Genomic DNA, 144,179 nt, shown 5'->3' on the forward strand with positions numbered 1-144,179 from the left:
ACGGTTGTTATCAGCATACACTGGGTTTGTGGGGGAGTTCAGAACAGTGTTTGATCACCCTAACAGAGGAGAGACCGCTTCAACTGTGCTGCTGTCAATGAGACAGGGACGCGAGAGCGCAGCCGCTTATGCAGTCAACTTCCGCATCGCGGCTGCGAGGTCCAGCTGGAATAACGTTGCGCTCCGCGCCGCCTTCATAAACGGACTGTCGTTGGTTCTGAAGGAGCAGCTGGTAGCTAAGGAGGAACCGCGGGATTTAGATGGGCTTATCGATCTCATTATACGGTTAGACAATCGGATGGAGGAATGCCGTCGGGAGCGAGGCGAAGGACGTGACCGGAGACGTGCCGCCCCTCTCCCTTCCGGGTTCGAAAAGGGGCCGCCCTCCCCACGCTCCACAGCCGCAGCGCTTTGTGGGGCAACAGCTCCCCCTGCTGACGTTGTTAGGGAAACGCACAGGGCCAAAATGAGGAGGTTGATCCGTGGAGAGTGTTTTCTCTGCAGCACAACTGAGCACACACAGAGAAACTGCCCCAAACGGCCAAAACGACAACACTCGCCCTTAGAGACTGGGCTAAGGGGGGGTCAAAACATTCAAGTGAGACACACACAGATTGCCACACGACTCCCAGTCACAATCCTGAGCGGGGATTTAACCCTTCAAGCCCCAGCACTGGTGGACACGGGGTCAGAAGGGAATCTGCTAGACAGCAGATGGGCAAGGGAGGTAGGCCTCCCTCTGGTGGCGCTTCCTTCGCCATTGCAGGTGCGGGCACTAGATGGCACCCTCCTCCCTTTACTCACACACAAGACACAACCAGTAACTCTGGTGGTGTCTGGAAACCATCGGGAGGAGATTGAGTTTTTTGTAACTCCTTCTACCTCCCGCGTGATTTTGGGCATCCCATGGATGTTGAAGTACAATCCCCGGATTGATTGGCCGTCTGGGGTGGTGGTTCAGTGGAGCGAAACCTGCCATCGGGTGTGTTTAGGATCCTCGGTTCCTCCCGGTTTACAGGCTAAGGAGGAGGTCAAAGTCCCTCCCAATCTGACGGCAGTGCCGGTTGAGTACCACGATCTTGCTGACGTCTTCAGCAAGGATCTGGCACTCACCCTTCCCCCGCACCGTCCGTACGATTGTGCCATTGATTTGGTTCCAGGCGCTGAGTTCCCGTCCAGCAGGCTGTACAACCTCTCACGACCTGAGCGCGAATCAATGGAGACCTACATCCGGGACTCATTAGCTGCCGGGCTGATCCGGAACTCCACCTCCCCGATGGGGGCAGGTTTCTTCTTTGTGGGCAAGAAAAATGGCGGACTCCGTCCATGCATTGATTACAGGGGGCTGAATGAGATTACGGTTCGCAATCGATACCCGTTGCCATTGTTGGATTCCGTGTTCACCCCCCTGCATGGAGCCAAAATCTTTACTAAGCTGGATCTTAGAAATGCGTATCACCTGGTTCGGATCCGGAAGGGAGACGAATGGAAGACGGCATTTAACACCCCGTTAGGTCACTTTGAGTACCTGGTCATGCCGTTCGGCCTCACCAACGCCCCCGCGACGTTCCAAGCCTTGGTTAACGACGTCTTGCGGGACTTCCTGCACCGATTCGTCTTCGTATATCTGGACGATATTCTCATCTTTTCTCCGGATCCTGAGACCCATGTCCAGCATGTACGTCAGGTCCTGCAGCGGTTGTTAGAGTACTGACTGTTTGTGAAGGGCGAGAAGTGCGAGTTTCACCGCACGTCTTTGTCCTTCCTGGGGTTTATCATCTCCTCTAACTCCGTCGCCCCTGATCCGGCCAAGGTTGCGGCGGTGAGAGATTGGCCCCAACCAACAAGCCGTAGGAAGCTGCAACAGTTCCTCGGCTTCGCTAATTTCTATAGGAGGTTCATTAAGGGCTACAGTCAGGTAGTTAGCCCCTTGACAGCCCTGACCTCTCCAAAAGTCCCCTTCACCTGGTTGGATCGGTGCGAAGCCGCGTTCAAGGAGTTGAAACGACGGTTCTCTACTGCGCCCGTTTTGGTGCAGCCCGACCCTAGCCGCCAGTTCATGGTTGAAGTGGATGCCTCTGACTCAGGGATAGGAGCCGTGCTGTCCCAGAGCGGAGAGACCGATAAGGTTCTTCACCAGTGTGCCTACTTTTCACGCAGGTTGACCCCGGCTGAACGGAACTATGACGTCGGCAATCGAGAACTCCTTGCGGTGAAAGAGGCTCTTGAGGAGTGGAAACACCTGTTGGAGGGAGCGTATGTGCCGTTCATGGTTTTCACTGACCATCGGAACCTGGAGTATATCAGGACCGCCAAGCGGCTGAACCCCAGGCAAGCCCGCTGGTCACTGTTCTTCGGGCGTTTTGACTTCCGGATCACCTATCGCCCCGGGACCAAGAACCAGAGGTCGGATGCCTTGTCCCGGGTACACGAAGAGGAGGTCAAAACTGCACTGTCGGATCCACCGGAGCCCATCCTGCCGGAGTCCACTATCGTGGCCACCCTCACCTGGGACGTGGAGAAGACCGTCCGGGAGGCCCTGGCACGGAGCCCGGACCCAGGAACAGGTCCGAAGAACCGTTTATACGTCCCACCAGAGGCCAGAGCTACAGTCTTGGACTTCTGTCACGGTTCCAAGCTCTCCTGTCATCCAGGGGTGCGAAGGACCGTGGCAGTTGTCCGGCAGCGCTTCTGGTGGGCGTCTATGGAGGCCGACGTCCGGGAGTATATCCAGGCCTGCACCACCTGTGCCAGGGCAAGGCAGACCATAAAAGGTCCCAAGGACTTCTCCAGCCATTACCGGTGCCTCATCGCCCCTGGTCCCACATCGGCCTGGATTTCGTCACGGGCCTCCCGCCGTCCCAGGGCAACACCACCATCTTCACGATAGTGGACCGATTCTCCAAGGCGGCCCACTTCGTGGCCCTCCCGAAGCTCCCAACAGCCCAGGAGACAGCAGACCTCCTGGTCCACCACGTCGTCCGTCTGCATGGGATACCCACCGACATCGTCTCTGACCGTGGTCCCCAGTTCTCCTCACACGTCTGGAGGAGCTTCTGCAGGGAACTGGGGGCCACCGTGAGCCTCTCGTCCGGGTACCATCTACAGACGAACGGACAGGCAGAGCGGGCCAACCAGGAACTGGAACAGACCCTTCGCTGCGTAACATCCGCGCACCCGACGGCCTGGAGTAACCATCTGGCCTGGATCGAGTATGCGCATAACAGCCAGGTGTCTTCTGCCACTGGCCTCTCCCCATTTGAGGTGTGTTTGGGGTACCAGCCCCCATTATTTCCCGTGGTGGAGGGAGAGGTCGGTGTGCCCTCGGTCCGGGCCCATCTTCGGAGGTGCCGTCGGGTGTGGCGCACCGCCCGTTCTGCCTTGTTGAAAGCCCGGACGAGGGCCAAGACCCATGTAGACCGCCGGCGGTCCCCGGCCCCTACATACCAGCCCGGGCAGGAGGTGTGGTTGTCAACGAAGGACATCCCCCTGCAAGTACAGTCTCCAAAACTGATGGACAGGTTCATCGGCCCCTTCCGTATCCTCAAAGTCCTCAGCCCTGCCGCGGTGAAGCTCCAGCTCCCAGCTTCACTGCAGATCCACCCAGTCTTTCATGTTTCCAGGATCAAACCTCACCACACCTCACCCCTCTGTGCTCCCGGTCCGGCGCCGCCTCCTGCCCGGATCATTGACGGGGAGCCGGCTTGGACAGTGCGCCGGCTCCTGGACATCCGTCGAATGGGCCGGGGGTTCCAATATCTGGTGGACTGGGAAGGGTATGGACCCGAAGAACGCTCGTGGGTGAAGAGGAGCTTCATCCTGGATCCGGCCCTCCTGGCCGACTTCTACCGCCGACACCCCGACAAACCTGGTCGGGCACCAGGAGGCGCCCGTTGAGGGGGGGGTCCTGTTGTGTGGGCCGCCAGAAGAGGAGGTACTGCTGGCCCACCACCAGAGGGCGCCCTGCCTGAAGTGCGGGCTTCAGGCACGAGAGGGCGCTGCCGCCACGGACACAGCCGGGAGTGACAGCTGTTACTCATTACTTTCTGACAGCTGTCACTCATTCTATCAGACTATTGTAATTCATTATTATCAGGTTGTCCTAAAAGTTCCCTAAAAAGCCTTCAGTTAATTCAAAATGCTGCAGCTAGAGTGCTGACCGGGACTAGAAGGAGGGGTTCCCATGATGCACTGTTTCTTTCTCTTTTTGCTCTGTATGCACCACTCTGCATTTAATCATTAGTGATCGATCTCTGCTCCCCTCCACAGCATGTCTTTTTCCTGGTTCTCTCCCTCAGCCCCAACCAGTCCCAGCAGAAGACTGCCCCTCCCTGAGCCTGGTTCTGCTGGAGGTTTCTTCCTGTTAAAAGGGAGTTTTTCCTTCCCACTGTAGCCAAGTGCTTGCTCACAGGGGGTCGTTTTGACCGTTGGGGTTTTACATCATTATTGTATGGCCTTGCCTTACAATATAAAGCGCCTTGGGGCAACTGTTTGTTGTGATTTGGCGCTATATAAAAAAAAAATTGATTGAAAATTGATTGATTGACTCATTCTTCATCACCTCACTCCATAAAACCCAGACGTCATCTCCACCTCATCGCCGAGATATCGTACTTCATTGAAGGTAATATCCTCAGCCGTTTTGTGTTACAATATATCTGTATATTGTGAGTGTTTGCAGGAGTACCGATTCCTCTATCTGTGGAAGCTGAGTGAGTGCAGGACGGCACTCTTTTCCCCTGAGGAATCACTGCGGTACTCATCACATATTGAGTGAGAGGTGGAGGTGGCATTCCCACCGTTGTTGTTACTGGGTGTACACACACCCACACTTGACTGTCTTTGTTCTCGCCAGCAGTACCAGATCCGACAGTCGGAGACGGTGATGACCTGGGAATTCGGGACTTGGCGGCTCCAGTATTCACCAGGTTCGGTGGTGGCAGAAATCGTGTGGTTCCGGCCCTTCTCAGGACAGACGTCTTCTATCCTCGAGCCTGCCCACACGTCACCTTTGTAATTTGACTGTAATCATATTCTGAGATTGTCTGTATATTCGTTGTGCACATTTCACAACATTAAATTGTTACTTTTTGGCTCATCTATTGACCGTTCATTTGCGCCCCCTGTTGTGGGTCCGTGTCACTACACTTTCACAACACTTGTAGCGACAAACTGTTTTAACTGACAATGGTTTTCTGAAGTGTTCCTGAGCCCTTTACACAATGATGTCGGTTTTTAATGCAGTGCCGCCTGAGGGATTGAAGGTCACAGGCATTCAGTGTTGGTTTTCGGCCTTGCCGCTTACATGTAGAAAGTTCTCCAGATTCTCTGAATATTCTGATTATATTATGGACTGTAGATGATGGAATCCCTAAATTCCTTGCAATTGAATGTTGAGAAACATTGTTTTTAAACTGTTGGACTATTTTTTACATGCAGTTGTTCACACAGTGGTGAGCCTCGCTGAGCCTTTTGGAGATGCTCCTTTTATACCCAGTCATGACAATCACCTATTTACAATTAACCTGTTGACCTGTGGAATGTTCCAAACAGGTGTTCTTTGAGCATTCATCAGCTTTCCCAGTCTTTTGTAACTTTTTTGAAATGTGTTGCAGGCATCTATTTCAAAATGAGCAAATATTTTTGCACAAAAACAAAAAACTATCAGTTTGAACATTAAATATCTTGTCTTTGTGGTGTATTCAATTGAATATAGGTTGAAGAGGATTTTCGAATTGTATTCTGTTTTTATTTACATGTCACACAATGTCCCAACTTCATTGGAATTGGGGTTGTATTTTGGGGAGGCTAAAGGGTGGTATCTCATACCTGTTTTGGTTTGTAAATTAAAAATTCTGACCCAGTTATTTCCTCAGTAATCGTGCCTTAACAACGACATGAAGCTACTAATAGCTGCTATACATGCTCACAATGTTAGTATCCACAGCACATTTTTATCCTTTGGCTTGGTTTGACATATTTTTAGGCTTTTTATCTATTGATATTTTAACTTATTTTGTTTTTTATCTTGGGGTCACCCTTTGTTGTTCTTTTAGCCTTAGCACTGTCATCACTGTTTATTGTTTTGTGTTGTTCTGTGTGTTTACAAAATGAGATGACTCCCTCACTGTAAACCAAATTTGCCCAAGGGTACAATAAATAAATAATGCAAAATTAGATCATATGATGATTTAATTTTGACACAAATACAAGCTCACAAATGTTTTATATGATCTGTTCAGAGAATTGATCACACAACAAGCTACATTATTGCAGATATTTGTAATAATATGTTCAAAAAAGCGGGCTTTCACTGCAACCTGTGTCTGAGCCTGTGGTCAACCACTGTGTCAACTCAAAGTAGACCTGCCTCTAATGTGTTAGGACAACTGGGCTTTGTTGCATAGTGAACATGAGAATGAACATGAGGATGATGATGTCTGAAATGAAAGACAATGAATATATATTTGTCACTGGTTCTGTTCATTACCTTTATGAACAGAATTTCTCGGCGCAGAGAGGGGGTAGAGTGGGTCTGGTTTGGAACCACAGAATCTCATCTCTGCTGTTTGTGGACGATGTGGTTCTGTTGGCTTCGTCAAATCAGGACCTTCAGCGTGCACTGGGGCAGTTCGCAGCCTAGTGTGAAGCGTCCGGGATGAAAATCAGCACCTCCAAATCCGAGGCCATGGTTCTTGATCGGAAAAAGGTGCCTTGCCCTCTTCAGGTCGGTGGAATGTCCTTGCCTCAAGTGGAGGAGTTTAAGTATCTCAGGGTCTTGTTCATGAGTGAGGGACGGATGGAGCGTGAGATCGATAGACGGATCGGTGCAGCATCTGCAGTGATGTGATTGCTGTATCAGACCATCGTGGTGAAGAGAGAGCATAGCAGGGGGGCAAAGCCCTCGATTTACCGATCAATCTATGTTCCGACCCTCACCTATGGTAATGAGATTTGGCTCATGACCGAAAGAACGAGATTGCGAGTACAAGCAGCTGAGATGAGTTTCCTCCGCAGGGTGGCTGGGCGCTCCCTTAGAGATAGGGTGAGGAGCTTGGTCACTCAGGAGGAGCTTGGAGTCAAGCTGCTGCTCCTCCACGTCAAAAGGAACCAGCTGAGGTGGCTCTGGCATCTTTTCCGGATGCCCCCTAGACGCCTCGCTGGAGAGGTGTTCCGGGCACATCCCATTGGGAGGAGGCCCCGGGGAAGACCCAGGACATGCTGGAGGGACTACGTCTCTCGGCTGGCTTGGGAACGCCTCGGGGTTCCCCCGGAGGAGCTGGGGGAGGTGTGTGTGATCTGGGTGGCTTTGTTTGAGCTGCTGCCCCTGCGACCCGACTCTGGATAAAGCGGAAGAAAATGGATGGATGGATGGATATTTAAATTACACTAGCATGTTGTCCATGGGGATCTACGGGCTCTAGATTGGGCAGTATTTATTGTGGAGGCTGCTGGATTTTTCAGGCTTGTCTGTGAAAGAAAAGAGTCAAGACATTGACCGTTTGTCAAATAACAGGCTTTTTAATACAAAGTACTTCGGAAGCTGTGCCAACCAGGGTGTCCGGATTAGAACAGTGTAAAGTGTGGCTTTCTGAGCCCTGCTTTTAAACACATCAGGGCAAGGGCCAGTTACACATACAGTGTTAAAAGAATGCATCTGTTCAAACATAAACACTGAATTAATTACACAGGAACAGGATGTCAAAACAAAGTCTCGACTGAATGACTGTCCTGTCTACAAGAATGACAGGGCTGTGATGACCAAAGGGTCCCTTTCTTCTAACAATGTCTTTTCAGCATGGCATGGATCAAGGGTCAAGGGTCTCTTGGAGGTCTTGTGAGCCACTGACCAGAGTTCTGTAGTGTCTCTCAGGGGCCATTTGTGTGACAAGCCAGGCAAGCTCAAGGGGTTTTATCAGATGTAGATAAAATGATCAGGACTCTGCATGTCTTGACATTTGACTGACAGGAAAGTTACAGCTGGTCAAAACAGAACTTTAAACATTTAGTCAAACTTTTACGTACAAAACAGAACATTTACTTACTAGAAAAGCAATATTTATCATTTCAGCTTCACATTATAAAATAGGTAGCTGACATTTTTCAACGGAGGTAGGAAATTATGCAGAGTTTCTATAATGAGTTGGAATGGCGTATGAGTCCAGAATGTTTTTAGAAACTTAGCCCTCAACAATTTTGAGAAGAAGAACTCAGCCCTTTTATTTTCTGTTAATTACGTAATTTTTTAATGTTAATTTGCTGTATTAATGTATTTATAAATTGTTTAGGTTCTTATTATCATATACACACTATTATTATTATTATAGTATTATGATTAGATTTTTTTGTTAGCTTCATTCATATCCAGACCAGTCTTGCTTTAAAAGATCACCTGTGAATGCATGAATTGTTTTCTCACTTCTGACTGCAGTATGTGGGCTGAAAAAAGCTCTCATAGTTTGTAGGCTGCAAATCAAGGAAAGTAAAAACAGGCAGATAATCACTGGTGTCAATTATCAATAAACCGCTTTGAACAATCAATCAATCAATCAATTTTTTTATATAGCGCCAAATCACAACAAACAGTTGCCCCAAGGCGCTTTATATTGTAAGGCAAGGCCATACAATAATTATGTAAAACCCCAACGGTCAAAACGACCCCCTGTGAGCAAGGACTTGGCTACAGTGGGAAGGAAAAACTCCCTTTTAACAGGAAGAAACCTCCAGCAGAACCAGGCTCAGGGAGGGGCAGTCTTCTGCTGGGACTGGTTGGGGCTGAGGGCGAGAACCAGGAAAAAGACATGCTGTGGAGGGGAGCAGAGATCGATCACTAATGATTAAATGCAGAGTGGTGCATACAGAGCAAAAAGAGAAAGAAACAGTGCATCATGGGAACCCCCCAGCAGTCTACGTCTATAGCAGCATAACTAAGGGATGGTTCAGGGTCACCTGATCCAGCCCTAACTATAAGCTTTAGCAAAAAGGAAAGTTTTAAGCCTAATCTTAAAAGTAGAGAGGGTGTCTGTCTCCCTGATCTGAATTGGGAGCTGGTTCCACAGGAGAGGAGCCTGAAAGCTGAAGGCTCTGCCTCCCATTCTACTCTTACAAACCCTAGGAACTACAAGTAAGCCTGCAGTCTGAGAGCGAAGCGCTCTATTGGGGTGATATGGTACTACGAGGTCCCTAAGATAAGATGGGACCTGATTATTCAAAACCTTATAAGTAAGAAGAAGAATTTTAAATTCTATTCTAGAATTAACAGGAAGCCAATGAAGAGAGGCCAATATGGGTGAGATATGCTCTCTCCTTCTAGTCCCTGTCAGTACTCTAGCTGCAGCATTTTGAATTAACTGAAGGCTTTTTAGGGAACTTTTAGGACAACCTGATAATAATGAATTACAATAGTCCAGCCTAGAGGAAATAAATGCATGAATTAGTTTTTCAGCATCACTCTGAGACAAGACCTTTCTGATTTTAGAGATATTGCGTAAATGCAAAAAAGCAGTCCTACATATTTGTTTAATATGCGCTTTGAATGACATATCCTGATCAAAAATGACTCCAAGATTTCTCACAGTATTACTAGAGGTCAGGGTAATGCCATCCACAGTAAGGATCTGGTTAGACACCATGTTTCTAAGATTTGTGGGGCCAAGTACAATAACTTCAGTTTTATCTGAGTTTAAAAGCAGGAAATTAGAGGTCATCCATGTCTTTATGTCTGTAAGACAATCCTGCAGTTTAGCTAATTGGTGTGTGTCCTCTGACTTCATGGATAGATAAAGCTGGGTATCATCTGCGTAACAATGAAAATTTAAGCAATACCGTCTAATAATACTGCCTAAGGGAAGCATGTATAAAGTGAATAAAATTGGTCCTAGCACAGAACCTTGTGGAACTCCATAATTAACTTTAGTCTGTGAAGAAGATTCCCCATTTACATGAACAAATTGTAATCTATTAGACAAATATGATTCAAACCACCGCAGCGCAGTGCCTTTAATACCTATGGCATGCTCTAATCTCTGTAATAAAATTTTATGGTCAACAGTATCAAAAGCAGCACTGAGGTCTAACAGAACAAGCACAGAGATGAGTCCACTGTCCGAGGCCATAAGAAGATCATTTGTAACCTTCACTAATGCTGTTTCTGTACTATGATGAATTCTAAAACCTGACTGAAACTCTTCAAATAGACCATTCCTCTGCAGATGATCAGTTAGCTGTTTTACAACTACCCTTTCAAGAATTTTTGAGAGAAAAGGAAGGTTGGAGATTGGCCTATAATTAGCTAAGATAGCTGGGTCAAGTGATGGCTTTTTAAGTAATGGTTTAATTACTGCCACCTTAAAAGCCTGTGGTACATAGCCAACTAACAAAGATAGATTGATCATATTTAAGATCGAAGCATTAAATAATGGTAGGGCTTCCTTGAGCAGCCTGGTAGGAATGGGGTCTAATAAACATGTTGATGGTTTGGATGAAGTAACTAATGAAAATAACTCAGACAGAACAATCGGAGAGAAAGAGTCTAACCAAATACCGGCATCACTGAAAGCAGCCAAAGATAACGATACGTCTTTGGGATGGTTATGAGTAATTTTTTCTCTAATAGTTAAAATTTTGTTAGCAAAGAAAGTCATGAAGTCATTACTAGTTAAAGTTAATGGAATACTCAGCTCAATAGAGCTCTGACTCTTTGTCAGCCTGGCTACAGTGCTGAAACGAAACCTGGGGTTGTTCTTATTTTCTTCAATTAGTGATGAGTAGAAAGATGTCCTAGCTTTACGGAGGGCTTTTTTATAGAGCAACAGACTCTTTTTCCAGGCTAAGTGAAGATCTTCTAAATTAGTGAGACGCCATTTCCTCTCCAACTTATGGGTTATCTGCTTTAAGCTACGAGTTTATGAGTTATACCACGGAGTCAGGCACTTCTTGTTGTGTGTTGGGGGGGGGCGTGGCTGGATGTTTTGGTGTTCTTTTCTTTTCTTTGCTCTCCAGGTGGCATGAGGGCTGATTTGTCTGTGAAGAAGGTGCTGGCTGAAGAGTCTTCACCCTCATCAACATCATGGAAAGCACCTGTGCTTGGTGCTCACGTGCAACCTGGACGACTTGCAGCTGAAGCAGATAATTGGATGGCGTTCTGCATTTAAGTCATGTGTGATTCAAGCAGAACTGCCGGGAACTCGACCTTGTGACGTTCGTTTGTGAGACGCTGAGGACCGCGCCTGGGTTTTGACACATCGAGCCCGTGAGGCAGGGAGGGGTGAGGACACATGCTGTCAGCACACACGAAAGGTAATTAAGTGTTTAAGTACTTGTTGATAGTAACTTGGTGTTTTGTTACACAGTGTACAGGAATTGTAAAGAGAATTGCGCAGTTTGCTTCTCACTGCTGTGGCGTGAAGGATAAGTGATCCTCCACTTGTTGTGAGAGGCTGCTCATTTGCATAAAGTAAAAGAAAGGACACTGACCTGAGTGTGTTGCTGGCAGCGTGTGTTTATTGGAAGATATAGTTGTATCTGTTGATTTACCTCACCGTCTCTTTGCTTCACAGAGAATCAGTTTGTCGTGTCCACCTGGGGGGTGTTTGGCGGTGGTAGGAAGTCCAGGAGCGCCGGCTTTAATCCTTGCGGGCGCTGGAGAGCGAGCCACGATAACTCCACCAGAGGGACGTTGTTTTTTTTCTGTTTTTACACTTTTAAACACAGGTGTATAATAAATAGTTTTTGTTTGGAACCGTTTTCTGGTTATTTTTAGCGCTGGGTCCTGTCTGACGCAGGTTCGCTCCTCAATCCGCGTCGACACATAACACTTCTGATTTAAAGCTCTCTTTTTCAGAGGACCTACAGCATCCAAAGTTGTCTTCAATGAGGATGTAAAACTATTGACGAGATACTCTATCTCACTTACAGAGTTTAGGTAGCTACTCTGCACTGTGTTGGTATATGGCATTAGAGAACATAAAGAAGGAATCATATCCTTAAACCTAGTTACAGCGCTTTCTGAAAGACTTCTAGTGTAATGAAACTTATTCCCCACTGCTGGGTAGTCCATCAGAGTAAATGTAAATGTTATTAAGAAATGATCAGACAGAAGGGAGTTTTCAGAGAATACTGTTAAGTCTTCTATTTCCATACCATAAGTCAGAACAAGATCTAAGATATGATTAAAGTGGTGGGTGGACTCATTTACTTTTTGAGCAAAGTCAATAGAGTCTAATAATAGATTAAATGCAGTGTTGAGGCTGTCATTCTCAGCATCTGTGTGGATGTTAAAATCGCCCACTATAATTATCTTATCTGAGCTAAGCACTAAGTCAGACAAAAGGTCTGAAAATTCACAGAGAAACTCACAGTAACGACCAGGTGGACGATAGATAATAACAAATAAAACTGGTTTTTGGGACTTCCAATTTGGATGGACAAGACTAAGAGTCAAGCTTTCAAATGAATTAAAGTTCTGTCTGGGTTTTTGATTAATTAATAAGATGGAATGGAAGATTGCTGCTAATCCTCCGCCCCGGGCCGTGCTACGAGCATTCTGACAGTTAGTGTGACTCGGGGGTGTTGACTCATTTAAACTAACATATTCATCCTGCTGTAACCAGGTTTCTGTAAGGCAGAATAAATCAATATGTTGATCAATTATTATATCATTTACCAACAGGGACTTAGAAGAGAGAGACCTAATGTTTAATAGACCACATTTAACTGTTTTAGTCTGTGGTGCAGTTGAAGGTGCTATATTATTTTTTCTTTTTGAATTTTTATGCTTAAATAGATTTTTGCTGGTTATTGGTAGTCTGGGAGCAGGCACCGTCTCTACGGGGATGGGGCAATGAGGGGATGGCAGGGGGAAAGAAGCTGCAGAGAGGTGTGTAAGACTACAACTCTGCTTCCTGGTCCCAACCCTGGATAGTCACGGTTTGGAGGATTTAAGAAAATTGGCCAGATTTCTAGAAATGAGAGCTGCTCCATCCAAAGTGGGATGGATGCCGTCTCTCCTAACAAGACCAGGTTTTCCCCAGAAGCTTTGCCAATTATCTATGAAGCCCACCTCATTTTTTGGCCACCACTCAGACAGCCAGCAATTCAAGGAGAACATGCGGCTAAACATGTCACTCCCGGTCTGATTGGGGAGGGGCCCAGAGAAAACTACAGAGTCCGACATTGTTTTTGCAAAGTTACACACCGATTTAATGTTAATTTTAGTGACCTCCGAATGGCGTAACCGGGTGTCATTACTGCCGACGTGAATTACAATCTTACCGAATTTACGCTTAGCCTTAGCCAGCAGTTTCAAATTTCCTTCAATGTCGCCTGCTCTGGCCCCCGGAAGACAATTGACTATGGTTGCTGGTGTCGCTAACTTCACATTTCTCAAAACAGAGTCGCCAATAACCAGAGTTTGATCCTCGGCGGGTGTGTCGTCGAGTGGGGAAAAACGGTTAGAGATGTGAACGGGTTGGCGGTGTACACGGGGCTTCTGTTTAGGGCTACGCTTCCTCCTCACAGTCACCCAGTCGGCCTGCTTTCCCGGCTGCTCGGGATCTGCCAGGGGGTAACTAACGGCGGCTAAGCTACCTTGGTCCGCACCGACTACATGGGCCTGGCTAGCTGTAGAATTTTCCACGGTGCGGAGCCGAGTCTCCAATTCGTCCAGCCTGGCCTCCAAAGCTACGAATAAGCTACACTTATTACAAGTACCGTTACTGCTAAAGGAGGCCGAGGAATAACTAAACATTTCACACCCAGAGCAGAAAAGTGCGGGAGAGACAGGAGAAGCCGCCATGCTAAATCGGCTAAGAGCTAGTAGCTACGCTAAGCTAGCGGATTCCTAAAAACACGCAAAGTGAATAATGTGTAAATAATTTAGAGGTGATTCAGCAGAAGGAGTGCTTTAGTTAAGGCACGTAAAGATTACACTGGGAAACAAATCGTAATCTAGATAACTAGATCAATCTAACTGCGCAGATTAAACAGCTAACAGATACAGAAAAACACCGCTGTGCTCCGGAACAGGAAGTGATACAATACCGCAGTGAGAGCCAACCACCAGTAGAGGCCAATGGCCAACAATGTGCTCTTTTTCATTTGTAACAATATTGTCAATTGATGCGGCACAAGAAGGGGTTTATTGCTTATTGTTTATTGTTTGTTTGGATCCCCATTAGCTGCAGCTGCTCTTCCTGGGGTCCAACAGATTTACAAATATAGTAAATCAAAAATGCATTCAAAAAATATATAAAAATAAATGAAAATAAAAATCGCATATCAAAACCAAAAACATAAAATCAAATTAATCATCATCTATACATGGTGAAAGGGGTGACTCAGATTATTCCTTATACTGATAAATACTGTTTCAGAAGTTTTTTTTAAAGAAACATTAATTTGCAATGAGTTTGAGGTGATCCGGTAATAAATTCCATTCATGTATACCCCTAAATGTGACACTGTTCTTAATGGCATTGGATCTAGCTGCAGGCAGCGTAAAATTTCCCACCACAGCAAATCTGGTTCTGTAAGAATGATTTTCTGAACTAAAAGAAAAATTCCTAAACAAAATATAAGGTAACTTAGTGACAATCATCTTTCTAACAAAAATGATAAGCGAATATAAAAGTCTATCTTTCACTAACAACCAGTTAATTTTTTTTATGCATTGTGATGATATTTACCTTATAACTGTATCTAAGTGCCACACAAGCAGCCCTATTCTGCATAATCTGTAATCTGTTCATCATTTCTCCAGTAGCATTTCACCAAACTACTGGGCAATAGTCCAAATATACTAATAATAGTGCGTTAATAGCATACTTCCTTGTAGTGCAACTTAGAAACCTTGCATGTCTTCTCATAATTGATATACCCCTGCCCATTTTTACAAAAAATATTATTTGTTTTTTCCATGATAATATTGAATCTACCACTACACCCAGCAGCTTGGTCTCATGCGCTTGATTTATTATCATATTGTTAATTTTAATGTCAAATGTGGGGTTTTTCATATCCTGCATGATCCTGCTTAAAATGATCCTCCTGCTTAAAATGAAGGATCCGTCATCTCTTGAATTGAAATTTGAAATAAATGTACTGTTTAACGTATTTACAATTATATTATGTACTTATATTATTAATTTACTAAATAAAATCTATGTGTCGGAATTGTTGCATAAAACCTATTTGTGAGGCTTTGCCTGTCGAGCTGAGGGGGCGGAGTTCAGCCAGACGTGGGTGCAAGCTTCGAAATATTGAGCAGCATTGCCCTCTGCAGGCTGTAAAGAGAAATACAGCGAGATTTTACCTGGTTCTTGACCACTCTAACTTTCGGTTTCCAAACGTCAGGAAAAAGCGGAACTGATGACACTTGATCGGAACTTGATCGTCCCACCGGAAAAACTTTGCGCGGTCAACACTGATGTGTGGCGGTCAAGCTGTTCAAATGCGATGTTTATCTTGACGTGATTTTTGCACTCTGAGAGAAACTACCAAAACAGTCAAGTGTGGTTCTGAGGAGTGAGTTTGCTGCGCTGACCTCATGGACCCGCTGGACTTTCTGGAACCTAAAGAACTGCTGCAGTTTTTTCACTGCAACAAAACCGAACTGTCGTGCATCGAGAAACCCCACACGTTCCTCAGCCAGCTGAGAGATTACAACTTGATTCCAGAAGACAGGTACAAGGTGAGCTACTCATCCGGGGACGCCACTCTTAAGTCTTTCACACACGTATTCATAGACTTTATGAAGACGAGTAGACGCCACACCGACCGATACACACTCTCACGAGCGCCACTAGCTTAGCTTATAACAAGCTAAAAGTGGACGCTCTCGTTATGGCCGAACAACTGTCCAGTTTCTGTGTATTTTGTGTTAGTACGCGCCCGCTTGATGAGTTCCTGCGTAAAAAGTTGTTCCCAGATAATTGATATATTCCTGTGAGATGAGTATATCTCATCTAAATAAATTCTAAAATTTACCAGTAGTAAAATTATAAAGATAACTGAAGTTTTAAGAGTGGCCGTAATAAATATTTAAGAAACTTAAATAGTCCGGCAAGCTCAATCTGTGCGCGCAAACTATCCCATTTCAACTTCCGGGTCCAAACAAAAAAAGGCGCGCTGTCATTAACATTGAGAACTGCATTGAGACGCTCTGATCAGGCTGCACTTAACCCTCTGGGGTCTGAGGGCATTTTTTGGACAGTTCACTTGCCTGGCATAAATATTTTATTATTGCTGTTAACAGCTCTCCCTGCATCCCACAATCAAGTTTTATGTCTCTTTTTTCAGGACAACCTGTGCTTTCATAATATATATGCTTTTGTTGTGTTTTATAAGTGTAATAAAGGTTTACAATCAAAAATAAGCAAGAAAAAAGTAAAGTAGAAATAATTTTCCACACACATTTATTCAAAACACACAGCAAACTATAATAAACTACTGTTTTGACACTTTATAAAGGTAATTTGAGGTCTTGTGTGAAAGACTGTACAACAAAAAGGTTCAAACAATAAACACAAATGCACATTTTGAAAAACATATATAAAATGGTCTATGCGTTTTTTTTTTGTTTTTTTTTTCTTCATCTCAAAGCAATATCTATCTGCTATTACACAAATGTTACATCACAAACCTCTACTTCTACTGTGTTTTGGAGTGTTCTGTGCTGCTCCTAAAGCAGCTTTCATTCACACTTTGGCCCACTTTGGCTCCTTACAGTCTGAGGAGCAGCCCTCCCCCTCGCTCCATTGATATGGTAAACAGTGCTTTATGCTGAGAAAGCAACAGAGTTATCCAGTAACATTCACATGCAAACTAGTGGAGCAATCCTGATAGTTACACACTCTTTGTTTGAGCACATGTCACAGAGGCTCTCTGTCTGCTCCTGCGTTCACTGATCATTGTGCGTAATGGTGCAGGGCGCATGGAGCCCAATAGTATGTAGTCACTGGAGCACCCAGGGGGCTATTCAAACGGGCCAACTAGTAACATATCACTCCTGAAAACGATCTTTGGCTTTTCACGTGAAGTAAATCTGCCTTACGATTGGATTTTGGAAAACCATGTGATGGTGAAGCAATTCCGATTGGACCCTCACATTGCGCACGTCATCACACAGCTTCTATGAGGAGTACAAAGATGGCCAATGGTGAAAGTCTGTGGAGTTAACTTTTCAGCAAAAAAAGTAAGTTTCTATCTCATATCATTAAAAAGTTATTTACAATTTAGTAAAGCTTGGTCTTCGTATACGACGGCGTCGGCCCCAGAGGGTTAAACCATTGTACACAGACAACAGCATTAACATCGCAACATAAAACTCTTTGTATATTGTGCCTAAAACTCTCCTGGATATATTAACTGGGTTTTTAGGTGTTTTATTGCATTTGCTTTTTGTGAAAATGCCAGAAGCTCAGGACATTTCTCTGTTATTTTCAGTGGGAGTTGCTGTGAGCTGCGATCACTTCCTGTTCATGTTGTTCGGGGGGGAGTGAAGTTTGCACTTTTTTTGTTTATTGTCCTTTACAACTCTTTGTTCCAGAGTAATATATAATACGAGGGCTGTCCGTAAAGTATAGGTCCTTTTTATTTTTTTCAAAAACTATATGGATTTCATTCATATGTTTTTACGTCAGACATGCTTGCACCCTCGTGCGCATGCGTGAGTTTTTCCATGCCTGTCGGTGACGTCATTCGCCTGTGAGCACTCCTTGTGGGAGGAGTCGTCCAGCCCCTCGTCGGAATTCCTTTGTCTGAGAAGTTGCTGAGAGACTGGCGCTTTGTTTGGTCAAAAATTTTTCTAAACCTGTGAGACACATCGAAGTGGACATGGTTCGAAAAATTAAGCTGGTTTTCAGTGAAAATTTTAACAGCTGATGAGAGATTTTGAGGTGATTCTGTCGCTTTAAGGACTTCCCACGGTGCGAGACGTCGCGCAGCGCTCTCAGGCAGCGTCATCAGCCTGTTTCAAGCTTAAAACCTCCACATTTCAGGCTCTATTGATCCAGGACGTCGTGAGAGAACAGAGAAGTTTCAGAAGAAGTCGGTTTCAGCATTTTATCCGGATATTCCACTGTTAAAGGAGATTTTTTTTAATGAAAGACGTGCGGACGGGTCCGTGCATCGGGACGCAGCCGACGCGGCGCGGCGGCACAGGAAAAACACCTCCGTGTTGATAACCATTTGTAAAATCCAGGCGGCTTTTGATGGCTTTCAGTGGAGTGAGTATATGAGAAATTGTTTATCAGCTGGAGATGTTCCAACTTGTCCTCAAGGCTTCCAACAGAGGTGTTTTTCCTGTGGCGGAGCGTCGCGGCAGCTGCGGGCCGACGCTGCAATCCGCCTGCACGTCTTTCATTAAAAAAATCTCCTTTAACAGTGGAATATCCGGATAAAATGCTGAAACCGACTTCTTCTGAAACTTCTCTGTTCTCTCACGACGTCCTGGATCAATAAAGCCTGAAATGTGGAGGTTTTAAGCTTGAAACAGGCTGATGACGCCGCCTGAGAGCGATGCGCGACGTCTCGCACCGTGAAAAGTCCTTAAAGCGACAGAATCACCTCAAAATCTCTCATCAGCTGTTAAAATTTTCACTGAAGACCAGCTTAATTTTTCGAACCATGTCCACTTTGATGTGTCTCACAGGTTTAGAAAAAATTTTGATCAAACAAAGCGCCAGTCTCTCAGCAACTTCTCAGACAAAGGAATTCCGACGAGGGGCTGGACGACTCCTCCCACAAGGAGTGCTCACAGGCGAATGACGTCACCGACAGGCGTGGAAAAACTCACGCATGCGCACGAGGGTTCAAGCATGTCTGACGTAAAAACATATGAATGAAATCCATATAGTTTTAGAAAAAAATAAAAAGGACCTATACTTTACGGACAGCCCTCGTATAATGAAGGCAAAACCTTTGACCAAGCAGCGTTTTTCTCTATGGAAAAATATTGAAGTTGTTTGATTGAAATACTGTAAAAAATTGAAGATTCAACTGGACAATATTATTTTAATAATTTTCTTCAGGGGTTGATGATTTCATTAAAAAAGTGATGTTTACACAATAAAAGATATTTATTCTCTTGACTTAAGGGGCACTGACAACTAGAGCTGGGTATCAATTCAAATTTCAAAAATCGATTCGATTCCGATTCTTAAGATTCAGAATTGATTATTTTGATTCAATCCGATATTGATTTGGGTTAGTGATATGAAAACTGTTTTTGAGCTGTTACCTAATTGTCTCATTATGCAACATATTAATACTAGTATTATATTGACATTTGACAGCAAATTAATGAAGTATTGGTCGTAAATAATGATGGCTATAAGACTGATGTCACGGTCCAATCCCCCTCCCAGGATGATAGAATAGTATTTTTATTTTACAAACAGGCTGAGCGTTACAAAGGGTTGCAGCGAAATTCATGCCGATGGCTTTGGCACAAAGCTGATGGTGCAGCAAAAGCGCCACCGTGTTGAAGCCTCACAGGACATGTGACATGCCCAGCTCGTCTACAATTTCTCAGATTAGTCCGGCGGCTAAGGGACAAATTTTAGGGGAATCATGCACTTTTATACAAAAGCGCCAAAACTTTATCAGAGGTACTTTATAGTGTCCTGAAGTATATAAGATCGGGAGACATTGAATCCATAAACGTCTACACTCTAAAAACTTGGGTTTAAGAGACTAACCATTTTCAGCCTTCTACAGCATATAATTCATGACAAACTCTTATCCAAATATCTTTTTAAATTCATAATATAAACTTGAAGGTTATGAAAAATGTATTAAGGCTACGTAGGGATGCTTCGAATGTACTTCAGTGTGCTTAATCTAGGGAAAGTGACTAAATATTGTCTAACTCATTGTGAATATCAGTATACCTATGCAATATAGCTGTTTGTGAGCATAGGGCAAAGGAAAAATGCTACTCATGCACTCATGCACAGTGTTTGAACGGAAATAAATGCTTTTTTATTAATTACAAGAAATCAATTTTGTTTTTATGGCCATAACCATTATTATTATTGTTGTTGTTGTTATCATTATTATTTTATGTTATTGGTATTAAGACGATTATCACCATATTTTTTAACTGAAAACATTGTAAATACCTGGTTGGCAAACTTCCTAGATATGGACAAATGTTTCATGAATATTTTTAAATGAGTCCTGTACCTCTTTCCATTTTGAAACATACCACCCTGCTAATGTATAAGGATGTACGACGACGTATGACGCCGCACGACGGACATACATGATCACATAAGCTCAGTATAGCTTTGCACTAGTTGCAGTAGCCATTCTCTACAGCTTAACAATGTCCAAGCTTGATCACTGGTCCCCTACATAATAACCATATGATTGTATTGTCATATGAATAGCAAAATATACACTGTATTATAACCATGCAAACACCCTTTTAAAAAAAGCAGGATACAGGGCTAAAATCAAATGTCTCCCACTTTGACATGACTTACTATAACCTAAAGAGTCCCTGGACAAAGTTTGGTGCTTTTGTAAAAAAGTGCACGATTCTATCCCTTAACTGCTGGACTACAACCCGTGGCAAAAATTATGGAATCACCGGCCTCGGAGGATGTTCATTCAGTTGTTTAATTTTGTAGAAAAAAAGCAGATCACAGACATGACACAAAACTAAAGTAATTTCAAATGGCAACTTTCTGGCTTTAAGAAACACTATAAGAAATCAAGAAAAAAAATTGTGGCAGTCAGTAACGATTACTTTTTTAGACCAAGCAGAGGGAAAAAAAATATGGACTCACTCAATTCTGAGGAATAAATTATGGAATCACCCTGTAAATTTTCATCCCCAAAACTAACACCTGCATCATATCAGATCTGCTCGTTAGTCTGCATCTAAAAAGGAGTGATCATACCTTGGAGAGCTGTTGCACCAAGTGGACTGACATGAATCATGGCTCCAACACGATAGATGTCAATTGAAACAAAGGAGAGGATTATCAATCTCTTAAAAGAGGGTCAATCATCACGCAATGTTGCAAAAGATGTTGGTTGTTCACAGTCAGCTGTGTCTAAACTCTGGACCAAATACAAACAACATGGGAAGGTTGTTAAAGGCAAACATACTGGTAGACCAATGAAGACATCAAAGCGTCAAGACAGAAAACTTAAAGCAATATGTCTCAAAAATCGAAAATGCACAACAAAACAAATAAGGAACGAATGGGAGAAAACTGGAGTCAACATCAACGAGTTTACGTTGATATTTTGGACACTTTTCTTATCCCATCAATTGAAAGGATGTTTGGGGATGATGAAATCATTTTTCAAGATGATAATGCATCTTGCCATAGAGCAAAAACTGTGAAAACATTCCTTGCAAAAAGACACATAGGGTCAATGTCATGGCCTGCAAATAGTCCGGATCTTAATCCAATTGAAACTCTTTGGTGGAAGTTGAAGAAAATGGTCCATGACAAGGCTCCAACCTGCAAAGCTGATCTGGCAACAGCAATCAGAGAAAGTTGGAGCCAGATTGATGAAGAGTACTGTTTGTCACTCATTAAGTCCATGCCTCAGAGACTGCAAGCTGTTATAAAAGCCAGAGGTGGTGCAACAAAATACTAGTGATGTGTTGGAGCGTTCTTTTGTTATTCATGATTCCATAATTTTTTCCTCAGAATTGAATGAGTCCATATTTTTTTCCCTCTGCTTGGTCTAAAAAAGTAACCCTTACTGACTGCCACAATTTTTTTTCCTGATTTCTTATAGTGTTTCTTAAAGCCAGAAAGTTGCCATTTAAAATGACTTGTTTTGTGTCATGTCTGTGATTTGCTTTTTTTCTACAAAATTAAACAACTGAATGAACATCCTCTGAGGCTGGTGATTCCATAATTTTTGCCAGGGGTTGTAGATAGTCACACGACTGAAAAGCCACCGAAAGCCGTCTGAATCTTCCGAATGGTGGAAGAGGTGGGCATGTTACAACATGTCCTGTGAGACTTCAACACAGAGGTGCTTTTGTTCCGCCATCAGCTTCGTGCCGATTCATTTCGCTGCAACTCTTTTCATGGCAAAATCTTCTGTCACAATGGAATGTGCCGAAAAAGTGCTGATGTCCACCTCTTCCACAATTTCTCGGATAGTCACACGACGGTCCTGCATCACCACAGCGTTCACTTTGGAATGATCCAGTCATTTCAGCGTGTTGATGGCCGACCGGAGCACGGCGCGCTCTCCACCATTGTGCGGCCGTCTTTAAACCAGTTGTACCGCTCCTTAATCTGTGTGATGCCCAGAGGATTGTCACCGAAAGCTGTCTGAATAATCCGAATGGTTTCCACCTGGCTGTCGCCCAGTTTCTGGCAAAAATTTGATGCAGTCGCGCTGCTCCATTCGCTCCGCCATTTCCTTGCAAAGAAAAAACAACGAGAGACTCCACCCATCCTCACACAAAGGCTGCTTACAAGCAAATGATGCAATCGACAGGCGTGAAAAAAATCATGCATGCGCACGAAGGTTCAAGGTTGGCTCATGCAAGCACACGTGATTCAAATCCATCAGGTTTTTGAAAAAATAATATAATATTAGATATATGAAATCGATCTTTGGATGTTTGACCCGTTCTGTGGGATTTAAAATGAGAATCGATTAAAAATCGGCGAATCGATCTTTTCAACCCAGCCTTTCAACCCTTTTCTGTTCCGATTCAACCTACCATCCCTGGTTCTCAAGACCAGGCACCTAAGTGGCTCTACTCTGCTCTTTTCTACTCTCCTATTTTACTCTTCCTTTTTAGATATTTAGATATACCTTTATATACTACCATAGTTCCACCTTAGAATTGGAATATAATATATAAGATATACCTTACTGAATTTTCATGTATTAAATTGCAATTATAAAAATAGTTTCTCCACTTTCCTGTTACACTGAAGCTTGTAAACAGTTTGTAGTTTCTGAACAGTTCCAAAAAAACCTGTTAATTTTTCGGCAGTTGATATTTTACCGGACCCGGCCAACACGTACCTAGCTATATTTGACCGGATCTCCTCGCTGATTGACTAATTCAAATGACATCATCGTAGAGTTTATTTCAACATGGCGGCGCCCTCGGTAAAATTGAACTGGACAATATTTCGCCGTACGCTGCACCGGCAGAACGGTGGGTTGCGCTGTTTTGCCGGCCGTCTAAATTTATTCATGGCGGTCGGAACGGCCGCGGTCGGGCGGGAACTTAAAGGCGATGGGAGTTTAAGATCTCCTTATTTCACATTCATGATAGTAGCTCGATATTGGTGATTTTCATTATTGAAAATTGGCATATTTTACCATTCACTATTTTCAGGGGTGGACTGAAGGAAGGTTTTGCAGACATGACACTGACAGAGAAAAAACAGGATAAACACATGTGCCGACGTGGACTTCTGTATTTTCATTTTTATTCTGTCTTGAATTTGCAGGTTTTGTTTATCATCCCCGCCACAGAGAAAATGACCAAGACTGCAAAAATTATTTCCACCGCACCCGAAATGATTTCTTATTTCCACCGCGTGGCGAAAAGTGCCGGTGGAAATAATTTTGGGCGCGGCGGTGGAAATAATTTCGGGTACGGTGGAAATCATTTTCGCGACATGGCGGAAATAATTTCGGGCACGGCTATACCACATTTTTGAGCTGCTTTTAGCGTTCGAGAATCCCTCAAGCTGCTTTCCGAGCTGCTTTTAGCGTCCAAGAATCCCTCCACCAGTAGGTGATTTTCTGTTCTGATTCAAACGACTTTGTGGCACCCAAAACGACATTTAAAGATGAAAAATTTGCATCAACACTCAAATACCCTCTACGATGACGTCATTTAAACTAGCCAGTCAGTGAGGAGATCCAGTCAAATATCACTAGGTGCATGTTTGCCGCATCCGGCAGAATATACACTACGTAATTTTTCATTGTGAAAATGAGAGAAGCCCCCCCCCTTGCTCTCGCCAAGCAAACGGAGCGTTTTGTAAACAGCGTTTTGGAAGCCTTTGCCATACATAAACCATACATTGCTGAATGAATCGGCATCTACGCGAGACAGTAGTAACTGGATTATTTAATGAAAGATTCTGATAGGAGTTTTTTTTTCCTTTCAACTCAGAGTGGAGAGTGACGCTTAACATTGTTGATCGACATTAAGGCAGTAATGTGGCTCACTCAGTGTATTCCTACGCCAGCCTTTCACTGGTGTCCGGTGTGACCAGCGCAAAACAAATGCAGTTTAAGGTGGTTACCAGTTAACACTGTTTCTATGCCTTTTACTTAGTATGCAAACGGAATATATTAATTAATTTTTCTGAACTACTTTGTTGATGGAAGCCACAATGCGGCTCGCTTAGTGTATTCCAACGCCAACCTTTCTCTGGTGTCTGATGGGGCGACCACCATTTTATACATTTCTAGTAGATCTCCTCTAATTCTTCTGTTTTCTAATTCTTCTGATCTCATATGGCATATGATTTAATTCCGGAACTAATTTGGTTGCCCGTCTCTGTACCTTTTCCAGGACCTGTTTATCTCTTTCCAGGTGAGGAGGCCAGGTCTGGACACAATACTCAAGATGAGGCCTAACAAAACATTTGTACAGTTCTAAAAATGAGGTTTTGTCAGTATAAGTGAAACAACACTTAATCATTCCTAGCATTCCATTTGCCTTTGCTGCAGCATTTGCTATATACTTTGAAAATGACAGACTGTCTGTAATTAAGACACCAAGGTCTTTTTCTTCAGTTACCACCTGAAGGGGCACCTCATTCATAAAGTATCGATATTTAGGGTTTTTCTTACCCACATGCAACACCTTACACTTGAACTTGTTAAAACCCAAAAGCCGTTCACTCAACTAGCTTATCAGTATCTCCTTGTAAAATTTCTGAATCAACCAAAGACAAAATTGAGTCATAGACCTTTGTATCATCAGTAAATATTTTACATTTTGTTTGTAATACCCCAGGTAAATAATTTATGAAAACTAGAAAGAGTAACGGGCCTATAATAGACCCTTGAGGAGCTCCACTTGATACATTCATCCAACTTAATTTTGAACTATTAACACATACTCTCTGCCTCCTGTCTGTAAGGAAATCCTCAATCCAGTTCAACAGATTACCAACCACACCATATTTTCTCAACTTATACATCAGTTTAGCATGTGGGACAGAATCAAAAGCCTTTCTAAAATCGAAATACAACACATCAAAGGGTCTCCCTTCATCATACAACTTGGTCCATTCTTCTAGAGTAACTAACAGATTTGTGAGACTTGATCTGCCCTTTCTGAAACCATGTTGCTCACTACATAGCTTATTGTCAAGAAAAGATACAACAATATATCAGAGAAAATTATATAAATCATATACATTCTCAATATCATTCATATAGAAATATATGGGTATATTGGTGATATTCATACACACACACACATACATACATATATATATATATATATATATATATATTAATCAGAAAATGGTATTATATATAAATCACACAGACAGAATATCAATATACTGCATATCAGGTCACAGAGAGAGAGTTACATAATACATTATATTTATACGAGGTCTGTCCATAAAGTATAGGTCCTTTTTATTTTTTCAAAAACTATATGGATTTCATTCATATGTTTTTACATCATACATGCTTGAACCCTCGTGGGCATGCGTGAGTTTTTCCACGCCTGTCGGTGACGTCATTCGCCTGTGAGCACTTCTTGTGGGAGGAGTCGTCCAGCCCCTCGTCGGAATTCCTTTGTCTGAGAAGTTGCTGAGAGACTGGCGCTTTGTTTGATCAAACTTTTTTCTAAACCTGTGAGACACATCGAAGTGGACATGGTTCGAAAAATTAAGCTGGTTTTCAGTGAAAATTTTAACGGCTGATGAGAGATTTTGAGGTGACACTGTCGCTTTAAGGACTTCCCACAGTGCGAGACGTCGCACAGCGCTCTCAGGCGGCGTCATCAGCCTGTTTCAAGCTGAAAACCTCCACATTTCAGGCTCTATTGATCCAGGACATCGTGAGAGAACAGAGAAGTTTCAGAAGAAGTCGGTTTCAGCATTTTATCCGGATATTCCACTGTTAAAGGAGATTTTTTTAATGAAAGACGTGCGGACGGGTCCGCGCGTCGGGACGCAGCCGCCGCGACGCTCCGCCACAGGAAAAACACCTCTGCTGGAAGCCTTAAGGACAAGTTGGAACATGTCCAGCTGTTAAACAATTTCTCATATACTCACTCCACTGAAAGCCATCAAAAGCCGCCTGGATTTTACAAATGGTTATCAACACGGAGGTGTTTTTCCTGTGCCGCCGCTCCGCGCCGGCTGCGTCCCGACGCGCGGACCCGTCCGCACGTCTTTCATTAAAAAAATCTCCTTTAACAGTGGAATATCCGGATAAAATGCTGAAACCGACTTCTTCTGAAACTTCTCTGTTCTCTCACGACGTCCTGGATCAATAGAGCCTGAAATGTGGAGGTTTTCAGCTTGAAACAGGCTGATGACGCCGCCTGAGAGCGCAGCGCGACGTCTCGCACCGTGGGAAGTCCTTAAAGCGACAGTGTCACCTCAAAATCTCTCATCAGCTGTTAAAATTTTCACTGAAAACCAGCTTAATTTTTCGAACCATGTCCACTTCGATGTGTCTCACAGGTTTAGAAAAAATTTTGATCAAACAAAGCGCCAGTCTCTCAGCAACTTCTCAGACAAAGGAATTCCGACGAGGGGCTGGACGACTCCTCCCACAAGGAGTGCTCACAGGCAAATGACGTCACCGACAGGCGTGGAAAAACTCACGCATGCGCACGAGGGTTCAAGCATGTCTGACGTAAAAACATATGAATGAAATCCATATAGTTTTTGAAAAAAATAAAAAGGACCTATACTTTATGGACAGCCCTCGTATAACACTTTACACAGTGCTAAAAGACACTTTACAGAACAGAGAAAATAACAAAGAACTGTGAGATGCACCCCCGGCAGAGTTGTTCGGGGTGGGGGGGATGGGTATCATGAACCTGTTCTTTTCGAGAATAGTTAAGAAATGATTCGACCCACCGACATCATTAGCCTTTGTGCTTCACAATTCCCTTATGGGTCCATTAGAGCGGCCATTGTTTTTGAGGGTGTTTTATCGGGAAAATTATCATTTCTTTACGTTGATTGCAGACCCTGCAGCGGGTCTGTGATCAACCGCGTCTGTAATGGCTCCTCTTTGAATTTTGAAACAACAAAGCAGTGATCCGATCTGCTGCTTCATTGGTTCAATGCGTCGCTGCTTTTCAGAAGCGACAAGTCCACTTCTTCACCCCTCTCAAAGCCATTTAAGGATGCCAATCGTGAGTCACCTTTGTGTGGATTAAAGTCACTAAGTGGGACTCTTGTCTTGTTGCAGGTAAGAAATGACAATCGTCCTCCGTTCCATTCACACAGCTCCAAACGCTGTGCCGCTCTCTGCCGAGTCAAGTCAGAGTCCGGCCGGAATTAATAACTTCAAAATGAATCACCATTTGAAAACAAATGACACCTCTTTCCAAATGTAGTAACACAGACAACAGACTAAAATATTTTGTTCCTCCCAAAATGAGATGTCCTGCGTTCTTTATGAATGATATTGGTGTTGACTTGCAGCACAGCTGGCTGAGCTCAGCTCAAAGGTATAGAGTGACATTCATGCCATTAATGTCTGAAAGGAAATGCTTTTGAGAAAAACAACAGTTTTTGTTTATTCTTATTTATGTCCAGAGATCAAGGATCCAGTGACCAATTTCATATTGATTTACTTTAAGACTCAATAAATGTTATTGACATAGAAAACTTGTGAAGCCTACTTTTTGTATACAGAAAATTCACAGGAGGTATTGATAAGGGAGTCGATAAGGAATTGGATCGATAAGCGGAATCGATAATGGAATCAATATTAATAAAATCTTATCAATACCCATCCTTTATTATTTATGTTAAAATGTGTTAGTTATGCCAAAGATGTTTAAAAACACACAGAGATGTTTAGATGTTTAAAATAGAAAGTTCTTTAAAAACATGTTTAAAATGATTGAAAAGGATGTAAAAAGTGTGAAAGAACAGAAAGTTGTTTAAAAACATGTTTAAAATGTTTACAAAGGCTGTAAAATGTGTAAATACATATACAGTTCCTTAAAAACACACAGATACTTTTAAAATGTGTTTAAGATGTGTAAAAGAATAAAAAGAAACACACAAAGATCTTGAAATTGTGTGTATGTGTTGGTTGGTGCTCACTCTCCCACACTTTGAAAACCCCTGATATAGAAAGATTAAAAAAAAAAGATTATAAAATCAAACCTTCACTATGCCCTGTGATGGAATCACTACTATGATGGCGTCTCCTTTTTATAATGTCTATGCACGCATTCGTGTGTACGTGACTAAGCGGGAGCTGCTGGTGTAAGAATCAAGCACTCCTTGTGTGGCAGGTCAATTTGAACTGACCCTCGAACGTGATTGGAATGCCTCAAATGCTATTTTCATGCCGTACGAATATTTTGATTACGCTCAGACTGCACACTGACTGTCATTTGATATTTTTCCACCTCAACTGCACCCCGAATGTGCAAAACAGTCAGGGTGGCCACAGGAATTTGCCTGACTGTTTCGACTCCTGTCCCACTTCGAATGCACGTCTGGAATGTGGTTCAAATTTTCATTATGACAGAATTTGGGCTCATTCGGCCTCTAGTGTGACGGGGGTATTACCCTTACAAACACCAAGACTTGTTCGCGACCAATACTTTTGGTTTTGACGTCAACCACCCATCCATTTGTGAAATAATTGTGAGCTTCAATTTGCTTGATGGTGTAGAAACGCGAACAAGGAAGTTAAACGTGCCTCCAAATTCTGTCTTTGGCAAATTTACAGCATCAGAATCTATTGCTGTCAAAGAATAGGGGTCAATACCATCAATCAACTCAACTTCCTGGTTATATCTCTCTCTGCTTTTGAAAAGGATGTTTTTAAATTACAAAGTTGTGTCTGCATCCAGCACCATAGCAGGGAAATAAACCCTGGGCCTGTTTCATTTTTCAGACAATCACACTTACAACCCCATATCAGAAAAAGTTGTGATATTATACAAATTAAAGAAAATGCAGTGACTCTTACACTGACTTCTTTTCCATTGCAGACAGTATGGACTAAACATATTTTATTTGTTAATGTACATCCATTCCTGCATTTAAAGCCTGCAACACATTCCAAAAAATGTTGGGATGGGGGCAGTTAATACGAATCACAAAGATTCATTCAGCCAGTTTTATTGTTGTTGTTTTTTGATAAGGCAAAAGTCAACGCTACACACACATATTCCATCTCTGTTCTCATGGTGTACAGAGGAAACATCGTCTTTAGGTAGCAGCATTTCTTTCTGCTGTTTTATCTTTGATAATTGGTTATTGCTGACATATTTATTTGCAGAAGGTGAGTCGCATGAGGATTAAAGATAATATAAAGAAAGAACTTTATGCCCTTTTGGACTGGGTGGAGAAGAAGCAATCACAAAACATCCACCACTTCTGGAGGTGTGTCTTCAAGCCGACCATCATGAACATGTACCCTGCCCTGAAAATGATGCACCGCAGCCTCATGGACGGTCAGAAGTATTGCTTTTTATATGACTGAAGCATGTCAGAAGTTTAATTGTGTTAATGGAGCTGCTTTGCGTTAGAGGCAACGCAGATATATTTTGGCTTCAAGGAATAATTGTGTGAGAATTAGGCCCTCCTGAGATTCTCAGGTGTGTTCAAATAGAGGTTCAAAATGCTACTGGTAGGAGGTGCATGACGCCTGTTTTTGGGAAAATGATCTCCTGTCCCATTGTTATGTCTCGATAGCTGACTCAAATCCTTCTCATCTACAGTAAATATGACACACACGATCACAAGAGAGTATTTCTGATGCTGTATTCACGTGATCGAGGCGGGCGGTAAACCAGGTGTTCTGTTGTTTTCAGTGAGAGGATGATGGAACACTCCTCCACTGCTGGCTGTGAGAGCAGCATCCACACACCACAATGGTTTGCATGGTTGAAACGAAAACATTTTCAACTTTTTCTGATTTGCAATAATGACAAGGACAAATCAGATTATGGACGAGGCCAGTGCTTTACCCCTGCATACTGGCTCAAGAATGCTGGTTGGTAAATGTTCTTTGATGCAGGCAGTTAACTTCATTCCTTTCACACATGCTTCGCTACACGGAGAAGTTTTTTTTCTCCGACCTTCTCTTCAGAAATCTTTCTTTTCATTTTTCTTCATTAGAGAATTGAGGATCTCAGAAAAGCCTAATTTTAAATTATTGAACAGTGGTGGTTATGGGGCAAAGATGATCTTGTTTCAGAAATTAATTGTGAAAAATGACATCAAACTGAAAGCTTCCCAGTAAACATTCTTTGCTTTTAGAATCCCTAGTGTGCGTGCATTGATTTCTTAAATCTCAGCCATCACCAAACAGCATGTCCATCCCATTTTCCACTTCAATATTTAGCAATAAAAATATTTTCTTTATGTATTCTTTAATTTGCAACAATCTCTAAAATCTGCCTTTGATATTGACTTCGCTGTTGAACTTTTATTGAAATGCAGGATCCTTCCATTTCGACGCCCAGCTACCTGAGAATTTGGAGGAGGAAGAGGAAGAGGAGGAGGAGTCAGTTAAAAAAAGAAAGAGCCGTTCAGAAGATGAGGAGAGAGATGATGATCACATGAACTCAGTGAAAAAGAAGAGAAAATGGCGTATTAATAGTGAGCATGATGATGATGATGAACAGCCAGGACATTCTTCTTCAATGACTCCAGGTCGGAGAAAAAAATCAAAGAAACTGTCATTCTGTAAGTCATCCACCACCAATGGCTTTGCTGTCTTCTCTAATTCACTCGCTGCATTGTAAAATGTTTCTGTGTATTTACATCTCTAATACACAATAATATAATCAAGGAATTCATCTTTTATCTACTGTTGTTTCCCAACATACCATCAAGTGTCACGTGATCAAAAATCAGTGTTTCCGTTGGAAAATATAAACCGCTGGCCCTATTTATATGCACACAAAAATCCCAACTGTTATCTGATTATTGCCTGTTGTTACCTGATTATTAAGTGATCATATAAATAGTAAAATCCAATATGCTTTATCCAATAACACTCATTATCTGATTATAACACCTGGATTTCTCCCCAATACTCTGATTTCTTCAGTACATGTATACCATTAATCCGACATAAAATAAAGATGATGAAATTTAAAAAACAAAAAACATTCTGTCAAAGCCAACATTTTATTGGTATCTGTAACATTCACTATAGCGTTCACTTGGTGTTTCTAGTACAGTTTCTTTAATCACGGTGTCGCCGACCGAATGGTTCCCCCTAAAAATCAGTCCCCCCCTGATGATGCAGTTCACGGATTAACACCTCGTTTCTGCTTCAAACTGCACTCCAGTCATCTATCTCAGCAAGAGATATCTGATGCTTTTGGACAACAATCATTTCCACATATATTCAGCATTATTTCATCATAAAAGGCAGCAGAAGTGATCAGAGCGCAGTGGCTAAACGAGCTGGTAGCTGATGCGTTCACTGCACATCGGACATTTCAAAGCATGACGGAATTTCGGCTCATTTCTGCTTAAAACTGACTTTAGAATGATTTAAGAGGTTTTACCTTTATCATCTGATGGTTAATAATCGTATTAATACATTTGATTGCTTTGGGTGAAGAAACTCCATCTCAGACATGCTGCTGTGGTCCAAAATGACGCATGCGCAGATGCAAAAGGCGGTCTGATTTTTAGGGGCGGACCAATCAGTCTGCGACAACAGTACTGTTTCACTTTAATACTTTCAAGACCTACATTTCAACTATTCCATAAATTGAACCCACAAACCAACACATTTCTTGTTAAAATTTAAATTTCCTGGCAGTTCATAACATCTCACCTTGCTTGAAAACTTTTTTGTTGTGTTGTATATGGTATACTTACCTTTGCATGTTCATATGTGTCTTAAGTATGGAATATTATTATTGTGTGCTCTGATAAATATTGGAATTGTTTTTTTTTGCAGCTTCTCCCCTAAAGAAAGGAGGGAACAATGACATCTGGAACTGGGAGATCTATTACATGCAGCTACCAGTGACCTGTGGAGAAAAGGAGGGGATGCTTCACAGAAAAAAACTAGCTGAAGGTTAGACAAAATACAAGCCACACAATATAAGAAAGGGTCAGCTGATGTGAGCAAAACACTATTATTGGGTACATTTATTTTCAGACTCAGTCACTGGTGTTGTTGGTTTTTACTGTGGGAAAAATAATTTATATTACTACTTAAGGTGCCACAATAGGGAGTTGTCTGGTTTGGAAAGATAAGATAAGAAAAGCCTTTATTCATATGGGCAGGTCAAATATAAGTAATATATATGTAATATGTAGTGTAATATATGTAAAGTGACTTATGTGCACCATAAGTTAAATGATTGCACTAATAAATACAGCAGGTAGTGACATGATTATTGTCCTGGTTGCTATGGTTACTACAGTAACTAGCATTGTTTATTGTACAGTCTGACAGCAGCCGGGAGAAACGATCTGCGGAATCTCTCCCTCACACAGCGAGGGTGGATGAGTCTGTCACTGAAACTGCTCTCCAGAGCAGACAGAATGTCCAGCAGGGGGTGACACTCGTGGTCCAGCATAGATTTAAGTTTAGTCAGTACCCTCCTGTCCCCCACCTCCTGCACAGAGTCCAGAGGACAGCCCAGGACAGAGCAGGATTTCCTAATGATCTTATCCAGTCTTTTCCTGTCCCTCTCTGTGATGCTGCTGCTCCAGCAGACCACACCGTGCAGGATGGCTGAAGCCACCACAGAGTCATAGAAGAAGGTCCTCAGGAGTGGCCCCCTCACTCCAAAAGACCTCAGCCTCCTCAGGAGGTAGAGGTGGCTCTGACCCTTCCTGTAAAGTGCGTCCGTGTTGTGAGCCCAGTCCAGTGTGTTGTTCAGATGAACACCCAGGTACTTATAAGAGTCCACTCTCTCAATGTCCCTTCCCTGGATGTTCTCTCTCAATGTCCCTTCCCTGGATGTTCACTGGGCGTCTGAAGTCCACCACCATCTCCTTGGTCTTCCCCGCGTTGATGAGGAGGTGGTTCCTCTGACACCAGTACACAATGTCCTGCGTTAGTCCTCTGTACTCCGCGTCATCGTCGTCCATAATAAGTCCAATGAGGGCGGAGTCATCAGAGAACTTCTGCAGGACACAGCTGTCCGTGTTGTGTCTGAAGTCTGCAGTGTAAAGAGTGAAGAGGAAGGGTGCGAGGACCGTCCCCTGGGGGGCCCCCACACTGCAGGTCAGGAGGTCAGACACGCAGTTCTTGGTCCTCACAAACTGGGGCCAGTTTGTGAGGTAGTCCAGGACCCACTCAGCCAGATCCTCGTCCACTCCTGCAATCACCAGCTTGTCCCTCAGGACAAGCTTTCAGTGGTGTTGAAAGCGCTGGAGAAGTCAAAGAAAAGAATCCTCACAGCGCTGCTGGGCCTCTCCAGGTGGGACAGTGAGCGGTGCAGCAGGGAGATGATGGCGTCCTCCACTCCGATGCCAGGCCGGTAAGCAAACTGCTGTGGGTCCATAGCAGAGCTCACCTGGAGCGGAGGTGACACAGGATGAGGCGCTCTAGGGTCTTCATCAGGTGGGATGTGAGTGCCACTGGCCTGAAGCTGTTGAGGTCCTTGGTGTGCGGTGTTTTGGGCACTGGGACCACACGATGTTTTCCAGAGGTGTGGCACCGTCCTCAGCTTCAGGCTCAGGTTGAACACCCGCTCCATGACCCCACACAGCTCATCTGCACAGGATTTGAGGAGCCTCGGGCTGATCTTGTCTGGGCCTGCTGCCTTTTTGCTCTTTATCCTCTTCAGCTGACTCCTGACCTGATCTGCCGTGAAGAGTAGAGAGCAGGTGGGGGGAAGGTAGTGGTGGAGGAGGGGGAGGAGGTCTGGCTGGTGCCGGGATGTGTATTGGGAATGAAGCAGTCTGTGGTGGCGGTGTGAGCAGAGGTGTAAGGAGGGGGAGGGGGGATACTGGGCAGAGGCACCGAAGACAGAGCAGGGGGAGGAGGAGGAGGGGTTGTGTCAAACCTCACAAAGTACTTGTTGAGGTCGTTTGCCCATTGATGGTCCCCTTCCGTCTGTTTGGGAGGGGGTTTGAACCCAGAGATGATTTTCAAGCTGCTCCACACCCCCAGGATGTTCTGGTGTTGGAGCTGCTCCTCCAACTTCCTCTTGTAGGCGGTCTGAGCCTTGTAAATTTCCCTACTCAGTTCTCTCTGTATATTCTTCAGGGCCTCTCGGTTCCCTGACTTAAAGGCTCTCTTCTTCTCCTTCAGCAGAGTCTTTATGTCAGGGTTAATCCATGGTTTGTTGTTCGAGAAACACCGCACTGCCCGGGTAGGTACGGTGTTTTCAAAGCAGAAGTTGATGTAGTCCGTGATGCATTCTGTCATGGCGTTTATGTCCTCCTTGTGAGGGTCACAGAGTTCGGACCACACAGTTGTGCTGAAACAGTCTCTAAGTGCTGCCTCACTCTCTGCAGACCACTTCTGTACAATCCGAGACTCAGCAGGCTGCCTTCGCACAAGGGGGACATATACTGGTGCCAAATGGATGAGATTGTGGTCTGATCTGCCCAGTGGAGGAAGGGGGGAAGAGGTGTATGCCTCCTTCACACTGGCAAAAAATAAGTCCAGTGTTTTATTGTCTCTGGTGGGACAGGTCACATACTGAGTGTGTGTGGGGAGGACAGAGGCAGGGTTGGAGTGGTTGAAGTCCCCAGTGGTGAGGAACAGGGCCTGTGGGTGTCTTGACTGCAGATCACTGATGCAATTTAGCAGATGCTCACAAGCGATTTCAGGGTTAGCAGATGGGGCTACATACACAGCTATCACCATAACTTGTGAGAACCCCCGAGGCAGATGATATGGCCTAATGCTAACAGCAAGAAGTTCAATGTGTTTGTTGCACATCTGCATCTTAACAGTACAGTGTTCTGCTTTGGACCATTTTTCACTCACATAAACTGAAAGTCCTCCTCCTCTCTGCTTCCCACTCTCCTCCGTCCTGTCCAAGCGTAGCAGATGAAAGTTGTCGATGGCTACAGCAGAGTCTGGGATGGTCGGAGTGAGCCAGGTCTCCATGAAGATCATCAGTGCGCTGTCTCTGTATTCCCGCTGGTACCGTGTGAGCGCAGTCAGCTCATCACACTTTCCAACAATGGATCTTACGTTACCGGTGATCACAGAGGGAAGTGCAGGACGAGAGCGATGTTTCTTCTCTTGGATCCTGCGTCCGGCCCGACATCCACGATGAAAACTGCGTAATATGTCCGCGGGGATGTTGTTTACTTCTTTGTCCCACGGGAAAAGCCGAGCGGCTCCTCTCAGGGCGATCAGCTGTTTCTTCGTGTAGACAGTAGGTGCGCAGCACGCGGGGGGTGTCCCGACACACATCGTGGCAAAAACAGGTAAAAAAAAATCCACGAATTTGTAGAAAAATACTGTGTCAGCGTAGCCCTAGCCTTACAGTAAGTGTAATAATAAAATAAAATAAAAAAATAAAATAAATAAAGTTAAAAAGTTGGAAAAAAGTGCGCAAATACGGAGCTGCGAAGTGACCCAGCTGCAACCACCTGGAAGCACCGGAAGAAAAAAAAAAAAAAAAAAAAAGGAAAAGCTTTTGTAAGGATATCAATTCCATTTATTTATGCAACCTTCCAACTTCATGCTTGACATTAATTGTAATTTCACAACTTGTCATGCATCTGTCTATTTTATGTGTTTCACGTGGATCAGCAATAATGTCTTTTAAAAAAGTAGAAACTGTCTGGATGATTAAGTCAATATCACAAAATTTGTTGTGAACAAGGATTTGAGAATGTATGCATTTAGTGTGATTATTTGTTTGTGCATGGTGTAATCAATTCAGTGAGTTAATGTACAGTGGCTTGCAAAAGTATTCAGCCTTTTGGTATTTCACATATTTTAATTTGTTTATGGTGTTTCAAATACAAAAAGTAAATCAGGCTTCTCAATATAAAAATTTCTAAAATTATCTTCCTTAGACTCAAACTGAAAGTAAATCTCTACAACTAGATATAAATTAATTAAAAATATAAAAGCCAAGATGATGGGTTGCATAAGTAATCAGCCCCTTTGGTATAATACCTGTAAATAATCAGTTTAATTGCCAGTTTTCTTCAGACAAGTCAGAGGATGGATACATGAACATTTCCAAGTCACTGAATATGTCTTGAACTTTATTTACATCATAAGTGCAGTAGGCACTCTCTGGTAAATCTGTGTGGAGTAGACAGTTCTTAAAAACTGATTGACTGTGCAAGAAGGAGAACAGTGGGGAGAGCCACGAAGACACACAGACAACCCAGAAAAAGTTTTAGGCTTCTGTGGCTGTGATTGAAGAAATTGTGCACAGTGCAAATTCTGCATTTTGTATCTCCATTTATAAAGCTTCATGAGGAAGTGGTATAGAGGAGGGTCTCCTTTCACTAAAACATCAAATCTAGGCTTGCATCTCAGATGTACCTTCTGGCAAATTGTAGGTGAACTTTCACGTCTTCTTTATAAGATAATCCTCCTCTGTACCACTTCATCATGAAGCTGTATAACTGGGGATATAAAATCCAAAACTTGCACTGTGCACAATTTCTCCAGTCACAGCCACAGAAGCCTATAACTTCTTCTGGGTTGTCTAGGTGTCTTGGTGGCTTTCCTAACTCTTCTCCTTCTTGCACAGTCACTTACTTTTTCAGAACTTTCAAATCCCCGCCTGACTGGAAAATCACTCAGGGCCCTTGGGCAAGGCCTTTAATCCCCTATTGCTCCCGGTGTGTAGTGAGCGCCTTGTATGGCAGCACCCTGACATCGGATGAATGTGAGGCATAATTGTAAAGCCCTTTGAGCGTGTGATGCAGATGGAAAAGCGCTATATAAATGCAGTCCATTTACCATTTAACTCTACTCCACACAGATTTACCGTAGAGTGCCATACTGTTTGTATTTCTTCATAACTGATGTAAATAAAGTTCAAGACATTCAGTGACTTGGAAATGTTCATGTATCCATCCCCAGATTTGTCTGAAGAAAACTGGCAATAAAACTGATTATTTACAGGTATTATACCAAAGGGGCCCATTACTTATGCAACCCATCATCTTGACTTTTATATTTTTAATTAATTTATATCAGGTTGTAGATATTTATTTTCAGTTTGAATGTAAGAAAGATAATTTTAGAATTTTTTATATTGAGAAGTGTGGTTTACTTTTTGTATTTCAAATGCCATAAACAAATTAATATGTGTGAAATACCAAGGGGCTGAATACTTTTGCAAGCCACTGTATAAATTTATTTTATAGTGATGAACTGTTAAGAGAAGAAATCCATTGTCAGGCACCACTAATACTGTGATACTCAGATAACCCATTTTGAACAGAGTATTTTCTTTGAGGGGGATGAAATCTACTTGCCACATGGCAAGAAAACTCATTTGGTCATTTATTCATTTTCTGACGCTTATCCAAGTCCGGTTCACGGTGGCAGCAGACCAAACAGCTCATCCCACACTTTCCTATCCTTGGACCAAGTCTTGTAACTCTTCCGAGGGGATCCTGAGGTGTTACCAAGACATCTCAGAAATATAGTCTCTCCAGTGTGTCCTGGGTCATCCCGGGGTCTCCTCCCAGTTGGACGTGCTTGGAAGACCTCCCTAGAGAGACGACCAGGGAGCATCCTCACCAGATGCCCGAACCACTTCAGCTGGCTCCTTTCAATTCAATAGCAGTGGCTCTACTCTGAGTCCCTTCCAAGTGGTCAAGCTTCTCACCCTGTCCAAGGTGTAAGCCCAGGTACCGGATGAAAGAATCCCATTTCCGCCTCTTATATCAGCCTTATTCTTTCAATCATTACCCAAAGTTCTTGACCATAGGTGATAAGAGGAGTGTAAATTGACTGGTAAATTGAGAGCCTTGCCTTCCAGCTCAGCTCCTTCTTCACCATGATAGCCCAGTACAGTGTCCATAAAACATCAGATGCTGCCCCAATCCCTCTGTTGATCTCACTCTCCAACTGACCACCACTCATGAACAAGACCCCGCAATATTTAAACTTCTCCACCTGGAGCAGTGACTCTCCCCTGACCCAGAGTTAACAGTCCACCCTTTTCTAAAAGAGGGCCATGGTCTCAGATTTGGAGGTGCTGATTCTCATTCCAGTCACTTCACACTTGGCCTCAAACCTGCTCAGTGCGCATCAGAAGTCACTGCTTAATGAAGCCAACAGAATCACATCATCTGCAAAAATCAGAGATGCAACTCTGAAGTCACCAAACTGGACACCCTCTGGTCACTGACTGCATCTTGAAATCCTGTCCATGAAAATCACAAAGAGGACTGGTGAAAAGGGCCAGCCCTGGAGGAGTCCAGCATCCATCGGGAATAGGTCCAATGCAATGCCGAGAATGCAGAAGCCAGATTGCGCATACAACAGTTTGTACCCTATATTTTAGCATCACCTCTCACAGGATACCTTGAGGGACCCAGTTGTACACTTTTTCCAAGTCCACAAAACACATGTAGACTGGTTGGTCAAACTCCCAAGACCCTTCGAATATACTTGCGAGGGAAAAGAACTAGTCCACCATTCCACAACCAGAGCAGAACCCTCATCGCTTCTCCGTAATCTGAGGTTCGACTGACCGTCTGAGTCTTCTCTAGTATCCTAGCATAGGCTTTCCCAGAGAGGCTGAGAAGTGTGATTCCTGTATAATTGGAACATTCTCTCAGTTCCCTTTTTTTAAGATGGGGATCACCACCCCAGTTTGCCAATCCAGGGGTACTGTCTCTAACTTCCATGCAACATTAGACCATCATGTCAGCCATGACAGCCCGACAACCTCCGGAGACTTCAACATTTCAGGAGGAATCTCGTCCGGCCCCGGTGACTTGCCAGAGGAGTTTTTTGACTACCTTGGTGACTACCGCTAGTGTGATAGCACCAGAGCTGCATGATTCTTCCATCATAGCCTCCTCAACATACGGCACGTCAGTAGAGTTGAGGAGTTTCTAAAAGTGTTCTTTCCATCACCTGACGTTATCCTCAGTCCAGTTTGGCAGCTCTCCTCCCTTACTGAACACCACCTAATTAATTACAAGGTTTGCAGTAAATTAGTCTAAATTAAATCACATGTATAATTTTTTTTAAAGTATCACCCCTCAAATCGCAAATCATACGCAGGCTCCTAAAAACACTAAAACAATGGAGAAAGTAAATTAACTGCTGAAAAATGCATTTTATAACTTTTGGGGAGGATTTTTCTTTTTTGTTATGTGATTTCTTGAAATCGTTAAAACAAGTCTGAGTGAGAAATGAGCTTTGCAGATAAGGTGCATGATTTTGTACAGCAGTATTAAGTGAAGTGTTTCCCTTGACCTTTTAATGGTCTACTCAACCGTTTGGTAGAGGACATTGATATCTACTACATCTACAGTAGTCGATATCTACTACATCTGCCACTACTGAGGCAGTTAAAGGGTTAAAGTGTAGGTGATACCAAAAATGTGTACAAATAATCACTAAAAATGATGAAATGTTGATATTTAAAAAAAATCTTCAACAATAAAAGTAGTGATAAGTGCGCATGTGAAGGATAAACAGCTGTCTGAAGCCTGCACTCTATTTCAGCCCTCAGCCGCGGCCATATTTTTGTTATGTCATCACCGGAACGGCACCTGCTGATTCAAGCCCAAATCAATTGTAAACCCGGCGGAGATGAGATGAAACCGTGGAGGAAAACCTTCAGTCTGAAAACAGTGACGATATTGGCAGAGTTGAGCACACAGAATGGCGATTATAAAATAAATAAATAAATAAATAATGTGGGCGATTTCAGCAGGACATGATACTTTTTGGTCAGCTCTTTGGTCAACAAAAATTACAAAAATAGATTTGGTGATGGTGTGGATTTTATTTATTTATTTATTTTTTCTGAGAAAAAAGTACATTCAAATTTGAAAACTGTCAGAAGGGACTGAAAATATCAGCTATTTTTAAAATAAATATTGTTTCCTTCTTGAATAGCATAACACGTTATTATTAAATATTAAAACCATTCACACAAGGAGAAAATAATACGTGTATAGTCTTACCTGTTCCTTTTAGTAAGATCATCTTCGTTTTGATGAAAACGTGTGAAAATAATTCATTGTCCTGGCAGAAGAAAAGTCCATGACGGTCCGCTGCAGGTGTAATCCGTTCATTGCGTCTGCAGCTGATGGTTCAAGTCTCTGCTGTGAATGGATCCTCTTGTTGCACAGCGGGCCGCTTTGCGCTTCAAGTTAAAAGACTCGTAGCGCCTTATCTGCTCCTAATAGTTCAGTCTGCAAGTGACAAAATTCCCATGATCCAAAAACAATAAAATAAAGTGAAAATAGTCAGTTCTGCCTCCGTGTGGAGTGGAGGATCCGCACTACATTCTCCATGCGCGCTCGTTAATGTAAGTGTTTCCAACTGCCAATCAAAAAAGATTCTGCCAGCGAGAATAACCGTTCTGACACCGAAAACACGGTGCAGCATCTCTTCAAGAACTGTGCACCAGGAAAGGATAAATTTCAAACTGTTGTTTAATTTTAGTCTGAAATATTCATGAAAAATTGGCATTACGTGTGACCTACACTTTAAGTAGCACACAGGGGCAATATGCGAGGGGATATCAAAAAGTTTTGTGCCTCAAACAGAAAGAGTAAGATATTTGGATTTATAATATTTTATTTTTCAACCTAGGCCCTTTCCAACTCCATTGAGTGTTGTTAGAAGGAAAGGTGATGTAACACAGTGGTAAACATACCACTGTCCCAACTTTTTGGAAACATGTTGCAGGCATCCATTTCAAAATGAGCAAATACAGTAGTGTTCAGAATAATAGTAGTGCTATGTGACTAAAAAGATTAATCCAGGTTTTGAGTATATTTCTTATTGTTACATGGGAAACAAGGTACCAGTAGATTCAGTATATTCTCACAAATCCAACAAGACCAAGCATTCAGGATATGCACACTCTTAAGGCTATGAAATTGGGCTATTAGTAAAAAGAAAGTAGAAAAGGGGGTGTTCACAATAATAGTAGCATCTGCTGTTGATGCTACAAACTCAAAACTATTATGTTCAAACTGCTTTTTTAGCAATCCTGTGCATCACTAAACTAGTATTTAGCTGTATAACCACAGTTTTTCATGATTTCTTAACATCTGAGAGGCATTAATTTTGTTGGTTTGGAACCAAGATTTTGCTTGGTTACTAGTGTGCTTGGGGTCATTGTCTTGTTGAAACACCCATTTCAAGGGCATGTCCTCTTCAGCATAAGGCAACATGACCTCTTCAAATATTTTGACATATCCAAACTGATCCATGATACCTGGTATGCGATATATAGGCCCAACACCATAGTAGGAGAAACATGCCCATATCATGATGCTTGCACCACCATGCTTCACTGTCTTCACTGTGAACTGTGGCTTGAATTCAGAGTTTGGGGGTCATCTCACAAACTGTCTGCGGCCCTTGGACCCAAAAAAAAACAATTTTACTCTCATCAGTCCACAAAATATTCCTCCATTTCTCTTTAGGCCAGTTGATGTGTTCTTTGGCAAATTGTAACCTCTTCTGCACGTCTTTAATTTAACAGAGGGACTTTGTGGGGGATTCTTGCAAATAAATTAGCTTCACACAGGCGTCTTCTAACTGTCACAGCACTTACAGGTAACTCCAGACTGTCTTTGATCATCCTGGAGCTGATCAATGGGTGAGCCTTTGCCATTCTGGTTATTCTTCTATCCATTTTGATGGTTGTTTTCCGTTTTCTTCCACGCATCTCTGTTTTTTTTTTTTGTCCATTTTAAAGCATTGGAGATCATTGTAGATGAACAGCCTATAATTTTTTGCACCTGCGTATAAGTTTTCCCCTCTCCAATCAACTTTTTAATCAAACTATGCTGTTCTTCTGAACAATGTCTTGAACATCCCATTTTCCTCAGGCTTTCAAAGAGAAAAGCATGTTCAACAGGTGCTGGCTTCATCCTTACATAGGGGACACCTGATTCACACCTGTTTGTTCCACAAAATTGATGAACTCACTGACTGAATGCCACACTACTATTATTGTGAGCACCCCCTTTTCTACTTTTATTTTTACTAATAGCCCAATTTCATAGCCTTAAGAGTGTGCATATCATGAATGCTTGGTCTTGTTGGATTTGTGAGAATCTACTGAATCTACTGGTACCTTGTTTCCCATGTAACAATAAGAAATATACTCAAAACCTAGATTAATCTTTTTCGTCATATAGTACTACCATTATTCTGAACACTACTGTATTTGCACAAAAACAATAAAGTTTATCAGTTTGAACATTAAATATCTTGTCTTTGTGGTGTATTCAATTGAATATAGGTTGAAGAGGATTTGCACATCATTGTATTCTGTTTTATTTACATTTCACACAACGTCCCATCTTCATTGGAATTTGGGTTGTACTAGGAACCACATTTTGTTGATTTGTTCATCCAATATTTTGACTTAATCTATGAGGCTATTGTCCTCATGCATCTTATCATTGCAGTTTCTTGTGTTTTAGGATTATTTCACTTCTTGATCCTCTCCTTTTAGGGCAGAAGTGCATTTTTGCACACAAGAAGTGGTTCACGCCGACTGAATTTGAAAGGTTTTCAGGGAAGCAGAGTTCTAAGAACTGGAAGTTGACCATCCGCTGTCAGAACACCTCGCTGGGACAACTGATAAAGGTTGGTTTTGTTTTTTGAATACACATGGAACAGTACAGCGTGACAGTTTGATTTTCATCAGCGTCAGTCCGTGTCAGCAGATCTCTTTGTACAAATTATGTTTTGTGCATTTTGTGTGATTAACTGCAGGAAGGACACCTGGAATGTTCAGGATTTAAAAAGAAGTGTAAAAATGTGAGAAATCATACATTAATAAACATATTGTAGCTGAGCTTATTATCTGCTTTTTGTATGATTCAGATGTAAACATTTCCTGTTTTTCTTTTGCATGTGTTAGGTTAAGAAATCACTGTTTCCTTCAGGTGGGACAACAGGTAACCTGCATAGTCTGAAAACATTTGGCATTCTTTCCATATTTGAGAATGAAGAAGTTGCAAATATTTTATTTATGGCCAGTGAATGAAAAACTGTTCTGTGTATAAAAAGGTAAAATAGATTTTTTACTTTTTTTTTAAGTGTCAGAGGATGAAGAAATTGAGGAAAGTGACCAGCACAACGAAGAACAGAGTTCATCAAGCGAGAGAAAGAATTCCTCAGATGAAACAGGTGCAAGTTTTAGCAACTGGTCGTTGGAGCTGAAATGCATTAGAATCAGAAAACTTGATTAATCCTGAGGATAATTGCTTATATTACAACTGCACAGATAAACAGAGACACAAGAAGACACGAGGAGTGGTATATAAGAAAAATGACCATATAGGTGCATTTCAAAAATTATAATATTGTGAAAATGTTCAATATTTTTGTCAGGTATTTCAGAAAGTTAAAAATGTATATATTCTCGAATCATTATATGTGCTGTTCTCACTCTGAGGTATCTAGTTTTCACCAGCGAGACAGTGAGATAATGACGCTTCAAATAATCAGACTTTATATCCTTTTGTGCTGATTTATTTGTAGAATGGCCTCTGACCATTGCCCTCTTTAGGCTGTCGTAAAACTAAAGGAAATACAAAACATACAAAAGGTGTTAGCTATCTAACATAGCAAACTAGCTTGTTACATGGTAATTGTAGGCAGTGGTGGGCACAGTTCCGATAATCCGATAACCGATAATTATTGAAGATAACGTTTTCATTATCGGATTATCTTTTCAGATAACTTTGAAAAGCATTATTGGACTAATTATCTTCCAATAAATGTTTGTCCGATAACTTTTAGACCGTTAACGTGGTAAACAAAAGTGAACAGGTGTAATTCTACCCTCTGCAAAAAGAGGAGAGCTGTTTCTAGAACAAACCGCTCTATCCTCTGGTGTTTCCAGAAGCAAAACGTAAACAGAAGCTTTTTTTTTCAAACTTAATTTACAAAAACTGCACTTTAACCGCTGCACATGGACAACACCATTAACATCGCAACATAAAACTATTTTTATATTGTGCCTAAAACTCTCATGAATATATTCTCTGGGTTTATAGATGTTGTTATTGCGTTTGTTTTATGTAAACATGGGAGAATCACAGGCTGTCTCTCCGTTATTTTCAATAGCTGCTGTGAGCTACGCTCACTTCCTGATCATGTCGTTCTGGGGGAAAATGAAGTTTGCTCTTTAACGTCTTGATTATTGTTCTTTACAACACTGTTTGTCCTCTTTGTTCCAGACTAATATATATGTCTGAAATCCGGCTTGCGTTTATTAAATTCCACGCAGATTAAACGTAGCAGACACAGATTTGTTATAATTGTTTTAGCAAGTTGTCATGGTATTGGTATCATGCATGCAGTCTCTATTAACGTGATGAAAAGCATAAAAAATACATTTTTGTAGTATAATATTAATTTACAATTGTCATCATGTGGATTCTCTTTATGTTGTTTGACTGCATCGACTCTCTGGTGCCATTGAGAACTGCATTGATACGCTCTCATCATTCGCCCTATTGACGTATCCCAGTGTTCTGTTTATTTTGACACTGGTTATATCAGACGGTTATCTAATTACAACTTGGCTTTTTTTTTTTTTTTGGAAAATGCCCTTTTTTTTACAAATAAAAAATGGCATATTTTACAAAAGCACATTTATCTGTAAACACCAGCACACGACACACCTCACATTAACGTGTTGGTTTACATAGAATGAATTATCCTATCAGTGTGAGCAGAGGCACATTTTACCCAGAATGCCATCTGTCTGTGTTTGTTACAAAACTTCAGAATTAGTGCATTATTCAACATTAAAAGATATATGTTATATCTTAACTTTGCACAAATGACAGAACTGACATTAATGGAGTTATTCTATCAGTATTCATTTTATTTATACACCAAACCATAACTCAGCACTGCTTTATTTTCCAAGACCTCCGCCTGATGGCAGTGCTGTGATTGGGTAGAGAGCTGAGCTTTGCGGGTTCTCTCAGTTGCTTCTGTGCTGGAAGCCATGTTAGTCGGGTAGCCCATGTAACTAATGTTGGGGCGCGGGTTCTCTCAGTTGCTTCTGTGCTGGAAGCCATGTTAGTCGGGTAGCCCATGTAACTAATGTTGGGGCCTGTGCGAAATCAGTGCCAAAAGTGATTTTTTTTGTTTGTTTAAGATAGTTGCTATGGGTATCAGTATTCAGAAAAGTTTGGGTGGCAATTTTACTTTGAAGTATTTAGTGTTTTTTTTTTTTTTTTTTTTTTTTTTTTTTTTTGGGGACGCCCTAATATGCATGCCCATCTTTTGGGTTTGATATTGATTTCTGGCATGACCATTTGTTATAAATGATCATTTCTCAAAAACTATTCACTGAAAATTTATGAAATCTCCCAAGCACTTCGCTCCTGCTACCTGTGAGTGGTTCACCAAATATCAAGTCAATATCTTGTATAATTTCAATTTTATTCACCAAAACATACATAAATTCTCCCATCGAAATTGTCAATCGAGTGAGGCAAATATTCAAACATCATCATTGGAGCCTCTGAGCAGGAATGTCAACCAGAGCTGTTCTGTGATCAACTACTGCTGCCTGCAGAATATGCAAAGTGTCTATCATTCCGAGGAGGATCTACAGCGAGTGAGATTGCATCAGAATTTTGGCTCTCTGTTGGGACTGTTTACACAGAGACTGCTACCTGCTGCTTTGGACTTGAACTAACAGTCTTTTTCAAGACTTTTTTACTTTTTTACCTTTTTACTTTTTTTTACTTTTTTACTGTGCTCCAACGCCTAAGGAAGACCTCTAATGGTCGAAACATCGCGACGGAGCACTTTTATCAGCTAACTTTCATCAGCGTTGGCAAGCTAACTAGCTTGCTAACGCTTTCGTTTTTATTTTTTTATTATTTTTTTATTTTTTATTTTATTTTATTTTAGCACCGTTGTCGTGCGTTCGCTGTTGTCGTGCGTTTCCTGTGCTGCTTCATGGCCTGTTTGGTGCCTTGATTGGGGCACTCCTTCTGCTGAATCACCTCTAAATTATTTACACGTTATTCACTTTGTGTGTTTTTAGGAATCCGCTAGGTTGCGTAGCTACTAGCTCTTAGCCGATTTAGCATGGCGGCTTCTCCTGTCTCTCCCGTACTTTTCTGCTCTGGGTGTGAAATGTTTAGTTATTCCTCGGCCTCCTTTAGCAGTAACGGTACTTGTAATAAGTGCAGCTTATTCGTAGCTTTGGAGGCCAGGCTGGGCGGATTGGAGACTCGGCTCCGCACCGTGGAAAATTCTACAGCTAGCCAGGCCCCTGTAGTCGGTGCGGACCAAGGTGGCTTAACCGCCGCTAGTTCCCCCCTGGCAGATCCCGGGCAGTCGGGAAAGCAGGCTGACTGGGTGACTGTGAGGAGGAAGCGTAGCCCTAAACAGAAGCCCCGTGTACACCGTCAACCCGTTCGCATCTCTAACCGTTTTTCCCCACTCGACGATATACTCGCTGAGGATCAAACTCTGGTTATTGGCGACTCTGTTTTGAGAAATGTGAAGTTAGCGACACCAGCAACCATTGTCAATTGTCTTCCGGGGGCCAGAGCAGGCGACATCGAAGGACATTTGAAATTGCTGGCTAAGGCTAAGCGTAAATTTGGTAAGATTGTAATTCACGTTGGCAGTAATGACACTCGGTTGCGCCAATCGGAGGTCACTAAAATTAACATTAAATCGGTGTGTAACTTTGCAAAAACAATGTCGGACTCTGTTGTTTTCTCTGGGCCCCTCCCCAATCGGACCGGGAGTGACATGTTTAGCCGCATGTTCTCCTTGAATTGCTGGCTGTCTGAGTGGTGTCCAAAAAATGAGGTGGGCTTCATTGATAATTGGCAAAGCTTCTGGGGAAAACCTGGTCTTGTTAGGAGAGACGGCATCCATCCCACTTTAGATGGAGCAGCTCTCATTTCTAGAAATCTGGCCAATTTTCTTGGATCCTCCAAACTGTGACTATCCAGCGTTGGGACCAGGAGGCAGAGCTGTGGTCTTATACACCTCTCTGCAGCTTCTCTCCCCCTGCCATCCCCTCATTACCCCATCCCCGTAGAGACGGTGCCTGCTCCCAGACCACCAATAACCAGCAAAAATCTATTTAAGCATAAAAATTCAAAAAGAAAAAATAATATAGCACCTTCAATTGCACCACAGACTAAAACAGTTAAATGTGGTCTATTAAACATTAGGTCTCTCTCTTCTAAGTCCCTGTTGGTAAATGATATAATAATTGATCAACGTATTGATTTATTCTGCCTAACAGAAACCTGGTTACAGCAGGATGAATATGTTAGTTTAAATGAGTCAACACCCCCGAGTCACACTAACTGTCAGAATGCTCGTAGCACGGCCCGGGGCGGAGGATTAGCAGCAATCTTCCATTCCAGCTTATTAATTAATCAAAAACCTAGACAGAGCTTTAATTCATTTGAAAGCTTGTCTCTTAGTCTTGTCCATCCAAATTGGAAGTCCCAAAAACCAGTTTTATTTGTTATTATCTATCGTCCACCTGGTCGTTACTGTGAGTTTCTCTGTGAATTTTCAGACCTTTTGTCTGACTTAGTGCTTAGCTCAGATAAGATAATTATAGTGGGTGATTTTAACATCCACACAGATGCTGAGAATGACAGCCTCAACACTGCATTTAATCTATTATTAGACTCTATCGGCTTTGCTCAAAAAGTAAATGAGTCCACCCACCACTTTAATCATATTTTAGATCTTGTTCTGACTTATGGTATGGAAATAGAAGACTTAACAGTATTCCCTGAAAACTCCCTTCTGTCTGATCATTTTTTAATATCATTTACATTTACCCTGATGGACTACCCTGCAGTGGGGAATAAGTTTAATTACACTAGAAGTCTTTCAGAAAGCGCTGTAACTAGGTTTAAGGATATGATTCCTTCTTTATGTTCTCTAATGTCATATACCAACACAGAGCAGAGTAGCTACCTAAACTCTGTAAGTGAGATAGAGTATCTCGTCAATAGTTTTACATCCTCATTGAAGACAACTTTGGATGCTGTAGCTCCTCTGAAAAAGAGAGCTTTAAATCAGAAGTGTCTGACTCCGTGGTATAACTCACAAACTCGTAGCTTAAAGCAGATAACCCGTAAGTTGGAGAGGAAATGGCGTCTCACTAATTTAGAAGATCTTCACTTAGCCTGGAAAAAGAGTTTGTTGCTCTATAAAAAAGCCCTCCGTAAAGCTAGGACATCTTTCTACTCATCACTAATTGAAGAAAATAAGAACAACCCCAGGTTTCTTTTCAGCACTGTAGCCAGGCTGACAAAGAGTCAGAGCTCTATTGAGCTGAGTATTCCATTAACTTTAACTAGTAATGACTTCATGACTTTCTTTGCTAACAAAATTTTGACTATTAGAGAAAAAATTACTCATAACCATCCCAAAGATGTATCGTTATCTTTGGCTGCTTTCAGTGATGCCGGTATTTGGTTGGACTCTTTCTCTCCGATTGTTCTGTCTGAGTTATTTTCATTAGTTACTTCATCCAAACCATCAACATGCTTATTAGACCCCATTCCTGCCAGGCTGCTCAAGGAAGTCCTACCATTATTTAATGCTTCAATCTTAAATATGATCAATCTATCTTTGTTAGTTGGTTATGTACCACAGGCCTTTAAGGTGGCAGTAATTAAACCATTACTTAAAAAGCCATCACTTGACCCAGCTATCTTAGCTAATTATAGGCCAATCTCCAACCTTCCTTTTCTCTCAAAGATTCTTGAGAGGGTAGTTGTAAAACAGCTAACTGATCACCTGCAGAGGAATGGTCTATTTGAAGAGTTTCAGTCAGGTTTTAGAATTCATCATAGTACAGAAACAGCATTAGTGAAGGTTACAAATGATCTTCTTATGGCTTCGGACAGTGGACTTATCTCTGTGCTTGTTCTGTTGGACCTCAGTGCTGCTTTTGATACTGTTGACCATAAAATTTTATTACAGAGATTAGAGCATGTCATAGGTATTAAAGGCACTGCGCTGCGGTGGTTTGAATCATATTTGTCTAATAGATTACAGTTTGTTCATGTAAATGGGGAATCTTCTTCACAGACTAAAGTTAATTATGGAGTTCCACAAGGTTCTGTGCTAGGACCAATTTTATTCACTTTATACATGCTTCCCTTAGGCAGTATTATTAGACGGTATTGCTTAAATTTTCATTGTTACGCAGATGATACCCAGCTTTATCTATCCATGAAGCCAGAGGATACACACCAATTAGCTAAACTGCAGGATTGTCTTACAGACATAAAGACATGGATGACCTCTAATTTCCTGCTTTTAAACTCAGATAAAACTGAAGTTATTGTACTTGGCCCCACAAATCTTAGAAGCATGGTGTCTAACCAGATCGTTACTCTGGATGGCATTTCCCTGATCTCTAGTAATACTGTGAGAAATCTTGGAGTCATTTTTGATCAGGATATGTCATTCAAAGCGCATATTAAACAAATATGTAGGACTGCCTTTTTGCATTTACGCAATATTTCTAAAATCAGAAAGGTCTTGTCTCAGAGTGATGCTGAAAAACTAATTCATGCATTTATTTCCTCTAGGCTGGACTATTGTAATTCATTATTATCAGGTTGTCCTAAAAGTTCCCTAAAAAGCCTTCAGTTGGTTCAGAATGCTGCAGCTAGAGTACTGACGGGGACTAGCAGGAGAGAGCATATCTCACCCGTGTTGGCCTCTCTTCATTGGCTTCCTGTTAATTCTAGAATAGAATTTAAAATTCTTCTTCTTACTTATAAGGTTTTGAATAATCAGGTCCCATCTTATCTTAGGGACCTCGTAGTACCATATTACCCCATTAGAGCGCTTCGCTCTCAGATTGCGGGCTTACTTGTAGTTCCTAGGGTTTGTAAGAGTAGAATGGGAGGCAGAGCCTTCAGCTTTCAGGCTCCTCTCCTGTGGAACCAGCTCCCAATTCAGATCAGGGAGACAGATACCCTCTCTCCTTTTAAGATTAGGCTTAAAACTTTCCTTTTCGCTAAGGCTTATAGTTAGGTCTGGATCGGGTGACCCTGGACCATCCCTTGGTTATGCTGCTTTAGACGTAGACTGTGGAGGGGTTCCCATGATGCACTGTTTCTTTCTCTTTTTGCTCCGTATGCATCACTCCGCATTTAATCATTAGTGATCGATCTCTGCCCCCCTTCACGGCATGTCTTTTTCCTGGTTCTTTCCCTCAGCCCCAACCAGTCTCAGCAGAAGACTGCCCCTCCCTGAGCCTGGTTCTGCTGGAGGTTTCTTCCTGTTAAAAGGGAGTTTTTCCTTCCCACTGTGGCCAAGTGCTTGCTCATAGGGGGTCGTTTTGACCGTTGGGGTTTTTCATAATTATTGTATGGCCTTGCCTTACAATATGGAGCGCCTTGGGGCAACTGTTTGTTGTGATTTGGCGCTATATAAGAAAAAAGTTGATTGATTGATTGATTGATTGATCATCATGGCACACATGGTAGTTTTCAAAGTTGTCACTGTCCTGACATTTGCACAGTGCTGTGCATGGTAGGTTATTCTTGTGGCATGAAGAGTTCAATTTTGGTTGCATGAACCTTTGTACCCACATTTCGATAGCTCCAGTACAGCACATGGAGCTGGGTTTTCAAGACGTACTGGAACAAGGTTCCCATCCTCATCAATCTTCCATCCATTGCCCTCTGGAATCAAACTGTTAGGTTTTGGTTCCCCATAGCTTTTATCTCTGTTGGACATGAAATTGGCACGCTGTATATGTGGTTTGAGAGTGCCTAGTGTTGGAGGAAGTTTTTCCCCTTCCAAATTCTTAACCTTGAAAAGCTCCCATCGGAGTTCAGAAAGTGTGACACATGAATTTCTACCAGCATAAGCACTATAGACAAAACTCTCAATACTGGCAAAAGCTAGCTACATCTGAAATGTGATAAGTTCACTGCATTGAGGAAGCTGCAAGAACTTGATGATCCATGTTTTCTTTGATATGTTGAAAAACTTTCCCCCCCCAGTTGGCACCAGTGAAATTATGGAGTCCAGTCAAAGCCTTTGTCTTCTCCACACCAATGGCATGGCACCTCTCTTTTATGTCAATTGTATGGAAAAACTTTCCTCTGCCAGTAAGCATCTTCAGCTGTCCTGGAACAGTGTGGTTTGCAGCAAGATCCATCAACAAAAGAAAAACATCTGTGTCAGGAGACCATACATATATATCTCGTGTTGACATTCCTTGAGTTGTTACATCAATCACATGAAGCAGAATCTGTGTATCGGCCTCTTCATGATTGTGAGTAGTGATTTGCTCACTAATTATGTTGGAATGATTAGCATAGACTGCAGTTCCAAAGAGAACAACAAGACCCTTTTCACTCTCAGCATACTGCCTTAGCAGCCTTCTCCCCAAAAATTCTGTCAACTGGGCCTTGGTGTCTGGATGGGACAGCAGAAGCTTAATGGAGACATTGCGTATATTCACTGCCTCTTCAATAATGAATTTCACTGGTTGTGTAGCCCCTGCTCGCTTGTTGCGTGTTTTTTCTTTCAGGGATCCAGTTATATACCGGTCAAATATGATGCGACCTTCATTATACCACTGCAGCATTTTGTCAATCCTCTTGACAAATGCATCTGCCAGATCACCAATTGTATGCATGCCAGGAACCTTCTTCATACCTTGCACAATACCTTGTCCATCTATTATAATAACCTTTTCAATTTTCCCTGTCAAATCTTGATTCTAGGGAAACAATTTCATCCTGATCATCAGCATCAGAATAATTTGATGGAACATTTTCATCATCATTTGTGGTCTGCTCCTGTCCCATGACATTTTCCATATTTGCATTAATCAATTCATCAGTTACAGAACAGGCCATTTCTTCACTTTGATCACAAGATATTGCATGGTCTGGGCTGGACTGTGATGTACTTGGCACATACGAGGTCTGTTAGAAAAGTATCGGACCTTTTTATTTTTTGGAAAAACTATATGGATTTGAATCATATGCGCTTGCATCAGCCAAGCTTGAACCTTTGTGCGCATGCAAGAGTTTTTTCACGCCTGTCGGTTGCGTCATTCACCTATGGGCAGGCTTTGAGTGAGCACTGGTCCACCCCTCTCGTCGGATTTTCATTGTCAGGAAAATGTCTGAACGGCTGGAGCAGTGCTGCATCAAATTTTTCAAGAAACTGTGTGAGACAGCCAGGCGGAAACCATTCGGAAAATTCAGATGGCTTTCGGTGAAAATCCTATGGGCATCACACAGATTAAGGAGCATTACAACTGGATTAAAGACGGCCCACAGCGGCTGAGGTACGCGCCGCGCTTCGAGTGGCCATCGACAGGCTGAAATGACCAGATCATTTCCAAAGTGAAGGCTGTGTTGATCCGGGACATCATGTGACTACCAGAGAAATGGCAGAAAAGGTGGACATCAGCCATTTTTCGTCAGATTCCACTGTTACAGGATATTTTGTAATGAAAGACGTGCGGAGGCATTCGCACGTCGGGATGAAGCCGCAATGGCGGAGAACAAAAGCAAGTCCGTGTTGGAAGTCTCACGGGACAAGTTGTGACATGCCCAGCTCTCCACAATTTCTCGGATACTCACTCGACTAAAAAGCCATCGAAAGCCGTCTGAATCTTCTGAATGGTGGAAGACCTAACGCCATTGCAGCTTCGTCCCGACGTGCGAATGCCTCCGCACGTCTTTCATTACAAAATCTCCTGTAACAGTGGAATCTGACGAAAAATGGCTGATGTCCACCTTTTCTGCCATTTCTCTGGTAGTCACACAACGTCCCGGATCAACACAGCCTTCACTTTGGAAATGACCTGGTCATTTCAGCCTGTCGATGGCCGCTCGAAGCGCGGCGCGCCCTCAGCCACTGTGGGCCTTCTTTAATCCGGTTGTAATGCTCCTTAATCTGTGTGATGCCCATAGGATTTTCACCGAAAGCCGTCTGAATTTTCCGAATGGTTTCCACCTGGCTGTCTCACACAGTTTCTTGAAAAATTTGATGCAGCGCTGCTCCAGCCATTCAGACATTTTCCTGACAATGAAAATCCGACAAGAGGGGTGGACCAGTGCTCACTCAAAGCCTGCCCACAGGTGATTGACGCAACCGACAGGTGTGAAAAAACTCACGCATGCGCACGAAGGTTCATTGGCTGATGCAAGCGCACATGATTCAAATCCATGTAGGTTTTGCAAAAAATAAAAAGGTCCGATACTTCTCTAACAGACCTCGTATGACTCTAATTCTTTCATGAATGAGCATTTGTCACTTGGAATCAACAGAGATCCATCAGAAGCAAAAAGAGATCTGGGTACAACTGACATTTCATAGTTGCCAATTGCATCTCCTAGCTTTTCTACCAGTTGCAACATATGCCAACCAGAAATGCATTTGAAAACATTCTGGCGAATGTAATGCCTCAGAAGAAAACAGGGACTGAACGGTCACGGATCAAGTCCTTCAGTTTCAGTTAATAAAACCTCAAATTTTTTAATTATTTTCCATATATGCCACACAAAGGTATACAGTTCTATAGCAAAACCACCTGTCGTTTAGTAGGTGTTTCCTGCAGATATTTCCTCAAGAATGAATGTTTATCTCAAGAAACATAGTGTCATTTCTGATGTCAAAGTGTTAAAATCATGAAAATGATGGCGTTGCCATGTATTCTGGCATAAAAACACAAAATTGCAGAAGTAAAATTGCCACCCATGTTTTTTTTTTTTCTTATTGATACCGTATTGATGCTATTTAAATAATAAAATCACTTTTGGCATTCAATTCCCACGGAATGACAGTGATCTGGACTATGTAGTAGACAGAAGCTTCCAGCAGGGAGCAGGACGCTCAAAGACAGAAGTGCTGACTCATTGTTCGGGTCTGTTGTTGCTTTTGATGCTTCCAAAAGCGATTGTGATGTTAAAACTCAAAATCAGCTTGTTAGTAGTTGTAAGTGTACTGGAGACAATACTGGAATTTATTGGTTATTGGTTATCTGTAACTTCTGATACATTTTTGGGTGGTTTATTGTTTTAACTTTATTGAAGATAACTTTTCAGATATCTGATTATCTGTTATTGAAGTAAATTTTTTGGTTATCTGTGCCCACCACTGATTGTAGGCTAGCACATTAGCCTGCTCACTACTCAACGTAAATATGCAGATTTGTTCATATCTTATTCAAGGCAACAATGTTATGAAGTTTAACATCGGTTCAACACATGAAAAGCTCGGAGTTGCGTACCGCTATGTTGGATTTTATTCTCTTCCACGATCAACAAAACACTAACACTAACCAACGGCCAGAGGGCAGTCTCAGGCAGTGTACAAAAAACATCTCTCAGCTGAACTTGGATTTAAAATTTTACTTTTCATAGTCATCACCTGCAGTTCCAAAATAAATAAATAAATAAATAAAAATAGAAAATGCATATCTCAAAATAGAATATTTTCTCTCAAGTCGTTATTTTTATTTTTGCAGTATAAATACCACGAATATCTCAGTCTGATCTAGTACACATCATGGGGAAGACTGCTGACTTGGCAGTTTTCCCATTCAATTGAAAAGGAACATGTGGCCAAACGTTAGACTGGTATGTATGTATATACAGCAGGTAAAATAAGTATTGAACACGTCACAATTTTTCTCAGTAAACATATTGCTGAAGGTGCTATTGACATGAAATTTTCACCAGATGTCAGTAACAACCCAAGTAATCTGTACATGCAAATAAAGCAAAACAAATATGTACAGAAATTAAGTTACATGTAATAAAATGGAATGAGACAAGGAAAAAGTATTGAACATATTTGCTGAAATTTATTTTATTCTTTGGATAAAAGCCTATGTTGGTAATAACAGCTTCGAGACGCCTCCTGTATGGAGAAACTAGTCACATGCATTGTTCAGGTGTGATTTTACCCCATTCTTCAAACAAACAGTTTTCAAGTCTTGAAGGTTCCATGGACCTCTTCTATGAACTTTGATCTTTAGTTCTTTCCATAAATTTGTATTGGATTCAAGTCAGGTGATTGGCTTGGCCATTCTAGCAGCGTTATCTTCATTCTCTGAAAACAGTTGAGGGTTTCTCCTTGACTGTGTCTTTGGGATCTTTGTCTTGCTAAAATGTCCACCCTTGTTTCATCTTCTTCATCCTGGTAGATGTCAACAGATTTTTTAAAAATTATTTTTCCATTCATTCTTCCTTCAGTTAAATGACGTTTTCCAGTGCCAAATGCTGAAAAAAAGCCACACACCATGATGTTCCTACCTCTCAGCTTCATTGTTGGTATGGTGTTTTTGAAATTTTAAACAAATGTCAGCATGCTTTTTCTTCAGCAGTGGAGTGAGTGTTCATACAGGCGGTATATACAGTTCATATAAAAAAAATTGATTGATTAATTGATTGATACAGGCCATGGCGGTTGAGTGCATTATTTATTGTTTTCTTTGAAACAGTTGTTCAGTTGCGCTACACAAGTGGTCCCTGGCTCTTGGACAACTCTTCTGATTATTCTTTTCACTTCTCTGACAGAAATCTTGTGAGGAGCACCTGGCTGTGGCGGTTTATGGTGAAATTATTGTTGGGAAGGTGTCGTAGCACGGACCCACAACAGGGGGCGCAAATGAACGGACAATGAATAAGCCAAAAAGTAACAATTTAATGTTGTGATAATACACAACTAAAAACACAAAATTTGCAAAGTCAATTGACACCAGGTGACGTGTGGGCAGGCTTGAAGATAGAAGACCCCCGACGAGAGAGAAGCCGCGTCCCACACGGCTTCCACCACCAACGGTCTGAAGAACACCGGAGCCGCCAAGTCCCGAGTCCCCAGGTGGCCTCTGTCTTCGACTGTCGACCCTGGTACTGCTGGCAGAAAGCAGAGACAAGATGAATGAGTGTGAGTCCGCACACTCAGTAATCCACAGTCTGCACACAGTTAGGAGGGAGCACCTCCACCTCCAATCACACACTCGTGCAGCTCCTGATTAACCACTTATCTGGTTTGGGGTGTGAGGCGAAGCCGTCGCTGTCACACCAAATGCCAATCCCACAGATAAGGAAAACACCAGGAAAACAGCTGCAACAGAAGTTCAGATTATTACACAACGTACGAGTCAGCAGAGAAATTACCTCTTCAGTAGTCGATTTCTCGGCGAGGAGGTGGAGTTGCAGTCCGGCCTTTATGGTGATGATGATGATGATGATGAACGAGTGACAGCTGGTGCAGAGGATGAATGACAGCTGTCACTTCTTCTGGGTCTGGCGCCCTCTCGTGCTTGGAGCCCGCACTCCAAGCAGGGCGCCCTCTGGTGGTGGTGGGCCAGCAGTACCTCCTCTTCAGCAGCCCACATAACAATTATGTTCTTTCCACTTCCAGATTATGGCGCCACAGTGCTCACTGGAACATTCAGAAGTTTAGAAATCCTTCTGTGACCAATTTCATAAGTACAACCCCACTTCCAATGAAGTTGGGACGTTGTGTGAAATGTCAAACTGATAAACTTTGTTGTTTTGTGCAAATATTTGCTCATTTTGAAATGGATGTCTGCAACACGTTTCAAAAAAAGTTGGGACAATGGTATGTTTACCACTGTGTTACATCACCTTTCCTACTAACAACACTCAATAAGCAGTTGGGAACTGAGGACACTAATTGTGAGCGCCATGATTGGGTGTAAAAGGAGCATCCCCAAAAGGCTCAGCTGTTCACAAGCAAAGATGGGGCGAGGATCACCACTTTGCGAACATCTGCGTGAAAAAGTAGTCCAACAGTTTATGAACAATATTTCTCAATGTTCAATTGCAAGGAGTTTAGGGATTCCATCATCTACAGTCCATAATATAATCAGAAGATTCGGAGAATCTGCAGAACTTTCTACACGTAAGCGACAAGGCCGAAAACCAACATTAAATGCCTGTGACCTTCGATCCTTCAGGCGGCACTGCATTAAAAACTGGCATCATTGTGTAAAGGATCTTACCACGTAGGCTCAGGAACACTTCAGAAAACCATTGTCAGTTAACACAGTTCGTTGCTACATCTACAAGTGCAAGAACTCTACCATGCAAAGCGAAAGCCATATGTCAACAACATCCAGAAACGCAGCCACCTTCTCTGGGCCCGAGCTCATTTGAAATGGACAGATGCAAAGTGGAAAAGTGTGCTGTGGTCCGATGAGTCCACATTTCAGATTGTTTTTGGAAATCATGGATGTTGTGTCCTCCAGACAAAAGAAGAAAAAGACCATCCAGATTGTTACCAGTGCAAAGTTCAAAAGCAAGCATCTGTGATGGTATGGGTGTGTATTAGTGCCCATGGCATGGGCAGCTGACACATCTGTGATGGCACCATCAGTGCTGAAAGGTACATTCAGGTTTTGGAGCAACACATGCTGCCATCCAAGCAGCGTCTTTTTTCAGAGACGCCCCTGCTTATTTCAGCAAGACAATTCTGCATGTGTTACAACAGCGTGGCTTCGTAGTAAAAGAGTGCAGGTACTAGACTGGCCTGCCTGCAATCCAGACCTGTCGCCCATTGAAAATGTGGCGCATTATGAAGCGCAGAATACGACAACGGAGACCCCGGACTGTTGAACAACTGAAGTCGTACATGAAGCAAGAATGGGAAAGAATTCCACCTACAAAGCTTCAACAATTAGTGTCCTCAGTTCCCAAACGCTTATTGAGTGTTGTTAGATGGAAAGGTGGTGTAACACGGTGGTAAACATACCACTGTCCCAGCTTTTTAAAATCGTGTTGCAGGCATTCATTTCAAAATAAGCAAATATTTGCAAAAAAACAATAAAGTTTATCAGTTTAAAAATTAAATATCTTGACTTTGTGGTGTATTCAGTTGAATATAGGTTGAAGAGGATTTGCAAATCATTGTATTTTGTTTTTATTTACATTTTACACAACGTCCCAACTTCAATGGAATTGGGGTTGTATGTTTTACAATAATAATATCCATCATGAGATGTTTCTTGTATGACACATTGGTAATGAGACACACTTTTACAGGCCATCAGTTGGGACTCAACCATCTTACATTAATTTGCACTGCCAAGGGGTAGGATGACTTTCTAATAATCGATAGATTCCAGCTGGTGTCTTGGTTTTCCATGTCTTTTTGCAAGTCCCTTTCTTCAGGTGTGCAATACTTTTTTCCTGTGTCATTTCATATATTACACATATCTTAACCCTCTGGTGTCGACTGATGCGCTTCCACGTCAAAAGTCACATGACCTGATTAAGCAGATGTAGCACACAATCCGCTCCACTGAGTCTCTGTTTGAATGCGCTTGAATGTGTGGAATTCAACCTGTACACAGCTTTTTATATTTTGTTAATAGGCCATAACTTGAATTATGATTAATAATTTATGCAAGTTTTTTGGTGGGGATAATGTGGTCATATTTGCTGTACGTTTTACAGACACCCACAACAAAAACAACTCATTTCCTCATTCTGCTGAAGGATAGAGAGGGCTGGAATGAAACAGGACTCCCTCAACTGCAACAGGAGAAAGGGGTGTTTACCACTGATGGAAAACTTAGGAGCTAACCAATCAAAATCACCAACACCACGTGGGTTTGATGAGAACCCACAGACCCCACGTGGCTGTGTGTGTGTGTGTGTGTGTACATGTAATGGGACTTTTCTTCCATGTCTCTGTCTGCGACAGCAAACAAGTGAAAAAAATATTTTTTTTTTTCCTTTATCACTTGTGTAGAATATGTTAGCTAATAAACAATGATCCCCAATCCACATAATTTCATTGCTGGACGAAGGAAAATTGTGGTTTTGTGCGGAGTGAAAAGCAGAAGGCAGTCAGTTTTGAAAGTTGTGTGATATTTGCGGTGCTTTAAGTGTGTTTTTATTGTACTTGTTTTATTGTATTGTATTATACTCCACCCTGAACACAGCATGGTGGAGACACACACAGCCCCAGCAGTCAGCAGGCTCCAGGGGCGGAGAACACAGTAGTTCAGGTTGAGACATCCCCCCCCCCCCCCCCCCCCCAAGTCCAAAACATCTTTTTCTATTGTTGTTTTTTTTTGCCACTAACACCGTCCGGACAGTCTGTACCAACACCAATAACAAATGCTACAAAAAACAAGGAATTAGGGAAAATACGTCCCAACAACTCCCACCTCTGGGAGAGCTTCTCCCAGATCCCAGGGGAGGTTGGAGACATGTAGTCCGAGTGGACCATGTTCTCCACCTCCATTGTTGATGCGGCCGCTTGTAGCTGTGGTCGCAAGGTCTCTGCTGCCTGTTGCGGCGGCAATCCCCGAACCCGGTGGTGGACACCGGAAGTAAGGGATGCCGTCAAGCTGAAGGAGGAGTCCTACTTATCTTTGTTGGTAGGTGGGACCCCAGAGGCAGCTGACAGGTACCGGCAGACCAAGCGTGCCGCAGCCCGTGCGCTCGCAGAGATAAAAACTCGGGTCTGGGAGGAGTTCGGGGAGGCTATGGAGGAGGACTATCGGTCGGCCTCGAAGAGATTCTGGCAAACCGTCCGACACCTCAGGAGGCGGAAGCAGCTTTCCACCAGCACTGTTTATGGTGTGGGTGGGGAGCTGTTGACCCTGACTGGGGATGTTGTCAGGTGGTGGAAGGAGTACTTCAAGGATCTCCTCAATCCCATCGTCATGTCTTCCGAAGAGGAAGCAGAGACTGGGGACTCAGAGGCGGACTCATCCATTACCCACGCCCAAGTCACCGAGGTGGTTAGAAAGCTCCTCGGTGGCAAGGCTCCTGGGGTGGATGAAATCCGTCCTGAGTACCTTAAGTCTCTGGATGTTGTGGGACTGTCTTGGCTGACACGCCTCTGCAACATCGCGTGGCGATCGGGGACAGTGCCTCTGGATTGGCAGACCAGGGTGGTGGTCCCTCTGTTTAAGAAGGGGGACCGGAGGGTGTGTTCCAACTATAGGGGGATCACACTCCTCAGCCTCCCCGGTACAGTCTATTCCAGAGTACTGGAGAGGAGAATTCGACCGATGGTCGAACCTCGGATTCAGGAGGAGCAGTGTGGTTTTTATCCTGGTCGCCGCCCACTGGACCAGCTCTACATGCTCCATCGGGTGCTCGAGGGTTCATGGGAGTTCGCCCAACTAGTCCACATGTGTTTTGTGAATCTGGAGAAGGCATTCGACCGTGTCACTCGGGGCACCCTGTGGGGAGTGCTCCGGGAGTACGGGGTCCGGGGTCCTTTGCTAAGGGTATCTGGTCCCTGTACGACCGCAGCAGGAGCTTGGTTCGCATTGCCGGTAGTAAGTCAAACCTGTTTCCAGTGCACGTTGGCCTCCGCCAGGGCTGCCCTTTGTCACCGGTTCTGTGCATTATTTTTATGGACAGAATTTCTAGGTGCAGCCAGGGTGTAGAGGGGGTCTGGTTTGGGAACCACAGAATCTCGTCTCTGCTGTTTGCAGACAATGTGGTTCTGTTGGCTTCGTCAAATCAGGACCTTCAGCATGCACTGGGGCGGTTTGCAGCCGAGTGTGAAGCGTCCGGGATGAAAATCAGCACCTCGAAATCCGAGGCTATGGTTCTCGACCGGAAAAAGGTGCTTTGCCCTCTTCAGGTCGGTGGAGTGTCCTTGCCTCAAGTGGAGGAGTTTAAGTATCTCGGGGTCTTGTTAACGAGTGAGGGACGGATGGAGCGTGAGATCGATAGACGGATCGGTGCAGCATCTGCAGTGATGCGGTCGCTGTATCGGACCATCGTGGTGAAGAGAGAGCTGAGTAGGGGGGCAAAGCTCTCGATTTACCGATCGATCTACGTTCCGATCCTCACCTATGGTCATGAGATTTGGCTCCTGACCGAAAGAACGAGATCGCGAGTACAAGCGGCCGAGATGAGTTTCCTCCGCAGGGTGGCTGAGCGCTCCCTTAGAGATAGGGTGAGGAGCTCGGTCACTCGGGAGGAGCTCGGAGTCGAGCCGCTGCTCCCCCACGTCGAAAGGAGTCAGTTGAGGTGGCTCGGGCATCTTTTCCGGATGCCCCCTGGACGCATCGCTGGAGAGGTGTTCCGGGCACGTCCCATTGGGAGAAGGCCCCGGGGAAGACCCAGGACACGCTGGAGGGACTACATCTCTCGGCTGGCTTGGGAGCGCCTTTGGGTTTCCCCGGAGGAGCTGGGGGAGGTGTGTGTGGATCGGGAGGTCTGGGCGGCTTTGCTTGAGCTGCTGCCCCCGCGACCCGACTCCGGATAAAGCAGAAGAAAATGGATGGATAGGGAAAATACACATAGATATTAAGGTGGAATATCTGTACACATTTTGGGGTTTCTGATGTTTACTGGACAGGAATTATTTTTCTGAGTGGCACAAGTATAATTTATGTGGCATCTTAATGCATGTAAATAGCTACAAAAAATGGCCGAAGCATGTCCTGCATTTTAATGTGAATTATTGTGTATAACTTTGTTTATACTACATTTTTACATGTATTTTTGAAATTTACCATTTATATTTACATTCTAAGTTATAAAAATGGTTTGTTCAACATATTTCTGGTTTTCACAGTAAATAAAACAAACCTTTTTCGGATTTGAATTTTAGGGTTTGGGGTGAATTTAGGGTCACTCTTTTAATGCAGTATGTCAGAATGAAAGAAAAACTGTAAAGTCACACAGGTGAGGTTGTGCTGAAAAAATGATACCAAACAAGGCCAGGTAAACAGTTTTTAAGGGAAATTATGAAGGTAAAGCCAAAAGTAGTCCAAAACACCCCAAAATACCCAAGACTCCAGAGGGTTAATTTCTGTACTTATTTATTTTGGTTTATTTATATATATGGATTACTGGGGTTGTTACCAACACCTGGTGAAAAATTCATGTCAATAGTACCTTAAGAAATATATTTACTGAGAAAAATTGTGATGTGTTCAAAACTTATTTTGCCAGGTGTGTGTGTGTGTGTGTGTGTGTGCGCGCGCGCACAATTAAAATTGAAACAAAAACTGCTTATGAAATTGTCATCATTAGTTTGTTCTGATGGAATTTACCTCTATGTGTCTGTTTCAGCTGAAGAAGAAGGAGAAAACAGAAACCAGACAGAACAGCAGCCAGAAGACAGACAAGCCAGGAACAAGACAGCGTTCAAAGTCACATGTGGGGATTTAACTGGGACACTACATGAACAGCGCTTTGCATCAGGTGACTACTGCTTTTACACAGTACAGTTTTGCATTTTTAATGTCCTGTGTTTAGTTTGAAAATAAGATATTTGTGAGTGCGCCAGGGTTGCGTGGGAAAAGTATTCGTACTGAGACGAGATGGATGACGCCAGTGGAATTTGTGAAGGAAGGATTGTCTCAGGCGGACGTCTCCTGGAAGAAGGACATCCTGTGGGATGGTAAACCACTTGCCATGCTCATAATGGTAATGTTCATCAGTGTAGCTTAAGTCAGTAGTAATTAGGCTGTAATTACTGTGACTTGTTCAATTATGTCCTCGTCATTTTTTTTTTTGACAGTTTTATGAGGATATTGCCAAAGTTTTTGTCATTTTAAACTTAAAAGCAAATAATGAATGTGAGCTCATAGTGCAGCTTTGAAGTTAATTATCTACATAAACCTTGTAAAATTTACAGACCTTTTTTTGTGCAGTCCCCATTTTTAAGGGACAATATTAATTGCACAATTGGCTGCTGAGCAGTTTCAGATCCAGCTGGGTTGCATAAGCAATGGCACTCTTTGGTATAGCACACCTAAATAATTAGTTTTATTGACAGTTTTTTTTTTTTTTTTTTTTAAACAAGTCGGGATGGACTCATGAACATTTCCAATTCAGTGAGCATGTCTTGGACTTTTAAATATTTAATGTTTTTAATGTAGAAAAGCCTGAATTATCTTTTGTGCCTAACATAATAATAATGACTTGGATTTATAGAGCACTTTTCAAGACACCCACAGCACTTTACAAGTTGCATTATTCATTTACTCACATTTGTAGTGGTAAGCTATTAGTGTAGCCACAACTGCCTTGGGGCAAACTGACGGAAGCGTGGCTGCCATTCTGCACCTACGGCCCCTTGACCACCACCTCATTCATACACAGGCATGGTGGGTTAAGTGTCATGCCCAAGGACACAACAGCAACATACAGATTTTTGACTGGTTGGGAGCTGGATTTGAACCGTCGACCCTTCTGTCATAAGATGGTTTGCTGTATCAACTGAGCGGTTGCTGCCCCAAAATTCAAATGTGAAAAAGACCAGTGGGGTGAATACTTTTGCAAAGCATTGTAAATAGACTGTTTAAAATTACCAGTTATACAGAGAGCCTTACCTTAGCCCCCAAGCTTGTGGTGGGTGCTGCTCTCCACTGTGAGGCACCGCTAGGTCTTACAACGTGAGGCCTATGCAGTGGTCAGTGGACAGCTGCAGCAGTGGACGACTACACTAAAGTAAGGCTCACTGTTTAATTAGTCATTTTTTTAAGTTTTACATATATTAAGGTAAACGTGCGCACAGTTAACTGCATTGAAGTGGTCCTTGCAACTAAACACTTTTAACATTTTTGCCTGTTCAGTAGCAATAAGAAGTGGTGAGTTCTTATTGGTCCTCGTCCAACACCATTAATTACTTTGTGCCTGCCAGCACTTAGTTTGCATTTTAAATGAATAATGTGCTCATTAAACTGATTTTTGTTCATAGTGAAATGATGACCCCCAAAAATTCTAAAAAATACATCCTTGGTTGAAAGTCATTAACATAATGTTAATCATTTGGGGTGTGTTAGTAGTTACGGGAGATGTAATAAACTTAGGAAGAGCCACATTATTTACTCTCACAATTTCTTTTTAATCTTGAGAGATAATTGAAAAAAAAATTTCACTTTTTTTTCAGACAAAAGATTTCAAGATCCATTCAGAGCTGTGCACATGTGCCTTGTGTCGTCCAGCTCCTGAAGACATGGTAGGTTTGATTTGTCTTTAGGAGAAAAGCTTGCGTAGTCTTATATTTAAGACTTAAATATAATTGTAATTCACAGAACATGTTTAGTGTGGTTGAACAGCCACATAGTCTCTCAAGCTGAGCTCTGGACACAAAAAAAAGGTAAAAGTTTTCTCTCTATCATCATTAAGGGCCTCGCTACACAGGCAGCATCATATCGTAGTCCGTTGTGCATTCTAAAACTTTGTAGCAATGCAGAAGGGACACAGAAATACTTTACTCTGTAACTGTTTCAGCAGCCTTTGTGTGTCGTTGTCTCTGGTGGAGTTGGAGTGCTACAGATGACATTCCATTTCCACAGATTTTCCTGGTGTATAGGTGTATGTGCTGGTCTGGAACAAAGTTTGCCGTGGTCTAGAAGCATGGCAACGTATTTCCTCACTGTTCCTGTGCCAGGACGTCAAAGAACTCCAGGCAGATAGACAGATGGAGAGAGAGAGATAGCAAAATGGACAAAACAAGCTAAACATTAAATGATTAATTTTCCACATGCTTCAGTTTGGATTTATCTTGTGTGCACACATCTGCTTCTCCATCATTCAAGTGGGTGGTGTCATCTAAATTGGCAGAAAAATGACATCATTGCATGATTAACACCTTTCACTGTACATTGTATGGCTTGAAAACAACTGACAGCCATTGAAATTAAACAGATTTTTCAACAGCTAGTTAGCTTGACACGTTTTATTGATGACAGCCAAGGTGCATGTCCAAAAAGTGTAATACTTCATCTCTTCGTCTGATCTCCGCTCAAAGTTTTGAACACGCACATAACTTTCTGACAAACTCCGCAGACATCAGCTGACAAGGAACTCATTTTATGCTTATACCAGCACTTTATAAAATTAACTTTATTCAGAAAAATTTCAGCGCACAGCCCGATCATTCAGCGGCTGTTGGGCGGTCATGGCCTGTGCGGTGTTTGTGTGTGGCCTGTGTAGTATTTGAGTGTCCTCTAGCCTTGGAGACTCTTCAGCCTTTGCCATTTGCAGCTCCATATTTCACGGCGTTCATGGAGACCATGGTGTGTAGTGTGCCACTACCGAGTGTGCTTTGTAAGGTGCTGGCATGCGCTGTGCATTTCTACGGCATCCTGTGGTGTCCTCCACAATTTCCTGCTTGCACAAGGGATGCAGAACGGACTCCGCCCCTGCGTAACAGGAGTTTAACTAGGGTAGAACGATGCAACAGGTCAGCATGTTCCATGTTAACAGTGTTGTTGTGTTACAGGAGAATCAGAAGAACGATGATGAGTGTTATGTCTGTAAAAGTGATGACAACAAACTTGTGGAGTGCGATGACTGTCCTCGGTCTTTCCATCAAACATGTCACCAGCCTCATGTGACAGATGCCATTTTGGGGTGAGACTTGATAAAAGCAGGACCAACAGTCACGATAATAAATAAATTTCATATACATATATATTTTGTAAAAAGGATTTCTCAGATTGCTCATTTTAACTCTGTGTGTGTGTGTGTGTGTGTGTGTGTGTGTGTGTGTGTGTGTGTGTGTGTGTGTGTGTGTGTGTGTGTGTGTGTGTGTGTGTGTGTGTGTGTGTGTGTGTGTGTGTGTGTGTATACAGAGATAAAAGTCCGTGGATATGCACATTCTGTGTATTCAAAATCAATCAGGACTGCTTTTGTTCTGATCGTGTGACCCGTGAGCAAGTGCTGTCCTACCAAATATCACAACATATGTTGGTGAGTGACTCTCTCTCTCTCTCAAGATTCCAGTATACTTCCAAAGAACTAGAACATGCAGAGGTCTGTTACACCCCCGTGCTATGGTAATTTGTGTTTTTGTTTGTTTTCAATTAAAAAAAATGTTACTCAATTTCTTTACATAGTTCCACATGGGCAAGGTCTAACCTTATCTACCACCCCCCCCACCCCCCCGTGCAAGCACATAAACAACAGTGGTAAGGGCAAAAACTCCCTCTGGCATTTTTTTGAGGAACAAACCTCAAGCAAACAGGTCTCATAGAGGTCATCTACTGCTTATGCCACTAACAGTAACAGAGAACAAATGAACAAAGAGCAGACAAAAAGGTCATCAGCATGCAAAACAGTCCAGAACAGATCTGATTCTAAAAAGTCCCAGTTTTAGCTCGTTGTAAAATGTTGTAGGTCAGCATCCTTTTTGCAGGTTGTCATGGGTAAGTGTGCAGGTGATCCTTGTCCAGGGTTCCAGCAGGTGGTGCAAAACTCTAGGTCCCAGTTGAGACAAAAGCACCTCAGACAGAGAGAACGAATAGAATTAGTCGTCCGGAACTAACAGCACCTTAACTAGCAGTAAATCCACAAAGAAGCAGAGATCACTAATGTGGTCATCATTAGCTAGCCCTTTGCTTCACTAACAGACCCACCATTTAAATATAATGAGGCTGAGACCTGCTTTGTTATGAATGGCTCTGCATTTTTTGCGTCGAGTCTTGAAACATAACTCGAGCTTTCGTAGGGTCTCATCCTGATCCTGACTAGTCAGGTTGCCACTGAGGGGCCAGAAAACAGAGCTGTTGGCTCATTCAATGTTTCTGCTGCACACCCTTTTAAAGGCCCCCTGACACGAGCATGACTTTGACTCACACACTTGCACGACCATTCTTGTGACGATCTCACCCGCTGTGTTCCCAGCTGGACGCCGTGCTTTGTTCCACCGCCTGCCACGTGCTCTGCACTGGACGCTGCGTATATAAGTTATTTTATGGCGAATTAATCATTTTCTCTGCAAGTTGGCTGCTGAAAACGGCTCTAATCGCTTCCCTAATCACAGTGGAGCGCCGGAGCGCATGTGCTTGTACGCGCCTAAATAGCTGGAGAAAGCATTTTGAGCTGTCTAAAAAGGTAATTATTTGTCATGTTTACATTGTCATGGCTTGGTAAAACAGTTGTGTGTTCTTTCCTTCTTGTATGCAGCTGTTAAAGTACGTTTATAACAGATTTAACATCTTGTTATAATCATTCAGACGAGCTGCGCTCTGATGCGATCTGCTGACATCACCACTCGCTCTGTTCACTTCTTCTTTACTCGACTTGACAAGCTGCACGTTGTGTTGGCGACTAGATCACGCCATGTAGCACCCACCACTTTAATGCGTGAAGGATTTTTTGAATATTTCAAAATTCTCTTTGTGCAATTGCACGCGCTGGCGCCCCTCTCACATTCACTCTGCACCCGTTAAAGAAAAGTTTACTCTCCCTTATGACACAGGTCGTGCAGGTGCGTGAATCAAAGCCATGCTCATGTCAGGGGGCCTGAAGGCTGCATTCAACGGCTTCCAAGAAGCTTTCCAAGAAGTTTTTGAAATGGGACAGCCTCGTCACGCCACGCATGACCGATGAAGCTGATGAATGCATTCTTCTTCCCCCAAAAATGAAGGATACAACAGGTGTATCCTTCTAGGCCCAAACAATCCCTTGAATCATCGCATTATTGTTTTCAGGACAAAATGGTTGGTATATATTAAAAAAAAGACAGATGTAGAGATGTACAGTTGTAAATAAGCAAAGGATAAATAAGTACTGAAGAATGATTACTAAATTGTGAGTAATGCCTACTTTGTAAGCTCATGTCGGCCACCTGTACAGGTTGCCATCTCATTTGTGAATGGTTTGTTCAGCCTCCTCGGTCTCTCAAAGCAAAATTTTTTGTGGGGCACAGCTCTTACAAAGATGCATAGGGGCCGTCAGTTGGTGCCATCTTGCCAGATTTGTTTGTAGTCCTACAAGGCCTGTTGCTACCACGTGAGGTGTTACAGCAAAAATGATGGCGGCCCTGATGCCCAAGCGGTAGCAAGATATTTTCTAATGGCAACTCTTGCAATAGCAAACAGCGATTGCGTTCATGTGTAATTTGCCAGCATTGTCTGGAGGTATCAGCAAATTTCTAACATGTCAGAAAATATATATTTCTGCTAGCTTTTTTTCAGTATTTTTTTTTTTATTTGCGTTAGCCACTTTAACTCCTCTCTGCTGTTAGTTGACCATTACTAGCAGCGCAGTGTTGTTTTCTTGTGTTGGAAGTTAATTGTTTATTTGAATTGTTTTTTATATTGATATTTTTTAAATATCTGTGGGATTCACATTCTTCTCAATATTACATAACATCCAAGAACATTTGTGGTCTCCAGTGATGAGAACACCAAGGACAGATGTAGTAGTTTCTGAGTGACTCACAGCCATGTTGCGCCTCCTGCTGGTGTGGAGTAGTATATATAAAAAATATTCCGTTCTTAAGAAGCATGCTGAATGCTCATCAGTTGGTTTCTGTCTCATATCTTTTGGAGTATACTGGTGCTTTTAACAGGTGTCATCTGCTCTAACAGTCAAACTGCCATCATTCATGCCTCTTTTCGTGTCCCCAATAGCATTGCCAGTATCTTCTCCTGTATGTGTGCGGTGAAGATAAGAAGCAAGTCTTTTCTTTAGACCCACGTCTCCATGTAAGTCTATGCTTTTCCAGTTGTGCGCCTTCTTCATCCATGAAACACTACAGACACATCAGTACCTATAACAGTTGGTCTGTTAGCAGTTGTCAATGTACAGTCTGTACTCTGGCTGCCAGTTTCAAGTTATTATCAAAATATTTTCATTTATATAATTTACTGTGTATCATCCACCCATTTTCAAATGCCTATCCCAGCAGTCCTAGAGTGACAGCTGGGGTACATCCCTTTGTATCAACATCCATTTCCAATTTTAGAATTCTCATGGTGACGTTTTTATATCATACTACTGTGCCACAAAGTATTATTACACCCACTCCAATGATTTGGAAAAACCTAGACTCGTAGCTTGTAAAGTGCAGTGAATGAATCAGTCCATCCACTCCAGTTCGTCAACATGATAACTCAAAATAGGTAACTTATATTAATTATCTTTAGTGCTCGGTTGAAAAGATCAATTTGCCGATTTTAAATCGATTCTCATTTTAATTCCCACAAATCGATTCACACATCCAAAGATCGATTTAAAAAAAAAAAAAAATATATATATATATATATATATATATATATGTATATATATATGTATTTGCACTCAACAAAAATATAAATGCAACACCTTTGGTTTTGCTCCCATTTTGTATGAGATGAACTCAAAGATCTAAAACGTTTTCCACATACACAATATCACCATTTCCATCAAATATTGTTCACAAACCAGTCTAAATCTGTGATAGTGAGCACTTCTCCTTTGCTGAGATAATCTATCCCACCTCACAGGTGTGCCATATCAAGATGCTGATTAGACACCATGATTAGTGCACAGGTGTGCCTTAGACTGCCCACAATAAAAGGCCACTCTGAAAGGTGCAGTTTTGTTTTATTGGGGGGGATACCAGTCAGTATCTGGTGTGACCACCATTTGCCTCATGCAGTGCATCACATCTCCTTCGCATACGAGGTCTGTCAATAAAGTATAGGTCCTTTTTTTTTTTTTTTTTCAAAAACTATATGGATTTCATTCATATGTTTTTACGTCAGACATGCTTGAACCCTCGTGCGCATGCGTGAGTTTTTCCACGCCTGTCGGTGACGTCATTCGCCTGTGAGCACTCCTTGTGGGAGGAGTCGTCCAGCCCCTCGTCAGAATTCCTTTGTCTGAGAAGTTGCTGAGAGACTGGCGCTTTGTTTGATCAAAATGTTTTCTAAACCTGTGAGACACATCGAAGTGGACACGGTTCAAAAAATTAAGCTGGTTTTCGGTGAAAATTTTAACGGCTGATGAGAGATTTTGAGGAGCGAGATGTCGTGCAGCACTCCCAGGCGCCGTCGTCAGCCTGTTTCAAGCTGAAAACCTCCACATTTCAGGCTCTATTGATCCAGGACGTCGTGAGAGAACAGAGAAGTTTCAGAAGAAGTCGGTTTCAGCATTTTATCCGGATATTCCACTGTTAAAGGAGATTTTTTTTAATGAAAGACGTGAGGACGGGTCCGCGTGTCGGGACGCAGCCGGCGCGGTGCGGCGGCACAGGAAAAACACCTCCGTGTTGATAACCATTTGTAAAATCCAGGCGGCTTTTGATGGCTTTCAGTGGAGTGAGTATATGAGAAATTGTTTAACAGCTGGACATGTTCCAACTTGTCCTTAAGGCTTCCAACAGAGGTGTTTTTCCTGTGGCGGAGCGTCGCAGCGGCTGTGAGCCGACGCTGCAATCCGCCCGCACGTCTTTCATTAAAAAAATCTCCTTTAACAGTGGAATATCCGGATAAAATGCTGAAACCGACTTCTTCTGAAACTTCTCTGTTCTCTCACGACGTCCTAGATCAATAGAGCCTGAAATGTGGAGGTTTTCAGCTTGAAACAGGCTGACGACGGCGCCTGGGAGCGCTGCACGACGTCGCGCTCCGTGGGAAGTCCTTAAAGTGACAGTATCACCTCAAAATCTCTCATCAGCCGTTAAAAGATTGACCGAAAACCAGCTTAATTTTTCGAACCGTGTCCACTTCGATGTGTCTCACAGGTTTAGAAAAGATTTTGATTAAACAAAGCGCCAGTCTCTCAGCAACTTCTCAGACAAAGGAATTCCGACGAGGGGCTGGACGACTCCTCCCACAAGGAGTGCTCACAGGCGAATGACGTCACCGACAGGCGAGGAAAAACTCACGCATGCGCACGAGGGTTCAAGCATGTCTGACGTAAAACCATATGAATGAAATCCATATAGTTTTTGAAAAAAAATAAAAAGGACCTATACTTTATTGACAGCCCTCGTAGAGTTGATCAGGTTGTCAATTGTGGCCTGTGGAATGTTGGTCCACTCCTCTTCAGTGCCTGTGCGAAGTTGCTGGATATTGGCAGGAACTGGTACACGCTGTCATATACGCCGGTCCAGAGCATCCCAAACATGCTCAATGGGTGACATGTCCGGTGAGTATGCCGGCCATGCAAGAACTGGGACATTTTCAGCTTCCAAGAATTGTGTACAGATCCTTGCAACATGGGGCCGTGCATTATCCTGCTGCAACATGAGTTGATGTTCTTGGATGTATGGCACAACAGTGGGCCTCAGGATCTCGTCACGGTATCTCTGTGCATTCAAAATGCCATCAATAAAATGCACCTGTGTTCTTCATCCATAACAGACGCCTGCCCATACCATAACCCCACCGCCACCATGGGCCACTCGATCCACAACATTGACATCAGAAAACCGCTCACCCACACGACGCCACTCACACTGTCTGCCATCTGCCCTGAACAGTGTGAACCGGGATTCATCCGTGAAGAGAACATCTCTCCAACATGCCAAACGCCAGCGAATGTCAGCATTTGCCCACTCAAGTTGGTTACGACGACGAACTGGAGTCAGGTCGAGACCCCGATGAGGACGACGAGCATACAGATGAGCTTCCCTGAGACGGTTTCTGACAGTTTGTGCAGAAATTCTTTGGTTATGCAAACCGACTGTTCCAGCAGCTGTCCGAGTGGCTGGTCTCAGATGATCTTGGAGGTGAACATGCTGGATGTGGAGGTCCTGGGCTGGTGTGGTTACACGTGGTCTGCGGTTGTGAGGCTGGTTGGATGTACTGCCAAATTCTCTGAAAAGCCTTTGGAGACAGCTTATGGTAGAGAAATGAACATTCAGTACACGAGCAACAGCTCTGGTTGACATTCCTGCTGTCAGCATGCCAATTGCACGCTCCCTCAAATCTTGTGACATCTGTGGCATTGTGTTGTGTGATAAAACTGCACCTTTCAGAGTGGCCTTTTATTCAGTCAATCAATTTTTTTATATAGCGCCAAATCACAACAAACAGTTGCCCCAAGGCGCTTTATATTGTAAGGCAAGGCCATACAATAATTATGTAAAACCCCAACGGTCAAAACGACCCCCTGTGAGCAAGCACTTGGCTACAGTGGGAAGGAAAAACTCCCTTTTAACAGGAAGAAACCTCCAGCAGAACCAGGCTCAGATTATTGTGGGCAGTCTAAGGCACACCTGTGCACTAATCATGGTGTCTAATCAGCATCTTGATATGGCACACCTGTGAGGTGGGATGGATTATCTCAGCAAAGGAGAAGTGCTCACTATCACAGATTTAGACTGGTTTGTGAACAATATTTGAGGGAAATGGTGATATTGTGTATCTGGAAAAAGTTTTAGATCATTGAGTTCATCTCATACAAAATGGGAGCAAAACCAAAAGTGTTGCATTTATATTTTTGTTGAGTATATATATATATATATATATATATATATATATATATATATATATATATATATAGCCAGCACTGCAGACGCAGGTGTTTGTAGGGGAGACCGGGACCATTTGCTCACGGAAAATTTTTCATTTATAACTCTCTGAAACAATATTGTCTGCATTTTGAGGGTTACATTTTGTGAAGTAAAGCCATAGCTCTTTTTTAAAAATCTTTGTTACAGCTTTACTTTAAAGCCAAAAGAAACAAGACATCAGGCCAAAACATGGAAGGATGTACAACCCCTGGCAATAATTATGGAATCACCGACCTCGGAGGATGTTCATTCAGTTGTTTAATTTTGTAGAAAAAAAGCAGATCACAGACATGACACAAAATTAAAGTCATTTCAAATGGCAACTTTCTGGCTTTAAGAAACACTATAAGAAATCAAGAAAAAAAATTGTGGCAGTCAGTAACGGTTACTTTTTTAGACCAAGCAGAGGGAAAAAAATATGGAATCACTCAATTCTGAGGAATAAATTATGGAATCACTCTGTAAATTTTCATCCCCAAAACTAACACCTGCATCAAATCAGATCTGCTCGTTAGTCTGCATCTAAAAAGGAGTGATCACACCTTGGAGAGCTGTTGCACAAAGTGGACTGACATGAATCATGGCTCCAACACGAGAGATGTCAATTGAAACAAAGGAGAGGATTATCAAACTCTTAAAAGAGGGTAAATCATCACGCAATGTTGTAAAAGATGTTGGTTGTTCACAGTCAGCTGTGTCTAAACTCTGGACCAAATACAAACAACATGGGAAGGTTGTTAAAGGCAAAGATACTGGTAGACCAAGGAAGACATCAAAGCATCAAGACAGAAAACTTAAAGCAATATGTCTCAAAAATCGAAAATGCACAACAAAACAAATGAGGAACGAATGGGAGGAAACTGGAGTCAACGTCTGTGACGAACTGTAAGAAACCGCCTAAAGGAAATGGGATTTACATACAGAAAAGCTAAACAAAAGCTATCATTAACACCTAAACAGAAAAAAACAAGGTTACAGTGGGCTAAGGAAAAGCAATTGTGGACTGTGGATGACTGGATGAAAGTCATATTCAGTGATGAATCTCGAATCTGCATTGGGCAAGGTGATGATGCTGGAACTTTTGTTTGGTCCCGTTCCAATGAGATTTATAAAGATGACTGCCTGAAGAGAACATGTAAATTTCCACAGTCATTGATGATATGGGGCTGCATGTCAGATAAAGGCACTGGGGAGATGGCTCTCATTACATCATCAATAAATGCACAGGTTTACGTTGATATTTTGGACACTTTTCTTATCCCATCAATTGAAAGGATGTTTGGGGATGATGAAATCATTTTTCAAGATGATAATGCATCTTGCCATAGAGCAAAAACTGTGAAAACATTCCTTGCAAAAAGACACATAGGGTCAATGTCATGGCCTGCAAATAGTCTGAACTGAAAATCTTTGGTGGAAGTTGAAGAAAATGGTCCATGACAAGGCTCCAACCTGCAAAGCTGATCTGGCAACAGCAATCACAGAAAGTTGGAGCCAGATTGATGAAGAGTACTGTTTGTCACTCATTAAGTCCATTCCTCAGAGACTGCAAGCTGTTATAAAAGCCAGAGGTGGTGCAACAAAATACTAGTGATGTGTTGAGCGTTCTTTTGTTTTTCATGATTCCATAATTTTTTCCTCAGAATTGAGTGAGTCCATATTTTTTTCCCTCTGCTTGGTCTAAAAAAGTAACCGTTACTGACTGCCACAAGTTTTTTTCCTTATTTCTTATAGTGTTTCTTAAAGCCAGAAAGTTGCCATTTGAAATGACTTTAGTTTTGTGTCATGTCTGTGATCTGCTTTTTTTCTACAAAATTAAACTGAATGAACATCCTCCGAGGCCGGTGATTCCATAATTTTTGCCAGGGGTTGTAGAAATGTACCTTTGTCAGGGACAATGAACCAGGTACTTCTGGTGCCCTCTTTTTGCTGCCCTGGATCTGTTCAGTAATTCTGCCCTTCAGTAGGTTTGTAAAATAAAAATACTGCTCTATCATTCTGGGAGGGGGATTGGTCTGTGCCGTCAGTCTTGCTGTCAGATATTAATACAATACTAGTATTATGTTACATAACTAGACAATTAGGTAACAGCTCCAAAACATTTTAATAACACTAACCCAAATCGATATTGGAATAATCGGAATGAATTGAAATAAGCGATTAATCGAAATCTAATTGATTCTTGAAATTTGAATTGATACCCAGCTCTAATTATCTTATCCTTCTCCAAATTAAAAAGGGCACATAATGAGGCCAAACAGATGAAAATCTGATGATACACAAGCTCTATCAAAAAAAAAAAAGCACCTTTGTTTTGATTATGTAATACGTCATAGACCTGAGTGCCACCTGATGCATGGTAAGTGGATGCTGGATGGATGATGGAAATTAGGAGCAGGCGTGGTTGTCACTAAGAAAGACAGTTCCTCTCTGTCTGTCTCACTAGATGCTTTGAAGTTACATGTAGCATAAAATGAGCCCATCACTTTTTTCATTTCCAAAGCCCAGGTCTGGTGGCCACCAAATTCGCTGCTACTTACAGTAGCAATTGCTAACTTAAAACAGTTAGATACATAAAAACAGTTAATAATGAGAACGAATCACCATTGATTATTATTGTGCACCTTTAATGTCCTGAAATTAATGTAAACAGTAAAACCACATTTTGAAAATGTGCTTTACGTGCAAATGCATGATGCTCATGTCTTTGTCAATATTTAATATATTTCTTTACAGATAACAGACTATGTCACTGTGATCAAGACTCCCATGTGGCTGGGCAAAATAGCAGATAAACTCCAGCATCGACAGTACCAGACTGTCAGAGACTTTGTGTCCGACATGCAGCTCATCTTCAGCAACTGTGCTTCATACAACAAAGTGAGAAACTTGCAGCATGGCAGTTTTCATAAATAGATGTTTACATCTATTTTATGAGTATGAAAACTTATGCAACTTATGTTCTCTTGCAGGATAATGCAGAATTCTGTTCCTTGGGCAACACAATGAAGGAATTATTTGAAAGAGAGTTCCAGAATGTTTTTAACATCCTTTAGGACACTGATGGGCAAAAACAAGTTTTTAAGTGACTGACGTCATGCTGTCATTTTTCAGTCAGATGTTTGGAAAATGTTGAAGAGTTGGCAGCATTGCAGTGTATCTTTAACAAGATTATCACTTAAAAGTCATATCTCACTCCAGTCACCACCATCGTTTAAAAAAATTCTCTACTAGATTATAAATCATTTTTTCCAAGTCTTTAACTTATGTGGTCCCTGATATAGCTGGTAAAGCTAAAATAAGTTGGAGTACATCAGAATAATGCACAACAGATTCACAACCATTTTAATCCGTAATCATTATTTAATGTTTGGAACAGACCTACGTGAAGGTCACTCGCCAGTGTCCAATTGCAGTTACGCCAGCATGTCAATCCAGGTTGCTTTTTGTATTCAGAAAAAAACAAATCTTGTTGATTCTTAACAGGAACTGGTTTTGTGATACCCATCCCTAGTTATTACAACGGTGAACAATACAGCTGTTTTCAACTCAGTTTTCTAAATGACCTTGCTTGCATGTTCTATCAATTGGGGTCTTTCCTTTTGAAATACAACCCCAATTCTAGTGAAGTTGGGACGTTGTGTAAAATGTAAATAAAAACAGAATACAATGATTTGCAAATCCTGTTCAACCTATATTCAATTGAATACACCACAAAGACAAGATATTTAATGTTCAACCTGATAAACTTTATTGTTTTTGTGCAAATATTTGCTCATTTTGAAATGGATGCCTGCAACACATTTCAAAAAAGTAGGGACAGTGGTACGTTTACCACTGTGTTACATCACCTTTCCTTCTAACAACACTCAATAAGCGTTTGGGAACTGAGGACACTAATTGTTGAAGCTTTGTAGGTGGAATTAATTTCATAACCAATCATGGCACTCACTTGTTTCCAACTAATCTGTTCACCTGTGGAATGTTCCAAACAGGTGTTATTTGAGCATTCATCAACTTTCCCAGTCTTTTGTTGCCCCTGTCCCAGCTTTTTTGAAATGTGTTGCAGGCATCCATTTCAAAATGAGCAAATATTTGCACAAAAAACAAAAAAAAGTCTATCAGTTTAAACATTAAATATCTTGTCTTTGTGGTGTATTCAATTGAAAATAGGTTGAAGAGGATTTGCAAATCATTGTACTCTGTTTTTATTTACATTTCACACAATGTCCCAACTTCATTGGAGTAGTGGTTGTATATAAAAAGGGCATATGGGTGTTTTATTATCTCTGCAGTCTGAACATGAACAAAATATCACAAAGAGATTACATAAAAGTATTATTATATCAGTGTAATTTTAGATTTCAGATGTTAATTTTGTATAAAATATAATGTAATGGAAGGCAGCACGGTGGCTTAGTGGTTAGCACTGTTGCCTCACTGCGAGAAGATCCCGGGTTTGCTTCTGACCTGGTCCTTTCTGTGTGGAGTTTGCATGTTCTCCATTCTCCAGTATTTGCATGGGTTGCTCCAGCTTCCTCCTACTTCAAAACAGATGCAGGTGAAGTGGTGACCAAATTCACCATAGGTGTGACTGAGAGTGTAGTGTGTGCCCCGCCTCTCGCCCAGTGACTGTTGAGATAGGCTCCAGATGCTTTAATGTGCTAAACCTCTCCAGATAACCACATTGTCATGACATTAACCAGATGTGTGTTATTCATGTGTGTGTGTGTATGTCTGCTGCAAGTGCTATGCAAATATTTTAGCCATGTTTGCTTTGTGTCTAAAACTTTTGTGTCTGTAGATAATGTAACTAAACGTTATTGAAGATTTTTTATGAAATTTTGGGAAGAGGTTGATCAGTTTTCTTCGTGATGGTAACAAATCTGAAGTTGAGAGTTTTATAAGGTAGATCCATATCTGCATGCAGGAGTTATTTGTAATGAATAAATCATGTGGTCCGTTGATTTCCATGTTGTATGTGGTGTGTCATGCTTCACACAGAGCTGAGCCCAAAATGCAAGACACCAGAAAGGCTTCTCAGGTATATTTATTTACAATGTGCACCAGTGTAAACAGTTCAGTATGTAACAATCTGGGAGTTCATTTATGAAGTAATGATCAGGATCACAGACAGACAGGTATGGTAGGACTTTTAACATGAGCGGGTTAGGGCCCGGTCACACGGTACACGGCAATAGCTGAACAAAGGAAAAAAATCACAAATCATCGAGAAAAAGTGGACGAAAGAGCCGGCACTTCTCCCATCACCGAAAAGCCTGCGAGTCCAGAGCGCATAAAAGAACAACACAAAACCGAAACTAACAAAAGAAAAACAAAGCAAACGGCGACCTTGATGCTTTAAACGAAATCAAAACGAAACATTCATGATGATGTGACTTGACAGAGGGTATCAGACCGAGTGCATCCAACCTGAGATCATTTCTGCAGCCAGCTTGTGATCATTTCTGCAACCAGCCTGTAGTCACAATAAAAGAATTACACAGGGGTCAAAATGTAAAAATGCTTCAATCCTATACCACATTATTTGTCTGAACATAAAGATTCCAAAAAGGTATAGTTTGGACTATTTATGACTGAATTCTATGGAGTTATGGGGTAAGAATAACAAAAGAATAACAAAAATGGTGACAACGGCCAATTTCAGTTTGTACAGGGGTCAAAAGTTAACTTGCTCCAATTTTGGTAAAAAAAAAAAAAAGTATTGCAAATTGGTTGAGCTAATAGGATTAATAAATGGAATAGTTTTGACTGTTGAATGTTTGGTCTCCAAAATAAACGGTCAAACAATGTCGACATCCATTGGATTCCACATGTGACATGTTACCCTGTAACATGATACGTTACTTTATGTGATAACTAAGCATTACACATGGTGCAAACTATTCCTTTTTAAAACCCTATTAACACAGCAAATAATACCTTTTTGGAATCGCTTGTTCAGACAAAATAATTTTGTATAGTTGCCAGTATGATTGGAGCATTTTTAAATTTTGACCCCTAACTGGCTGCCTTTTGAAAATTCAAGGAGCCAGTCCGTTTTTTGAAAAGATTAATGTCTAAGGAGTATTTGTGCTTAATTTGGAGTTTGCATCACCATTTGAAGGATTCTTCTTTAAATATTCTGTTACCTGCTGCATTGTTGGAGGCAGGTTTGTGAAATAGCCATTAAACAAACAACTTCAGTCTTCGTACACACAAACTAAAAATTTTGATCAAAAGTCAATGCATTTCCATCATTGTAGGAAGTTGGACAAATATAATTTTATAATTATAAATTTTAATGGTTTGGCTCCTCTGACGTGTGATTTCTTTTGTTTTTGTTTGTTTGTTTTTTTGTGTAGTCACCCAGCGGATTCTATTTGATCCTTCAGAATATCATTATATGAAATTGTACCATATCATTTCACCACACAGCATTTGAGCAATCAGCCTTTTTTGTAAAAGCTGCAAAACAGGAGCCTGGTGGTGGAGCCCCTTGCCTGTTGAAGTGAGGAGCTGCAGCTCCATCACTACTTTTAAAGCTAATGTTAAAAGCTGAGTTTTGTACCATCTGATTTTGGCATTCAGTTTTATAGTTTCCATGATCTTTTTGATATGTGTGTTTGTATTGTCATATTTCTGTACTTTTCCTACTGTATTTTTTTATGTTGTTTTTCTTTATTTTGTTTATTTTGACCTCCCAAGGTGACTTGTTTCTGTAATCTGGTACAGTGAATGAATGAATGATTTTTTTATTACAGTGTATCAAATGGTGACATTTAGGTTCTAAACAATACATTCTCCCTTTTAACTACAGTAAAAGCATAGTGTTTTCAAAATGAAGTACCTCGTGTGTGTGTGTTTTGTCTTCAAGTCTTAAGGCTTGTTTTAAATCAAATTTAGTCATTCAAACACTGTTAGCAGTAATACCTCTGAGGGCTCTGCTAACTTTTGAGAGAAACCCCACAAATTACTGAGAAGGAACTGCATGGATGTTAATAGGTCACCTGCTGTTTGTTTGGGATCACCACAGTGGAGCTGCATTGGGATAAATCGTAAGTTTTAAACCAGATGCCTTTCCTCGCGCAACTCCAGTTTTACCTGGACAAACATGCACAGACCTCGCATTCAGGAGGTGCAATGCGGTTTCCATCTGGTTGTGGAACAGTGGACCAGCTTTTTACCCTTGCAAAGATATTAGAGGTGTCTTGGGAGTATGACCAACCAGTCTACATATGTTTTGTGGACTTGGAAAAGGCGTATGCCTGTGTCCCTTGGGGTGTGGGTACTGTGGGAATATGGGGCACTGGATTTGCTGCAGCGTGCGAGCTGGTCTCTATATGACCAAAGTAGGAGCTGTGTCCGCATTCTCGGTATTACATCAAACCTGTTTCTGGTGGGTGTTGGACTCCGCTAGCACTGCTCCTCGGCACCAATCCTGTTTGTGATATTCACAGACAGAATTTCAATGCGCAGTCAGGGACTGGAGGGTGTCCAGTTCTGTGACCTCAGAGTTGCATCTCTGCTTTTTGCAGATGATGTGGTGGTATTGGTTTCATCAGGCAGTGACCTCCGATGTGCACTAAGCAGGTTTGAGGCCAAGTGTAAAGCGACTGGGATGAGAAAAGGCACCTCAAAATCTGAGACCATGGTCCTCAGTCAGAAAAGGGTAGATTATCCCTTCTGGGTCAGGAGAGAGTTACTGCCCCAAGAGTTTAAGTATATTGTCTTGTTCATGGGTGGGGGTAAGTTGGAGTGTGAGCTCGATAGATGGATTGGGGCAGCGTCTGAAATTTTACCGCAGTTGGACCAAATCATTATAGTGAAGAAGGAACTGAACCAGAAGGCAAGGCTCTCAGTTTACCAGTCTATTTACGCTCCTATCCTCAACTACAGTCATGAGCTTTGGGTAATGACTGAAAGAATAAGATTGTGGATATAAGCAGCGGAAATGAGATTCCTCCATTTGGGTATCTGGGCTTACACTCCTGGACAGGTTAAGAAGCTCATCTATCCGGAGGGGAGAGCTGCTGCTTCTTCACACCTAAAGGAACCAGTTGAGGTGGTTCAGGCACCTGGTGAGCATGTTCCCTGATTGTATCCCTAGGTCTTCCACGCACACCCAACTGGGAGGAGTCCCTGGCAAGATCTAGGACACACTAGAAAGATCCAGCTGGCTTGCGAACGCCTGGGGATCCTCTGGAAAAGTTACAGGACTTAACAGAGCATAGGGAATTGTGGAAGATGCTGTTTGCTTTGCTGCCACTGGGACCTGGACCCGGATAAGTGATAGAAAATGAATGAATGAACATGCGCAGTGCCTGGTCTTCCATCCAACTCTTAATCAGGATCATCTCAACACTGGCAGGATCAGGTGCATGCAAAGTAAAGCAACTGCAATAGAGCACCTGCAGTAATAACATAAAATTATTCAAACTGTACTTTTCTGAACCTTTAAATTGCAGCATGTACTTATTAATGCAGCCTTCCAATGTATGATGAAAAATGTTTTAAACAAATTTCTCAAAGTTATCATTCTTAATTTCTTTCACCTTTCAAAGTTAAAGATATGACCAATAGGAAGATGATATAAGATAAGACTTTATTGATCTTACAGTAGAGAAATTCACATGTTACGTCAGCTCTTAAAAAAACACACAAGATGGGTGCAAATAGAGGAAAATGTGCATCAAACAGTGTGTGCAAGGATAAGCAATAATAATACTAGTAACAATACAATAAAATAAGAAAATGAGGTAGAAATAGAATATATATATATATACACACACACATATGATATGACTTTATATTAGTGTTTTAATAGTAATCATTGGTGTATTTGTAATTAATTTATCAGCATAAGCATTTTAAGTATTCCCTAATGGCCTGTGACAAGGACTTTTGAACTATCTCTTCCCCCCACCTCCATACACACACACACACACACACACACAAATATTTAAATAACTAAACTTGTTGTGTGGGCCGCCAGAAGAGGAGGTACTGCTGGCCCACCACCAGAGGGCGCCCTGCCTGAAGTGCGGGCTTCAGGCACGCCACGGACACAGCCGGGGGTGACAGCTGTCACTCATTATCTCTTGACAGCTGTCACCCATCTACTCTACATCATCTCACTCCATAAAGACCAGACGTCATCACCTTGTTGCCGAGATATCGTACTTCTGTGGAAGTAACTTTCTCTGCCTATATTGATTGATTCCAAGTGCTATTGTGTTGCAGCTGTCAACCAGAGGACCGGCGTGGGTCGCGACTGTTTCGTCCTACGTCAGATAAGTGGTTACACAGACGCTGCACGAGTGTGTGTTAGAGGTGGAGGTGGCATTCCCACCGTTGTTGTTACTGGGTGTACACACACCCACACTTGACTGTCTTTGCTCTTCGCCAGCAGTACCAGATCCGACAGTCGGGGACGGTGATCACCTGGGAATTCGGGACTTGGCGGCTCCAGTATTCACCAGGTTCAGTGGCGGCGGAAATCGTGTGGTTCCGGCTCTTCTCGGGACAGACGTCTTCTATCCTCGAGCCTGCCCACACGTCACCATTGTGGATTGACTGTTATCAGATACTGAGATTGTTTGTATATTCGTTGTGCACCTTCACAACATTAAATTGTTACTTTTTGGCTCATCTATTGACCGTTCATTTGCGCCCCCTGTTGTGGGTCCGTGTCACTACACTTTCACAACAAAACTTCTTGGATGATCCTAAATGATTCCACTAAATTTTGTCCAAATTGGATCAAAACTTTTTTTTAATTTATCACAGACAGACACACACACCCGAAAACAACAACCCTGCACCACCACTGCGTGCGCGTGTGTGTGTGTGTGTGTGTGTGTGTGTGTGTGTGTGTGTGTGTGTGTGTGTGTGTGTGTGTGTGTGTGTGTAAAAAGAGAATGGTGGACTTAATTTTTTTTTTTTTTTTGAAAAATTATGACTTTCAGTTTTTTTGGGGGGTGGGGGGGCACAATGGGACCACCTGGATACACCTCTGCTCACCATGCAGTAATTTACTTATCTTTTTGTTGTTGTTGTGGTTGTTGTTTTGGGGGGGTGCACATGGGACCCCCTGGATACACCTCTGCTCATCATGCTGTAATTATCTTTTTGTTGTTGTTTTGGGGGGGTCACACATCGGACCCGATGGATACACCTCTGCTCATCATGCTGTAATTTACTTATTTTTTTGTTGTTGTTGTTGTTGTTGTTTGGGGGAGCACACATGGGACCCCCTCGATACACCTCTGGTCATCATGCTGTAATTTACTTATCTTTTGTTGTTGTTGTTGTTGTTTGGGGGGAGAGCGCACATGGGACCCACTGGATACACCTCTGCTCATCATACTATAATTTACTTATCTTGTTGTTGTTGTTGTTTTGGGGGAGCACATGGGACCCCATGGATACACCTCTGCTCATCATGCTGTAATTTACTTATCTTTTTGTTGTTGTTGTTTGGGGGGGCTTATATGGGACCCCATGGATACACCTCTGCTCATCATGCTGTAATTTACTTATCTTTTAGTTGTTGTTGTTGTTAGTGGGACACATGGGACCCCATGGATACACCTCTGCTCATCACGCTGTAATTTACATATCTTTTTGTTGTTGTTGTTTTGGGGGGGCGCCCATGGGACCCCATGGATACACCTCTGCTCATCATGCTGTAATTTACTTATCTTTTTGTTGTTGTTAGTGGGACACATGGGACCCCCTGGCTACACCTCTGCTCATCATACTGTAATTTACTTATCTTTTTGTTGTTGTTAGTGGGACACATGGGACCCCCTGGCTACACCTCTGCTCATCATGCTGTAATTTACTTATCTTTTTGTTGTTGTTAGTGGGACACATGGGACCCCATGGATACACCTCTGCTCATCATACTGTAATTTATTTATCTTTTTGTTGTTGTTAGTGGGACACATGGGACCCCCTGGCTACACCTCTGCTCATCATGCTGTAATTTACTTATCTTTTTGTTGTTGTTGTTAGTGGGGCACATGGGACCCCCTGGCTACACCTCTGCTCATCATACTGTAATTTACTGATCTTTTTGTTGTTGTTGTTGTTGTTAGTGGGGCACATGGGACCCCCTGGCTACACCTCTGCTCATCATGCTGTAATTTACTTATCTTTTTGTTGTTGTTGTTAGTGGGACACATGGGACCCCCTGGCTACACCTCTGCTCATCATGCTGTAATTTACTTATCTTTTTGTTGTTGTTGTTAGTGGGGCACATGGGACCCCCTGGCTACACCTCTGCTCATCATGCTGTAATTTACTTATCTTTTTGTTGTTGTTGTTAGTGGGGCACATGGGACCCCCTGGCTACACCTCTGCTCATCATGCTGTAATTTACTTATCTTTTTGTTGTTGTTGTTAGTGGGGCACATGGGACCCCCTGGATACACCTCTGCTCATCATGCTGTAATTTACTTATCTTTTTGTTGTTGTTGTTTGGGGGGGCGCACATGGGACCCCATGGATACACCTCTGTTCATCATGCTGTAATTTACATATCTTTTTGTTGTTGTTGTTAGTGGGGCACATGGGACCCCATGGATACACCTCTGCTCATCACGCTGTAATTTACTTATCTTTTTGTTGTTGTTGTTAGTGGGGCACATGGGACCCCATGGATACACCTCTGCTCATCACGCTGTAATTTACTTATCTTTTTGTTGTTGTTGTTGTTAGTGGGGCACATGGGACCCCATGGATACACCTCTGCTCATCATGCTGTAATTTACTTATCTTTTTGTTGTTGTTGTTTTGGGGGGGGCGCACATGGGACCCCATGGATACACCTCTGCTCATCATGCTGTAATTTACTTATCTTTTTGTTGTTGTTGTTGTTAGTGGGACACATGGGACCCCCTGGCTACACCTCTGCTCATCATACTGTAATTTACTTATCTTTTTGTTGTTGTTGTTGTTAGTGGGGCACATGGGACCCCCTGGCTACACCTCTGCTCATCATGCTGTAATTTACTTATCTTTTTGTTGTTGTTGTTTTGGGGGGGCGCACATGGGACCCCATGGATACACCTCTGCTCATCATGCTGTAATTTACTTATCTTTTTGTTGTTGTTGTTGTTAGTGGGACACATGGGACCCCCTGGCTACACCTCTGCTCATCATACTGTAATTTACTTATCTTTTTGTTGTTGTTGTTGTTAGTGGGGCACATGGGACCCCCTGGCTACACCTCTGCTCATCATGCTGTAATTTACTTATCTTTTTGTTGTTGTTGTTTTGGGGGGGCGCACATGGGACCCCATGGATACACCTCTGCTCATCATGCTGTAATTTACTTATCTTTTGTTGTTGTTGTTGTTAGTGGGACACATGGGACCCCCTGGCTACACCTCTGCTCATCATACTGTAATTTACTTATCTTTTTGTTGTTGTTGTTGTTAGTGGGACACATGGGACCCCCTGGCTACACCTCTGCTCATCATACTGTAATTTACTTATCTTTTTGTTGTTGTTGTTGTTAGTGGGGCACATGGGACCCCCTGGCTACACCTCTGCTCATCATGCTGTAATTTACTTATCTTTTTGTTGTTGTTGTTGTTGATAGTGGGACACATGGGACCCCCTGGCTACACCTCTGCTCATCATGCTGTAATTTACTTATCTTTTTGTTGTTGTTGTTAGTGGGACACATGGGACCCCCTGGCTACACCTCTGCTCATCATACTGTAATTTACTTATTTTTTTTGTTGTTGTTAGTGGGGCACATGGGACCCCCTGGCTACACCTCTCCTCATCATGCTGTAATTTACTTATCTTTTTGTTGTTGTTGTTAGTGGGGCACATGGGACCCCCTGGCTACACCTCTCCTCATCATGCTGTAATTTACTTATCTTTTTGTTGTTGTTGTTTGGGGGGGGCGCACATGGGACCCCATGGATACACCTCTGCTCATCACGCTGTAATTTACTTATCTTTTTGTTGTTGTTGTTAGTGGGGCACATGGGACCCCCTGGCTACACCTCTGCTCATCATGCTGTAATTTACTTATCTTTTTGTTGTTGTTGTTGTTAGTGGGGCACATGGGACCCCCTGGCTACACCTCTGCTCATCATGCTGTAATTTACTTATCTTTTTGTTGTTGTTGTTAGTGGGACACATGGGACCCCCTGGCTACACCTCTGCTCATCATACTGTAATTTACTTATCTTTTTGTTGTTGTTGTTGTTGTTGGGGGGGCGCACATGGGACCCCATGGATACACCTCTGCTCATCACGCTGTAATTTACTTATCTTTTTGTTGTTGTTGTTTGGGGGGGCGCACATGGGACCCCATGGATACACCTCTGCTCATCATGCTGTAATTTACTTATCTTTTTGTTGTTGTTGTTGTTGTTAGTGGGACACATGGGACCCCATGGATACACCTCTGCTCATCATGCTGTAATTTACTTATCTTTTTGTTGTTGTTGTTAGTGGGGCACATGGGACCCCATGGATACACCTCTGCTCATCATGCTGTAATTTACTTATCTTTTTGTTGTTGTTGTTGTTAGTGGGACACATGGGACCCCATGGATACACCTCTGCTCATCACGCTGTAATTTACTTATCTTTTTGTTGTTGTTGTTGTTAGTGGGGCACATGGGACCCCATGGATACACCTCTGCTCATCACGCTGTAATTTACTTATCTTTTTGTTGTTGTTGTTGTTAGTGGGGCACATGGGACCCCATGGATACACCTCTGCTCATCACGCTGTAATTTACTTATCTTTTTGTTGTTGTTGTTGTTAGTGGGGCACATGGGACCCCATGGATACACCTCTGCTCATCACGCTGTAATTTACTTATCTTTTTGTTGTTGTTGTTAGTGGGACACATGGGACCCCATGGATACACCTCTGCTCATCACGCTGTAATTTACTTATCTTTTTTATTATTATGTGGATGATGTTTTTGTGTTTCTGTCTATTGAAATTGTTTGTTACAAAGACGTTACAAAAATAAAAACAAAATGTCTGTGAATTATTTATTTTTCATGTAATCTGACAGCAGCGTGATCGTTGAGCTGCACAGCGTGTGCGCGCTGATGACGTCACCCCGACAGCTGCCCGCAGCTAATCAGCGCTGAGAGCTGCGCAGTGCGCAGCCGCTCTGCGCATCCGACGGTGGGCAGCAGCCATTTCTGCGCCCCGCGTCACAAACCGCGCAGCGAAAACAACAACATGCGCACATATAAATAACCTGACGTTTGGGAATGCGGACTCAACTCTGCGTCAGCGGCTGAAAACCGAGCTTCAAAGTTCAAACTAAATCTACCTACAGCTAAACAAAAAGGGAGGGAGATAGAAAAAAAAAAAGAAGCAAAACAACACAGGCTGCATGGAGCAGAACGCGCACGGAGGCTGCAACGACGCTGCAGCGGTGCACGTGAAAACAGAAGCTGCGGATGAAAATGCGTCTGTGCTGGATTTGTGCAGTCAGGATCCGCCTGCGCCCTGCGGTGAGACAGGCAGAGGAGGAGGAAGAGGAGGAGGAGGAGGAGAGCATCAGACTGCGGAGGAGCAGCAGGGTGACACGCAGCTCCACGCAGCTTCCACTGCTCCAGTTCTGTTGTGTGAGTGATACAAATGAAATCTACAGCCCCGACAATCTAACGGCTCTCTGAATTTGCTCTGTGATGGTTTGAAGTTGTGTCTCTTTAGATTCTGTGAGCAGTGACAGGTTCTTCACCACATCAGGGGATGGGAAAGCCTTCCTGAAGATAGCTCCAGGTGATTATGTAAAAAAAAAAAAATTTTAAATGATATTTTCTATTCGAGCTTCTGGAATATGACCACTTTCGACAAAGTTGGCTGCCTTTGGTGCATTATCTTAAAACTTCCAATGGACCACTTTCTTCTGTCATCCATGTATTTTTAATGTGTTTACAGTTATATTATGTGCTTACATAAATAAAATCAGTCATTTACAGGGAAAATCTGAACAACAAACTGATTTTTTTTTTTCTCCTTCTCGAGTATGACCCCATTTCTAGAAGAGCGCTGTGTGCTTCACTTGTTGTGAGGAGGCTCTAAACCTGATGTCTCTGTTGCCTAGCAACCATGCAAATTATTTGATCTTAAAGGGTTTTAGGATTATTTATGATCATGTTAGGGTTTAATTTTTATTAAGTGTCAAATTTGGAAATTAGGACACTACTTCTGATTCCAGACCACAGGTTTGCACACTTTCAGAAGTCTTGCACAGTAGAGGTGGGCGTTACTGGGAATTTTGGTATTGATCCAATACCAAGTAAATACAGGCCCAGTATCATCGATATCGATACCGATACTTTTTCATATTTAAGCTTCATAGATCCAAAGGATCCAAAAGACCTAGAATAGAATTTCACCATACATTGTACGTGACAACAAAATACTTTATTATCACAGTCAACATTTTTGTTTAAAAAAATATCACTCAACACAACTTAAAACAAAATTTCCTGAGGTAGAGGGCTGACAAACCACAATACAAGGGTGTGCTGCTCCGTGTTATGTGACACAGAGCAGCGCTGCTCTTACAGACAGAGAGTAGAGTTTGATGAATCTGTGTCAGTGCGTGCAGGAGAGAAAAAAGCTTGAGTATCGACCTTTTTACACGAGGATCGTTCAATATCAATACTAGCGTTGGTATCGATATTATCGATACTAGGATCAATCCGCCCACCTCTATTGCACAGTAATAGAATTGCCATGTGGTCCAGTCCTGGAATGTTCCCAATTTTGCAATTTGCACAGAACCTGCATATGCAGCTTTTCTTGAGCTACCAAAGCACCATGTTGATTCAGAAGAAGAAGGAGGGCTAAAGCTATGGTGGCATTAGCTACAAGCTACAGCAAGCTACAGAGGCAAAGCAACAACTTACTGTTCATTTTCAGTCAGTGGGCATTTTGCAGTGGCAAGAGGCAACGGTCATTTTGCCGCCAGATAGGTAGGGCCAAAATAGACCAGCGACTGCCAGTCTGAGTGAAAAGGCAGTGTAACATCAGCTAGCTGTGTGCTTGAGCAAAATTATCCAAGGTGGTGGAACAGGCTCTGAAACAGCTGTTTATATATATATATATATATATATATATATATTTGTTTGCACTTGGGGTCGCCACAGCAAATCCAAGGTGGATCTGCATGTTGAATTGGCACAAGTTTTATGCCGGATGCCCTTCCTGACGCAACTCCACATTACATGGAGAAATGTGGCAGGGGTGGGATTTGAACCTGGAACCTTCTGAACTGAAACCAAGCGCATTAACCGCAGCGCAAAGCTCGCTTTATGGTAGATGGAGGCACAAACCGGAAATGGCACAAACCAGAAATGGCACAAAAAAATATGCTCAGTTGGGAAAAAGCCACAAACCGATGGTAGACAAAGCCGCAAACTGGAAATCACATCGTGAGATGCTGAAGAGCTTCGCTCATTCATGTCCACGACATACATATTATGTTTCTCATATGTTTTATAAAAGTTTGAAAGAAATAAACACTTCTAAAACTAAAAAAAAATGCTGTTTTTGTAACCAGATAACACCTCTGAACTAATCTGCAAGACATCTTACGGAGATGTAGCGGAAATGCCCCAGGAACACCCGTGAAGCGAGAAAACCAACTACGTCACCGTTATTTGAAGCTAATGTAACCATAACTTATGTCAGGATTCAAAATTTCCATCAGTAACTCTGATTATTCAGCTTTGAAATTGTGGATTCTGGTGAATATAAATGAGGATCAGTGAACCTCCTATTTTGGGCCATGTTGGTTGTCATTTAACATAATAAATTGCTTTTATTCTTTTAAATATTGGTTTTAATAAGTATGCTGGCACACTGGAACATCTGGGCCTTTTTTTTTTGCCTGTGATTTATGAAACCTTGTTACTAATGGGGGCAGCACGGTGGCTTAGTGGTTAGCACTGTTGCCTCACAGTGAGAAGGTCATGGGTTCAATTCCCACCCGTGGCCTTTCTTTGTGGAGTTTGCATGTTCTCCCCGTGTTTGCGTGGGTTTCCTCCGGGTGCTCCGGTTTCCCCCCACATCCAAAGACATGCGGGTTCGGTGGATTGGAAACTTTAAATTGTCCGTAGGTGTGTGAGTGGGTGTGAATATGTTTGTCTGTTTGTGGCACTGCGACAGACTGGCGTCCTGTCCTGGGTGTACCCCGTCTCACCCTCTATGACTGGCGGGATTGGCTCCAGGCCCTGCAACCCTTAATTGGACTAAGTGGTTGACGATGAGTGTGTGTGTGTGTGTGTGTGTGTGTGTGTGTGTGTGTGTGTGTGTGTGTGTGTACTAATGGCATGGCTCCTGGTGGCCGCTGTTGTTTCTTTGATTGATTATTATTAAAACTCCTGTTGTTGCAGCTTCAGTGATACCAAACACTCCTCCTGAGAAGACGATTCCCACAGGCTCAGACTTCTCCTCCAAAGCTGTGTTGTGTTTGATCGAGGCTGTTGGGCGTCGCTGGGGTCTGTATGAGACTCGGGAACGCTCCCAGCTCTTCCAGAGCGTCCAGGAAGAGATGGCTTCCAAAGGACACATCCTTCCTGTCGAAAAGATCAGACGCAAGTGGAACAACCTGATTGTCACCTACAAGAGAGTCAAAGACCGCAGCCGTGAGACCGGACATGCTAAAACATCCTGGGAATTCTTTGATGTAAGTCAGAATACAGAGACACACTCATTTGTATCCTTCCACCCAAGAACAACATGTTCATGGTTTGACCAAGTCGAATTTTTTAAACACACCAAGTTTATATTTTATGGTTACAGCACTAATTTGGACTTTGCAGCTTGTTCAGGAAAACTGAACTGGTGTGTGCCTGAGTTGTAAATCAGAAATCAAATTCCGAGTGCTATAAGGGTTTTCTCATATTTAATTTTTGGCACAGAATGTGTTGCTCCACAAACTGTTTCAGAAAAAAAAAAAAAAAAGGATTTGGATCGTACCTTCAGACAACTACTTTGTTTTTTCTTAATGACCTTTCTGACCTTTATACCCCCGTCACACATACGCCGATTGAGTCCGAATGGAGTCAGAATGACGCATTCGGCCACAGTCTGGAAGCTGGAATTGAGGAGGTCTGAAGACTGATGGATTCCAGTCTATGAGCAGTCTACATATTTGGTTCCATTCACTCAGCTGTCCTGAGTGTGTTGCACATGTTCAAAACATTCTTGGCGCGGTCGAGATGGGACGCACATCCAGCGGCGGTCTATGTCCAGTTTCTGCATCAACTGATGTCAATCTACATATTCTGACGCAACCTTGTCTCACAGAAAGTCATGCTTCAGCAGCACGAAATATATATTAATCTATTGGTTCATGATATTGCGACGAAAAGCGCCTCATTTTCATCACGGCAGCACAAATTCATTCTCATTCATTCTGTGATGGCTGCATGAAATTAAAAGTGAAGCGGTGGGGGTCGGGGGTGGTTATGGTTAGGGTGGGGGGAAGGGGTAAGATTAAGTTATGGTTAAAGTTAGGTTTGGGGGTGGGAGTAGGTTTAGTAATAGTAAGTTAAAAAAAGCTCCGTCACGAAAATTGGACTCATTTCGTCACAGGAGCACGAAAAAAAAAAACACAAAAAAAAAAACGTGAGACTGGGCTGCCTGACGGCATCATAACAGCATTTGAAACAATCCGATCGTGGTTGATTGAGCTCTGAGATGGATTGGTCATGGCAAAGCCTGCCGGCATGTTGTGCCATGTATGTCCACCTCCGCTGGACGCCGGCCAGGGAGGGCAAAGGAAGTGTTGATGTGTAATAACATGTATGTGGCACACATTCATCATGTGCAGTGGGTGTGAACAGTGTGCAATCAAACCGAAAGTACTGTGTGCCGCTGCATCATGCGTCAGAGCTGAACGGATCACACCGCTGTAATATACATATTACTTGATCACCATCTTACTCTGTAGGAGGTATGAAGTGGAACTGTATCACCAGGCCATGACAAGATTATTAAACATGAAACTCACCTTCGTTTCACAGCACAGGGCACACATGATCCAGAAACCACAGCCTGTGGTAAAAAGCCTCTCACCCGGCTGCTGTGTGCCGCAAACAACCACCGCAAAAAAAAAAATAAATCCCATGTGATAATCCAACTGACATCACATGTACAGAGTTGCGTTGTGCTGCTGAAGTGAGCAAGATAAAAAAAAAAAAGAAAAAGTTTGCTGGAAAGGCTGCGTCTGATGCATGGTGTGAAAGCTTGGCCCATTGCCAGCAAACTTTCAGCAAAGGTGTCCAGTGTCTGGCAGTGGGGCGCAAGTGCGTGCGCACACACACACACACACACACACACACACACACACAGAGCTGAGTGATCATTGGCTGAGCAAATATGATTAATACATGGAATAGTTTTGACTGTGTTGAATGCTCGGTTTGCAAAGTAAATGTCAAACAATGTCGATGTACACTGGATTCTATGACATGTGACATATGTTACTCTGTAAAGCCTCGGCCCCACCAAATAATAATCCATGAATAATGAGACACGCATGGGTGTGTCAGCGATTATTTGAAGAATGATCTAAGTTTTAAGCTACCACGTACCCACAACTAAGGTGCCTCTATGTACCAGGTATCATCTTCTAGTGAAACACAACCGACCTGTCATTTGAGCCCCGTCCAGCCTCAAATGGCTTGGGTCTCTGCATATGATCCACGTCAAACCACATATGATCCATGTAGCGCCATGTAACGCAACGTGGATCATCAAGTTTGGTCCAAACCTCCAGCCCTCCCACACTTTAAAGTGTGCGATTTCAATAACAGCATCCATTCAAGATGTTGTCACATTTTTTTAAACGCAGTCCAAAAAAAAAAAAAAAGATGTTGCACTGAGTGAGTGCGCCAGGGGATACAAATTGTGATGGGGATAATTACTTTGGCATGACACTGGCCAATGTGCACATCCTTGCGCCAGGCTGCTGTTCACTTGTGTTCCAGAGTCATTAAATACAGCAGTTCTGTGTGTTCACCCAGCTCTCTGTGACCAAAAAAAAAAGTGCCACAATGACGTGGCCGTTTTAATTATATACACCTGTAACTGTGTGGATCAATCACCTCCCCCCCCCCAAAAAAACAAAACATATCCATAACCAGACCAGCTAGAACCTAATCATGGGTTGTTGGACAGTCGCCTCTGCACTTCTTCTCGCTGGCTTTATTTCTTCCACGGCTTACGGTCGTTTTGACACCGTGATCCAACTTTTAACTTTGTGTTCGTCCGTTAAGTAAGTAAGTCCCTTCGGCTGCTCCCTTGTTTGCACTCGGGGTTGCCACAGCAAATCCAAGGTGGATCTGCATGTTGAATTGGCACAGGTTTTACGCCGGATGCCCTTCCTGATGCAACTCCACATTACATGGAGAAATGTGGCAGGGGTGGGATTTGAACCCGGAACCTTCTGCACTGAAACCAAGCGCATTAACCACTTGGCCACCACCCCTGCTAACTTTGTGTTCATCTGTTAATGTGTGCAAAATCTTTCTTTTACAAGCTCGCGTTCTGAAATGCTCGTCTTGAATGCGAGTCATTGCATCAGCACGCATCACAGTACACCTTTAACAAGACGTTCTTCTATCGTAAATATACTTTTACAGCTGCTTATAAAGAAGGAATGAACATGCAACTCTTTTACCAAACTATTAAAACATGACAAATACTTACCTTTTAACCTGTGCCAAATATGTTCTCCACCTCAGTGCACGAGACAGAAAAAAAGCTCCAAATGAAACATCCTCAGTGATTAAAGGTGTTTTCAACATCCAAGCTGACAGAAAATGATTAATCCACTACAAAATAATTACTTTATATATACAGCGCACAAAGCAGGTGGGATTGTACTGCGCAAGAGGGCTGAGCTTGTCCAAAACAGACTGGCCAAAATAGCAGTCCGGTCCTCGTAGCCACCAGGTGCTGGGATAATGGGCTTTTAACAGCCTCTTAAGCACCACACACATGCCTCTAAAATCCTTGTTTGTCCTCGTACACAAACTGGCCCACGCTGTTGTTGCTAAATTTTGAACTTCTTGAAATTAGCGCCATGCTCAGAGATGAGCCTCATTAGCCAAATATTCTGCCTCTAAGGGCCTCTCAGAGCCACTATTCTCCTACGATTGTTAAATAACTAGACTCGTACCAAAAAAAAAAAAAAAATGCTACGTGGCTCATTATTCACTGTTCATTATTTGGTGGGACCAGGGCTTAATGTGATAATTAAGCATGACACATGGTGCAAACTATTCCTTTTTAAAACCCTATTAACCAATAATTTGCATCACATTTTACAAAAATTGGAGCAACTGTATATTTTGACCCCTGTACAAACTGAAACTGACCTTTGTCACCATTCTTGCTGTTTTTACCTCATAACTCCATAACATTCAGTCATAGTCCAAACTATACCTTTTTGGAATATTTATGATCAGAAAAATAGTCATACTTTTCAATATGGTTGGACCATTTTTAAATTTTGACCCCTGTACAAACTGAAACTGACCTTTGTCACCATTCTCGCTGTTTTTACCCCATAACTTCATAACATTCAGTCATAGATAGTCCAAAATATACCTTTTTGGAATATTTATGATCACACAAATAATGTGTCATACTTTTCAATATGATTGGACCATTTTTAATTTTGACCATTTTGACCCCTGTGCAATTTTTCATTGACCCCTACCTGGCTGCCATACTGAATTTTCAAGTGGCCAACACTTTTTTTCTCAAACACTTATTTGTGAAGAACATTCATGCCAGATCTGATGCTTGCATCACCAAGTGAACAATTCTGGTCAAAAAGTCATACTTATCTGCTCCACTATTTCTTTTCTTCCTTTGAAGCCCAAAAGTGGAAATGGTGTCTGTCAGATCCACATGGTTTCTGGGGAATTCCCTTTGGCAACAGAATATACACAAACATGACTCCAGCCTCACTTTCATGCCATAACAATGAGGAGTTTTCCCATATTGTTGTTTCCCAACATTTGGGTTTAAATCTACTGGAAAAAGGCTAATTCTGCCAGAAATATGTGGAATTATTTCCAACAACCTTGGTGAATGATCCTGTAATGATCATTTTAGGGTTAAAATTGTGAAATTCTGTGAGGTTTGAAGAGTCTGACATTTTGCAATTTCAGTATGTGAACTGTCATTGGGAGCAAATAAGCAGTTTGCATGCAATACTGATGACGATCGTGCTTACACGCTGCCAGCAGAACATTTTTGTCACTTTTAACAATTCCACTGTAGAACGCAATTTGTCATTTTTGTTTTGTTTAATAAGACGTTGTAGTGTTGCATACATTACACAAGAAATTTGAATGGAGTTTAGAAGTTAAAGATGTGTATGTACGTGGGTTTTGGGGGTGGGTGCTCAAAAATATTCTTATCTACAAACTGGGGGCTGGTAGGAAAAGTTTGTGAACGACTGGTCTAATTGACTTTCATCCACACACCAAGTTTGGTGGAATTTGATTTGATGTCTCAAATCAGAAAAAGTTAGAAAAACATGGAAAATGCAAAAAACAAACAAACAAAAAAAACAACAAAAAACTGCAGTGATCCTACATATACTTTGACTTCTATTGGTGGTTTTCCTTGTCTCCTTACACTGATGTCCAAGACATGTTCAGTGCCATGGAATTGTTCACATATTCATCCTCTGACTGTAAAAGTGATGATTTAATCCTTATTTTTACAATAAATTGTCCCATCCAACTTTTTTGGAACATGTTGCAGCCTTTAAATGTAGGAATGGATGTATATTAACAAATGAAATGAGGTTGGCCATACTGTCTGCAATGAAATAGAAGTCAAAGTACATTTAACGATTGCAGAGGTTTTATTTATTTACTGTATTCATTTTCCATATTGTCCCAAGTATTCAGTTTGTGTTTGTGATGTACCTTTGGGTTCAATTCACATTTCATTTGATGAGAATATCTGATGTTATTTCCTGAAATAGAAAATGTGCATTTAAATTATTTGAAGCCGGATGTTTAGATGTTGTGTTCTGGCGTAGTATTGAGCTGAAGGAGGTGATCATCTTGATACATCTGCTCGAAATTTCACTTATGATCTCACTGAACCTTGGGCATCGTCCCTTTTGACGTCTTTTATCGCGTCTGTCTTTCCTTGCTGTAGCTGATGGACGCCACACTTTGTGACACAGTTGGAAATCAGATCGTCTACAACAAAAGAAACAAAGGTGGAAACACTGTCCCAACACTTCCTGCTCCCATGTCAAAGGTCACCAGTAAACCGCCTGTTCCACAGCCGGCCAGTGTCGGCCGTCTTCATAGTGACTTCACAAACGGAGTGGAATCAGCCACTCAGCCTTCCACCAGCAGTCAGGTCAACATCATCAGCAGTAAAGACGGCGCTGTGGCTTCTGTGGCTGCAACGACTGTCTCCTCAGGAACAAACACTCCAGAAATCAAACCCTTAATTGTCCTAAACGGTGACATTGTTCCAACAAGCATGAGTCCAGCCACCCTCGTTCCATCTCCCTCATTCATCTCATCACCTTGCTTCTCAGAATCTCTTTCTCTTTCCCTTGGAACGAGCAGTAACGCGGACCTTAAAATGCGCTACGTCAGCCCAAAGGCGGCATCTTACTCATTAAGCGGCGTGTCCTGTCACCATAGCAAAGCGCCACTGAACGACAGCAAGAATCTCCTTGGCGTCTCATCGTCGTTCTCCTCCACTCCTTCCACCTCCTCCTCTCTGCCTGATACTGCCACATCACAGACAGGAGGACCACACCAGAAAGGATCTGAAGAGCAAAGCAGCATCGGCTTGTTCCAGGAGATTCTCAAGCGACAAGAGGAGCAGGCCTATTTGGACCGAGTGGTTCGTCGCAGGGTTGAAGCCAGAGAAAAGCGACGCGAGAGGAGGGAGATGCGGATGATGGAGTCCCTGGGGAGAATAGCTACAGCCCTGGAGCTGCTCTCCTCCAAACAGGATACAGTCATCGCACTCCTGCAGAGACTAGCTGATCGGAAATGATGAAGGATCACGGAGCAGCCGCTCTTAAAGGGGTCATACTATACTCATTTTCAAAGCTCTGTCACAAAACATAAAAACATATTTGTACTCTTAAAAAAAATACCCCATAGATGTTGAGGTGGTCTCTTATTTTCAGGTTTCAAAGAAATATCTTGTTTCTGTGCCTGCTGCTTGCCACAGCTCCTCTCCCTTTGGAGGGGGTGGCGCTTGTCTCTCCCCCACAGATTGTGAGTGCATCACGCACAACAGACCGACTCCAGATATCAACTCCTTTACATATGTCACAATAATCTCAAATGAGCTATATCAGACCTAAAGTTTCTTTAAGAAAATTATTCTAGTGTGCACAACTAGGCTGGGTGTGATTTTAAGGATTTTTAAAATAAGGATATGATTATGGTTATTAGGTAAGGATATATGACCTGTTTAAGTTGTCTTGTGTTTAACGGGACGGGTGTTTTTTATATATATATATATATATATATATATATATATATATATACATAAATATATATATATATATATATACATAAAGATCATTGTGTTCATTTTCTTAAAGTGGAACAAAATTATTTTGTTATGCATTGCTGTGTTGAATAACAACTAAAATAAATAAACATTTCAAACCTGATTTAATCAAGTTAAACAGAAGTAAACTACAGTTTAGACTGTAACATCAGTCACGTCCTATTTCTATATCATCATATTAAATAATTTTGAATACAATATTTTTTTCCTTCAAAAACAATGTCCTACAATGATTTAGAATTTGTAGACCTATATAAACAGTCACATGAACAAGTTTGGGCACTCTTAAGCTTTTGTACGCTTTCATTTTGCTATGATTAGAAGAACTTTCAGAGGTTTCCGGATTAATGTTTGAGTTAGTCCCATTTAAATTTTTGGTGAAAATATCTTCAATATGATATAAATTAAATAAAAACTATGTAAGCCAAAATAGGCAACCCTTAGTGAAACACAACTACATCACTCCTTTCACACTTTTCTTTACACAAGAAGATAGAAACATGAAAAATCCAAATCACTGTGTTCATTAAAATCAATCAAGAAGAAATATAAACAGTATTTCAAATCTGTCTGGAGGAGGTAGTCATCAAAACCTGAGTGATTCTCGAAATTGTTGGGGAAAACCACCAAGTTACCCATGATAGCCTATACTATATAGGCTTCTGCAGCTGCGATAGGGAATCTCCATCCATCCATTTTCTTCCGCTTATCCGGAGTCGGGTCGCGGGGGCAGCAGCTCAAGCAAAGCAGCCCAGACCTCCCGATCCACACACACCTCCCCCAGCTCCTCCGGGGGAACCCCAAGGCGCTCCCAAGCCAGCTGAGAGATGTAGTCCCTCCAGCATGTCCTGGGTCTTCCCCGGGGCCTCCTCCCAATGGGACGTGCCCGGAACACCTCTCCAGTGAGGCGTCCAGGGGGCATCCGGAAAAGATGCCTGAGTCACCTCAACTGACTCCTTTCGACGTGGAGGAGCAGCGGCTCGACTCCGAGCTCCTCCCGAGTGACCGAGCTCCTCACCCTATCTCTAAGGGAGCACCCAGCCACCCTGCGGAGGAAACTCATCTCAGCCGCTTGTACTCGTTCTTTCGGTCATGAGCCAAATCTCATGACCATAGGTGAGGATCGGAACGTAGATCAATCAGTAAATCGAGAGCTTTGCCCCCTACTCAGCTCTCTCTTCACCACGACGGTCCGATACAGCGACCGCATCACTGCAGATGCTGCACCGATCCGTCTATCGATCTCACGCTCCATCCATCCCTCACTCGTGAACAAGACCCCGAGATACTTAAACTCCTCCACTTGAGGCAAGGACACTCCACCGACCTGAAGAAGGCAAAGCACCATTTTCCGGTCGAGAACCATGGCCTCGGATTTGGAGGTGCTGATCTTCATCCCGGACGCTTCACACTCGGCTGCAAACCGCCCCAGTGCACGCTGAAGGTCGTGATTTGACAAAGCCAACAGAACCACATCATCCGCTAACAGCAGAGACGAGATTCTGTGGTTCCCAAACCAGACCCCCTCTACACCCTGGCTGCGCCTAGAAATTCTGTCCATAAAAATAATGAACAGAACCGGTGACAAAGGGCAGCCCCGGCAGAGGCCAACGTGCACTGGAAACAGGTTTGACTTACTACCGGCAATGCGAACCAAGCTCCTGCTGCGGTCGTTCAGGGACTGGATAGCCCTTAGCAAAGGACCCCGGACCCCGTACTCCCGGAGCACTCCCCACAGTTTGTATTTCTTGATTGAATGCATATTCAGTGACTTGGAAATGTGTGTGATCCATCCTGACTTGTTTTTAGAAAACTGGCTGTAAAAATAATCTATTAATAATCCTCATATTTAGTTTGTCCAATTACTTATTCACTTTGAAAATGGAGCCACTTTCTAAAAATAATTCCAAAACTGTAAAAGCAGTATTTTGTTTAACCCCTTTAACGTAAAGCAAAAAGTATTCCACAGATTTTAATTTCAAATCTATTGTAAAATTGTCACTGCCCAAATACTTTTGGACCCAATTGTGTGAGTAAAGGCTTCCCATAATTTGGTATTCCATGTTGGTTTTAATATATATATATTTTTTATTTAGAATACATTTTGTCTTCACGACAAGATTTGTCTTCACTGTAACTTTACAGATCATAATTTAGAAATAATAGAGATGCCTGAATTTTATTTATTTTAAGTCATAACGTGTGTAAAAGCCCAAGATTTTTCATTCCATATAGAAAATATTACTATTTGGTCATTTATATACAAAGTGTTTTTCATCCAGCCACTGCAAATAACATTAAAATGACATAAATTTTGTTAACTCAGAGCTTCTTCTGAACTGTTTTATTTTCATACTTACACATTAGTGCTGATATTCTATGAAAATGATTAGTTTTTCAAAGTTATTAGCTTCACTGAAGGATTCATAATCCTTTATACTTTTTGAACTCTCACTGATGACCTGCATGTTTTACCATCAAAGCCATGAAAATCAGTAACATGTAGTGGACACTAGATGGTGGTCTATCATCTCTGCTTTGTGTCCCTCTTTACAAATTCAACTATAATTACAATCTTATTGATAAAGCTGAGCACCATCATCACCCAGAACAGAAATATTAATATGATTGATGAAATAATGAGCAATAAATCAATAAAAATCCAAACAAATATTTGTTAAATTTATAGTTTACTGGATGGTTATATTTCTATACAAATAATCAAAAAAACAAGACTTATAAAATATGGCAAAGGCCCACAAACACTTTATTGTGAGCACATTCAGGCAGAACAATGAACCAGTACAAATCTTGTATTGTGAGTTTGTATTTACAGTCCAAGACGAGTGTAAAAACTGTTATGCCATCATCTTTTCGGCATCTTCTTCCTCATCTTCTTCCTCCTCGTCTTCATCAAAGTACTTCTCCTCTGCATCTCTGCTGACGATGTCCAAGTTGTCATAATCTGGGTTCTCATCCACCTCGCTGTAATTCAAATAAAAGCAAGTTTTGGTAAAACAGTGATTCACCTGTTTTACATGACGTTTATGTTCAGTGTTTCCTCTATTTTTCGGTTTGTAGCAGTTGGTCGCTGCTGCAAAATTATTGCTGCCACTGATTTAGAAGTGGCTTCTCCGTGCATGGATATTTGTTTGATCTGCATATGTGCAGATATCGAAGCAAACATGGTAACAAAATATTTTACAGCGCCTGTCTTCCTCTCTTTCATGATCACAGAGCGAAAACAGGCAGCAGTCAGTGCTGCCACTGTGCCAGTTACAAAAACATTTCACTTTGCTTAAAATACATGCCAACTCTGTTTCTGATGGATGCAATGTGTGACAGACCCTCCTTCCAGGCCAATCATGTTGCAAAAAACAGGTGCGACTTATACTCTGGTGTGACTTGTAATATGTTTTTTCCTCTTCAAGAGGCATTTTCTGACACCTGCAACTTATAGCCCGGAAAATGTTATATTAATTCTTAGAATGCTTATAAATGGAACACATCTTAAGGGAGACTTGGTTACTAATGACTATCTCAAACCAAATCCTCGTTTAACCATCTGCTTCACATCAAAAGCAGGGAGCTGGAAAACAAAAAAAAAAAGAAGAAAAGAAAAATGTGCTGCAACAACACAGCCACTTTTTAACGTTTCAGTTTCACTTTTCTGTTCGGGCAGCACAGTGGCCAAGTGGTCATGTCACTTACTTTCAAAACAGGTGTTTTCCGGTTCAAGACCACCTGTGCCCATTGTCCACGTAATGTGAGGATGGATCAGGAAGGGCATCTGGTGTGAAACGGACCAGATCAATATTGGATCTGCTGTAGCAACCTCGAGCTAAAAGGTACAAGCTAAAGAATTTCTAGTTTCATTTCTCTGTTTCCACACTCAGTTTACTTCCTTGTCTGTTTGCACCTGAGTGAGAAACAGAATGGTAATACCTGTTATACAAGGCACTACACATGGCCTAACCCGCCAACTGGGCAAGCGCAATACCAACAGTAGTCAGGAAAACATCCCTCAGGTGTTTTATTTATTTATTTATTTATTAAGATTATAGGAAGAAACCTCAAGCAGACCAGGCTCACTGGGGTGATAATCTGCTTTCGCCATATGAACGAAAAGAAAATGACAAAATGAATGAAAACCACGACAAAGATTTGTTATACATGCAGAGTCCACTGGTTGCAGCAACCGATGGCTCAAAAGAACAGAGTGCGATATCATAGATGTAATTCCTCTCCCTGTGATTTAAGTCATGTTTTTTTTTTTCTTTGCCCCAAACTTCAACCATATTGGATTTCGTATTTTGATGTTATCGCTCATGTTCTCGGAGTCAGGCTGGAGCCTTGTCTGCTGATCACTATTTTTGGAGTTCCTGGAGTCCCCACTGTGTCCTTTACTAACTCACAGGTGGATGTAATTACCTTTATCTTATTGCTAGCATGACAAAGAATATTATTATCCTGGAAAACCTCTCGACCCCCATCCATTTCTCTATGGCTGAAAGACCATGTTTTTTTTTTACTTGAAAGAAAAAAAAAAAATCAAGTTTATATTCAGAGGGAGGGATGATGGTGTGGTATGTATGTCCTCTCTCTCTCTCCCTCTCTTCCTCCATGGGGCCTTTGACATGTTGGGATGTTCGAGTTGTAGCACGTCTTTTTTTTTTTTTTTTTTTCTTTAGTTGTCCTTGTTCCTTGATGAATACACACTTTAATGTTCATGTGTTGAATTTGTTCTTAATGGGAAAAAAGATAAATGTTAAAAAAAAAAGACAACCAAGAGGTGAAGAGTAAAGTCCCACAAAAAATGGGCATCTGGAGAATCAGTTTTTGGGTTAGGTGAGAAACCTGAAGGAATTTGACATTTTACAGGTGGAAATGTGCAGTCTGTGTTGGTGTGGCTGACCTGTAGTTGAAATCCTTGTCTTTTCCATCGAGGAAGTGTTGGTGCATCTGGCTAATGAACTCCTCCCTGAGCAGAGCCTTCTCCTCTGTGTTTGGCTCCCACTCCTTCTGCATTCCACCTGCCATAGGAACACAAAAAACAGCCCACACTGTTTCAGAAATTCTGTTTTATTGACCAACATTAGTTTTCAATATAGCTAGAGTGCCTTGATTAGAGAGAATAGCGTCAACTCAGAACATGGTGCCATTTTGGGTTCAACTGCGCTGAACTACTGAATGAATCTTTTATGTTTTCAACCTTTATAAAATTTAACCGCATACAGCAATGCATCCAGGTACAGGTGCTATCAAAATAAATATAAAAATAGTTAAGCTATCAAATTTACAATTGATGATTTATTTAATTAATTTAAAGCCTGATTTATGCAGCTGCTGCTCTTTAACTCTGTAATGACGTGAGTGACAGTTTTAAAGATCTCCGTCTCTGGATTATACTTTATTCTGGACTAATTTGATCCCCAACAAACTTTTCTTTCTACAATCATCACCTCCAAATCAAAGGTAAGCTGTACATTTTCCTCTTTTACCGACTTCGTGCTGTAAATGTGCAGACTTTTTTGATCCATTTACCAACATCCGCACAGTAAAAACTATTATAATATGATGGCAGATGAAGGATTGAAAGCAGAAAAGTGTCAAATCACAGCCTTTTGTGTCTGATTTAACAGGTGCACGTCAGGCTTCATGTCCAGTCTAAACAGTTTGAAAAAATAAACGGTTGGACTTTTAATCACAGAAATGACTCCGGTCCCACTTTCCTCAAATTGGCGGGTGTCGGAGATGAACTTTAATTTGTACCTCTGCACGTCCAGACTGCACGGAGTTTTTAATGGAAAAACATTATGATCAGACAGGACATTTTATTTGATTTGAGCAATATCTATGTAATGGATTAGTTACAGTCAGGAGGCGATGAACAGCTACGTGCGCGTCAGGCTGCGGGTCCGAGTCTGAGCACGGTGTGAAAAAAAACGGTCAGGCTTTTAATCACAGAAATGACTGCGGTCCCACATGTGAGGGTTTTTAATGGAAATACATTGCAATCAGACAGGACATTTTATCCAATGTGAGCGAAAATCCTCTGTACAAAATCCTTTATATACGATGTTTATTACATGGAAAACAATACAAAAACTTTGGGACTTTTTTGTCCGGGGCCTGCGAATATCCGGTTTATATGATTACGGTTTAGGTGAATTTTACTGTACAGGGGACTGAACAATTAATTTACCTTGTAAAGCTTTGAAGATGAAGTTGCTTCCATCCCACACAGCTGACTTTATTTTCCCAAATTTTTCTTTTGTTTGAATCTGAAGGGAATCTATACGTGTCTATTTGTGCATCCAAATGCACAACAACCCAGCATTTTCAGCAAATAAATTAAAAAATAGCTGGATTTCCATGCAGATAGATTAACAGCGAACACTATTTTGAACTCCAGATGGCACCTTGAGTCACGTGACCAGTTCTTTTTGACTCATCTATCAAGGCACACTAGATATAACCCCCCTCCCCCCACACGCACCATCTTCCTCATCCTCATCTTCCTCTCGTGCATCGTCCTCTCTCTCTTGCTCCTCCTGCAGCCTTTGCTGAATGAGTCGCTCCTGGTAGGTGTTGAGGAGGAGGTGAGCCAAGCCTCCTGTGACGCCTTCCCCTTGTCCTGCACCCCCCTGTGCCCCATCTAGCATAGCCTCTTGGGAGCGCTCCAGCAACTAACACAACATTATTCAGAAAAATAACAAATCAGATACAAACAGACGGTGCAGCCGTGAAAAATCATTCAAGGAATTCATTTGTATCATGCAACAAAACCTAAAGTAAGCCCTTAAGATGCAGAGTGCCCTCTGCTCTCACCTCCTCGTCCGTCAGGTATTGGCCGATATACTGCTCATACAACAGCGGCTGCCTCATCCGCATCTGCTCCTCGCTGAAGTATTGACCCTCTGTAGGGACGTCGGACAAAACAGTTAATCCTCTGGACACACAGTCAGTGCCAAAGAAAACCACACTTATCTGTCAAACCTCAAACTACTTTTATTTATTTATAATGATTTGGGCACGTGAAATTTAAGTAATTTCTATTCTCACAAAAATCTCACAAAATTTCTAAATAAAACAAAGAATCTGGCTACACCTTAGTGACATATGGATGAACTCGCCTTTCAGAATGGCAATTGTGCTTGAATCTTATTGCTAAGTAATTTTAAGACCCATGAAAAAAAAATACAAAAGGTGCTACGAACAGGGTTGCAAAATACCCGGAATTTTCAAAGTTGGAAACTGATATCAGAAAAACTGGAAATCGGAAAAATTGCACATTAGTCCAAAATCTTGCAGCATAATCTTGGTTAAAATGACCACATTTAATACAATTTCAGTTGAATTTCTACTCTGTACTGTGCATTCCTCAATCACCTGCACAGATCATTTGTAGAATCCTGCACAGTACAGCAGGACGAATTGATGATATTACTGGTGTAAATATGTTTGATCTATGGTATGAAAGTTTAACTAGCAAATACTAAATCTAAATGTGTTTATACCTAGCCAGTAAATCAGAGAAGCTAAATGTAAGCTAGCTAATGCCTTTCAGAGGCTAGCTATCATGGTGCAAGCTAGCTCACCAGTGATGCTGTTTCTTCTGCTAGCCAATCTGCTTAAGACAAACTTAACATTTATACTTATGTTTGTATATGATACAAATTGTGTAAATTTCCCCAAATTTCCAGTTATTTCTGTTAGATAAATTTGTGTTTAATTATTGTTTTCTTTATTTGTTTTGGCATTAAAGTAGTTATTTTACATATGATTGTACTCTCGGTTTTATATATTTTTCTTTGTTTGTGTATCTGCTGGAATGTGCATGTTGAATTGGATTTGGCCAGTTTTAACACTTAGGACAAAGAGATTCAGGTTACATTATAAATCATATATGTCCCGTTATTGTACGGGTCTTGGGCAGGGGAGGGACCTCCCTCGAATGCCCACGGGGACCTATAAGAGAAGGATTTTGCGAAATAAGGTCCACCCTTGTCACGCCAATGTTGTCTTTTATAAAAACTGTTTGTGTCCATTGTTCGGGGTTCTGAAAGAGCGGATCTCGTCTGTGAGAGAAGTTCTTCAGAATCCAGGCCCGGTATTTTGCTGTAATTTCAAATAAATTTAAAAGTGCGTAATAGTTCGAATTTGGACTTTGTGAGGGGCGGTGTTACAGAAATAACACTTCCCATCAGTTCCCACATATATTCTTGTTAATTGTCACACAAACTTTCCAACATTTTACAAAATGTCCGAGTTTAACTTCCCATGGAAAGTAACTCCCCCCCTTTGCAAGCCTAGCCACAAATCACATCTTGTAGCAGATGAACAGCATTAACTTTAATCACAGTTCCAAGTATTCTTCTTTATCAATGCTCCTACCCTTCTGCAGGGCTCTGAGGGCAGCATAGCGCTGGTTCCGGACCCTGGTTCTGTTAGCACTTCCTGCCGCTCGTCTTTGTATCACTCTGCTGTAGTGCATGGCCCGTGGGTCTGAGCCCACATGGGTAAAAGCTGAGAGATGCTGGGGTTTTAGGTACGCCTGTAAAAAGGTTAGAATGCCTGTTTGAAACATGTTAAAACATTAAATTTAATGTGTACAAGATTTTAAGGAGTACTGCACAGTATCACACGTGTGAAGATACGTATTAACGATTTGGCCTGTCCTTGGGCAGGTAATGATTCTGTGCTGTTTCTTTGCAGGATCACACAAAATCTACTAAACTAATTTTCTTGAAACTTGGTGAAAGCACTGAGTATGGGGCCAAGGAAGAAATCACTATCATAGATATCAGCACTCTACACATGCTGATCACCCCCCTCCCCCCAAAAAAGATCTGTGCATTATCTCAGAGATGAGCAGCGCCAGTGAACAGGATCTGAACTGTGACCAGCTCCTTGTCCACTGAGCTATCTGTTCTACACAATGTTAAAAAAGGAAGGAAAAAAAAAAAAATCCTGGATCCGCATCCTTAACCCCTTTAAAATGTAATCATTTTTCCTTGGTCCATAAGGCACCCTCTCACCAACTTTCAAATCCAATATTAGAATACTTCTAATTCGCACACTGTGCAATATTTTTATGAGAGCTAGCAGTTTTAACACTGTGCAAATGGCAGCTATATATTTTTATTATTATTTAAAACCAAAGAAATGAACAAGAAAAGGAAATTTTATACTTCTATTTGAGTATATGCCCTTACAATCTACTTTATGGAGTCATTCATGGTATTTTACAGTGCCATGCATTTGTCTTTTTATGAGTCACATGGTGTGACCTCAGGACACATCATCATAAAAACAGAACAATACCAGTGCAGGGATCAAATTTGTGCAGTATCAGAGCACCAGAGTACCTCACTCTTGAAAATAAAAGTAGTGTAATTTGGGAGGAGACATCAGGTTTAGAGCCTCATTAGGACACCGGAAGCAGCATGCAGCGCTCTTCCAGAACTGTTGTTCAGATTTAGATGTGCAAAACAAATTCAGTTTGTTCTGGATCACAGATGGCAGTGGAACACGTGCACACGCATGATGAATGTGTGTTTCTTGGAGTGATCACATACATGGTACCTCTCCATGAACACCAGCGGCCTGCTGTTGTACTGATGCAGCAGCTCCTCTCGGCGCTGATCCAAGGTCAGCTCAGCCTCTCCAATCTGCTGGCTCTTCACTTGGCTTCCACTCCTGGCCACAGCTTCGACCACGGCCCTCACACAGTCAGACTCGGCAGCCTGACCCACCTGTCACACCAGAACATAAAGATAAATCAAGCCCAGCCTGAGACACGGCGTGGATTCGAAACCACGAGCACCGCTGATGATTCCAACCTGGGTGTGCTGCGGTCGGGAGTCTGCAACGGTTTTTAACTCGCATCCAAGCGAAGGTGTCAGTTGTTCCTCTGGTGTGTTCTTGTCTTCAGATTCTCTGTGATCGGGAGACTCGATCTCACCCCACATGCTAACCAGCTAACCACCACCAGCCTGTGGAGTCAAACAGCTACAGTTAGCAGAGATATATGGTATGGTTGCTAATTTAAATGCATTTTCTCAACGTCTTTCGGCATTAATCACATGAAAATATGGTCAACCTAAAAAGGTTAATTACAAACGCACCAGTTTATTTACATCCCATTGGTCCGTCACTGTTATTGATCCCCTTCCGCGCGACCACGAAGAAAGGTTCCTGCCGTAACGTGTCTGGCGTCAACTCAGAACAAGGCGCCATTTTGGTTCCAACAGCGCTGAACTACTCAATGAACCTTTAATGTTTTCAACATTTCTTAAAATCATTTAACCACATAAAGCAACACATCGTGGTACAGGTGATATAAAAAATATAAAAATAGTTAAGATATAAAATTTACATAAATTTACAATTTATGATGACCAACGCGTTACTCTAATCTGACCACTTTTTTTTAGTAACGAGTAATCTAACGCGTTAATCTTTCCAAATCAGTAATCAGATTAAAGTTACTTCTCCATGTCACTGTGCGTTACTATTATTTTTCATTGTGGGTCGATAACAGCATTAAACTTGGTCTGTGGGCAGGAGGTCGGGGTTCGACTGAACTGCCCACTTTAAGTGAGCTGTGATCTTTTAATCCGCGGTTTTTTGCAGCTGCTCGACTCGTCCTCACCTCTTAAAGGGCGGTGATCAGCACACCTGCACTGAACTTTACAAAGACATTTTTATACTTTTTTTCCTCCTTTATTTAGAATTCTGAGCTGAGCCGCTCTGTATCTGGTCGTTAAAAACAGCTGATCCTCCGCGACAAGTCAACAACTAACACTATTTTCCACTCAAATGCACCTAAACTCTCTTTCTGAGGACCACATGATGTGAAAACGCAATAAAACTTTCTTACCTGTAAATCTGGTCATGTTTTCTGCATAAATAAATGTTATCCATTCTTTGTGCTCAAACGCCAAAGCAGGGGCGAATCTAGATGGAATGGGGGCGTGGGGGAGGGATGTGCCCCCCTCACAACACCCCTAGATTAAAGGTGCAATTTTGAAGCCGTTTTTTACTACAAATAATATTGCTTAAAATAATAATAATTTCGACAAGTAAAATGTTTAGAGAGAATTTAAATGTTAGAAAAATGTTAGAATTTAATAGTTACCTTTATAAACAATGTAGGCTCGAAATTGCAAGTTTTACTGTTACAGTGCTGTCAACAGTTAAATATGAGGTCAAGAAAGACGTCTTTATTTTACTTTTTATAAAACAAGTATTTATTTTCATTGAAGTCAAGAAAGGGTGACTATAAAGTGAGTTTTGGCAAAACAGGTATCATTGTCATGTTGAGGTGGCAGAGGGTTGTTGTCGGCAGCTGGGAAAAGTAACTAAAAAAGTAACTAGTAATCTAACTTAGTTACTTTTACAATTGAGTAATCAGTAAAGTAACTAAGTTACTTTTACAATTGAGTAATCAGTAAAGTAACTAAGTTACTTTTTCAAAGTAACTGTGGCAACACTGATGATGACTTATTTAATTAATTTAAAGCCTGCGATTTATGCAGCTGCAGCTCTGTAACTCTATGTCATATAATGACGTGTGACAGTTTAAAGTTCTCCGTCGTTGGATTATGCTTTATTCTTGATTAATTTGACCCTCAACAAGCTTTTCTTTCTACAATCATCGCCTCCAAATCAAAGGTAGGGAAAGCCGGGACACAGTGGATCAGAAATGTTGTTTTGTGGCAGCATAAACACATTATGCATAGGTTTAGGTCATTCTATTGTGGATTTAATACAGCAAGTTATTGTTTATAAGGCTGTTATTTATTTCTCCCCAAGTGTAATTTACAGGTGTTTAAAATCGATTTTTAAATTTTTGATTCACTGTGCCCTGGACACTAATTCACGGGGCACAGTGAATCAACTTAGAATATGAGGTCTGTTAGAAAAGTAACGGACCTTTTTATTTTTTGCAAAAACTATATGGATTTGAATCATGTGTGATTGCATCAGCCAAGCTTGAACCTTCGTGCGCATGCGTGAGTTTTTTCACACCTGTTGGTTGCGTCATTTGCCTGTGAGCACGCCTTGTGGGAGGAGTGGTCCAGCCCCCTCGTCGGATTTTCATTGTCAGGAAATTGGCTGATCGACTGCCGCTTTGCTTCATCAAAATTTTTTCAGAAAGAGTGAGAGACAGCCAAGTGGAAACCATTTGGAAATGGTTTACAGGAGTTTTTGTAATGGAAAGAGGAGCGGAGCAATTCGCCACGGAGCCGCTCATGGCGCGGGACGAAAGCACCTCCGTGTTGGTCTCACAGGACAAGCCCTAACATGCCCAGCTCTTGCACCATTCGTAAAATTCAGACGGCTTTCGGTGGCTTTTCAGTCGTGTGACTATCTGAGAAATTGTGGATGAGCTGGACATGCCACAACATGTCCTGTGAGGCTTCATCATGGCGTTGCTTTTTGTTCTATGCCCTGCGCCTCCGTCCCGACGCGCGAATTTCTCCGCTCCTCTTTCCATTACAAAAACTCCTGTAACAGTGGAATGTGCTGAAAAAGTGCTATGTCCAGCTGTCTTGCCATTTCTCTGGAAGTCAGACGACATCCCGGATCAACAAAGCGTTCACTTTGGAAATGATCTGGTCGTTTGAGCCTGTCGATCTCTGCTCGATGTGTGGCGCACCATCCGCCGCTGTGGGCCATCTTTAATCCAGTTGTAATTGTCCTTAATCTGTGTGATCCCCATAAGATCTTCACCAAAAGCCATCTGAATTTTCCAAATGGTTTCCACTTCGCTGTGTCTCACACTTTCTGAAAAAATTTTGATGAAGCAAAGCGGCAGTCGATCAGCCAATTTCCTGACAATGAAAATCCGACAAGGGGGCTGGACCACTCCTCCCACAAGGCTCGCTCACAGGCGAATGACGCAACCGACAGGCGTGAAAAAACTCACGCATGCGCACGAAGGTTCAAGCTTGGCTGATGCAATCACACATGATTCAAATCCATATAGTTTTTGCAAAAAATAAAAAGGTCCGTTACTTTTCTAACAGACCTCGTATAATGAAAAAACACGTGATTATAAAGATTTCTTCAAAATGATTAAATATATGCTGATGCATATACAGACTATAATCCAGCAAACCAGCTATGTAATGTGTGACAGTCTTATATAGTGACATAAGTCCTTTAGAAACTATTATAAATACAACTGTCATAATTTCTGTTCAAATGTGAAAACAGTTGTTTATATACACAAATTATAGAAATAATTCATGGAAAAATAAATGTATAAGCTTCAACAAGTAATATTTGTCATCCACTTGATACTGGGGCTTAGTAAATCACTTTCTAGACTTATTCACTGTGCCCCGGCTGCATGTGACACACGAGTCATGTTGTCAAATAGCTGATAGTCTGGAGAAGACATAACACATGCTCATCAGTTGGACGGGGTAGTCTTCTAACTAATAACAACTTTTGGGGCCACTTTTCCTCTGTTGTGAGAAATAAATACAAAGACACTGACATCCACAAAATTTACTTTTGATAGGAAAAAACTGACTTCACTTGCCGCTTAGTTTTACCCTTAATGTATCCAAAAACAAAACACTAATTTATAAAGGGGGTGTCTTTATGCATAAAAATATGGCATAACTGCTGCAAATATATATGTAGTTTTGCAGCTATAGCTACTGATCTATTGTGCCCCTTGATTCACTGTGCCCGTTTCCCCTAAGCTGTACATTTTCCTCTTTTACTGACTTTGTGCTGTAAATGTGCAGACTTTTCTGATCCATTTTTAATCAGCCTGTGCATTGTAAAAACTGTCATAATATGATGGCAGACAAAGGATTGAAAGCAGAAAAGTGTCAAATCACAGCCATTTGTGTCTGATTTAACAGGTGCACGTCAGGCTTCAGGTCCCAGTCTGAACACGGATTGAAAAAATAAACAGTCTGGCTTTTAATCACGGAAATGACTCTGGTCCCACATGCAAGGGGTTTAATGGAAATACATTGCGATTGGACGGGACATTTTGTCTGATGTGAGCGAAAATCCATTGTACAGAATCCATTATATACAGTGTTTATTACATGGAAAACAATAAAAAAAAAACACTGGGAGTTTTTTTGTCCGGTGACTGCGAATATCTGGTTTATACAATGACGGTTTAGATGAGTTTTACTGTACATGGGACTGAACAATAAATTTACTTCTCAAAACTTTGACAATGATGTCGGCTTCCATCTCACATGGCTGACTTTATTTTCCCAAATTTTTCTTCTGTTCGGATCTGAAAGGAATCTTGAAGCCCTTGCTGTGTCTATTTGTGCATCCAAATGCACAACAACCCAGCATTTTCAGCGAATAAATGTATAAAATAGCTGGATTTACATGCAGACAGATTAACAGCGAACACTATTTTGAACCCAAGATGGTACCACTGTCACATGACCAATTTTTTTTTTGACTCGTCATGGCCAAGTGGTTAATGCGCTTGGTTTCAGTTCAGAAGGTTCCGGGTTCAAATCCCACCCCTGCCACATTTCTCCATGTAATGTGGAGTTGCGTCAGGAAGGGCATCCGGCGTAAAACTTGTGCCAATTCAACATGTAGATCCACCTTGGATTTGCTGTGGTGACCCCAAGTGCAAACAAGGGAGCAGCCGAAGGGACTTACTTTTATGTGTCTGTCTCGACTCTGTAGAGAAGAATAACAGAACCCAGCAAAGGTGGAGTTTTAAACCTAACCAGACCCCTCCTACCAAGAGGCACACTGCTATTGGCTAGTGACTAACAGTTGCTCTAATTAGCACCTATTATGCTCTAGTTAGCACCCTCCTAATGACAGGGCAGCTGTCCCTCATAACAATGGGACTGACGCCTCTCCTGATGACTCTCCTGACGACGTGAATGACTCATTACCAAGAACAAAAGACTGAAACTGCTTTGACCTGAGTACCCCATTGTAAAAAGTGGACAAAGCCTGTCTCAGACCCCTCCCTGGTTAAGGCTGGGTTTCAACTCTGTCACATACAATGTATCCTTCACTCCCCTCTCAAAGCTCCCTTGTCCTCAAATGTGTGGTTAGTGTCTTTAAGGTGGAGATGAACTGCAGACTGTGGTCCACAGGCGCCCTCTTTGCGGTGCTGGTATAGCCTTTTGTCCCACTCAGGTTTATTGTATGTAGCACAGATTCCATCATCTACAATTTGGCCAAGCACCTCAAGTGGGTTTGGCTCCTCTAGTGGGTAACTCAGACCACCATGTGGAGAACACACAAGATTTTGTGAACAAGATCAAAGACCTTCAGCTGGAGGCAGATGAAACTATGTTGTCATTCGATGTGACATCGTTGTTCACCTGCATCCCCACTGCTGAGGCCATCACAGCTGTGAGGCAGAGGCTGCTGGAGGACACGTCTCTACTTGAAAGGACCAAACTTACACCAGACCACATCTACCAACTCTTGGAGATCTGTCTTAACACCACGTATTTCCAGTTTAGGGGGAATTACTACAGGCAGATCTATGGTTGTGCAATGGGGTCTCCAGAATCCCCCATTGTGGCCAATCTGTACATAGAGCTAGTGGAGAAGAGAGCCTTGGTGTCGTTCACAGGCATCTTTCCCAGTCACTGGTTCAGATATGTCGATGACACATGGGTTAAAATCAAGCAACAGGAAGTGGAGGCCTTTACAGAGCACATCAACTCGGTAGACTCCAATATCAACTTCACATGTGAGGATGCCAGAAACAGCTATTTAGCCTTCTTGGACTGTGATGTTACGATTGGAGAGAACAGGCAGCTCCAGACAGGGGTTTACAGAAAACCCACTCACACTGACCAATATCTGCTCTTTGGCTCAAACTACCCCCTTGAACCCAAGCTCGGGGTGATCAGGACTCTTCAACACAGAGCCCTATAGGTGCCCACAACTACAGAGGGAAGGGTAAGAACAACAACATTCCGGAAAGCTCTCACAGTATAATGATAGCCACGATGGGTCCCTAGATAAAGTGCAGAAGTCCCAAAGAACAGGAGACCAGACAGACAGGAGACAGAGCCAAGATGAGAGGAGTGTCCTCTCCTTTATTTAGCAGGAGTAGGGTAAAAACTACAAGGATCTTCAGACAGCACAAAAATCCCAGTTTACTTTAAACCCGTTAACACCTTGAGACAGAAATTAGTTCACCCTGAGGACAGGATCCCTAGTTACAAACAGAGCAATGTAGTGTATTCTATCAGATGTCAGGAAAACTGTAATGAACACTACACAGGTGAGACTAAGCAGGCCGTTGCACAAAAGGCTATACCAGCACCACAGAGAGGGCGCCGGTGGAACCTCAGTCTGCAGTTTATCTCCACCTTAAAGACACTAACCCCAATTGTGAGAACAGGAAGTTAAAATCTTAGCCAGAGAAAAGAAATGGTTTGAGAGAGAAGTGAAGGAAGCATTGTATGTGAAACAGTTGAAACCCAGTCTTAATCGGGAAGGGGTCTGAGACATGCTTTGTCCCCTGTTTGCAATGGAGTACTCAGGTCAAGCAGGTTTCAGTCTTTTGTTCTTGGTAATGAGTCATTCATGTCATCAGGAGAGTCGTCAGTCCCATCGTTAGGAGGGACAGCTGCCCTGTCATTAGGAGGGTGCTAACTAGAGCATAATAGGTGCTAATTAGAGTAATTATTAGTCACTAGCCAATAGCAGTCTGCCTCTCGATAGGAGGAATCTGGTTAGGTTTTAAAACTCACCTCAGCTGGCTTCTGTTATTCTTCTCTACAGAGTCAAGACAGAAGTCAGACTACCAGAGCAAGAAATTTAGCTGAGGAAGCTTCTGCGATTAAGAAGCGAAACGTCCTCATGTCAAGCAACCCAGTCCAGTTGAAGATTCAAGCTTCTCTACTAATGTCTGGAAAGGACTTGGAAAAAGTGTACACTTATCAAGTCCTACTCCTGTATTCATATTTATAGTATATAGAGTATTTGTGATTGCTGGGGGAGGGGTCCTTCCCAAAGTTTTGCCATCCTTACAAATGTATCTTAATAATAAAAAGAAACAACAAACACCACCAGACTTTATTTTATTTATTATTTTTTGTTCCTGATAGACGTGCGACGGATTGGCGCGTCGGCAGGCAGCCGGAGCAGCGCGCCGCCACAGGAAAACACCTCTGTTGGAAGCCTTAAGGACAGTTGGAACATGTCCAGCTGTTAAACATTATCTCAGATACTCACTCTGCTGAAAGCATCAAAAAACCCCTGGTTTTTACAATGGTTTTCAACACGGAGCAACACATCCTTGAACCCTCGTGCGCATCTGCAGTTTTTGAAATACTCAGACCAGCCCGTCTAGCACCAACAACCATGCTACATTCAAAGTCACTTACATCCCCTTTCTTCCTCATTCTGATGGTCGGTTTGAATTTCAGTAAATCGTGTTCACCACATCTCGATGCCGAAATGCATTGAATTGCTGCCATGTGATTGGCTGATTAGCTATGTGTGTTAATGAGCAATTGAACAGGTGTAGCTAATAAAGTGGCCAGTGAGTGTATATGGCACAGTACTACACACACACACACAAAATCATCTTCAACCGCTTATTCAAGATCGGGTCATGGGGAACTGCAGTCTATCCCAGCAGCCATAGGGTGTGAGGCGGGATACACCCTGGACAGGACTCAAGCCTGTCCCAGGGGCCACATATAGACACACAAACACATTCACACCTGCACACACACCTACAGGTTATTTTAAAAGTTCCAATCCACCTAACCTGCATGTCTTTGGATGTGGGAGAAAGCCGGAGCAAACCCATGCAAACTCCACACAGAAAAGCCACAGGTGGGATTCAAACCCATGACTACTGTGAGGTGACAGTGCTAATCACTAATCCACCGTGCTGCCCACAGTACTATATAAATACACTATATTAATTATACTAATACTGCTACTGATACTACTACTATTAATACTAATTATTATTATTATGCATTCGTGACACAGCCATTGTGAAGATATGGTGGCATTTATTGTTCTTTTTATTGCATTTTATTTTGTGCAGTACTTTGTATAATTAAAGTCCTATATGAATGATAATATTTATTACATGGCAACAGTAAGAAGAGTATAAATTAATTTTAACAAACACATCTTGGCCCCTGATCTTCCTGTGTGCTTCCTCTCTGTGATCATCAACCTCATATATGCATTCAGTATGTTCATTCTTTTCACTGTATTTTGTGTTCCTGCCTTGCGTGAACTGTAACCTGCGCTTTAAAAAAGATAAATGCATATTTTATCTGCAATGCCTGAGCCAGGTCCTGCACTGGATTTCTCTGATTGCACGACAAAGATGGAAACATATTGGAAGAAGCAATAAAATAAAAGACCCAAAGATAAGGTCACTGTGCCGTAATCAGCTATTTGTCATGCAAGAAAAAGCATTTTGCACACACAAAAAAACATTGTTTCACTTTAAACTCTGCAGCATAGTGCAGGTGTGAGCAGGCATTCAGTGGCTTTGGCACCTTTGCAGCATTGAAAAAGAATGTCATACAGTAGAATCTGGATTTGTTCATCTTCTTTGCATTGCTCACAAAACACATTGATTATTTTTCACTCAGTAAATAAAGTTGACAGACATTTAATGAATGTTTTGTGGCTGTCAAATTGTGTTCACATTAATTTTAATAGTTTGCAGTAAATCTGACCTGGACCTAATTTATTCAGCCTTTACTTTTGATACAGATTCCCATTTGAGTGACATCTAGTTTAGATTTTCATTTCGGGCTGAATGGCTGCATTGGGGCGGGGGGAGACGATGGCTTCCTGTAGTTAACATATACTTTCAGTGCTGCATATTTGCCATTTGATTGACCGGCTGAGCTGCTTGATAAGTATGAAAAGCCACAGCAATGCTTATTTTTTTTAACCAAGAGAGAAAATAATACCATTTCTATGTGGAACCTAAACAAGCAGAGAGGGCTGCTGGGAATTCTGCTCGCACCACTTTGAAGGGAGTGTTTAAAAGAAACATGTGGACAGTGTGTGCAGTAGATTATATTGAGTATGAGGCATTCAAGTGGCATGCATTAAGTACAAGCTCAAGGTGCCTGCTTGAACCCACTTGCGTCTCCATTTGTGATGTTATATGTACTGATGTATAACTTTATGTGGACAGCAGAAATATGACTAAAAAGTGTCTTGTACTACAGGTATGTGTGATTGGAGGATATTTGGGTTTGAAGCCCATACCACAAGGCTGAAAACTGCTTCTTTCCTAGAGCTGTTACAGAACTGAACGGACACGCCCAAGCTCCAGTTGGAACAACTGCATTATTCTAATTAGAACAGGGGCGGGACATGTGCAACATTTGTTTTTAATTTTTAATTTTTAGGTATATGTATTACTGTTTTTAAGCTATTAAGGGGTTTTATTAAGTGGGTATTTTAATGTTAATTGATGTTTTAGAGGGATACGTGCAATATGGGGACATGTGCAGCATGGATAAGTGTAATATGGGACAATGACAATGTGGGATCAGTGCATACGAGTTATGTTTGTCTCCCGAGCTTGCCCCCCACCCAAATCTCCTGATGTTTTTTAATATTTATTGAAGTATTTGTATGGGTGAGTGTGTGTGAAGGTCGTCATTGTTTTTGAGGATGCACAATCAAATTTCGTTGTGCTGACTGCTGTGCAATGACAATAAGGTGATTCTGATTCGGATTCGGATTGACAAGGGTCAGCCGGTGAACACACTGGAGTTAATTTGATATTTGTTTACATATTTCACTTCCTTTAAGAAGCACATTTGTTAACACAGTGAGTTGAAGCTGTATTAGAGACAATAAATGATGGAAAACCTGAAAATGTAAATCACTGTTTAGTCATTATTTCCACGATGGTAGGAAAATGCAAATAATATTCTGTTTTTGGCCTCTTCCTGTTAGGAACAGCCCAGATGCTTCAATTTGAGTTAAAAAAAAGACATACAACATGACAGTGGCTCTCTCATATGAGCTCACCATGCCTGTACATCTTCCTGACGTACTCCAGATGTACATGGAGATGGACATGTTTGCTTTCAGACCTCAGATTGATTTTTAATCATCATTCTGACCTGATATACTGAAGAAAAACCTTACAAGTCTCTCCCGCCATGAACATTTTGGGCACGTGGCTCTGTGGCTCTTCTTTCAGCTACTTTCATTTTCTCCAGCTCATGTCTTTAGACTTGAATTTGATATTTGAGAACATTCAGTTGATTTTCAAATTCTAAAAATTCTTCCTGAAGAAAATCTTCAGCTTCATGTTACATATTTTACAGGACAGCGTTTTTGCTCCTCTGCGATTGTGTCCTCTGTGCTCCTTCAGCAATTGGGGAGACTGTGTCTATATATTTGTGATGTTGTCGCACTTCTACATTATATTTTCAAACCCAGGCATGATTTCAGACTGCCGATTGCTTTGATCATCTTGCACGTTGTCTTGTTGTCTCTTCCTTCTCAGCCTCGTCCACCTGACTTTGGTGACAATGGGGATCCTGTTCTGTGGACCCATTGTCTTCTTCCTGGTCCATTACGATGTCCTTCTCTTCTTCTGGGAGGAGAATTCAAACACACTTCTTCTTCTTCTGTCCTGGAGGAGCTGGGGAGTTTTCCAGGATTGACTTTACTTTGATCTGAGTCTCATTCCTTCCTACTGAGGTTCTTTGTGAGAATAACATCGATGAATCATTTTACAGTAATGAATGCAGAAGTGATCTGGACCATGGAAGGCTGTAACATAACAAAATGTGGAAAAAAATGAAGTGCTGTGAATACTTTCCCGATGCACCCTAAACCTTTGTTGCTATGGAGGGAAGAAGCTGCATCATCCTTCGCCAGCCACCGCTTCATCACAGAAATCAGACATCTGTAGATGCTTTTATCTCAGATAGTTGTATGACACACATAGGGAAGGTCTAACATTCATTAGTAACTGGAGGAACAGCAGATATAGGTGGTTCAGAAAGATCAAAATGAATCTTTACCACTGTGTACCACAATTACATAGATGGAGCTTATAATTGTGTAGAAAATGGAGAGGCATTCAGGGGATGTGGAACACAGGATGAAAGAGATGAAGTGGAGAATGTGAGATTTTGGATCGACTACCGAAGCTTGGCAGGGTTTAAGCAAAATATGAGAGGCAGATTTTTTTGCATTCATGAGAACAGCATATGGTCGGTTTAGTGTGATTTCATCTCTCTGACTCAGATGGCAATCAGCACCCTGAATGCTTAATGTGAAGATGATAAAATGGAGATTCTTCCTGTCGCTTGAGGGTAGTGTTTAGCCCCTATTGCATTTTCCTACACACAGAATGAGAGCAGGAGGGCAACAAGTCATCTGAGGTGGTATTTATCTGAATGGTGGGAGCACATGCACGGAAATGTCTTTGGTATATCCATGCGTATGTATGAGAGAAAGAACAGATCTCAAAACAGTTTTACATTTGATTTGGACCTAATTTGGTGGAATGATGGTGGGTCAGTTAAGGGCAAAGTGATTTGTTTTTTGGAAAAATTGATCAATGGTAAAAGTCAGGCCAAGGTCAAAACGCTGGCCCTACACTTATATACTATACTACTGTAGAGCTCACCGGAATAACAATTGTGTTATATCAACTATGTAAACTTAGGTTCTATTTACAGTCACGCTACCTGTGTTCTTGGCAAGACACGTCACTGACACTGTACCAGTCCACCCAGCTATACTTGGACATGAACCTTGGCTGGAGAATTAACCTGAGGAGCACTGGTGTCCCATTCCAGCCCAGTCTCACTTTTTTTCAGGATACGTCATGAAATGCATTATATTTTTGTGATACAGTCAAGTTTTGGCCACTCTTCTTAACCCTTACCATAACTATGATCCAAACCCCTCCTCGGCCCCTCTCGTACCACCCCAAATTTTATGATGCCATGACTAAATTATTTTGTGATAACGTCACCAAAATGTAACATTTTGTGAAGGTATCACAAGCTATAGGGTGACCCCCCCCCCCCCCCACCAAAAAACCCCCCAAAAAACAGAACCCATAAAAATTGGAATAAATCCTACAAAGGTCCAGCAAATTCCTTGAATTTGCTGAACTTAAACTTCAATTGTGTACGGTCATTCCCCAAAGTTTCAGTTATCTTGGTCGCTTTGCATAAAAGTCGCCTTAGTTCCAAAATTTGCTCCAAATGGTATAAGTTGTTGGCGAAATAGGCCTCCGGGCCTGTTATGCCATGGAAGAACATGACTTTTATGTGTGACCAAGATAACTGAAACTTTGGGGAATGATTGTACACAGACTGAAGTTTAAGTTCAGCAAATTTCAAGGAATTCGCTGGACCTTTGTAGGATTTATTACAATTGTTATGGGTTCTGTTTTTTTTTGTTTGTTTTGTTTTGTTTTGTTTTCCGTTGGTCACCCTGTGCTAAATGAAATCACTTTTTGTGATATCATCACATTTTTGCCTTGTGATGGGGTGGCCCATCCAGGGGATTTGTAAAGTCTCATCCACTTTACTCTGCAGAATCAGGAAAATAAGCACCAGCCTAGCAGGTCTCAGGACCTGTATAGAATCTTCTAATATACTCAACAAAAATATACATGCAATATATGCACATTTTCTTTTTGTTGCATGGACTGGGTGTTGGGTCTGGGTGTGGAAACCAGCGACTTAGGTGCCTTTGTTGGCGAGGAATGGTTTATTAGACAATGCTGTGATCTTGTGGAGTCAATGAATAGTCTGACTGGAGCACTTGAGAAGCTGAATGAGGAATTGGAGTGTCTGGGTTTGCAATTGTCCTGGGTCAACACTGAGATCCAGGCTTTTAATGCCTTCCTGGACTCAGCCATCAGAAGTGTATCTGTACGGGTGAAAGTGTTGAACCTGTGGAGACATTCGTTTATTCCGAGCAGTGACATTCATATGTTTGGGTCCTCAGCTTTTGTGAGATGGAGAGATGCCTGAAAGAGCTTATGGGTTCATCAGGTCACTGTACAGAGGTGTTTGGGGACGCGGATATCTTTGCAGGAGAATTAAGTGGAAGTCTGTAGGGTCTTTAGATGGTTATATTAGAGATGTGGGAATAGACCTGTTGTCTGTCTGGGTGGTCGCTAAGGCAGTTCCGTAGTTTCATGGATGTGGTAAAGTGGAGCACCAGCACATGATCCAAACTTGACTATTTTTATTCCATTTTTCATATTTTAAATGAAAAGATTTACAATTTCATCTGTGCATACAAAAGGTTTTTTTTTCTCTTGAATTTTGTTTTAAATTGTTCAAACCCATGCTAGTGATCACATCAACTTTACCAAGAGAAACCATCCACCTGGTTGGTGCGGCATATTAAAATGCTGATTAAACAGCATAATTATTGCACATGTTTCATTTCATTCTTTGCACTATATCACAAATACCCATTTGACACTTCAAAGTTGATCTACATTTATAATGAATAGGTTTATAATATTCTCAATTTGCATTCAGCATTTTTACATTTTCACACAGGAAATGTGACATTCTTTATCTCTCATTTGTTCAGTTTGCTGTGGGTCTGCAATTATGAATGCTTGAATAGTTGGCTGAACACTATTTGCACAGACTATTTCCGTCTTCACCCTCCAGTTAAAGGAATGTATTCTGTTCTGAATTAACCAGACTCCCAATTCACAGATGATTTCCATTTCTCTCTATATACTATTCACAATACACAAATCAGTTCTTATCATTGGAGGCAAGCAACACAATGAAAAGTCTGGTTCAGAGTTCATGTTCAAATGGAAAAGCACAAATTAAAATATACCATTGTTAACAATGAGGGTCCAGAGGTGCTATGGAGTTTTTTTTTTTTTTTTCCTCTGCCACTCTCACAGTGTGATGTGAGATACAAAACACAGTCGAACTGTGGTCCAGTCACTGCATGACCAGAGAAATTGGTGTTATCACCTCTGACATGGTGATTTCTCTTACCATCTCAACATAGAAACTTGGTGGGGTGGAGATTAAACTGTTGTTAATTATGTTTATTTTATTCATTTTTTTCTCCCTTATGCAAAAGCTGGTTGAGGCATTAAAGTACCTTCACTTTACTCTGGTAAATGTATTTCAGATGTGCTCCCCTTCATTACTATGTATTCAGTGGGCTTCTGACTGTCTCCTATGTAGCTATGCGTTATTGAACTTTGGACCTGATTTGCTTTGGTCTTTTGGGGACTGCTATCAAAATGGAAAAAAAGAGTAACATTGTGAGAAATTTCACAATTGCACAATAAGAAAAGTTTCCTGTTCAGGAATAATTTCCTGTTCCAGGGGTTGCCCAGGCCATGGACAGGGGTGGCCTGGGCAATCCCTGCAATTTGATGTGCAACCCCATGTGGCACCCCATTATTCTAAGCTCTGCCCAGTCAGAGGTGGAGAACAGACTGAACTTTTTGATGAAGAACTGTCATTTATATGGTGCAATATTCATTGTGTCATTTTGGTCATATGTTTGGGTATCACGCCACTCTGAAGCTGTAGCCTATTTGATACAAGATGCAACGTTATGCATTCAGAGATAGTCTTCTGTCCATCTCATTCTCCTGAACATAGAATTCTATCTGCTTTAGCCCAGAGATATGGGGGTGTTCCTCGGGCAGTGACAAGTATCCAGTTCACAATCAAATGTGAGATCTTCTTGATATGAGGCACCAGTGGTAGTCTCTCAACCAACCACTCTTTCACTCCCATGCATCTTTATTTTAATTGTCCCAGTAGACTCTTAGCAAGACAATAAAGCAGTTGGATGTGGTGGAAGAGGAGCAGCCAGATTCCCAGCAGAGTGAAACCTCTACAATTTGTACCTCTTTATCACTGCTCTCTCTCCCTCCCTCTCTCTTTCAGTCAACCTGACACCTCATCTCATTTGCCTTATTTTGACACATTCTCCATTTTCTCTTGACATTCACAAAAATATTAAAAATTGTATTCCACATGAATCAGATCTTTATCCATCACAATATGCACAATTTTAATGCCATTATCAGTTTTGTGACAATTCAATGAAAATCAGTTAAGATCAGGTGGAAATGGATTGTTTGAAAGTGTGAAGCTGGTTTGTAATTCCACACTGCTGTTCATCTGTGTCAACTCTGGCTGTTACAGACAAAAATAATTATGGGTAACTACATGGTGTAGTAGAGCATAGGACCAATAGAAGGGGGGTTAAATTCCAAGTGTGTCTGCTTCAGGCTTTGTATCTTTGGACAAGACACTTAGGCCCAATCCCAGTACTCTCACTTCGCACATTCAAAATGAAGAGAAAGGGTGAAGTGGTAGGACAAAGAGAGAGTATTGGGATTGTGCATTAATCTGCATCATCTCTGCCCACCCTTCTGGCATCAGATAGAACTAGGCTGCGATTGACTGGGGTCCCACCCAAGAATAGTCATGGCCTCTATACACTATGGTATCCAAGGATAATCTCCAACCAAATGGGCCTAAGTACCTGTGTAGGGCTGTCTCCCATTGCCAGTTTGTAATTTCTGACTGTCTACATTATTGGCACAAAAAATAATTGGACAACCAATTGTAGCCTGATTGTTGGGGGGAAGCGGTGATAAGAGCGTCAATCTAGAACATTGTGATTGATCAGGAATTTTTGAACATGTTTAAAAAATGTGACATAGGGACACATCATTACCCAAAACAATGATAGTCAGATGTAATTTGTGCGGAGTGGGGGTAATATTTTGCAAAAGTAGCTGATGGTGAATGTCTGTGTGTGTGAGACACACTGAGCATGAATGCAGTCAGTCGCAAAGCACTACGGCAGTGACATTTTTGTGTTGATGCAATAATCAGGACCTACCATTCTCTGAGCAAAAGCCTCTTTCTGATTTTCATCTGTAACATAAATCCTATGAAAAGCATGCTGTGCTCTTCAGCAGAAGACAGTTTGAAGATATAAGCAAATACATTTTAGCTTTTTGCAGGAGTAGCACTGTGCGCATGTGTAGTGGGACTCACACATACTCGGGTGTATTTGTCAATACTAGGCAATCTTCAGTTACATGTCTTTGTAAGTAGTCACTTAATAGTAAGAAATAAGAATTCATTATGCTATTTTAACCGATCTGGTCCGATTTCACCAATTTTTGTAATTAAGCTGCAAATTGGTGCCAAAAAAAGTCAGCAATGGCAGACAGATCAGAATCACAAGGTGCAGAGGCTATTTAGTGACTGCTGTGCAGCCATCCCAAGTCAACAGTGTGCTGTCTCTACTGAAAAAAAGCTTATTGGTTGATTTTTACGACTGCTCTCAGGTGAGTAGTTTGATGTTTATTTTTAACGTTGAAAGACACAGATGAATTTAACCACACAGGAAACCAAGATAATTGCTTTTTTAATGAGCTTGGAAGCAGCAGGGAAGTAATAACTACCTTATAGAAGTCATTGTTTTGGAATATGACTGAAGGACAAGTTGACCTTGTTGAAGATACGTATGTGCTCTACCAAGTGCCCCATTTAAGACTGTATTTGATTTTGGCACAAATCTGACACAGATGAGTTCTGCACTTCCATCTCTTCAGCGAGTTGATTGAGTGAAAGCTGCAAAGTTATTACATTGGTATTTTTACTAGCTAATACTAACCAGGCAGCATGGTGGCACTTTTTTTTTGCCTCACAGCAAGAAGGTCATGGGATTGTTTCCCATCTGATCTTTTCGGTGTGGAGTTTGCATGTTCTCCCAATGTTCATGTGGGTTCCTTCCGGGTGCTCTGGCTCTCTGCCATTACCAAAGACATGCAGGTTATGTGAATTGGAAACTTTAAACTGACTCTAAGCATGTGAATGAGTTTGTCTGTCTGTTTGTGGTCCTGAGACTGGCTGGCATCCTCTCCAGGGTGTACCCCATCTCACGCCCTATGCCTGCTGGGGTAGACTCCAGCCCCCCAATGACCCTTGATCGGAGTAAACGGGTATAGAAAATGAATGAATAGGCAAAAAGATAGTAATCAATGACAATCTGACGCTTGACCCTAATGAAGTTTACCCAAATTATTGACCTCTAGCTGACCATGCCAAGGTATTTCAGGAATCCATTATGTTCGTGCCAGATTTGGTCCAATTTGGATAAAAAATCAAAGTCTTTGACTCTGACTTTGCTAAAATGTATTCATTCAGGGTAACTTTAGGATCAGCCTTCACTGTTGTGCCAAGTTTGGTAGAAATCAGCAAAATAACCTGGGAGGAGGAAGCCAACATGCTAAAGGGCAAACATGACTTTGACCTAAATGGTTAATCGTAAATTTTTGCCCTTTGACCCCATTGACCTTTACCTTTGCCAAAACAAATCCTTAATTCTGGGATTGATTATCAGACATGTCAAGGTTCAAGGCATTGGCCAGTGAACCTGAGAGGAACACACAATGTCAAATGTATATTTTCTCACAGTAACAATGGTATTAATTAATTAATCCTAATTTCTGCAGATGATAACAGTTTCATTATCTTAAAATTCTGAATGAACCTTTAAAAAAGAAGAAGAAGCTGGCTGCAGATATAACTGCAAACTAGAGTTAAACATTCTGTTACTGTTTAGGATTTGCCTTCAATCAATCAATCAAATTTTTTTTTTATATAGCGCCAAATCACAACAAACAGTTGCCCCAAGGCGCTTTATATTGTAAGGCAAGGCCATACAACAATTATGTAAAACCCCAACGGTCAAAACGACCCCCTGTGAGCAAGCACTTGGCTACAGTGGGAAGGAAAAACTCCCTTTTACAGGAAGAAACCTCCAGCAGAACCAGGCTCAGGGAGGGGCAGTCTTCTGCTGGGACTGGTTGGGGCTGAGGGAGAGAACCAGGAAAAAGACATGCTGTGGAGGGGAGCAGAGATCGATCACTAATGATTAAATGCAGAGTGGTGCATACAGAGCAAAAAGAGAAAGAAACAGTGCATCATGGGAACCCCCCAGCAGTCTACGTCTATAGCAGAATAACTAAGGGATGGTTCAGGGTCACCTGATCCAGCCCTAACTATAAGCTTTAGCAAAAAGGAAAGTTTTAAGCCTAATCTTAAAAGTAGAGAGGGTATCTGTCTCCCTGATCTGAATTGGGAGCTGGTTCCACAGGAGAGGAGCCTGAAAGCTGAAGGCTCTGCCTCCCATTCTACTCTTACAAACCCTAGGAACTACAAGTAAGCCTGCAGTCTGAGAGCGAGGCGCTCTATTGGGGTGATATGGTACTACGAGGTCCCTAAGATAAGATGGGACCTGATTATTCAAAACTTTATAAGTAAGAAGAAGAATTTTAAATTCTATTCTAGAATTAACAGGAAGCCAATGAAGAGAGGCCAATATGGGTGAGATATGCTCTCTCCTTCTAGTCCCCGTTAGTACTCTAGCTGCAGCATTTTGAATTAACTGAAGGCTTTTCAGGGAACTTTTAGGACAACCTGATAATAATGAATTACAATAGTCCAGCCTAGAGGAAATAAATGCATGAATTAGTTTTTCAGCATCACTCTGAGACAAGACCTTTCTGATTTTAGAGATATTGCGTAAATGCAAAAAAGCAGTCCTACATATTTGTTTAATATGCGCTTTGAATGACATATCCTGATCAAAAATGACTCCAAGATTTCTCACAGTATTAAGCCTTCCATCTTAAAACATAAGTATTTCAGTTAACAGCCAACAAATTAAAAACAAACTACTCGTTAACAGCTGACTGAACATAAAAAGACAGCTGCAACCAGAGGAAGTGATGTTGTCATCTGAAAGACTGGGAGCGTTGGTTAGTTTTAGCAGGGTGGTGTTAAGTCATGATGCAGCCTCTCATGAACATAATGGAATCTTTTCTCTATGACCTCATCCTTCCCTATTTCCTCCTCTTCATTTGCCCTTCGGTCTGCTGTCCCATTTTTCTTCCAGCTGCCTCTCTCCATTTATTTCTTCTCCCCATCTTCCTTCTATTCATTTTCTGATTTTCCATCTTTTTCATTTTTCACCATTTCTGCTTCCATCCATCCTGCGTTCCATCCTGCCACATTTATCTCATGTTGATGACTGACAGGCAGGTTCGTACCTTCAAGAAGGACACATAAAGTTTTTTTGTTTATGGTTTAGAGTTGAAAGAGGATGGGCGTCCTCATGCTGTGCAGGGCAGAGCGTGCACCAGCAGTGTGACCATGCTCAGTCACGTGAACTGAGGCTTGAGCAGGTACCAGTCATGTTACCCCGGGGTAGCCACCCCAGTGGCACGATTGGTGTGTGACACACTCAGCATAAATGTCGTCACTCACAAAGCACTACGGGAGTGACACTTTTATTTATCTTGTGCTTGTAAATTAAATTTGAAATGAACGTGCTTCGCTTGACTTGCTGACTCTCAATTTTAATTTGAGAATATTTATTTGATATCAGATGAAAAGCACATTACGTTTAGCACAGTTTATACATATAGTCCCTTCAATGCAGTTGATAGAAATCAATTTATTAATGGATAAACTTAGAGTGGTGTCAGATCAGCTAAGTGGGAGAGTAGCAGTAGCATTAGAGTCCAGACCATCCAGATTTTGGGTTATCATCATGCTACATGAATATCTTTGGGAAGTAAACCCATCTTCTGTAGGTACATTTACACTGCAATGTCAGTTTTTTATAATTCTCATTTTCTAGACCTGCTTACTCCAATCAAGAGTCAAGGGGAGGCTGGAACATATCCAAGCAGTCATAGGGTGAGACGCGGGGTACACCCTGGACAGGACGTCAGTCTATCGCGTTGTCACATACTGACAAACACACACATTAACACTCACGGTCAACTGAAAGTTTCCAATTCACCTCTGTGAGAACACTGGGAGAATATGGAAACTCTACACAGAAAGGATCAGGTGGGAAGCGATCCAAGCACCTACTTGCTGTGAAGCAATAGTACTAACCACTAAGCTAGTGTGTTTCCTTTAATGGTGCTCTAGGTGAGGTTTGAACTCACAACCTCGGCATTATAAGTGCGCTGACTGATACCTGGAACTGACCTAGCAAACCTTTAGATTAGCAGTTAAAAATCATTAACTTCCATGGTTAATAACTTGGAGAAACATCACATTGTCAGCCAGGGGCGCCACTAGGGATTTTGGACCCATGAAAAGAAATCTTACAGGGCCACCCCCCATATTATTTTGTTAGTATTATAATTGTATCAGGGGCCTGTCTGGGCCCCTGTCAATCATGGGCCCCTAGAATCCTTCTCCTTATTCTCCCCTTTTTGGCACCCCTGTTGTTAGCCAACACTGTGTGTAGCAGATCTAGCAAAGCAGGCTGCTCAGTGAGATAAGGAGTCGGGCTACCAATATCCAGATGTGGTTTTGACTCCAGCTCATGCTAAATGTCTGTTTCCTTAGACAAAAATGCTTTGTCCAAGTTGGCATAGCTCTAAATGGGTACTGGCTTTGGCGGAGCAAGTAAGCTGACTAGCATTGTGTCCAGGGGGGATTTGTAGATGCTTATCCACTGCATGCTATGGAATCCAGAGATAATCACTGGCACCAACGGACCTACATAGGACACTGGGAGCAATTTGGAATTTATGGACATTGCAATAAGGGCACTTTAAAGATTTTTCTATCTGACTGGGTGTTGAACCAATGACCCTTTAGTCAGAATCTTGCCTGTCTAATCTCCAGGTCACCGCATTCTCAGAAAAGATAAACCAGAATGGACAAAAAAGAATGAACGTTTTTGCAAACAATCACATTGGGGAAATAAATCCACCTGAAGATATTCCAGTCTATCTCACATTTAGAATGTTAAAGAGCCAGTAAATCAGTAATAATCCCCAAAACCGGTAAACCTATTTAGACTGAAGTGGCAACGGCCCATCGAAAGCCATTTGCACTTTCTCTTTCAGTAGCATGTATGACACTGCCACATTAATGCTCTCTCGCTTGCACTCTCTCTTTCAACCACTGACAAATTCAGCTGCTTTCCATGAAATAGGCATATGTAACTGTGTCACTCTAGAATCAGTCAGAGGAATAAAAAAAAGTCCTTTTTCAAGAGGCTGCAGATTTTCACTGAGTGTAAGAGGAATTTACAGGAGCATTTTAATCCGAGGGTAAAATGAGGGCAAAGTTAAATCGGAAACAACCATAAGTCAAAAGTTTATGGAATGTTCTGAAGTGTTTACTGTGAAATCAAGGTTATTCATGTGGTTTGTTATCTACATTGGGGAAAATAAATATTTGAACCCTGTCAGTTTTGCAGGTTTTCCCACCTACAAAGAATGTAAAGGTCTGTAATTTTTATCGTAGGTACACTTCAACTGTGAGAGACAGAATAAGATAAGATAAGATAAGAAAAGCCTTTATTCATCCCTCAATGGGGGAAATTTCAGTGTCACATCACAACATAGAACAGTAGGAGTAGACAGACGGGCATGCAATAAAACAAACAAGTATCTCTTAAAAAACAAGAACTAAAAAAAGCACTGAGTGCCGGGTAAAGCTAAGGCTACCATTGTTCAGTTCAATGCTGCACTGCTGGGATGTTATATACTGTCGGGATGTAAAAGTGATCAAATAAGTGACTTCAGCATGAAATGTACGGTAAGTTACTCTGATATTTACAATATGGACAGGTTAAAATATAGTAGGTAAAGTGACTTGAGTTTGCACCATAAGTTAAATTATTGCACCTAATAAATACAGCAGGTAGTGACATGATTATTGTCCTGGTTGCTATGGTTACTACAGTAACTAGCATTGTTCATTGTACAGTCTGACAGCAGCCGGGAGAAACGATTTGCGGAATCTCTCCCTCACACAGCGAGGGTGGATGAGTCTGTCACTGAAACTGCTCTCCAGAGCAGACAGAACGTCCTGCAGGGGGTGACACTCGTGGTCCAGCATAGATGTAAGTTTAGTCAGTACCCTCCTGTCCCCCACCTCCTGCACAGAGTCCCGAGGACAGCCCAGGACAGAGCAGGATTTCCTAATGATCTTATCCAGTCTTTTCCTGTCCCTCTCTGTGATGCTGCTGCTCCAGCAGACCACACCGTACAGGATGGCTGAAGCCACCACAGAGTCATAGAAGAAGGTCCTCAGGAGTGGCCCCCTCACTCCAAAAGACCTAAGCCTCCTCAGGAGGTAGAGGTGGCTCTGACCCTTCCTGTAAAGTGTGTCCGTGTTGTGAGTCCAGTCCAGTTTGTTGTTCAGATGAACACCCAGGTACTTCTGAGTTCACTCTCTCAATGTCCCTTCCCAGGATGTTCTCTGGGGGGGGTTGGGTGGGTGGGTAGTGGAGCAGCGTCTGAAGTCCACCACCATCTCCTTGGTCTTCCCCACGTTGATGAGGAGGTGGTTCCTCTGACAGCAGTCCACAAAGTCCTGCGTTAGTCCTCTGTACTCTGCATCATCGTCGTCCATAATAAGTCCAATGAGGGCGGAGTCATCGGAGAACTTCTGCAGGACGCAGCTGTCCGTGTTGTGTCTGAAGTCTGCAGTGTAAAGAGTGAAGAGGAAGGGCGCAAGGACCGTCCCCTGGGCGGCCTCCAAACTGCAGGTCAGGAGGTCAGACATGTAGTTCTTGGTCCTCACAAACTGGGGCCTGATTGTGAGGTAGTCAAGGACCCAATCTAAAAAAATAAATGCAGAAAATCACATTGTATGATTTTTAAATAATTAATTTGCATTTTATTGCATAAAATAAGTATTTGACCCCCTACCAATCAGCAAGAATTCTGGCTCTCACAGACCTGTTAATTTGTAACAGGTCTTATTCTGCACTCTTTACCTGTATTAACTGCACCTGTTTGAACTTGTTACCTGTATAAAAGACACCTGTTCACACACTCAATCAATCACACTCCAACCTGTCCACCATAGCAAAACCAAAGAGCTGTCTAAGGACACCAGGGACAAAACTGTAGACCTGCACAAGGCTGGGATGGACTACAGGACAACAGGCAAGCAGCTTGGTAGAATACAACAACTGTTATGATTATTTATTAGAAAGTGGAAGAAACACAAGATGACTGTCAATCTCCCTCAGTCTGGGATTCCATGCAAGATCTCACTTTGTGGGGTAAGGATGATTCTGAGAAATCAAATCAAATCAATTTTATTTATATAGCGCCAAATCACAACAAACAGCTGCCCCAAGGCGGTCCACACTGCAAGGCAAGGCCATACAATAATTACGGAAAAACCCCAACGGTCAAAACGACCCCCTGTGAGCAAGCACTTGGTGACAGTGGGAAGGAAAAACTCCCTTTTAACAGGAAGAAACCTCCAGCAGAACCAGGCTCAGGGAGGGGCAGTCTTCTGCTGGGACTGGTTGGGGCTGAGGGAGAGAACCAGGAAAAAGACATGCTGTGGAAGAGAGCAGAGATCAATCACTAATGATTAAATGCAGAGTGGTGCATACAGAGCAAAAAGAGAAAGAAACACTCAGTGCATCATGGGAACCCCCCAGCAGTCTAAGTCTATAGCAGCATAACAAAGGGATGGTTCAGGGTCACCTGATCCAGCCCTAACTATAAGCTTTAGCAAAAAGGAAAGTTTTAAGCCTAATCTTAAAAGTAGAGAGGGTGTCTGTCTCAAAAACAAAACAGGACAGTAGTAAGTAATTGATGTGGATGACGTGGCACTTGAGATTAATCTGTGCGCACTTCTCCAGACCGTGTCCCACCTGCGCATTTGACATGTTTAGTTACATACAGAGTGAGAAGCTGCTGGATCTGTACAGTCCTTTAAGCACCGACTCTCCCTGTGTCAGTGGCCTCAGGTCAGAGGAGCTTAAAATCCACCAAAAAAAAACAAAACAAAAAACAACGCAATGGTACAAACACAGTCAACAATAATAATTGATAAATCGAATAATTCACATGAATAAATAAAGACAAAAATAAACCATGTTGTTTGGGGCCCCTAAATGCCTTGGCACGGCCCTGGGCGCACCTCTGATAAAACCATCCGACTGGTACAGTCCTCCTGTCGTCTGGTGAAGCCTTTTGGTGTGGCTAATGTTTGTCGGGAGCAGGGGAAACTGGACCACATGAACAAACAGTTGCCCCAAGGCGCTTTATATTGTAAGGCGCTTTATATTGTAAGGCAAGGCCATACAATAATTACGTAAAAACCCCAATGGTCAAAACGACCCCCTGTGAGCAAGCACTTGGCGACAGTGAGAAGGAAAAACTCCCTTTTAACAGGAAGAAACCTCCAGCAGAACCAGGCTCAGGGAGGGGCAGTCTTCTGCTGGGACTGGTTGGGGCTGAGGCAGAGAACCAGGAAAAAGACATGTTGTGGAGGGGAGCAGAAGATGGGTCATGGCTGGGTCTTCCAGCATGACAATGACCCCAAACACACAGTTAGGGCAACTAACGAGAGGCTCCGTAAGAAGCATTTCAAGGTCCTGGAGCGGCTTGGCCAGTCTCCAGACCTGAACTCAATAGAAAATCTTTGGAGGAAGCTGGAACTCCAAACCTGAAAGATCTGGAGAAGCTCTGTATGGAGGAGTGGACCAAAATCCCTGCTGCAGTGTGTGAAAACTTGGTCAAGAACTACAGGAAATGTCTGACCTCTGTAATGGCAGACAAATGTTTCTGTACCAATTGTTAAGCTCTGTTTTTCTAGGGGGTCATTTTATGCAATAAAATGCAAATTAATTATTTAAAAATCATACAATGTGATTTACTGGATTTTTTTTAGATTCTGTCTCTCACAGTTGGAGTGTACCTACAATAAAAATTACAGACCTCTCCATTCTTTGTAGGTGGGAAAACCTGCAAACTGACAGGGGATCAAATACTTATTTTCCCCACTGTATATGTAGAATAGTCATTCCAGGATATAACAAACTCCCCTCCTGACCACCTTCATTTAAAATATTATAAAAGTAGTCATTTAAATATCCAGCAGGTGGCACTGTAACATATCCAAACAGTAAAATGCTGATTTTTTTTTTTTTAAACAAGAAACCAACGTGTCCTGACATAATTACTGTGCCTATTAAATAATAATATTACAGACATAATTTGGAGAAAAGAAATGAGAGCTAAAAATATTCACAACTGGGAGAACAAGTCTACAACCACATTTATTAGTAGGCATTCTAAAAGTCTTGGATGAAAACTGAAATAATGGCAAAACAGACATGGTATGAGCATAAGAGATGCCCATTATGTGAGTACTGAGTCATAATAAAAGGTCACAAAGACACATAAGAAATTATTATTCTAATGTATTTGAATAAATTCATGAACAAATGAAAATCCATTTTCCTTTTCAGCCATATTAATTCAGTACTTTCATCTGATATATTGAAAATCCAAGCTGTCATATATATATATATATGTTGCAAAAAGTTTGAAAATTTGATCACATGAATTTATTTGTGTAATGTACTAAAACAGGAGGTGTTAGAAATGTGAAGGTAATCAACACACATTAGAAAAATCCATTATATGCTCCAAAATCATTAATGGTTGAACTTTTATGATTAATAAATGGAAGAGTTTAGACTGTGTTGAATGTTTGTTCATTGGATTCTATGACATGTTATAATTAGGGAGAGTTCCCATGGGATAAAAAAGCTTTTCAAACTACCATCCCTGGTTCTCAAGACCAGGCACCTAAGTGGCTCTACTCTTCTTCTTCTTTTTTTTTTTTTTTTAGATATACTTTAGTATACACTAGTAGAGTTCTACCTTAGAGTTGGAATGTATAATAGAAGATATACCTTACTGAATTTTCATGTGACATATGTTACCCCATGATGTGACAACTAAGCATGACACCTGGTGCAATTAACTCAACCAATAATTTGCATTACTTTTGACAAAAAAATTGAAGCAACTTTAACTTTTGACCCCTGGACAAACTGAAATTTACCTTGTCACCATTCTGGCTCTTTTTGCCCCACATCGCCAAACGTAAACCGAAATGGGTGGACACAAATGCTGAACTCAGATGCAGGTGTTGGACATTTAGGTGTATGGGTTTTACTGAGGAGGCTTGCTAGGATCGGTACACAAGAAGGCAGTCAATGAACAGAAACGGTAGCCAAAACATCAGGCAAAAGGCAAGGTCCAAAAACAGGTAGATAGTTCACAAACACAGCAGGGCAATCAATAAGACAAGGACTCTGAAGAAAGGCTGGAAGCGAAGGTGATAAAGCACAATGATCTGGCGGAGATGAGATGGAAAAGAGAGGTTTAAATACATGCAGTGATGAATAGGAGATGAGAGACAAGTGTGAGAGAAAGATCCAGAGCTGGGTGTGGAAAACAAGAGGGAACACCCAACGCCAACGTAAAAGACAAGATAAAGCAGTGACACAAACCCCGAGCAGAAAATAAAAGACAAGCATAATACACAAAACATCCCAAAATACCAATCCTGACAGCTATAGATGATTACTTTTTTGGAATCTTTATGTTCAGACAAATAATGTGGTATAGTTTTCTACATGATTGGAGCATTTTTAAATTTTGACCCCTGCGTAATTTTTCAACTGTCACCTACCTGGCCACCTATTGAAAATTCAAGTGGCCAGCCCTTTTTTCAAAATAGTAATGTCTAATTGAAGGATTCCTCTGTAAATGTTCTGTTATCTGCTGCACTATAAGCTTGGCTGGCAATTCAGGAAAAAAAAAATCTTCCTGCACCCCCTGGATAGGAACAAAGAGAATTACAGGTGTGATATTTAATTTGAAGAGTTGATACAAGCTCACAGAGTGATATAGAACACACTGCTGGCCATTCATTTACCATCAGCAGGTGACACAAAAAGACAGCATGGGACTGATTAAATACCCTCTGACTGAATAATGGAATCACATCACTACTGCTGTGCTGTGCCAGTATGTGTGTTTGTATGGTTGCTCCTGAAAATGTTGGCTGTCTGCAATGCTTGCTTTCTCAAAGCACCTAGAGTAAGTGTTACTAATATAATTGTGTTGTGTCCCAAGTAACAAACAAATTAACTTCACTAACACTGTAGCTTGTTGTGTAGCATGGCGCACTGATGGAGTGAAAATACTGCAGAGACAGTGAGGCTGTTGGGAAAGTGAAATGCACGGACCCACGCTAGGGGGCGTAAATGAACGGTCAAATGTGGAAATGTGCAGATCATCAATAATAAACTGACTGTTTTTTTGTTTTTTGCACTACTGTCGGTATTTCTTAATGGATTTTAATAAATGTGGGCTTGTTTTAAACAGTGGTGGGCACACTTCCGATAATCCGATAACAAATAATTATCGAAGATAATGTTTTCGTTATCAAATTATCTTTTTAGATGACTTTAAAAACCATTATCGGACTAATTATCTTCCTATGAATTGTCCTCCAATAACGCAGTAAACCCAGCTGAACAACAGCAAACATTTTTAAAATTTAAAATCAGTTGAGACCTATCTGTTAAAAGTTTCCTGACAGATGTATATAATTCTACTCTCTGCAAACAGTAGAGCGATATTTCCAGGAAAAACCACTCTACCTCTGCAGGCAAAGGAGAACTAGTCATAAAAAAAAAATAAAAAAAATTTTCTTTAACACCATACTGATATGCTGGCAATATCACCCAAGTCATCCAGAGGCATACATTTTTAACTTATGGTTCAAATTTTAACAAAACTAATTTTGGAAAAGTTATTTAAAATTACTGTCATGTCTGAAGTTTTATAAAGTGAAAATATCACATATATGTTTTAGTTTTAAATAATGTGCTAATTTTTAAGGTTTTGTGAGCACATGCTGAGCCCAGCAGTGCATTATGGGTAGGACAGGGTGTTCACGACAGGACAAATGCATTTCAGACACTCTGTCCAGGCTCCACAGACAGTAGCATTAAACTCTAGTGCCTAAAACTCTCGTGAATATATTCTCTGAGTTTATAGACATTATTGTATTTGCGTTTGTTAAATTCCACGCATCTTAAATGTAGCAGACGGATTATCTGGGATTTTGTTTTGGAAAGATTTCAAGGCCTCTACTGCCATCTACTGGCCAGTGGTCTTCATGGCAGTATTTTTTTTTTATTTTATTTATTTATTTTTACAAATTAAGTTTAAAAACAACAACAACAACAACAAAAACATTACAAGACAGCTCTGCGGTGTTTGCACAGGCACAGTGCGAGCAGTTGGACACTTGTAGCTCTGCAGCAGCAGGATACCCTCACGACAGCCGACCAGAATAATATCAAACAGGTTTGATTTTCATTCAACCATATGATCGGCGATCAGGAGGTGGTCGTCAGATGTTAAACGCAGCTTGTTACTCCATGTACACTACACGATGCAGGACGCGCGATTAACCTGAAACTCGGTCCAAAAAATTCTCTCGCACAGTGTAAAGCCAACATTTATGTGTCAATATTGAGTGCACATTTTACAACATCATAAAACGTGCGCACATTCTCTCCACATGTAAAACATTTTGCAATGACACTTCCAGGGCTCCGTAAAAATACCTGTTTTTACAAATAAAAAATGGAATATTTTACAAAAGCACATTTATCTCAATTATCTGTAAACACCAACACACGTCACATTAACGTGTTGGTTTACATAATGAATGATTGAACCAATCAGTGTTTAGCAGAGGCACATTTTACCCAGAATCCTTTGCAATCTGTCTGTGTGTGTTACAAAACCTCAGAATTAGTGCATTATTCAACATTAAAAGATATATGTTATATTTTAACTTTGTACAAATGACAGAATTGACATTAATGGAGTTATTCTATCAGTATTCACACAAAACCATAAGTCAGGATGCCTTTATTTTTCAAGACTTCTGCCTGACCCGAGCATTGTGAGTGGTAGAGAGCTGGCTTTGTGACTGCTCTCAGGGTGCTTTAGTGCTGCAGCCTTATAGCCTTATAGCCTTATAGCCTTATAGCCTTATAGCCTTATAGCCTTATAGCCTTATAGCCTTATAGCCTTATAGCCTTATAGCCTTATAGCCTTATAGCGCCTTTTATAGTCTTATAGCCTCCAGGAGGGGGCAGCATGTTCATAGAAATGCTGACTCAGTTTGAGTCTTATATCGCTTCCAAAAGCGATCCTGGTGTTAAAACTCAAATTCAGCTTGTTTGTAGTTGCAAATGTACCAGAGACAACACTGGAATTATCGGTTATCTGTAACTTTTGATACATTTTTGGGTGGTTTATCTTTATCAAAGATAACTTTTCAGTTATCTGATTATCTGTTATTGAAGTTAATTTTTTCGTTATCTGTGCCCACCACTGGTTTTAAAACCCTTTAAAAGCTCTTTCCAATGAACCTATGCATGTGTGGGTGAAAAAAAAAAAACTGTTATGTAAAATGCAGAAATTTGGGGAAATTATGACAAACTGTGCTGCTTTTCTCGCCTATTGTCTTTATTTGTTAACAGAGTTTAATAAAAGTAGGCTTGTTTTAAAGCCCTTTAATTGCTCTTTCTAATAAACCCATACATGCCTGGGTAGAAAAAAATGTTTTATGTAAAGTATGGAAAATAGGGGATTTTTCTGTGTTTGGGGAATTTACTGGGTTTTTTTTTTCCCTGTCATCATAATTCTCGATGGATTTTTCTAAATGAAGCCTTGTAAGTTGTATTCAAGCTGATTAAAAGCTCTGATGAACCCATACATGCCTGGATAAAAAATCCTTATGTATTAAAATATAAATCTGAAGTATGCCTTGCCATTGTGGTCATTTACCTTGCTGCTTTTTCCACTGTAATATTGCTGCTAGTCTTTTAATGACAGCAACATATATATATGATTTTTACTAGCATTTTATTACAAGTAGATATAAAGCCGTTCAGAATTTAGGACTTTTGACCCTCAGTCAGGGTAAGAAGTACCACCCCCGTCCCCCCCAAGCACACTGTTAAAATTTAAATGCCACCTGTGACCATCATGTACATATCATATTAAACAACAACTGCAAGTATATACAACCCCTGGCAAAAATTATGGAATCACCGGCCTCGGAGGATGTTCATTCAGTTGTTTAATTTTGTAGAAAAAAAGCAGATCACAGACATGACACAAAACTAAAGTCATTTCAAAAGGCAACTTTCTGGCTTTAAGAAACACTATAAGAAATCAGGAAAAAAAATTGTGGCAGTCAGTAACGGTTACTTTTTTAGACCAAGCAAAGGGAAAAAAATATGGAATCACTCAATTCTGAGGAAAAAATTATGGAATCATGAAAAACAAAAGAACGCTCCAACACATCACTAGTATTTTGTTGCACCACCTCTGGCTTTTATAACAGCTTGCAGTCTCTGAGGCATGGACTTAATGAGTGACAAACAGTACTCTTCATCAGTTTGGCTCCAACTTTCTCTGATTGCTGTTGCCAGATCAGCTTTGCAGGTTGGAGCCTCGTCATGGACCATTTTCTTCAACTTCCACCAAAGATTTTCAATTGGATTAAGATCCGGACTATTTGCAGGCCATGACATTGACCCTATGTGTCTTTTTGCAAGGAATGTTTTCACAGTTTTTGCTCTATGGCAAGATGCATTATCATCTTGAAAAATGATGATGTAATGACAGCCATCTCCCCAGTGCTTTTACCTGACATGCAGCCCCATATCATCAATGACTGTGGAAATTTACATGTTCTCTTCAGGCAGTCATCTTTATAAATCTCATTGGAACGGCACCAAACAAAAGTTCCAGCATCATCACCTTGCCCAATGCAGATTCAAGATTCATCACTGAATATGACTTTCATCCAGTCATCCACAGTCCACGATTGCTTTTCCTTAGCCCATTGTAACCTTGTTTTTTTTTTGTTTAGGTGTTAATGATGGCTTTCGTTTAGCTTTTCTGTATGTAAATCCCATTTCCTTTAGGCGGTTTCTTACAGTACGGTCACAGACGTTGACTCCAGTTGCCTCCCATTCGTTCCTCATTTGTTTTGTTGTGCGTTTTTGATTTTTGAGATATATTGCTTTAAGTTTTCTGTCTTGACGCTTTGATGTCTTCCTTGGTCTACCAGTATGTTTGCCTTTAACAACCTTCCCATGTTGTTTGTATTTGGTCCAGAGTTTAGACACAACTGACTGTAAACAACAAACATCTTTTGCAACATTGTGTGATGATTTACCCTCTTTTAAGAGTTTGATAATCCTCTCCTTTGTTTCAACTGACATCTCTCGTGTTGGAGCCATGATTCATGTCAGTCCACTTGGTGCAACAGCTCTCCAAGGTGTGATCACTCCTTTTTAGATGCAGACTAATGAGCAGATCTGATGTGATGCAGGTGTTAGTTTTGGGGATGAAAATTTACAGGGTGATTCCATAATTTATTCCTCAGAATTGAGTGAGTCCATATTTTTTTCCCTCTGCTTGGTCTAAAAAAGTAACCGTTACTGACTGCCACAATTTTTTTCTTGATTTCTTATAGTGTTTCTTAAAGCCAGAAAGTTTCCATATGAAATGACTTTAGTTTTGTGTCATGTCTGTGATCTGCTTTTTTTCTACAAAATTAAACAACTGAATGAACATCCTCCGAGGCCGGTGATTCCATAATTTTTGCCAGGGGTTGTATATACGAGGTCTGTCAATAAAGTATAGGTCCTTTTTATTTTTTTCAAAAACTATTTGGATTTCATCCATATGTTTTTACGTCAGACATGCCTGAACCCTCGTGCGCATGCGTGAGTTTTTCCACGCCTGTCGGTGACGTCATTCGCCTGTGAGCACTCCTTGTGGGAGGAGTCGTCCAGCCCCTTGTCGGAATTCCTTTGTCTGAGAAGTTGCTGAGAGACTGGCGCTTTGTTTGATCAAAATTTTTTCTAAACCTGTGAGACACATTGAAGTGGACACGGTTTGAAAAATTAAGCTGGTTTTTGGTGAAAATATTAACAGCTGATGAGAGATTTTGAGGTGATACTGTCGCTTTAAGGACTTCCCACTGTGCGAGACGTCGCGCAGCGCACTCAGGCGCCGTCGTCAGCCTGTTTGAAGGTGAAAACCTCCACATTTCAGGCTCTATTGATCCAGGACGTCGTGAGAGAACAGAGAAGTTTCAGAAGAAGTCAGTTTCAGCATTTTATCTGGATATTCCACTGTTAAAGGAGATTTTTTTAATGAAAGACATGCGGGCGGATTGCAGCGTCGGCTCCGCCACAGGAAAAAACACCTCCGTTGGAAGCCTTAAGGACAAGTTGGAACATGTCCAGCTGTTAAACAATTTCTCATATACTCACTCCACTGAAAGCCATCAAAAGCCGCCTGGATTTTACAAATGGTTATCAACACGGAGGTGTTTTTCCTGTGCCGCCGCACCGCGCCGGCTGCGTCCCGACACGCGGACCCGTCCGGACGTCTTTCATTAAAAAAATCTCCTTTAACAGTGGAATATCCGGATAAAATGCTGAAACCGACTTCTTCTGAAACTTCTCTGTTCTCTCACGACGTCCTGGATCAGTAGAGCCTGAAATGTGGAGGTTTTCAGCTTGAAACAGGCTGACGACGGCACCTGGGAGTGTTGCACGACATCTTGCTCCGTGGGAAGACCTTAAAGCGACAGTATCACCTCAAAATCTCTCATCAGCCGTTAAAATTTTCACCGAAAACCAGCTTAATTTTTCGAACCGTGTCCACTTCGATGTGTCTCACAGGTTTAGAAAAAATTTTGATCAAACAAAGCGCCAGTCTCTCAGCAACTTCTCAGACAAAGGAATTCCGACGAGGGGCTGGACGACTCCTCCCACAAGGAGTGCTCACAGGCGAATGACGTCACCGACAGGTGTGGAAAAACTCACGCATGCGCACGAGGGTTCAAGCATGTCTGATGTAAAAACATATGAATGAAATCCATATAGTTTTTGAAAAAAATAAAAAGGACCTATACTTTACTGACAGCCCTCGTATATATATATATATATATATATATATATATATATATATATATATATATATATATATATATATATATATATATATATATATATAAAAATAAACATTTTTGTTTGTATGCATGTGAACGCAGCTTAATGAAAAGAACTTATGGTGTTGAGTTATAGTCTCAGTATTACAATATTAAATTGCAACATAACGACTTTAAAATAGACATTTGTTTTACATAATTACATTAAGGCTATTGTACAGTTCATTTTAGTATTTGAGAATTTGTTTTTGTAGTTGGTGCAGTTGATGGTGAAGCATTGGCTGCCTTTTTTCCCCTAATTTTTCTTCTGTTTAACAGGTGCCTTAACTGGCTCAAGGTGCTCTCTCCACCCTTAGTAATGGCCGCCTTGACGTCCATTCCAGGTCTCTATTTCCATGATTCTCAGGATCACAAACACAAAATGAACATACGAAAAATAAATGGATAAAAAAATAAAACCCCAAACACTGTCATCATCTTTATCAAAAGCAGTAAATCGCAGTATTACAACCCCTGGCAAAAATTATGGAATCACCGGACTCGGAGGATGTTCATTCAGTTGTTTAATTTTGTAGGAAAAAAAGCAGCTCACAGACATGACACAAAACTAAAGTCATTTCAAATGGCAACTTTCTGGCTTTAAGAAACACTATAAGAAATCAGGAAAAAAAAATTGTGGCAGTCAGTAACGGTTACTTTTTTAGACCAAGCAGAGGGAAAAAAATATGGAATCACTCAATTCTGAGGAAAAAATTATGGAATCATGAAAAACAAAAGAACGCTCCAACACATCACTAGTATTTTGTTGCACCACCTCTGGCTTTAATAACAGCTTGCAGTCTCTGAGGCATGGACTTAATGAGTGACAAACAGTACTCTTCATCAGTTTGGCTCCAACTTTCTCTGATTGCTGTTGCCAGATCAGCTTTGCAGGTTGGAGCCTCGTCATGGACCATTTTCTTCAACTTCCACCAAAGATTTTCAATTGGATTAAGATCTGGACTATTTGCAGGCCATGACATTGACCCTATGTGTCTTTTTGCAAGGAATGTTTTCACAGTTTTTGCTCTATGGCAAGATGCATTATCATCTTGAAAAATGATTTCATCATCCCCAAACATCCTTTCAATTGATGGGATAAGAAAAGTGTCCAAAATATCAACGTAAACTTGTGCATTTATTGATGATGTAATGACAGCCATCTCCCCAGTGCCTTTACCTGACATGCAGCCCCATATCATCAATGACTGTGGAAATTTACGTCCTCTTCAGGCAGTCATCTTTATAAATCTCATTGGAACGGCACCAAACAAAAGTTCCAGCATCATCACCTTGCCCAATGCAGATTCGAGATTCATCACTGAATATGACTTTCATCCAGTCATCCACAGTCCACGATTGCTCTTACAGTTCGGTCACAGATGGTGACTCCAGTTTCCTCCCATTCGTTCCTCATTTGTTGGTCTGGTGGTTGGCTCTCACTGCGGTATTGTATCACTTCCTGTTGTGGAGCACAGCGGTGTTTTGCTGTATCTGTTAGCTGTTTAATCTGCGAAGTTAGATTGATCTAGTTACCTAGATAACGATTTGTTTCACAGTGTAATCTTCACGTGCCTTAACTAAAGCACTCCCTCTGCTGAATCACCTCTAAATTATTTACACATTATTCACTTTGTGTGTTTTTAGGAATCCGCTAGCTTAGCGCAGCTACTAGCTCTTAGCCGGTTTAGCATGGCGGCTTCTCGTGTCTCTCCCGCACTTTTCTGCTCTGGGTGTGAAATGTTTAGTTATTCCTCGGCCTCCTTTAGCAGTAATGGTATTTGTAATAAGTGTAGCTTATTCGTAGCTTTGGAGGCCAGGCTGGGCGAATTGGAGACTCGGCTCCGCACCGTGGAAAATTCTAAAGCTAGCCAGGCCCCTGTAGTCGGTGCGGACCAAGGTAGCTTAGCCGCCGTTAGTTTCCCTCTGGTAGATCCCGAGCAGCCGGGAAAGCAGGCCGACTGGGGGACTGTGAGGAGGAAGCGTAGCCCTAAACAGAAGCCCCGTGTACACCGCCAACCCGTTCACATTTTTTCCCCACTCGGCGACACACCCGCCGAGGATCAAACTCTGGTTATTGGCAACTCTGTTTTGAGAAATGTGAAGTTAGCGACACCAGCAACCATAATCAATTGTCTTCCGGGGGCCAGAGCAGGCGACATTGAAGGAAATTTGAAACTGCTGGCTAAGGCTAAGCGTAAATTTGGTAAGATTGTAATTCACGTCGGCAGTAATGACACCCGGTTACGCCAATCGGAGGTCACTAAAATTAACATTGAATCGGTGTGAAACTTTGCAAAAACAATGTCGGACTCTGTAGTTTTCTTTGGGCCCATCCCCAATCGGACCGGGAGTGACATGTTTAGCCGCATGTTCTCCTTGAATTGCTGACTGTCTGAGTGGTGTCCAAAAAATGAGGTGGGCTTCATAGATAATTGGCAAAGCTTCTGGGGAAAACCTGGTCTTGTTAGGAGAGACGGCATCCATCCCACTTTGGATGGAGCAGCTCTCATTTCTAGAAATCTGGCCAATTTTCTTAAATCCTCCAAACCGTGACTATCCAGGGTTGGGACTAGGAAGCAGAGTTGTAGTCTTACACACCTCTCTGCAGCTTCTCTCCCTCTGCCATCCCCTCATTACCCCATCCCCGTAGAGACGGTGCCTGCTCCCAGACCACCAATAACCAGCAAAAATCTATTTAAGCATAAAAATTCAAAAAGAAAAAATAATATAGCACCTTCAACTGCACCACAGACTAAAACAGTTAAATGTGGTCCTATTAAACATTAGGTCTCTCTCTTCTAAGTCCCTGTTAGTAAATTATATAATAATTGATCAACATATTGATTTATTCTGCCTTACAGAAACCTGGTTACAGCAGGATGAATATGTTAGTTTAAATGAGTCAACACCCCCGAGTCACACTAACTGCCAGAACGCTCGTAGCATGGGCCGAGGCGGAGGATTAGCAGCAATCTTCCATTCCAGCTTATTAATTAATCAAAAACCCAGACAGAGCTTTAATTCATTTGAAAGCTTGACTCTTAGTCTTGTCCATCCAAATTGGAAGTCCCAAAAACCAGTTTTATTTGTTGTTATCTATCGTCCTCCTGGTCGTTACTGTGAGTTTCTCTGTGAATTTTCAGAACTTTTGTCTGACTTAGTGCTTAGCTCAGATAAGATAATTATAGTGGGTGATTTTAACATCCACACAGATGCTGAGAATGACAGCCTCAACACTGCATTTAATCTATTATTAGACTCAATTGGCTTTGCTCAAAATGTAAATGAGTCCACCCACCACTTTAATCATATCTTAGATCTTGTTCTGACTTATGGTATGGAAATTGAAGACTTAACAGTATTCCCTGAAAACTCCCTTCTGTCTGATCATTTCTTAATAACATTTACATTTACTCTGATGGACTACCAGCAGTGGGGAATAAGTTTCATTACACTAGAAGTCTTTCAGAAAGCGCTGTAACTAGGTTTAAGGATATGATTCCTTCTTTATGTTCTCTAATGCCATATACCAACACAGTGCAGAGTAGCTACCTAAACTCTATAAGTGAGATAGAGTATCTCGTCAATAGTTTTACATCCTCATTGAAGACAACTTTGGATGCTGTAGCTCCTCTGAAAAAGAGAGCTTTAAATCAGAAGTGCCTGACTCCGTGGTATAACTCACAAACTCGCAGCTTAAAGCAGATAACCCGTAAGTTGGAGAGGAAATGGCGTCTCACTAATTTAGAAGATTTTCACTTAGCCTGGAAAAAGAGTCTGTTGCTCTATAAAAAAAGCCCTCCATAAAGCTAGGACATCTTACTACTCATCACTAATTGAAGAAAATAAGAACAACCCCAGGTTTCTTTTCAGCACTGTAGTCAGGCTGACAAAGAGTCAGAGCTCTATTGAGCCGAGTATTCCTTTAACTTTAACTAGTAATGACTTCATGACTTTCTTTGCTAATAAAATTTTCACTATTAGAGAAAAAATTACTCATAACCATCCCAAAGACGTATCGTTATCTTTGGCTGCTTTCAGTGATGCTGGTATTTGGTTAGACTCTCTCAGATTGTTCTGTCTGAGTT

At 41.8% G+C, this 144,179-nt stretch overlaps 3 protein-coding genes and 1 long non-coding RNA gene across 7 annotated transcripts; 2 read left to right on the plus strand and 2 right to left on the minus strand.

The window, feature by feature from the left end:
- The first annotated feature begins 15,405 nt into the window (after positions 1-15,405).
- Positions 15,406-75,991, plus strand: LOC117528320 (nuclear body protein SP140-like protein). 2 transcript variants are annotated; one of them, XM_034190934.1, is made up of 16 exons: positions 15,406-15,688; positions 29,473-29,647; positions 30,639-30,884; positions 32,119-32,238; positions 42,779-42,912; positions 43,042-43,086; positions 43,190-43,226; positions 43,369-43,458; positions 62,364-62,495; positions 62,581-62,720; positions 64,189-64,257; positions 65,527-65,657; positions 65,879-65,996; positions 68,663-68,737; positions 75,271-75,414; positions 75,507-75,991. In XM_034190934.1, exons 1-16 carry the CDS (start codon positions 15,545-15,547, stop codon positions 75,588-75,590), a joined length of 1,884 nt encoding a protein of 627 aa, XP_034046825.1. In that variant the 5' UTR covers positions 15,406-15,544; the 3' UTR covers positions 75,591-75,991. The 2 variants fall into 2 exon arrangements, with proteins under 2 accessions (XP_034046825.1, XP_034046826.1); XM_034190935.1 differs by lacking the exon at positions 68,663-68,737.
- Positions 65,034-81,442, minus strand: LOC117528321. Its single transcript, XR_004565733.1, has 3 exons — positions 81,431-81,442; positions 78,751-78,757; positions 65,034-65,119 (listed from the first exon to the last, which is right to left on the minus strand). It is a non-coding gene; the product is annotated as an uncharacterized LOC117528321 (long non-coding RNA).
- Positions 81,443-86,776: 5,334 nt separating this feature from the next.
- On the plus strand, positions 86,777-96,959 carry LOC117528504. Its single transcript, XM_034191144.1, has 5 exons — positions 86,777-87,042; positions 87,079-87,156; positions 87,245-87,313; positions 89,938-90,230; positions 95,738-96,959. Exons 1-5 carry the CDS (start codon positions 86,922-86,924, stop codon positions 96,599-96,601), a joined length of 1,425 nt encoding a protein of 474 aa, XP_034047035.1. The 5' UTR covers positions 86,777-86,921; the 3' UTR covers positions 96,602-96,959.
- A 2,919-nt stretch (positions 96,960-99,878) lies between these two features.
- ccdc97 (coiled-coil domain containing 97) lies at positions 99,879-107,341 on the minus strand. Of its 3 annotated transcripts, none has more exons than XM_034190870.1 (8): positions 107,260-107,341; positions 106,975-107,143; positions 106,711-106,887; positions 105,527-105,686; positions 103,961-104,049; positions 103,629-103,818; positions 102,045-102,162; positions 99,879-100,114 (listed from the first exon to the last, which is right to left on the minus strand). In XM_034190870.1, the coding sequence occupies exons 2-8, from the start codon at positions 107,101-107,103 to the stop codon at positions 99,988-99,990; spliced, it is 990 nt and encodes a 329-aa protein (XP_034046761.1). In that variant the 5' UTR covers positions 107,104-107,143; positions 107,260-107,341; the 3' UTR covers positions 99,879-99,987. The 3 variants fall into 3 exon arrangements, with proteins under 3 accessions (XP_034046761.1, XP_034046762.1, XP_034046763.1); XM_034190871.1 differs by having other exon boundaries at positions 106,975-107,127; positions 107,260-107,333; XM_034190872.1 differs by lacking the exon at positions 99,879-100,114 and adding an exon at positions 100,178-100,223 and having other exon boundaries at positions 106,975-107,323.
- Positions 107,342-144,179: the final 36,838 nt, after the last annotated feature.

Source organism: Thalassophryne amazonica, chromosome 16, assembly GCF_902500255.1.
Source record: "Thalassophryne amazonica chromosome 16, fThaAma1.1, whole genome shotgun sequence".
In the NCBI taxonomy this organism is placed as follows: domain Eukaryota; kingdom Metazoa; phylum Chordata; class Actinopteri; order Batrachoidiformes; family Batrachoididae; genus Thalassophryne; species Thalassophryne amazonica.

Coding starts and splice junctions, on each gene's coding strand:
- LOC117528320 (XM_034190934.1), top strand. CDS start 15,545: ATGGACCCGCTGGACTTTCTGGAACCTAAAGAACTGCTGCAGTTTTTT. Junction 32,239..42,778: donor CAGAAAAAAACTAGCTGAAG/GTTAGACAAAAT, acceptor CTCTCCTTTTAG/GGCAGAAGTGCATTTTTGCA. Junction 43,087..43,189: donor TTAAAAAGAAGTGTAAAAAT/GTGAGAAATCAT, acceptor TGCATGTGTTAG/GTTAAGAAATCACTGTTTCC.
- LOC117528504 (XM_034191144.1), top strand. CDS start 86,922: ATGGAGCAGAACGCGCACGGAGGCTGCAACGACGCTGCAGCGGTGCAC. Junction 87,043..87,078: donor GGATCCGCCTGCGCCCTGCG/GTGAGACAGGCA, acceptor GAGGAGGAGGAG/GAGGAGAGCATCAGACTGCG. Junction 87,157..87,244: donor CACTGCTCCAGTTCTGTTGT/GTGAGTGATACA, acceptor GTGTCTCTTTAG/ATTCTGTGAGCAGTGACAGG.
- ccdc97 (XM_034190870.1), bottom strand. CDS start 107,103: ATGTGGGGTGAGATCGAGTCTCCCGATCACAGAGAATCTGAAGACAAG. Junction 104,050..105,526: donor CCTCAGAGCCCTGCAGAAGG/GTAGGAGCATTG, acceptor ACGTCCCTACAG/AGGGTCAATACTTCAGCGAG. Junction 100,115..102,044: donor GACAAGGATTTCAACTACAG/GTCAGCCACACC, acceptor TTTGAATTACAG/CGAGGTGGATGAGAACCCAG.